At 51.0% G+C, this 142,202-nt stretch overlaps 2 protein-coding genes and 3 long non-coding RNA genes across 7 annotated transcripts; all 5 read right to left on the bottom strand.

The window, feature by feature from the left end:
• Positions 1 to 60,397: 60,397 nt before the first annotated feature.
• LOC137463574 (uncharacterized) lies at positions 60,398 to 139,077 on the bottom strand. The gene is made up of 4 exons (XR_010993947.1): positions 137,714 to 139,077; positions 61,490 to 61,590; positions 60,607 to 60,627; positions 60,398 to 60,518 (listed from the first exon to the last, which is right to left on the bottom strand). It is a non-coding gene; the product is annotated as an uncharacterized lncRNA (long non-coding RNA).
• On the bottom strand, positions 66,657 to 71,466 carry LOC137463565 (translocon-associated protein subunit beta). 2 transcript variants are annotated; one of them, XM_068174834.1, is made up of 6 exons: positions 71,360 to 71,466; positions 69,357 to 69,511; positions 68,383 to 68,481; positions 67,893 to 68,001; positions 67,659 to 67,736; positions 66,657 to 66,980 (listed from the first exon to the last, which is right to left on the bottom strand). In XM_068174834.1, exons 2-6 carry the CDS (start codon positions 69,509 to 69,511, stop codon positions 66,870 to 66,872), a joined length of 552 nt encoding a protein of 183 aa, XP_068030935.1. In that variant the 5' UTR covers positions 71,360 to 71,466; the 3' UTR covers positions 66,657 to 66,869. The 2 variants fall into 2 exon arrangements, with proteins under 2 accessions (XP_068030935.1, XP_068030934.1); XM_068174833.1 differs by lacking the exon at positions 71,360 to 71,466 and adding an exon at positions 70,576 to 70,821.
• LOC137463588 (uncharacterized) lies at positions 89,554 to 91,232 on the bottom strand. The gene is made up of 2 exons (XR_010993951.1): positions 90,821 to 91,232; positions 89,554 to 90,407 (listed from the first exon to the last, which is right to left on the bottom strand). It is a non-coding gene; the product is annotated as an uncharacterized lncRNA (long non-coding RNA).
• Positions 92,126 to 93,445, bottom strand: LOC137463571 (uncharacterized). 2 transcript variants are annotated; one of them, XR_010993942.1, is made up of 3 exons: positions 93,005 to 93,444; positions 92,623 to 92,771; positions 92,126 to 92,390 (listed from the first exon to the last, which is right to left on the bottom strand). It is a non-coding gene; the product is annotated as an uncharacterized lncRNA (long non-coding RNA). The 2 variants fall into 2 exon arrangements; XR_010993943.1 differs by lacking the exon at positions 92,126 to 92,390 and adding an exon at positions 92,414 to 92,434 and having other exon boundaries at positions 93,005 to 93,445.
• A 76-nt stretch (positions 139,078 to 139,153) lies between the features above and the next one.
• On the bottom strand, positions 139,154 to 141,103 carry LOC137463503 (Fc receptor-like protein 4). Its single transcript, XM_068174739.1, has 6 exons — positions 140,957 to 141,103; positions 140,438 to 140,716; positions 140,271 to 140,354; positions 139,435 to 139,456; positions 139,266 to 139,345; positions 139,154 to 139,179 (listed from the first exon to the last, which is right to left on the bottom strand). Coding segments are annotated over exons 1-6 (492 nt in total). The 5' UTR covers positions 140,958 to 141,103.
• Between the last annotated feature and the right edge of the window lie 1,099 nt (positions 141,104 to 142,202).

Here is a 142,202-nt window from a genome sequence, read left to right as displayed (position 1 = left end):
CCCACCTCCCTAAAGCCCTGCCTTTTTCTCCCTGTGCTTCCTGTCTTTCTCCTTATCTTCTGCTTGGAATTTTCACAGGATTTATTCTTATTTTCTCTTGATCAGTGCTAAAATGCATGTTTCTCTTCCAAGTTTCAGTTTTAGTGATCCTGTCAAGCCTTTTCTCAGAAGCCTTTTAATGAAATTGAGAGTCAATTTCAGCAATTTTGGTGATTCCCTGTGTGAGTTACACAAGTCTCCTGTTAATTAGGGCACCACTTAGGAAGGTACAAAGAGAAAAAGGATGTTTCTGTATGTCAGTTCAGTAGTGGAATATTCATGGATAGAGAGAGTGATTAGCTGAATTTTACACGTACTCCTAACCTGAAAGTGCAACAGCTAACTTGGGGAGAAATTAAAGCCAGATCTCTTCTTCTACCAGCCTGCATTCAAATGTAAAGGAAATACAGCAGGGTGAGAATGTTAGTGCTCAGCTCCTAATGTGCCTTGTTAAGGTGTTCTTAGAGTAATGGAGATAAACATCTGGGTTCCCATTCCTAATTGTCAGTTTCATTGACTCTGAAAACAGCAGAGATGTGCACATCACACTTATCAATCCATTTGGGGATGTTTTAGGTTTGTAAGGTAATAGCTTTTTAGATCTCTAGACAATGCTTCCAGGAGTCTAAATGACTGAACGACTTTCTCCTTTTCTCCTCAGTCTTTGCATTCCTGTGCACCAGAGATCTTCAGTGAATGAGTTCCACTCTACTCCAAGCTGAATCTCTCAGCTGTGTTCACAGTGGTTGTCTGTGGGTCTCTTCTGCACAGTGCAATTTTAAAATCTTCATTCCTTTTAATCTCTGTTTTCCCGCTCTCTGTGTTTTCACACTAGTTCAGCAAGTTTTCTTTCTAAGAATACTAATCACCATATCACAAAGGAATAAAAAATGGTTGGGTATTTGTTCCCCAAGTATTTACAAAAGAACAACGAAAAAAACCTATATATATATGCTGGATGCAAATTGCAAATAAAAATAAACTTGAGAGTTCTCCCAAAAACCTTAAGAAAAATACCCCATGTATTCAATAAAAACCAGATAATTCATCTGCAGAATATGAAAAGGGGCGTGTTCTAGAAGAGAAAATTTGTACACCAGTGCTGCACAGAATGAGATGCTTTCAAGCTTTTTGCACTTCAGGGGCAGTATCATTCTCTGAACTGTAATGCTCTGCACATGTTCTGCTCACCATGGCAGCTTTCTGCTCTCCCCTGGTACAGATCATCCTCCCAGCAAAGGAGTCATCTGCCAGGACACCTGGGCTGACGTGGCTTCTACTCTGCCCTGTGGCCACCAGTTCTGCCGGGACTGCATCCTGCGGTGGGCACAGACAAATCCATCATGCTCACTGTGCAGAGGAGCAATAGTGACTGTCAGGTTTTCTGATGATGCCGGTGACTCTCTAGAGATTGTCATCACAGCCCCTGAGCAGCTGCCAGCAGCCACGAGCTCATCAGAGCGAGCTCCCGGCGGCCAGGACGAGATCAGCCCCCATGGCCCTGTGCCAGCCCACCCCTCTTCTCCTCAGGAGACACCAGCCAGAGCTGTCGGCGGTGTCCTGCCCAAGGTCTGGGCAGGACTTTTCCGTCGACGACGGGAACTTCTGGACCCTGTGCGGACTTGGCTGAACCAGAGGATGGAGGCCATCCAAAGGGAGCAGTGGTGGATGGCAAGGAGCACAGAGTGCCATCCTGTATGTTCTCTGTGTGTGTGGGCCAGACCAGGAGGACATGATCCAGAGTCTGCAGGGCTTCCTGGAGGAACACACAGTGCCACTGGTCCAGGGCACCATCGACATCACTGTGAGACACTGCAGTTCAGGGGCCCAGAGTCTGCTGCACTCCCACGCTGCCGCAGATGAGGATGACAGCCCAGCAGCCAGCAGCTGCTCCAGCAGCTCCAGTTCCATCTTCTCCAGCTCCCCCAGCCTCTCCAGACCCAACAGCCACAGTTCCCCCAGCTTCTCCAGCCCAAACAACCCCAACTCCTCCAGCCCTAACAGCCCCAGACCCAGCTCTTGGACTCTACGCAGCAGCCCTCAAGTCCCCACAGAGGAAGAAGAGGAAGCTGCCACAACGGAGGCCACCCCCAGCAGGGGTCAAAGCCATCCCCCAGTTGTGCCGGTGTCCCCAGAGCAGGACCAGCCCCAGGATGAGGCAGGTCCCTCTGATCCATCTGTCCAGAGCACCAGCCTCAGACCCTCTGGTCCCACCCAAGGCAGGCACTGCTTGCCTGGGTGGCCCCGGCGGTCCCTAAAGAGAAAGGCCTCAAACTCTCCCCACCCCTGCAAGAGGTCCCCCTGCCAGCAGAACTAGCAAGGCTCTTCAACTCCTTTACAAAAATAAATAAATTGTTGTTATTTCCCCCACAGAGTCTCTGGGCTCTGCTTCCTCAGCCTTCCCCTTGTGCCCCACCGTGGGTGGCACCCATGTCCTGGGGGGCACCAGACTTGTGCCCAGGGCCATATGGGCAGCTTAATTATCTTCAAGGCCATTCTTACCTAAGAAGAAGTTGCCTGGACTTTCATTTGTCTCAATGTCAATTCCACTCTTGGAGTTTTTCCCAGCTTTGTCCTTCCCAAGGCCGTTTGTGCTAAAATATCTCAATACTCCACCCTGGATCTTATGAACATCTGCGAACAGCTGTTTTGTGATGCTAATTACATATCACTTTCCTCTATTACTTTTTAACACATATTTTCTAAAATATCGATATAGTTACAATTATTGGCACAAATCATATTCATTTATCACATCTCTATCTGGCTTTGTTTGAAGGTGTAGGCTCAAAGCAAACTCCCTTAGCTCCTCCCTGAGCCCTGGCCAAGAGGAGGATGAAACCAGATGTTCCCGCACTAGAAGTTGTGGTAGCTTGTTTATTCAACAGTATAAAATCTGGACCCTCTCACTTGGTGCAAAGTTGGCGGCCTCGCCTGAGGGTGGGCGAACCACATAGGAATTCCCAGTTACTGGGAGTGCTTCTCCAATCCCTTGGTGTGACAGGGCATCCCCAGCTGACGTGTGTGTCAGGACAATGGTCAAGTGTGAGGGCAACTGGTGATGTATCTTTCTGAATCCCTACAGGCAATCTTTTCTGGGAATAATCAGGTGCATTGCTTAGCTTATCCTTTGGTACTTCTGTGCTGCTTTGCCCTACAGTCAATGACACTTCTTGCTTAATCTGGGGTGGGTGTCTTTGGTGCTGACCCTGCCAGCAAGCCATTCCCTTCAGAATTGGACTCGGTGGATCCCTTCCAACACAGAACATTCTGTGATTCTGTGATCACTTCTACAAAGTTTGCTCAGAATGAGTTTCAGCTAAAACACTTGGAATTATTTGCTGAAATTAGAGTTGGTAGATGGAACTCTTGTTGGTAAACAATGGAGGGAGAGAACAGCTTCATGTGGGTTTTTGGGGCGTTGCCCCAATTTTGTGGGTTCCTCCCTCCATTTTGGGATCTCACACCTCCGTTTTGGGGGTCTCCACCCAGCGATTTTGGCTTCCACCCCTTCCACTCAGGGGTCCCCCTTTAATTTTGTGCACCCCATCCCCATGTTCCACACATGCCCAGCGGCCCCAGTGTGCACTGAATGGCCAGCAAGGGACTGGGGAATGCTGGGACCCACAGTGATGTCAGTCATCCCTCCTGGTTACACACAGGACTCCTCGGCCCTTTTTGGGGTGCCCTGGAGTGCCAAGGCCACGGGGAGGAAATGTCTTTGCTGCCACGTTGGGCAGGATCTTGCTTGGCCCATTATGGCCTCATGTCCCCTGTCTCTCATTGTCCTCTGACAGCCCCTGTGTCCCTGCACTCCTCTCAAGAGCAGGACTTTGGTGCCAGCACCCCCAGGCTCCAAATCCACGCGTTGGCTCTGTCCCTATGGTATCCCCACGCGGCCGTTGCGCCGGGGCCGTTGTGGCGACAGCCGGCGAGCGGCGCCATGGCGGAGCTGCCGCTGCCCGCCGGGCTCAGAGCCAGCGCCTTCCCCGCCAAGCTGTGGCGCCTGGCGAACAGCCCCCGCGTCCGCTCCGTGCGCTGGGACAGCCGGGCCCGGGGGCTGCTCATCCACCGCTCCCGCTTCGAGCGGGAGCTGCTCAGCCCGGGCGACGCCTGGGGCCCGGCCCCGCACACCTTCAGGGCCACGCAGTTCCGCAGCTTCGTGCGCCAGCTCTACCGCTACGGCTTCCGCAGGGTGCCGGGCCGGGTTGGCTCAGCTGCGCCGGGCGATGCCGGGGCTTAGCTCCATTACAGCAACCCCTGCTTTCGCCGCGACCGCCCCGACCTCCTGCTCCGCATCAGGCGCCGGAGCGCGGCCAACAGGCAGCGGCCGGCGGCGGGGCGGGAGGGCCGCAGGCGCCCGCCCCGCGGCTCCCAGCAGCTCCCCGGGGCGCGGCCGCTGCCGCACGGGCGGGACGGGCGCAGTCGCTTCCAGCCGCTCTCCAGGGAGCGGCCGCCGCTGCCGCCCGGGCGCCCGCCCAGCGGCTTCCTGCTGCTGCACAGGGAGCGGACGCTGCCGGACGGGCGGGAGCTGCGCAGCCCCCGGCCTGGCCGCTTCCAGCCGCCCCCCGGGCGGCGGCTGCTGCTCGCCCGGCGCCCGCCCTGCGGCTTCCACCTGCTGCACAGGGACCGGCCAGTGCCGGCCCGGCGGGAGGGGCCGAGCCGCTTCCAGGAGCTCTATGGGGAGCGGCCGCCGCCCGCCGAGCGGGAGGTGCTGCGCATCCCGCCCTGCGGCTTCTTCGGTTTCTACAGGGAGCCGCTGCTGCCGCTCGGGCGGGAGGGGCCTCGCAGCCGCTTCCAGCAGCTCTACGGGGGGCAGCTGCCTCCCATCGACCGGGAGGTGCTCAGGATCCAGCCCTGCAGCTTCCAGCAGCTCCACAGGGAGCAGCAACCCCAGCCCACGACCCGCGAGGTAGGAAAAGAGTTGTAGCCTTGCTTTTCCCACTGGTTTAGAGCCCCCATTGGTTTAGAGAGCCCCCATTGGTTTAGAGAGGTGTGAGACGGCTGCTCTGAGCCTGCCTCTGGCAGGAAGGGAGACGAGAAGAGTTGAGTTCTTGTCTGCAGGGTTGGTGCTTCCTGGTGCCTTTAGTTCAAAGGCACATGCACAACCTGCCCGAGCTCTGCCCTCCACGCTTCGCCAGAGGCTTGGGCACTGAGTCCTCTGCTGTGGCAAGAGAGCAGGGAATAAACCTGACCTTGTGGGAGTTGTGCCACCAAGCTGGGTGTCCCAGTCTGGTTCATACCTCAGCCCCCAGCAGCCTTCAGCCATTTCAGTGAGGACTGTGGTCTCTCTGTCACTGGGACTGTCTGTGTTTCAAGCTCTCGTGGGTGCCATTTGCACTGTGGGTGCTGAGACTTTATTAGAATACTTAAATACTTTACACAGTTCCGTTTTGAAAACTTGGAAGGATCCCTGTTCTTTATAGAGCAGGCTTCAAATTGCCAAGCGAGAGTCTGCCTTTCAGGCCATCTTTTAATGTCCCTGATAGAAGGACAATTGGTGCTCAAGGGGCGCTTGCGCAAGGGCCAGTATTGTCTCAGTGTTCCCTTTGCTTCCCAGATCCCGTGTGATCAACTTGTCCAGGAGGGCTGCCCTGTGCGCCAGGAAGAGACAGAGGGAGAGCCTGTGACCATTGGGCAGGTAGAATTCCTCTCTCTCTAGTTATATTTATAGATGTGTATAGTTATATTTATTGATATATGTAGTTGTATTTATAGATTTATGTAGTTATATTTATCTATCTACATAGACAGAGATTTTTCTAGTTAATTTATTTTTAGTTTTAGGTGTATATATTTATATTTTTAGATGTGCAGTTATAGTTGTAGATGTCCATAGTTGCCTTTATACATGTGTATAGTTACATTTACATATATATAGTTCTATTTGTAGATAGGCATATTTATATTGATATATGGGGGTTTAGTTACATAGATTGATATCTGTATAGGTGTAGGCCTCTTTTTAACCTCTTCCCCTGCTCTGCTTCCTCCCTCACCTCTTGCTTTTCCCCCGTGCCCTCTGTGTCCCCTCTCCCTGTGCTGGGTCCGAGCTGGCGGCCGGGCCGGGCGGAGCAGCAGTTCCAGCCCCGGGTGTCCCTGGAGCGGTGGGAGCTGCCGGTGGCCCCAGGCACTGTCCCCTGAGGAGCTGCTGAAGGACAGTGAGACTGAGGGGGCTGAGGGGGCAGTGACGCTGAAGGGACGGTGACCCTGAGGTGCTGCTGGGGCTGAGGGCTGTGGGGCAGCCGAGGGCGATGGTGGCACTGAGGTGACAGGGAAGTGGCACAGGCCGAGGGGTGGCGGGTCTAGGGGGACGGGATGGGTCAGAAGGGACTGAGGGGCTGAGAGGACTGTGAGGGGCTGAAGAAACTGAAGGGGGCTGGGGCTTTGCCGAGAGCATGGCGGTGCTGAGGGGATGGAGGGGGCCGGCAGGGAGCACAGAGGGCTCCGGGACTGCAGCTCTGCCAGGCCTTGGAACCAGTTGCAGAGCCTCCGCTTTTGCCACAGCTGCAGTGGAGACCTTGAGGACAGCCGGAGACTGACGGGAGCCAGCAGGGAGAAGCTGAAGGCCAGCAGCAAGAGCAGGGAACAGGGACCTGCTGCTGCCACGCTGGAGAGAGCCCGGGTGAGGCCCCAGGGCCGGGGAGGCAGGGTGGGGCTGAGGGTGGCGTGGGCTGTGGCCGTGGGCACTGCCCGGCGGGGCAGCAGCGGGCCCTGCCCGTGCCGGGGCTGCTCAGCGCAGCTGCCCCGGCCGGCACAGGGGCTGTCCTTGGGCAAGGCAGCTGTGCCGGCAGGGCCCGGGAGCTGTGCCGGCTGTGCCAGGCTGCCGGGGCTGTGGGACAGTCCCGCCGCGGCTGCGCTCACCACAGCCTGGCCCGCTCAGCTGCTTTTTCTTTCTAACCCTCCTGGGGAGGCTCTGAGATCTTCCCTTCCCTGATGGAAGTGCGGCTGCTGCCAAGGAAAACGTCCCCATACTGACTCAGTGCTCCCTTTGCTTCCCAGCTGTGCCATCTGCCGTCCCTGTCCAGGAGAGCTGCTCTGCACGGGAGGAAGATCCCGAGGGAGAGGCTTTGAAGATGGGGCAGCAGCAAGAGCAGGCAACGGGTGTTATAAGTTAAAGTAAATAATTAGTCTGATCCTTTAGGGATTGATAAAAAGAATTTTATTGATTACAGCAAGCAATGACAAGCAAACAGCGCTGGGTGCAGCCGGGGAGTCAGTGCTCCGCCAAGGCTCACACCGCTTCCCTTTTCCCACGGTCCTTTATTCTCCCCCTTCTTCCACGTTTCTGGCTTTTCCGGGAGTACTCTGCGCGTGCGCCTCCAGTTGCTAGGGGGTCGCCACCTGCTCTCTGGTGGTCGTCTGGATGAAGGCTCTCCTCCTCTTCCTCACTGGGGGTTTATGACCCTGTAACAATCTTTCCATAGATGGTTACACACCTCCCGACCCTCGTTGTACCATCAACTTAAGGAGTCAGCATATCCTCGGGTTTCCTGTTATTCACAAAAAAACTCTTCCTTTGCCTGAATTCCTGTTTAATGATGAACAAAGAGACTTCTCTTATCTATTACAAGGGGTCTGGAACACAAGTCCTGTGAGGAATGACTGAGGGAGCTGGAGTTGTTTTATCCTGGAGAAGACTCAGAGGTGACCTTATCACTCTCTACACTCCCTGAAAGGTGGTTGCAGTCAGGTGGGGGTCGGTCTCTCTCTCCTCACAGCAACTGACAGGACCAGAGGACAGTGTCTTAAGCTGCACCAAGGGAAGTTTAGGTTGGATATTAGGAAAAAAGTTTTTTATGGAAAGGGTGATAAATTCCTGGAATTGTTTGTCCAGGGAGGTGGTGGAGTCACCATCATGGGATGTGTTTAAAAAAAGACTGGATGTGGCACTCAGTGCCATGGTTTAGCTGAGGTGGTGTTAGGGCATGGGTTGGACTTGATGACCTTAAAGGTCTCTTCCAACCCACCAATTCTGTGATTGTGTGACATCACAGAGCAGGTTGTGACATCATATAGTTGGCTGTGACATCCCTGGTTTATTATGCGACATCACCGAGCAGGCTGTGACATCAGAGCATGCCTGTGTGACATCACAGAGCAGAGCAAGCTGTGAGGTCAAAGAGTGTGCTGTGACATTATAGGGTGGCTGTGTTCCATCACTGAAGGTGTTGTGATATCACAGGGTGGGTCTGCGTGACCACAGAGGTGCTGTGTGACATGCTAAGTGAGTTCTGCCATCACAGAGCAGGCTGTGACATCACAGAGCAGGCTGTGACATCACAGAGGAGGTTGTGATGTCCCAAAGTCAGCTGTGACATTTCAGTCTGTCTGTGTGACATCACAGAACGGGCTGTGAGGTCACAGAGAAGACTCTGCCATCATAGAAAAGGGCTCTGTGACATCACAGAGCAGCTGTGTGATGTCACAGAGAAGGCTGAGAAAATACAGAGTGGGTTGTGACATCATAGAGCTGGCTGTGACATCACAGAGCAGGCTGTGACATCACAGCGAGGCTGCATAACATCACAAAGGTGGCTGTGCCATCATAGAGCTGGCTGTGACATCACAGAGCAGGCTGTGACATCACAGGCTGGGCTGTGACATCACAGGGCAGGTTTTGTGACATCACAGAGCAGACTGGGACCTAAAAGAGCAGGCTGTGACATCACAGGGCACCTGTATGAAATCACAGGTGGCCTGTTACATCTCAGAGTGGGCTGTGTGACATCACAGGGGCTGCGTGCCATCACAGGAGCTGTGTGAGGTCACCGGGGCTGTGTGTGACATCACAGGGGTGTGTGACATCACAGGAGCTGTGTGAGGTCACTGGGGAGGTCACTCCACCCCTGCCCCCCCTCCCAGTTTCCCCAGAAAAGTCCAACGCTGCTCGTGCACAGCGGGGTCCCCTGTCCCCCCGGGTCCCCCCACCCCCGGCGCCGCAGCCTCCCCCAGAGGATGTTCCACGAGATCGACCCCAGAGCCTGACACGGGGACGGGGGCTGGGGCTGTGGGGGGTGGGACAGGGGGACAGGGACCCCCCGGCAGCGTCCCTGTGTCCCCCAGGGCCAGAGCCTGGGCCAGGGCTCCTTCACCCTGTTACCAACGAGGGCTTGAGAGCACTGAAAAAATCCCCAGCAAGGGATCAGCAAAAACCAGATTTAATATTATGTGACAGCACCACAAATTTCCTTGGCAAGAGTCACTCTGCTCCTGACTGGACACTGCAGGCACACCAAGGACACATAGCAACAACAAAACCAAACAAAATCCAGGCAATCAAACCAGAAATGAGCCAAGACCTGGGGCTTTCATTCCTATCAAAAAGAACTGTCCTTCTCATCCGGGTGCCCATGGCCAGAATTAGGATTCCACCTCCAACACTGCCTGTTGTGACAGACTGGAGGCGATTGTTGGCTGGAAACATTTCATGTGTGGGGAGGAAGGGGCAGGTCCAGCCTTGCCCTGCCCTGGAACCCCAGCCCTGCCCTGCCCTGGAACCCCAATCCCCCCAGAGCCTCTATCCCAGCCCAGCAGTGTCTGCCAGTCCCTGGCACAGCACAGGCAATGCTCCACAGCCACCTCTGGAGCCCCCAGCCCAGCTCCTGAGTGACCAAATGACCCCAAGTCCCACCTGGGGGAGGGCCCACGAACACCAAGGGGTATTTATGGCTGAGCACAAGGCAAGCACACATCTTGACCCTACCTCCTCTTGGAATTTCTGTCTGAACACTGCTGGAATCCAGGAGCTGGTAGCTCTGTGTGTGCTTCTCTAAATCTTATTTTTCTCTTTCTGTGTCTACTTCTTCTATTTCTGTCATCTTACAAATTTTGATTAACTTAAAACTGAACAGGCTTAGAGTTTGTGAATGAATGGGCCAAGTTAATGCTTTGAGAAGCATTTTTTGTTAATTGAATGTTGTATAAGACCTTCTGCCAATTTTTTTCTGATTTTCTAAAGTTCCCAATATAGGCTGTTTTGTTGTTTTGAGCTCATGAGAATCTCTTGTTGGTATTTCTCCAGTGCATCCTACTCAGAGGACACAAACAATCGTAATTCCTTTTAAATGTCTCCTTGAGAGAGTTGTTTGAGGGATGGGGGTCAGGGCTTGTGTGTGCTGCTTGGCACAGCCCAGGCAGGGCTTTCACAGCCCCATTCCACACTCCATTTCCCAGCTGGAGCTGCTGGTGCCTCTGAGTTCTGCTGCCCCAGCCCCAGGGACGCTCTCCTTGTCTGCCCATTCCCCCACAGTCTCTGGGCAGGGATGGCCTCAGTGGGGGCTGCTGACATCCTCAGCAACTTGGAGGCTGCTGCTGAATTTTACTGCTCCAGAGGCTTCTTCAGCCTTCAGCTCTTCAGTTCAGGAATTAAGTGTCCCAGGGCTCATTAACATTCAGAACAGATTAACAAGCCAAACCTCTGGGAATAATGTAAGTGTTCAAATCATTTGTGGCTAATTAGCCCAATTACAGAAGCCTCTTCAAAGTGAATACACTAGATTTAAAAAGACAGTGAGAAAATATTTTTTTGGTCCTGTTTAGTTTTTTTTTCCCTGTTAATACATTGACATGTGCACTCTCCAATTGACACTGAATCCAAGTACCTCCTCATGCAGTTGGAATAGATATGAAAATCAAGACCCTTCATGGCTGACAATCAATCAGACTCTGTCCCTACCCCCCACCCCACCATCTCCCCCATCCAAGCCCTGGCACTCAGAGCAGCCTTGTGCAAATCTGAGCTCCCTCCAGCCCAGGCTGCACCTGCAGGTTTCAGCTCCTTGGCTCCAACTCCCCCCTGCTTTCCTTGGAGAACGAGCTGCTCCAGACACAGAGGGATGTTCATTTCTTGTCAGCCAACACAGCCAAGGGAAGGCACAGCTCCATCAAATGCAAAAGTAATTCCTCTGCTGGATATTAAATCCACTTTGCACAGCAGACAGTCTCAGAGCAATGGAAAACACCTTCTGTGCCCAGCACAGATCCCAAGGTCCCCCCAAATCCTCCCTGCCCTGATTCTGCCCAGATATTCTCTTCGCACACAAGAGTCTCAGGCTGAAGTCAAGAGCTCCCTCCATGCCCAGAGGGAGGAAAAGAGGGAAAGTGGATGAAGAGCTCTCCTGTGCAGAGCCAAGGTCCAAGTGCCCCTGCAGTGGGAACCACAACTCATCAGGTTTGTGTCCTTTGGGCTCAGGGATGGTGACACTCAGAGGCACAGAAAGGTTTCTTGCCAACAAATACAATTTGAACATTTGAACAGTTTAATAACCATCCCAGCTCTTCCCTCAGCTCTCTGTGATGTCCCAGCAGCATCTGACATGTCCCCCATCCCCAAGGGATTTCTCTACAGGAACAGTTTTAGACAAAGACACAAGAAAAGGTAATTCTACGATAGATATGAACACTAATAAAGATGTTGACTAATATGATTTTTTTTTGAACTTCGGAAAGATTGGACCACTCCCTAAAGCTCAAAGCATGAAACCCATCAGTTGAGAGTCTACCTTGAATGACCAGAAAGCATCTGGAGGAGAAACACTTGGAGCAATAGGAAGTACATAGATCCAGCTAGTCGAGTGAAGAGATTTCCTTAAACAAGGCCATTTAAACAGGAGAGTGGGAAACACCTGAAGGAAGAGGGAGATGATATAATAAACAGAATATTGGTGACTCAAGTAGACAGGAAGATCAGTATTTCTTCTCCTTCTCCCATTAGTACACTTCCAGGAAATTCCTGTTCCTGGAAGGAAAACTTTGCTATTTCTTAAAAACACTCAAGTGACCCAGATAATAAAATGTGCCTGTATATTAATAAAATAAAAGATATTAAAACTTTTGCCCCGTTTCCAGGCAGACACCAGCTGTGTGCCCATGACCAGGCAGTGCCACTTGTGCCCTGAGGTGCCGAGCTGGGACTGGATCTCTCAGAGAGGAGCTGAGGGAGAGCAGAGCACCTTGCAAGCTGCAGGTCCCTGCCAGCCCCGCAGGGCTCCTGTGCCATCAACATCTGCTCTGCTCCAGCCTGAAACAGGGCCCAGCATGGTGCCGGGACCATCAGATAGCTGAGGTGTGTGCTGGAATTCAATGCCCTCCCCATGGCGCAGCAGCCCTGCATTTCCCTGCTCCAGCCTTGGTCTCCAGCACAGCCATGGAGGCTCTTTGGGCTCCTGAGTGTTCCTGCTGTGTCCATGCCCCCAAGGGCACAGAGCAGCCTCCTCTCTCGGGCTCTTGCCTGTTTTCCATGCCTTGCACAGGCGCTGGCCCTGCCCCACAAGGCCTGGGCTGAGTCCTGCCCTGCACGCTCAGCCAGGCTGGGATGGACACTGATGGTTTCTGTGCCAGGCTCTCTGAGCCCAGCCCAGCTCCCTGCAAGCTCTGCCAGCTGCCCTGAGCTCTGTGCAGCACCAAGGGCCTCTCCCCAGCACAGCCCAGCCGGCTCTGGCCCCACAGCTCTGCTCAGCCCAGGCTGCTCTGGCCACTGGCCCCACGGCCTCAGCCCCTGGCCAGGGCACAGCAGCAGCTGCAGCTCAGCCAGGACTCAGCCCCAGCCATGGGGGAAGGGGCTTGGCCAAGGCCAAAGGAGGCTCCCTGGGTGCCCTGCTCCCCTCGGGCTGAGGTGCTGAGAGCTCTGCAGCCCCTGCTGCCATCCCATCTGTCCAGGCCAGCACAAGAGCCCGGCCTTGGGGCCCTCCAGAGCTGCTCCTGCTCCAGGCCCAGGGCCCATCCCAGAGCTGGGGCAGCCACAAAGCTGTGCCCATTGCTGGTCATTGCTGCTCTGATGGGGATGGATCCTCAGCCACTTGGAGGTTGCTGATGAATTTTACTTCTCCAGAGGCCTCTTCTTTCTTGAGCTCTTCCGTTCAGGAATTCCATGAGAAAATCTCATAAACATGAGATTTTCAAAAAATGAGATTTTGTTCAAAACACCCAAGACAAGAAAAGCCCTTGGTAATAATTCAAGTCCTCAATTCTTCTCTGGTTAATTAGACAGATTTCAGTAGTGTATTCAAAGTGAATATGCTATATTGGAAACAGTGCTGAGAGAATTTTTTTTCCTGTTTATAGATTGATATCTGCAATGTCCAATTGATATTAACCCCCAGCACCTCCTAATGCAGTCTGAATAGATGTGAAAATGAGGACCCTTCATGGCTGACAATCAATCACACTTTGTCCCCAACCCCTCGCCACCATTTCCCTCATCCAACCCCTGGCACTCAGAGCAGCTGAGGAATGGAGTCACACCCAGGGGTGTCCCCAGGGCTCAGGACTGGGGCCAGGTCAGTGAAATCTCTTCATTGCTGATCTGGACGAGGCCATCGAGGGCACCCTCAGTCAGTTCCCAGGTGAGCCCAAGCTGGGTGGGAGTGTGGCTGTGCTGGAGGGCAGGAAGCTCTGCAGAGGGATCTGGACAGGCTGGAGCCATGGGCCCAGGACAATTGGATGAGGTTCACCAAGGCCAAGGGCCGGGTCCTGCCCTGGGCTCACAACCACCCAAATCCCTGGCCGTGCCCTGCCCCTGATCCCCACAGCCTGTCCTGTTTCCTTCATCCCTGCATTGCCAGGGACTTTCTGGGACAAGGGAGCTCTGCTCTGGGGATGGAGGGAGGTCCAAGCGCCACCACTGGAGTGGGAACCACAACTCATCAGGTTTGTGTCCTTTGGGGGTCGGAAACTGGTGAGAGTCAGTGGCACAGAAAGTTTCTCTTCATGGCCAACAGACAATGGTTGAACAGGACACAATTTAATAACAATCACACTCTTCCCTGAGCAATGTGCAACGTCCCAGCAGTGTCTGATGAGTCCACCATCCACAAGTGATTTCCATATTAAAATTAATTTTAGACAAATGTAGTTCTGTGATAAATAATAAACAAATTAAGATCTTGTATCAGAATGCTTGTCCTGGAGTGGGGGCAAAAATGCTCAGAACACTTCCTGATTTGCAAAGCTTCAGTGGTGGATGGAGAAGGGAGGTCAGGCTGCTTTTGCTGTTGAGGTAATTCTGAAACCAGCCTGACTCATTTCATCTCCTCCTGGCCTGGCTGATCTCCCCTCTTGCCCCTTCCACCCATTGGCTTCTGTCTCCCACCAGGCCCCCGGTGATGAGCCTGGCTCTGTGTTCTCCATCCCCTCCTCGCTGGCACTGCCAGGCTGGGATGAGGAGCCCCTCAGCCTTCCCTGCTCCCTCAGCCTCTGCTCACAGCCCAAGGGCTCCAGCCCCACCTTGGAGGCCCTTCCCTAACCCTGCTCCAGCTGCCAGACATCTTTCCTGCCCTAGGGAACCCAACCCAGGCCACAGGGACCTGGATAATCCACGTCCTTGATGTCGTGGTCACACAGCCCTGGCCCCTTTTCCCCATGTCAGGCTCTGGGGTGGATCCTGTGGAACATCCTTTGGTGGGGGCTGTGGCTCCAGGTGGACCGGGGGAATACCAGGGGACAGGGACCCTGCTGGGCATGAACAGCACTGGACTTGTTGGGAGAAACTGTGAGGGGGAGCTGGGGCGGAGTGACCAACCCAGTGACCTCACACAGCCCTCCTGGGATGTCACACAGCCCCTCTCTGATGTCACAGACTGCTCTGAGATATCATAGCCCATTCTCTAATGTCACACAGCTGTTCTCTGATGTCACAGCCAACTCTGTGATGTCATAATCTGCTCTGTGATTTCAGACCTCTGTCCCATGATGTCACAGCTGGCTCTGTGATGTCACAGAGGCAATCTATGATGCCATAGCTTCTCAATGACCTCACATAACCCACTCTGTGATGTCATAGCCCACTCTGAGACCTCATGTTACCAGATGATAATTTGGCTTTGGGAGGAGCTATCCCCCGTGCACCCGGCTGAATAAAGAATGCTGCTTCTTAATGCTGCATTGGGGTTAAGGAGTACCTGGTACCCCCTTTTTGGGAAACCCTGGACTTCCCTTTCCTGGGCTCAAGGACCCCCTGGAACTCCCTTCTACCTCTCCACGTCCCTGCCCCCCATTTCTGTGACCCTGAGACCCCCCTGCACCCCCATTCCTGAGAACTGACACACCCTTTTACCCCTTTGCCCGGCACTCAGACCCCCCTGCACCCCCTTACCTGGCACAAACCCAACCTGCTCCCGGCCCCCCACCTCTCCCAGCCCCCAGCCCCACTCTTTTCCCTGACCTGGGACCCCTGAGCCCCCATTCCTGCCTTTCCCAGCCCCCAGCCCCTCCTTTCCTCACACTCAGGAGCCCTGGCACCGCCTTTCCTGGGCACAGGATTCCCTGGACACGCCATCCCAGCTCTCCCAGTCCCTGCACCCCCTTTCCTTGACTCTGAGCCTCTGAAACTCCTTCCCAGCTCTGCCAGCCAGGACATTGGGATAGCCAGAGCAGGGATATTGGGATAGCCAGAGCCAGGATATTGAGATAGCCAGAGCCGGGATATTGGGACAGCCAGAGCTGGGATATGGGGATAGCCAGAGCCAGGATATTGAGATAGCCAGAGCCGGGATATTGAGATAGCCAGAGCTGGGATATTGAGATAGCCAGAACCTGGATATTGGGATAGCCAGAGCAGGGACATTGGGATAGCCAGAGCAGGGATATTGGGACAGCCAGAGCCGGGATATTGGGACTGCCAGAGCCGGGACACTGGGATAGGCAGAGCTGGAACATTGGGATAGGCAGAGCTGGGATATTGGGATAGCCAGAGCTGGGACAATGGGATAGCCAGAGCCGGGACATTGGGACAGCCAGAGCAGGGATATTGGGATAGGCAGAGCTGGGACGTTGGGATAGCCAGAGCTGGGATACTGGGACAGCCAGAGCTGGGATATTGGGATAGCCAGAGCTGGGACATTGGGATAGGCAGAGCTGGGATATTGGTATAGCCAGAGCTGGGACATTGGGACAGCCAGAGCTGGGATATGGGGATAGCCAGAGCTGGGACAATGGGATAGCCAGAGCCGGGACATTGGGACAGCCAGAGCAGGGATATTGGGATAGGCAGAGCTGGGACACTGGGATATCCAGAGCCAGGATATTGGGACAGCCAGAGCTGGCATATTGGGATAGGCAGAGCTGGGATATTGGGATAGCCAGAGCTGGGATATGGGGATAGCCAGAGCTGGGATATGGGGATAGCCAGAGCTGGGACATTGGGATAGACAGAGGTGGGACATTGGGATAGCCAGATCCAGCTCAAAGACAGGAACCGGCCCGTGGCCGACAGTGACCTGGAGACGGGGCTGGTACAACCAGAGCGGGGGGAGTGGGGGGAGCCAGGGGCTGGGCTGGGATCTGTGGGAATGGAGGACTCTGAGGGGCTGGGATGGGATCTCTGGGGCTGGGATGGGATCTCTGGGGCTGGGATGGGAATCCAGGGAGCTTCAAGGGGTTCCCTGTGGCTGGGACACGACTCCATTGGTCTGTTCTCTCCTCGTTCCCAGGTCTGCACAGGGTGCAGGTGGTTTCCAGCTGTGACCTCCTGTCCAACGGAGTGTCCATGGATCCCACCGGTATGGCTATGAGGGCTGGGATTTCATCTGCTTCCAGCTGGGATCCGGGAGCTTTGCAGTGTCCGATGGTGCCGCCTAGATCATCTGTCCCGTAAGTGTCCCCCAGACCCTCCAGGATCCCCAGGTGCCCCTCAGCGCCCATTCGGGACCCCCCAAAGGCGCCCCCGGATCCCCGGAGCGCTCCCGACCCCACGGATGCCCGGCACAGCCACTGCTGGGAATTCATCTCCTCTCATCCCCCGCGGCCCCAGAGCCCCTCAGAACACAGTCTCGCGCCTAAACCGCCTGCCGTACCCCGCGCCCTAAGGAGCCCGGGTAGAGCTCCCCGAGCTCCCCCCAAGTTCTCCCGAACCGTTTACGTTCGCCCCGAGGGCCTCAAGTCGCGGCTCGGACGCAAAAGTGTCCCCCAAAGGCCTTCCCGGACCCCCAAACGCCGCGTCCGAGCCACTGCCGGGACTACAGCTCCCATCATGCTCCGCGGCGCACGTCCCGCACTACTGCAGCCGTGACTTCATCTCCCGTCATGCCCCGCGCCCCATCGCAGCTGCGCCTAGAACTCCCGTGATGCTCCGCGGCCCCGTTCAACCGTATTCTACCCGCGCCTACAACTCCCATCACCCCCCCGCGCCCCGGAGAGCCCCGCTGGAGCCCCCCAAGTGCCCGCCCGGGCCCCGCGGGGCCCCAAATTCCCCTCCCTGACCTCCAAGGGCCCCCCTGGACCCCCAAGTGCTCCCCCGGACCCCGAGCTGTCCCTCAGAACCCCTAAGTGCCCCTCCAAGTGCCACCCGGCTCCCCCAAGTGTCCTCCAGACCCTCAAGTTCTCTCTGAATTCCCTCCCCAGGCACAGAACTGCCCCAAATGTGCCCCAGAAATGTCTCCAAGGATCCCAAAGTGGCTCCTCCTTAACCCTGTAGGAGAAAAAGATGATAAAAAAGATGACAAAATGGCTGGAAATATTGCTAATTGCCATAATCAGGAAGAAATAAATAGCCAATACATCTTAACTCATTAATGAAGGGAATTGTGTTACTTAGATACAAAGAACATTAGTTTTCTTGGCTACTAAAAATGTATAGATTTTTAATGTAAATATTAAAACTAGGTAAGAAAAACCAATGCTATTATTAGAAATAAATGTATTACATCTAGAAATAATTAAATATGTGAAAAATTGATATTATATGGCTCTATGCAGATAGTTACTATATGTATTGTGTTATATTGATTAGTTGTGCTGTATTAACATTTTAATAGTATAGTAAATGTAGTTTTGTAGTTAAAATGAAGCTTTAGTAGTTAAAACAGAAACTCTGTATGTGGGGTTTTTTTAAAGGAATGAGACACTCGCTTCAAGCTAACAGTCCCAGAACACCTAAATCTGCCAGAGAAGAGGAATGAGGAATTTATGGTTTTCTCATCAGAAGAAGCTGATTTCTTCAGGCATTGCTCAGACTCAAAGATGCCGTGGGGATTAAAGGAAGCAGTTGAAAAATACCAGAGTTGCTTGTTTTAAATAGAATGTATGCATAACCATGAAGTATGTATGAATATGCAACAGTGTATGGATTTTAAGGTTATTCCTTTGTTCACAAAACATGCTTATCGGGCTTAAGTGCCCGAGAGCATCCGGACGTCCGTAAGTCTTTGCTTTTTATTGTCCTGTAATTGCCCTAACTCTAAATTTTTATTGCTCTAATTGTATTACTATTTTTATAACCATTTCATTATTATTAAACTTTTTAAATTTTAAAAACTAAGTGATTGGTGTTTTTCACAGTTGTTAACATAAAATAATGTGTTACAGAATAGAAATAAGAGAATAAATCACACGAGCATTCTTGGGTATTTTGGCGTGTCAGTCCCAGGTGGGCGGTGTCAGACATGGTGACGCTGGAGGTGAGGAGCAGGTTGTCCAAACAGGGTCAGCCCAAAAGGGGCTCATTCTTCTCCATTCTGTTAGAAATGAGAAGCCTGACTCAGCCAATACATCAAGCAGCAATTAAATTTATTAATTAATATGGAAACGCATGAGCAGAGACAGCGCTGGGTGCAGTGGTGGGGGTTTTCCCCTCCAACTGCGCACCGGTTGTTGGGCTTGCTGGTGTTTATTGATCATATTCATGCATATTCATCAGCTTTCCCCAGCAGCTTCTATTTCCCATTTTGACGTGAGCTTTCAGCAGTTTCTATTTCTACCTTTTGACGTCACAATTCTGTACTTTAGGATCGTAAATCTGTGATGGTGATGTCTGGTTCCTTTCCAATTTCTATACTCTGTTGTGATCTATTCCAGGTTTCAATATCCCAGGATGTGTGTCCCACATGGTGGGGTCCATCTTCCTGAGGTGGGGTCCAGCTTCTATTTTCCAGGATCATTAATCTATGGTAGTGATGTCCAGCTTCCCCTTTCGAAATCATTAATCAGCAACCTTGATGTCCATCTTCCTTTTCCAGGAGCTTGGGATAGGGTCACTTCCCTTTCTGTTTAAATCCTTTATATATTCCAAAGCTACAGTTTAAAATCCTTAATACTAAGCAACATTCCAAAGTTGTAATTCAAAGGTTCTTATTGCAAAACAGCTTAACACATAATTACAAGTAAAACGTTCTTATCAAAAGCAGCATTCTAAAGTTAGAATTCAAATCCTCTTATTACAAAGCAGTTTAAGACTTGTAATTGTTATTTGCAAATAAAAGATTGGTTCAAAAGCCTTCTTCCATGCTTTCCTGGGTTGTGTATTAGAACTCATCTTTAAAACTGTCCCATGGCCGTGTTCCATACATTTCATAACCACAACTGCACAGGCTGCCTTTATTTACCTGACACAAAACACAACTTTGTATTTCACACTCCTGAACAGAACTCCAAACCGACTCCAGTCACTGCACAAGCCCTGGAGCCTTGAAGACCATGGAAGGAAGACAAAGAGCTCCTGAGGGCTTTCTGTATTTTCATCAGCCCCACGGTGGATTTGGGGATGGGTCCAGGACCCTCAGGCACTGGAAGAAGGATGAAGAAGCTGCTCAAGGAGTCAGAAGGAAAACTCCAAGTCCCTTGGAACATCCCTGGGCCCCAGCGAGGGCAGGGAGTGCCAGAGGTTCCCCAGGGAGTGCAGAGAGCAGATCCTTGAGGCCAGGGTTGCAGGGAGCCCAAGGCTCTGAGCAGGGAACTGCGATGCTGAGCAAGGCCTGGCTTGGCTGCAGGAAGCAGAAAGGCCAAGCCCTGAGCCCAGCCTGGCACAGCAGGGCCTGTCCCTCACGGCTGGCTCGGGGCTGTTTGTGGGGCAGGGGGATGTGAGGGGCAGCAAGGACAAATGTCACAAACCTGTGTGACACTCCAGATCCTCATGGAACCAAGGGGCCGGTGTGACACTGTGGGGCCTCATGGAAACAAGAGGCCATTGTGAGCCTGCAGGGCTGTAACACCCCAGAACACTGAAATGCTGGGGGTCACCAAAGGTTTCTTTACTTGAGTTTGGTGCACAGGAGAAACACCAACCAGATATTCTCACCATGGCCAGATGAAAGAGTTTTCTTGGTAGGAAAGGACCGAGCTCTTTAGTGAATGGCCCACACAGGGATTGAACCCACAACCTCGGTGATACCAGCACCATGCTCTAACCAACGGAGCTAAGAGATCAAAACAACACAAAATTTTACTGACAAAATATAGACAATCAAGGAACTTGAGCAAAGAGTTTCATACAACATCCACTTCAGCATAAAACTCTTACCATAGCATTACTTTGTTAACTTAGCCCACTTTACCTAAAAACCTTTAACCCTTAAGATGTTAAGTTACCCAAAAATGTTCCAGGTAAGCAGGATTAGAAGAAGAAGAAATAGAGAAAAACAGAAAGAAGATCTGTAGAAAGACACACACTGAGGCACCACCTGCTCGGGTTCCAGTGTCACTAACAGAGGAACCCCAGGAGAAGGCAGGATCCAGACCATGGGCTGGCCTCGTGCTCCGGCTTTTAACCCCCTGGGCCTTCATGGGCCCGCCCCTGGGGTGGGACTGCCAGTTGCTTGCCCAATCAGAGTCAGGGTAGGCACTGCTTCTGATATGTGATTGATTGACAGCTGGGCCAATCAGAGCTGAGGTAGCCCTGCCTGCTGTGTGATTGATTGACAGCTTGGCCAATCAGAGCTGGGGTAGCACTGCCCCTGCTGTGTGATTGATTGACAGCTCAGCCAATCAGAGCTGGTTAATGCTGCCCCTTCCATGTGATTGACAGCTGTGCCAGGCCAGGGCTGGGGGCGGGGCTCTGTCCCACCACAAACCAAGGCCTGACCCGCTCCTGGCCCCACACGGGCATTCCGAGCATCCCAAGGCATCTCGGGACATCGATCTCATCCAGCCTCTGACAGCGACCTTGGTGACACTACAGAACCTCATGGAGCCATGGGTCAGTTGTGACACTGTGCTGCCCCATGGAATCAAGGAGACCATTGTGAACACGGGGGCCCCAAGGAACCAAGGGTCCATGGTGACCTTGTGGAGCCCGCAGTGTCACAGCGGAGCCGTTGTGACACAGCAAGGGCGCATGGAGCCCAGGAGCCGTTGTGACACATCAGGGCTTTGTGGAACCACGAAGCCATTGTGACATTGCAAGGCCCCATGGAAGCACAGGGCCATTGTGACTCTGCAGAAGCAAGGGGAACATTGTGACACTCCAGGGCCTCATGGAACCAAGCAGACCATTGTGACACTGTGGGGTCACACGAAACCAAGGGAACATGGACCAGGTCTGTCTGGCTGGGCCTCCTGGGGACCACCTGAGAGGTCCAGCTGACGTTGGCATGTCGAGGGCTGCTTCTCACCTGCCCTGAAGCACTGGGGCCCTGGGCTTTCCTTCCTATGGGAGAGAACTGTCCTTCTCCTCCATGGGCCATGGCCAAAATTGGGATTCCACTTCCAAAACTCTGTACATCCAAGGATTGCTCCCCAGTGAAAGCTCCCAGGACAGAATGGTGTGGCTGCCCTTGGCCTCCTGCAGATGCCTCTCACCCAAAACCCTGGGGCTCGAAGCTTTCCTTCCAATGAAAAAGAACCGCCCTTCTTCTCAAGGTGTTCATGGTCCAAATTGAGATTCCTCCTCCCAAATTCTGTATAATTCTGTATATCCAAGCATTCATTCCATGAAAAAATCTGTGAGGACAAGCAGGTCTTGCTGGCTTGGCCGCCCAGGAGCCATGTCTCTCCTCTTCTGCCTTTGAAACACTTGGGCTCTGTGCTTTTCTTCCTATGGAAAAGAACCATCCTTCTTATCTATGCAGAAATGGCCAAAATTGGGGTTCCAGCTCCCAAATTCCCTATATCCAAGGGTTGCTTTCAGAAAAAAGCTACCAGGACAGAGAGGTCTGGCTGGCTTAGGCCTCTGGTGCCCATCTGCCCTTGAAACACCAGTGTTCCATGCTTTCCTTCCTATGGAAAAGATTTGTCCTCCTCCCCCAGGTGTCCATGTCTGAAATTGGGATTCCACCTCTAAAATTCTGTATATCCAAGGGTTGCTCCCAGACAAAATCTGCCAGCACCGTCAAGTCTGGCTGGCCTTGGCCTCTGGTGGCTGCCCCTGCCACACTAGGGCTCGGTTCTTTCCTTCCCATGGAGAGCACTGTGACACCGTGGGGACCTCATGGAACCAAGGGGATCATTGTGGCACCACTGGAGCCCATGGAACCAAGGGGCCATGGTGACACAGCGGGGCTTCATGGACCCAGAGACCATTATGACTCTGTGGGGCCTGATGGAACCATGGAGGCCATTCTGACCCTTCAGGGCCTCGTGTCACCAAGGGGGCATTGTGACACCTCAGGGCCTCATGGAAGCAAGGGACCATTGGGACACTGTGGGGCCCCATGGAACCGAGGGAACATGGAACAGGTCTGGCTGGCTTGGCCTCCCAGGGGCCACCTGACAGGTCTGGCTGATGCTGGAATTCCAAGGGCTGCCTCTCATCAGCTCCTGGAGCACTGGGGCTCCATGCTTTCCTTGCTATGGAAAAGAACAATCCCTCATTTCAGATGCCCATTGCCAAAATTGGTATCCTCCCAAAAAAATTTCCTCTATGCAAGGGTATCTCCCAGAAAAAAAACTGTCAGCTCTAGCTGACCTCTGGCAGCAACCTGTCATCCAGCTGAGGAAACAGTGGGGCTCTGCTCCTTCCCTCCTGTGGAAAAGAACTTGGCCTTCATGTCCAGGGTCCATGGCAAAAATTAGAAGTAGGCCTCCCAAATTCCGTATATCCAAGGATCGCTCCCAGACAAAAGTAGCCAGGACAGACAGGTCAGGCTGGCCCTGTCCTCTGGTGTTTTTCTTAGATGATGAGCTGAATGTTTTCATTTGAAAACACCTTGGAGAGCACCCAGAGATCTCCCAAGGTGGGGTTTTGAGGCCTCGGGCACATGACCACTACATACGGACAAAGGAGCTCTGTGCTCTGTGCTGTTGTGGTGGTTTTGCATCACGGAAGTGATGTCCTGAGAGAAGCTGCTAGCAGTTTCCTCTGTGTCTGACAAAAAAACAATCAGTAATTAGCTTTGAGAGCTGACAATCTGTTAAACCACTAAGGAAACTGCACACGCCTCTGTGAAGACACAAGTTAAAGATGGAGAAGCCTGGCTGGGTCTGTTTCCCTTCTGGCCAGCAAAGAGGTGACCAGGCCGGCCCAGCCCCCGTCTCAGCCAGGCCAGGCCGGGCGGCTCCTGCCGTGGGGCCGGGCCCCTTCCCAGGGAGCCGCCAGGCCCCATCGGCTGCCGGGCAGGGCAGGGGAGGCCGCGGGGCCGAGGCTGGGCCGGGCCGTGGCTGCGGTTGCTGACATCTGGCCGCTACCGAGCCCTGCCCCGCCGCCAGCCCGGGCCCAGCCAGGATCCGCCGGGCCCCAGGAGCAGCCCCAGGCCGGGCCGGCTCGGCCAAGGTTCTGCCGCACTTGGGGTTCACCCGCAACCAGCGGGCAGGGGGAGGAGAAGCCATGGGCCCCGGCCGTGCTGCTGCTGCTGTGCTCTGGCCTGGCTGCTGAGATCCTGGCCCTGCCCCAGCGCGGCCCAGCCTGACACAGCCCCAGCGCAGCCGCTGCAGGAACCTCCATGGTAAAACAGCTCCGGCCGCAAGTACCGAGCCCGGCCGGGGTCACGGAACCATCTGCAGGCCCCGGCTGAGATATTGACTCTTCCAGTGCTTCCATCCTCCCTCGAGTGAGAGAAAAGGACAAAGTGCAGGCACACACAGGAGCAACATGAAGACACTGAGATCAGTGAAGAGGAAGTTGAGTCCCAGATGGGAGGGATGCCTAGATCTTGGGGCTGAAATCCTCTGGTAACGCTATGGAGAAGGATGCAATTGATACATCAGACTCTCTTTTTCTCTACAACACATTGAAAAAAATTGGCAGATGATTTGTTCAGCAAAGGCCTCCATGCTAATGTAAGGAAATGTTGAAGTAGCTGTGATCCCATGAGAAGCTTGAACAATGAAAGAGAGCAGAGTGATGAGAACCTATGCCCCCAGAGAGAGAAGAAGACGACCTCTGTTTCCAAAGATGAAGATGATTTCAGAAATAGATGAAGAGAACCTTTGCTCTTAAACAGCTCATCTGTAAACTAATACCCCATAAGTTGGCATGGCCCATAAACACAGCTGTGGGAAAAGCTGTGAAAAAATGGGAGGGACTTCACAAATATAGATTTTTCCTAGGCAGCTGCTATTCATGGAAATGAAAAGCCATGAGATAACTATTGTCTTGTGGAGAAGTCTCCATAACATTTACAAGAGGAACTTCTCTCCCTAAGTGAGCTGAAGAAAGACTATTCTAGATGGTGGTAAATTGACTGAAATTTTAGGTTTTGTCTCTTTACAAAATTGTCAGGTTGTATGGAGAGAGGAAGTGTTCTGAAAGTTTTGTTCTGATTCTTATTACTCTTTATTTTAGTGACTATTAATAAACTTTTCTTTATACCCTATTAAAGTTTTGAGCCCACTTTGCCTTTCTCCTAATCTTATCTCAGAGCAGGAAATGACTAAGTATATTCTAGTGAGTGCCCCGGTAATTAGACAATCTCAAATTGGCGAACCAAAACCAATACAGAAACTTCCTGATGAACTGCCTCAGACAAGAAAGAAATCAAGGCAGAGTCATGTTTTTTCAGGATTTGTTTGATCCTCATGAGCCCCGTGGAACATTTGGAGCTGAGCCCTGGAACCTCATGGCCTGAGAGGAGATTGCACAAATCTTTCCAGGCGTCAAAGTCAGAAGAAAACCCCAAAGTGTCTCAAAGCATTAATGGGTCCCACTGAGGTCCATCCCCAACACAGGCTCCTCATGGACTCCTTGGAGGAGAGAATTGGAGGCCAGGATGGCACAAAAACTTCTCAGAAACTCAAATTGCACAAAAACCTCTCAGTGTGGAAAGGAAAACCCAAAGCACCTTAAACTCCTTGAGTATCTCAAAGCATTAATGAGCCCCACTGAGTGTCAGCACAAAGCTCTCAAGGGACTCGTTAAAGCAGATAATTGGGGCCATGATTGCACAAACCTCTCACAGAGTCTGGATCAAAAGGGAAACACCAAGTACCTTAAAAGAACTGAAGTACCTTGCAGCATTATGAGCCCCACTGAGTGTTGTTCCTGACAAAGCCTCTCCAGGGACTAATTACAGCAGATAATTGGAGGCCATGACTGCACAGAGCTCTCAGAGACTCCAAGGCAAAAGCCAAAGCCAAAGTGCTTTGAAAAACCTGCAGTCCCTGGGAGCATGAAGGAGCCCCCAGGGCCATTCCTGAGCAAGGCTCCCCAGGGACTCCTTCCAGCAGATCCTTGAGGCCACTGGGATGTGGGCAAGGGGGGATGCTGAGGGCAGGACAAGGGGCTGACAGTGCCCAGCCTGGCTGGGGCTGTGCCAGGAGGCCCCAGTGCCTCAGGACAAGGTGTCTCCTGACAGCCCTTGGTGGCACAGACCCTGCTGTGCCCCAGGGCACCAGGACTTGGCTTCTCTTTGTCCCCACCTGTCATCAGTGCCTCCAGTTCTCTGCTCTGCCTGGGGCCTGGGGACACTTTCTCAGTCGTGTCCCTCAGTGGGACCCATTAAAAGTCAAAGAAACTTTGGAGTTGGATTCTGACTTGGAGTTCTGGAGAGGTTTCTGGCTCCCTCTCAGGGCCTGATGTTCAGGGCCTGAGCACAAAGCCCCAGAGGGTCATTAAAGTCCTTGTGCTGTGTCTGTGCTGCTGAGCTGGGCCGGGCTCCTGGCACAGAGGGTGATCCTGGCAGCCAAGGAGAGCTTCAAAAGCACATTTCTCTGGATGAGCAGCTCTTCTCCCAGCCCAGCAGGGCTGGGGCACTGCCTGCAGCCAGCCCGGGCACAGAACAGAAGCACAGAGAGCTTCCATCAGTCAGGGCTGGGAAGGTGCTGAGAAGTGCCTGGGGCAGAATCACTGGCAGCCCTTGGCACAGGAACCTCTGTCTGCAGGACAATGCAGCTGCAGCTCCTGGAGTGATCTCCTACAGCTGGAACATCCCAATGCCCACAGACCCTGTGAGTACATTCTCTGATCATCTCTTGTGCAGAGCGGCCGGGGGTGCCCAGGGCTGTCCTGCAGAGCAGGGTTCTGCAGCCCAGGGCGCTGTGCTGGGCCAGGGACTCTGCTGCCTGCCAGGGACAGCTCTTAGCCGGCCCGGGGAGCTGCTCCCAGCACTGGAGAGAAGCTGTGGGGGGAAGGAGCCACCCTGAGCAGGGCAGGTGCTGCTGCTGAGAGGTGCTGGGTGGGGCAGGGCTGCTCCCTGCTCCAGACCAGCCTGGGCACAGCTCCAGAGGACACTTCCCAAAGAAGGTAAACCTGGGATTGCTGTAAAGGTCAGGAGCTTTCCTGAGAGTGTTTTCAATTTCCTGCTTGGGTGGGAAAGCTGGAGTGATGAGAAAATGATTTTTGCTTTTATACATTTTTCATATAGTCGTATCTCTGTAAATTACTATTATATACTTATAAAAATATAACCCTTATATTGTAAATGTAGGTAAACTTAATGGGAAGAAATGATGATGTCTAACATCAGTTTAGAAGGCTGAATGATTTCTTTATTATAACTATGCTATAATACATTAATATACTATATAAAAGAAGATATTAAAACTACGTACTTACTTTCTTTAACTGCTATATCTCACTAGTAATAACCTGTGATCCTGTTCTTGAGAGTCTAGACACAGGTGGATTGGATTGGCCATCAGGCTCAAGCAATCCTCACTAGAATCTAATCAAGCAATCACCCCAGGTAAACAATTCTCTAAACCCATTCTACATAGGAAAAACAAGGAGTAGAAATAGAAATTGTTTTCTCTTTCTCTCTGTGCACCTCTATGAAAAATCCTGAGAGTGGGAGAAATGTGCTACCACACCCTTACCTAACTCTTAATTAACTCTATTTAACTACTATTATAAACTTAATATAATTATAATCCTTAATTAACTCTAGTACATTTCCTAACCTTTCTCTTAGATTTTAGAACAATAAGCTGAATGTCTAAATACATTCCTGAAACACTGTATAGTCTTATTATCAGGAAGAGGACCTCCAAGAAGAACATTTTGGTTTTTGACCAGAATGTGAGCAGTCACAACAAAAAGTGAAGGCAAAGAAGCCCTTGGACCTACTCCAATGGGTTGAGCCAGGGGTGTGTAACTGGGTCAACTGAATCTCCTATTGGATGTTCCTGTTAAATATCCTAATTAATTAACCTTAATAAATTGTTGAAATCAGGGGCCAGGTGTGCCCCATCCCCACTGGGACACCTGGAAACTTCCAATAAAGGTCTGGTTTTTACTTTACTGGTCTAACACTATTACAAGGATTTTTTTTTTCTCTTTTGACTATAAACAACAGGGGGATGAAAGAAGCAGAACAGGAATTGTAATCCCAGAATGACAGAACATTCTGAGTTGAAAGGGACACACAGGATCATCAGAGGAATGTGTGAACATTTACAGAGACTCCAGATCTGTGACTTTGGGTGGTCAGTCTCTCTGCTGGCAGCCTCCCAAAGGGCCTCCAGCCACTCCTCAGCCCTGGACAGCAGCAGCATCACCTTTGCAGGGCCCAGCAGGGCTCTCCTGAGCTGCCCTCGCCCAGCTGCACACAGACCCTGCCCCAGCCAGGGCCCTGCACACAGGCAGGTTTCTGTAGGGCCGGGCCGAGGGCACACAGGGTGGGATGGGCTCTGTGAGCGCTGGCAGGGACAAGGCACCTCTCAGGAGGGAATGTCCAGGCCCAGGGAGATGCGCAGGGAAGCAGAGGGGGCTGAACAGAGCAGTGCTGGGGCAGGAGGGCACTGTTGGAGTGTGGGAGGTGCCAGGCACAGCTGGACACGGGAACACTGTCCTGAGTGCCCGGCTGTCTCTGCCCTGCCCTCTCAGGCACAGCACCACAACATCTTCTCCTGTTTCTGCACTCCCCTGATATTGTCAGTGTTTTCTGGTGCTCTCAGGGAGGCTCTGGCATTTGCAGCAGCTGAGTCAGGCACTGCCCTTGGCATTCCTGCCAGGCAGGGCTGTCCATGGGAATGGGGTGTCCAAGCTTCCCTGGGACCTGTGGGGCTGGGGGCAAAGCAGTCCATGGGAAAGGGGAATGAGCTGAGCCCCTCCCTGAGATCCCATCATGGGCACAGCCGGGGATCTCCTTGCTGTGCCCTTCCCAGCTCTGAGCTGCCCTCCTGGGTGCAGATCTGTGCCAGAGCCTCTGGGAGTTCCCTGAATGTCCCACGGGGAAGTGCAGAGCTGCCACAGCTGAGGAAATGCTGCTGGGTTGGCCAAGGGAGCCGTGAGTGTCCTTGGCACAAGGGGGTGCTGAGAGCTTGCCCAGAGACCTTTGGAGAGGGTGAGACATTCAGGGATCCCTCTGCTCTGGGCAGGGTCTGGTTTATCCCAGGGTGACCCGGGAGTGTGACTGTGCTCTGATTGCAGCCAAAGGTGCAAAGCCAGGGCAGCTGGGAACAAGCCCATCCAGCCCCTCACCTGCCCTCATCCACAGGGAATCCTTTGCCTCTCACATTCCTCAGTGGCAAACTCTGAGCGCAGCAGGAATGCTGGGGATTTCTGACCTCAGAGAGCCAGGAATGATGTGTGGGTGGGAAAACAATGTCTAAAACAAACTCATGCCATCTATTTCCTTAAGAAATAGAGTGAAATTCCTTTAGAAGTGTGAGTGCAGATGCTACCAACCCTTTCTGCATTAGGAGTGATTCCCCTGACAAATCTTAAATATCCAGCCTTGTCCCTCTGCCACATGGCCACAAACCCAGGGACGGGGGCAGGGATGGCTCCTCTAGAGCCCCCAGGCTGCTCCTGGCACACTCAGCAAGCACAACTGGAGCTCAGGCTGGGTAGCTTATCTCAGGCTCAGGCAGGGACCTGGGTGAAGGTTTTCCCAGGGCAGAAACAAAGGTGGGTGACTCCCAGCGGAAAAGGCTACAGGGAATGGCCCAGGTTTGGCTCCAAGCAGCCTCTCCTGACTGTCACTGTCCTTTCTCCATGAACAGGTCCCCATGTGCAGCCACAGCCAATGTCCAACAGCAGCTCCATCAGCCACTTCCTCCTGCTGGCACTGGCAGACACGCGGCAGCTGCAGCTCCTGCACTTCTGCCTCTTCCTGGGCATCTCCCTGGCTGCCCTCCTGGGCAACGGCCTCATCATCAGCGCCGTAGCCTGCGGCCACCACCTGCACACGCCCATGTTCTTCTTCCTGCTCAACCTGGCCCTCAGCGACCTGGGCTCCATCTGCACCACTGTCCCCAAAGCCATGCACAATTCCCTCTGGGACACCACCACCATCTCCTACTCAGGATGTGCTGCTCAGCTCTTTTTTTTTCTGTTCTTCATCTCAGCAGAGTATTTCCTCCTGACCATCATGTGCTATGACCGCTACGTGTCCATCTTCAAACCCCTGCACTACGGGACCCTTCTGGGCAGCAGAGCTTGTGCCCACATGGCAGCAGCTGCCTGGGCCAGTGGCTTTCTCACTGCTCTGCTGCACACGGCCAATACATTTTCCCTGCCCCTGTGCCATGGCAATGCCCTGGGCCAGTTCTTCTGTGAAATCCCCCAGATCCTCAGGCTCGCCTGCTCCAAATCCTACCTCAGGGAACTTGGGCTCATTGCAGTTAGTGCCTGTTTGTTTTTCGGCTGTTTTGTGTTCATGGTTTTCTCCTATGTGCAGATCTTCAGGGCCGTGCTGAGGATCCCCTCTGAGCAGGGACGGCACAAAGCCTTTTCCACCTGCCTCCCTCACCTGGCCGTGGTCTCTCTGTTCCTCAGCACTGCAGCATTTGCCAATCTCAAGCCCCCCTCCATGTCCTCCCCATCCCTGGATCTGGCCCTGTCAGTTCTGTACTCGGTGGTGCCTCCAGCCCTGAACCCCCTCATCTACAGCCTGAGGAACCAGGAGCTCAAGGCTGCAGTGTGGACACTGATCACTAGGCAATTGCAGAAACATTAAACTGCTGGTCAATTTCTCCAAATCACTTGAAATAGAAGTCATCCTTGATACTTCTTGTTGGTTTCATTTTGAAAATACTTCTTCTTTGTTTTCCTTTCTTAATATGTCCACAAGGAAATGACATTATTTGTGCCATTTCTCATTTTATTTCTCTCCACCTTCCCTGTGGCTGTGTCAATGAGGGTCTGCGCTCTTGGTGGCTTTAAAGGAACTCAAGGATCTCCCAGCAGAGTTTTCTGCAGAGATGCCCTTTTGTTGTCTTCTCTGGAGCTGCAGCAGCAATGTCTGTGTGCAGAGCTGGGGCAGATCAGTGCTGGCACAGCAGCTGTGCCCAGCAGCAGCAGCACTTGGTGCTGCCAGTGCTGCTCCCGTGGCCCTGCCCCGCTGCCCTGGTGGCCCTGGTGTTGCTGCAGGGCCTGAGTGCTCTCGGGGCCGGGCACAGTCCTGGGGGTGGCAGTGCCGGGGCTGCAGCAGGGACAGCCCATGGGCACTGCTGGGGCAGCGCTGACGCCTCAGGCCAGGGCCTGGGGGCTCCAGGCTCCTTGCCCAGGCTCTCTCAAGGACACGGCCACGCCAAGGCTCAGCTCAGAAAACCCCCGTGAGCAGCCCCAGGCTGGCCGTGGGCAGGCTGGGGGCAAACAGCATGGCTGGTGCTCTGCAAGGGCCCTGGGGGAGACGGGAAGGAGCAGCAGAGCAGGGGCTGATCCATCCCCAGTGCGCTGGACAGCCCAGGGCAGCGTCCCAGAGCGTCCTCATGGAGCTGCCAACAACATCCCCCCTCTGCAGCCCTGGCCTCTCCCCCAGCTCACACAGGTGCCACATCCTTGCAGGCACAGCCACGGCAGCGCTGGCTCAGGAGCCCCTGTTTGCATTGCACACAGCAGGCGGGAGCACCCCCATGCTGCTGCTGTGGGGACATGAACCTGAGGGAGCACAAATGCCAGCAGCCCCTGGGGCCAGGAAGGGCTGGGGGACGCCAGGGAAACCACTCAGCTTTGTCCTGGCCTCTGCAGTCAGCCAGAAAGTTTGTTCCCATCAGCTGGGAGTTTCCTGTCCCACTGCAGATGCTGTTGCTCAGAGCCAGGGCCGCCTGGCAGCCACCCCCAGACTGCCCTGAGCATTTCCTTGGCTTCACCTTTGCTTTCTTTACTCTTCCTGATATAAATTTCTTCCCATTGCCCACCCCCGTTCCCTCCCCTGCAAACAGCCCATCCCTGTTTGCCCTTTCCTTTCTGGCCCCACTCCCCATTCCAGTTCCTGACTTGGCACCATGGGAACGGCCCTTGGGGAGCAGGATCATCCCACAAGTGCTGCAGGAATTGTCTGCAGGCTCCTGCAGTGCCTCGTGCTGCTCCCTTGCCAGAGGCAGCCCAGGCCAGGGGGGCACATCTGGGCTGCTGTGTCTGGCTGTGGGGCTGCCTGTTCTGGGCAGTGAGGAGGGGCTGCAGAGGCTCTGCAGGACTGACAGGATGGGCTTTGGGGCTGTGAGGAGAAGCTGAGGGACCTGGGCTGCTGGAGCTTCTGAAGAGGAGGCCCAGGGCTCCTCCTGCAACTGCTCCAAGGGTGGTTTCACAGAATCCCAGAATCAGCAAGGCTGGAAAAGACTGTGGAGATCATCAAGTCCAACCTGTGCCCTGACACTGCCTTGTGTCCCCTGAGACTCCTCTTCTCCAGGATAAACAACCCCAGCTCCCTCAGTCGCTCCTCACAGGACTTGTGCTCCAGACCCCTCACCAGCCTTGTTGCCCTTCTCTGGACATGATCCAGCCCCTCCAGGTCCTTCCTAAATTGGGGGGCCCAGAACTGGGCACAGCACTCGAGGTGCTGCCCAACCAGTGCCCAGCACAGGGGAAGAACCACTGCCCTGCTCCTGCTGGCCACACCATTCCTGATCCAGGCCAGGAGCCATTGGCCTTCTTGGCCACCTGGGCACACTGCTGGCTCATGTCCAGCCTGCTGTCCATCAGTCCCTGCAGGTCCCTTTCTGCCTGCCTGCTGTCCAGCCACTCTGTCCCCAGCCTGTAGCGCTGCAGGGGTTGTGTGGCCAAAGTGCAGGACCTGGCACTTGGACTTGTTAAACCTCACCTTGTTGGATCTGGCCCCTGGATCCAGCCTGTCCAGGTCCCTCTGCAGAGCCCTCCTGCCTTCCAGCAGATCAACACCCCCAGACAACTTGGTGTCACCACGGTTCCATGAGGCCCCAGAGTGTCCCAATGGTCTCCATGATTCCATGAGGCCTCCCAGTGTCACAATGTCCCTCTGGTGTCACAAAGTTCCTTGGATCCTTGGGCCCTGCAGTGTCACAATGGCACCGTGGTGCCCCAGGGCCCTGCAGTGTCACAATGGATCCTTGGTTCCATGAGGTCTGGCAGGGCAACAATGCTCTCCTTGGTTCCCGCTGTCTCCCACACCTCCCACTGTCAGGCTATAGAAGGACACCTGGCTGATGAAGGGGAGTGGGAGTGGGTACCTACTCGAGAAGGTAATAATAAAAATCCCTCCCAACCCCCTCTCCCAAGCCAGGTGCCCCTTCAGATTCGGTATGATCCCCTGGATCTGGAGAATCAGCCAGATGGTTTAGAAGAAAATTATCTGCCCAGTGAGCCTCCCAGTTATGATTCATCTGTGATACAGATCGGCACCTCTCACATCAAAAAGGAAAGAAGGGTAATTGTGGTGGGTGAGTCCCTCCTGAGGGGAACAGAGGGCCCCATATGTCGACCAGAGCCACCCCACAGAGAGGTCTGCTGCCTCGCTGGGGTCCGGGTACAGGATATCACTGACACACTGCCTGGGCTGATTCAGCCCTCTGATTATTACCCACTGCTGATACCCCAGGCTGGCAGTGATGAGATTGAAAACAGGAGTGTCAGGGCAATTAAAAGGGACTTTAGGGCATTGGGTCAGGTGGTTAATAGGACAGGGGCACAGACAGTCTTTTCCTCAGTCCCTTTGGAGTCTGAGAAAAATGCTGAAAGCAATAGGAGAGCTCACATTATCAACGAGTGGCTCGAGGGTTGGTGTCATCGACAAAATTTGGGATTCTTTAATCATGGGGCAACTTTTACAGCACCTGGCCTGCTTGGACCAGACGGGCTCCATCTTCCTGAGAAGGGCAGAAGAATTTTAGCTCATGAACTGTCAGAACTTGTTGAGAGGGCTTTGAACTAGGTCTGAAAGGGGAGGGAGATGCAGCTGGGTTGTCTGGAAGCAGGCTCGTGGGTGGTAAGCCTGAGCTAGGGGTGAAATCAGCAGCCCAGCTGAGGTACATGTACACCAATGCACACAGCATGGGTGACAAACAAGAAGAGCTGGAGGCCATGGTGCAGCAGCAGAGCTGTGATGTAATTGCCATCACAGAAACAGGGTGGGACGACTCACATGGCTGGAGCGCTGCACTGGATGGCTGCAAGCTCTTCAGGAGAGACAGGAAAGGGAGAAGAGGTCGAGGGGTGGCCCTTTATATTAGGGAGGGTTTTGACACCATAAGTATTGAAACTTAGGAAGATGGAGCTGAATTTCTATGGGTACGACTTAGGGGGAAGGCCAACAAGACTGACATCCTGCTGGGAGTCTGTTATCATCCACCCAGCCAGGAAGAAGAGGTAGACAACTCATTCTATAAGCAGATAAAGAATATTTCTGGATCATCAGCCCTTGTTCTTGTAGGCGACTTCAACCTGCTGGACATCTGCTGGGAACTCAATACAGCAGAAAAGAGGCAATCCAGGAAATGTTTAGAGTTTGTGGAGGACAATTTTTTGTCGTAGCTGGTGAGTGAGCCCACCAGGAGAGGGACTATGTTAGATCTGTTGTTTGTAAATAGAGATGGGCTGGTGGGAGATGTGGTTGTTGGAGGCCACTTGGGGCACAGTGATCATGAAATTATAGAATTCTCAATATTTGGTGAAGTCAGGAGGAACACTAATAAGACTTTTACATTGGACTTTGGAGGGCAGACTTTGGCCTATTTAGGAGACTTATTCAGAGAATTCCTTGGGAAGTGGCCCTTAAAAAAAACAAAGGAGTTCAGGAAAGGTGGACGAGCTTCAAAACAGAGATCTCTAGGGCACAGGAACAGACTTTCCCTGTGTGCCAAAAGATGAGTCGACGAGGCAAACATCTAGCCTGGATGGGCAAGGAGGTTTTGAAGGAACTTACGAATAAAAGGAGGATGTATCATCTTTGGAAGGAGGGTCAGATCTCTCAGGAAGTATTTAAGGGGCTTGCTAGGGCATGAAGGGATGAAATTAGGGAGGTCAAAGCTCAGTTCAAACTTAAAATGTCAGCTTCAGTTAAGGCTAATAAAAAATGTTTTTACAAATATATCAATGGTAAAAGGAAGGGTAAGACCAACCTTTGTTCTTGATTAGATGTGGAAGGGAATTTAATAACTGCAGATCAGGAGAAGGCAGAGGTGCTTAACGCCTTTGTTGTCTCAGTTTTTAGTGAGAAGACAATTTGCCTCCAGGACAACTGTCCTCCTGGGCTGGTAGATGGTGTCAGGGAGCAGAGTGGGCCACTGTTCTCCAAGAGGAGGCCATCAGAGATCTGCTGAGCTGCTTGGATGTTCATAAATCCATGGGACCAGATAGGATCCACCCCAGGGTGATGAGGGAGCTGGCAGATGAGCTTGCCAAGCCACTCTCCACCATTTACCAGCAGTCCTGGCTCACTGGTGAGGCTCCAGATGACTGGAAGCTGCCCAATGTGACGCCCATTCACAGCAAGGGTGGGAAGGATGATCCTGGTACTCACAGGCCAGTCATCCTGACCTCAGTACCCGGTAAAGTCATGGAACAGTTTACACTGAGTGCCATCACACAGCACTTCCAGGATGGCCAGGGTGTCAGACCCAGCCAGCAGGGGTTTAGGAGAGCTAGGTCGTGTTTGACCAGCCTGGTCTCCTTCTATGACCAGGTGACCCTCCTGGTGGATGCAGGACAGGCTGTGGATGTGTCTATTTGGACTCCAGCAAGGCCTTTGGCACTGTCTCCCACAGCACACTCCTGGAAAAGCTGCAGTCCACGGCTGGGACAGGAGCACTCTGTGCTGGGTTCAGAACCGGCTGGATGGCCGGCCCAGAGAGTGGTGGTGAGCGGTGCTGCATCCAGCTGGGGACAGTCACCAGTGCTGTCCCTCAGGGCTCTGTGCTGGGCCAGCTCTGTTCAATATTTTTATTGACCACATGGGTGAGGGGATTGAGGCTTTCGTTAGTAAATCTGCAGATGACACTGAGCTGGAAGTGTATGTCCATCTGTTGGAAGGCAGGAGGGCTCTGCAGGGACACCTGGAACAGCTGGATAGATGGTAGAGTTCAATAAGTTTAAATTTAATCAGTCCAAGTGCCCAGTCCTGCATTTTGGCCACAATAACCCCCTGCACAACTCTAGGCTGGGGACGGCGTGGCTGGACAGTGCCCAGGCAGAAAGGGACCTGGGAGCACTGGTCGACAGCAGGCTGGACATGAGCCAGCAGTGTGCCCAGGTAGCCAAGAAGGCCAATGGCTCCTGGCCTGGATCAGGAATGGTGTGGCCAGCAGGAGCAGGGAGGTCATTCTTCCCCTGTATGTGGTACTGGTGACTGGTGTAGTTGGCATTCCTCCCCTGCACTGGCACCGTTCCTTGAGTGTTTTGTCCAGTTCTGGCCTCCCCAATTTGGGAAGGACATGGAGGGGCTGGAGCATGTCCAGAGAAGGGCAACAAGGCTGGTGACGGTCTTGGAACACAAGTCCTGTGAGGAATGACTGAGGGAGTTGGAGTTGTTTATCCTGGAGAAGACTCAGAGGTGACCTTATCACTCTCCACACTCCCTGAAAGGTGGTTGCAGTCAGGTGGGGGTCGGTCTCTCTCCTCACAGCAACTGACAGGACCAGAGGACAGTGTCTTAAGCTGCACCAAGGGAAATTTAGGTCGGATATTAGGAACAAAGTTTTTGATGGAAAGGGTGATAAAGTACTGGAATTGTCTGTCCAGGGAGGTGGTAGAGTCACCATCATGGGATGTGTTTAAAAAAAGACTGGATGTGGCACTCAGTGCCATGGTTTAGCTGAGGTGGTGTTAGGGCATGGGTTGGACTTGATGACCTTAAAGGTCTCTTCCAACCCAGAAATTCTGTGATTCTGTGATTGTGTGACATCACAGACCAGGTTGTGACATCATATAGTTGGCTGTGACATCCCTGGTTTATTATGTGACATCACAGAGCAGGCTGTGACATCAGAGCATGCCTGTATGACATCACAGAGCAGAGCAAGCTGTGAGGTCAAAGAGTGTGCTGTGACATTATAGGGTGGCTGTGTTCCATCACTGAAGGTGTTGTGACATCACAGGGTGGGTCTGTGAGCCCATAGAGGTGCTGTGTGACATGTTAAGTGAGTTCTGCCATCACAGAACAGGCTGTGACATCACAGAGGAGGCTGTGACATCATAGAGGAGGTTGTGATGTCACAAAGTCGGCTGTGACATTACAGGCTGGCTGTGTGACATCACAGAACGGGCTGTGAGGCCACAGAGAAGACTCTGCCATCATAGAAACGGGCTCTATGACATCACAGAGCAGCTGTGTGATGTCACAGAGAAGGCTGAGACAATAGAGAGTGGGTTGTGACATCACAGAGCTGACTGTGAAATCACAGAGCAGGCTGTGACATCACAGCGAGGCTGCATAACATCACAAAGGTGGCTGTGCCATCATAGAGCCTCCCCCAGAGGATGTTCCACGAGATCGACCCCAGAGCCTGACACGGGTATGGGGGACCGTGGCCATAGGGGGTGGGACAGGGGGACAGGGACCCCCCGGCAGCGTCCCTGTGTCCCCCAGGGCCAGAGCCTGGGCCAGGGCTCCTTCACCCTGTTACCAGTGAGGGCTTGAGAGTGCTGAAAAAATCCCCAGCAAGGGATCAGCAAAAACCAGATTTAATATTAAGTGACAGCATGGCAAAGTTCCTTGGCAAGAGTCACTCTGCTCCTGACTGGACACTGCAGGCACACCAAGGAAACAAAGCAACAACAAAACCAAACAGAATGCAGGCAATCAAATCAGAAATGAACCGGGAACCAGGGCTTTCCTTCCTATGGAAAAGAACTGTCCTTCTCGTCCAGGTGCCCATGGCCAGAATTGGGATTTCACCTCCAGCATTGCCTGTTGTGGCAGACTGGAGGCGATTGTTGGCTGGAAACATTTCATGTGTGGGGAGGAAGGGGCAGGTCCAGCCTTGCCCTGCCCTGGAACCCCAGCCCTGCCCTGCCCTGGAACCCCAATCCCCCCAGAGCCTCTATCCCAGCCCAGCAGTGTCTGCCAGTCCCTGGCACAGCACAGGCAATGCTCCACAGCCACCTCTGGAGCCCCCAGCCCAGCTCCTGAGTGACCAAATGACCCCAAGTCCCACCTGGGGGAAGGGCCCCGGAACACCAAGGGGTGTTTAAGGCTGAGCACAAGGCAAGCACACATCTTGACCCTACCTCCTCTTGGAATTTCTATCTGAACAGTGCTGGAATCCAGGAGTTGGTAGCTGTCTGTGTGCTTCTCTGTATATTTTTTGTCTTTCTCTCTGTGTCTATTTCTTCTATTTCTGTTCTCGTGCAAATGTTGATTAACTTAAAATTGAATCAGCTAATAGTCTGTGAAGTTGAATGGGCCAAGGTAATGCTTTGGGAAGTGTTTTTGTTGATTGAATGTCATGCTAAACCTTTTACCAAAGTTTCTCTGGTTTTATAAAGTTGCCAGTAAAGGCTGTTTTGTTGTTTGGAGCTCCTGAGCATCTCTTGTTGGTATTTCTCCAGTGCATCCAACTCAGAGGACACAAACAATTGCAATTCCTCTTAAATGTCTCCTTGAGAGAGTTGTTTGGGGGATGGGAGTCAGGGCTTGTGTGTCCTGCTTGGCACAGCCCAGGCAGGGCTTTCACAGCCACATTCCACACTCCATTTCCCAGCTGGAGCCGCTGGTGCCTCTGAGTTCTGCTGCCCCAGCCCCAGGGACGCTCTCCTTGTCTGCCCATTCCCCCACGGTCTCTGGGCAGGGATGGCCTCAGTGGGGGCTGCTGACAGCCGCAGCAACTTGGAGCGCCCTGGAGCCACCTCCGGCCATGGATGGCGGCCAGCGGCGGGGAATGCCCCGGGGTGAGGAGGGAGGACACCAGCAGAGCATCCCCCCGGGGCAACGACGAAGACAGTGCCGGGATCAGGCGGAAGGAGCACGGACCCCCACCGGAGCATCCTCCAAAGGTAAGGTGTTTTCCAAAGTAAAATTGGCAAAAAATCTTATTAAATTCTGTGGCTGATCTTTGCTGTCCCCACGAGTCGCTCGCCACCCACACAAATCACAAAGTTCCTCCTCAAAAGTGGGACTGGGACCACACAGACCCTTCCCCATAGTCTAGGGACCCCCAGAAGACCCCTCCCTATGGACTGGCGACCCCAGAAATGGGGCTAGGACCTCCAGAGGAACCTCCCCATTAACCTGAAACCCCCCAAAATGGTGCTGGTACCCCCAGAGACCCATCCCCATAGGACTGGAACCGCCACAGACCCATCTCCATGAACCTACAACCCCCAGAAATGGGACAGGGACCCCCAGAGACCCCTCCCTATGGGCCTGGGATCCCCAGAATGGGGCTGGGACTCCCCCCATGTGAGCCACGCCCACTCCCCGCCTTGCCCCGCCCCTCCCCCCAGCGTCAATCCAACCAATCAGCGCCTGGAACAATCAGGGCAGGAAAGCCTTCCACATCGACCAATGAGATCGCAGTCTAGTTCTGACCCCACCCCTTCATTGTGACATCACGAGCGGCCATGACGCACAGCCCCTCACCACTATGACATCACTGCACTCCCATTGGCTGTCGGCGGGAGGGCGGGGCTTGCCCGGACTACAAAAGGCGTGTGCTGGCACACAGGGCTCAGTGCGGGCCCGGCGATGGGAGCGACGGTGGTGGTGGCGTCAGAGCCCCGGGAGAGCCCCGGAGCCACCATGGGGCAGTGAGCACTGAGAGCGGCGGGGCATCACCCTGGAACGAGGACGATGGAACCGGGAGGACCAGGGGAACCAGCGGAACATCCCCAGGGCTGAGGAAGGAGAACACCGACACAGCATCCCCCCGGGGCAACGAGCATTTAGGGATTTTAGGGATTGTAGAGAGTAGTTTAGTATGTCACATGGGTGAGAAGTTTAGGTTTTACCATTCTTAGCATATTGTAGATGGGTACAGGAGCTGTCACATCTTCAGCAGAGGAGGACACACCTTCAGCTGGAGCTGTCACAGCTTCACCAGGTGTTGGGGAATGGCTGCAGGAACAGGGTCATGGATCGATGGAACAGTTGTTCCAGCAATCCTCTGTTTGAGACCCCAGTCCTGAGCTCTGTGTCCGGGAGGAGCTCTGGCCTGGGAAACTGGCCTGGGAACAGCATTGTGTCTGGGTCTGGGAAACAGCACTGTGCCTAGCCTAGGAACAGTACACTGTGCATGTACAGATAGCAAAAAAGCAGCATATCCTTGAGATATGAGTTGTACAAGAACAGGATGTAAAACAAGATGTACCTAGCAAAGTAAAATATATCAAGCTAGCAGATGAAACACTTAGCTGCAGCTGAAACCGCACGTAGGAGAACATGTAACAATGAACCTTTATGAATTAACCAATGAGAGCTTGTTGCTAACATTGCTTGTGAAAGACTGTATAAACTGACAGGATCTTTGAATAAATCAGAGCTTGCTTATCAATCATATTGATTGTGTGCTTGTCTTCCCTCACTGCCCACGGCAAATCTTGGCACCCGGAACAGGGACCCTTGCAACCCTCAGGGGTCCCGGTGCCTCTCTGACTAAGGCGGTGAGCCCGGAGTAGCGCCGAATATGCAGTGTTCAGAGGGCTGAAAGTCTACTCGATGCTGGCATAAGGAGTCCTCTCGAGCCTGGGTCAGAGCAAGACTTGCCATCTGGGGAGTCAGGACAAGACTCGCCGTCTGGGGAAGAGCTGCCGGCTTGCAAGGTACAGAGGCTGCACTTAAGGGTCAGATTATGGAAAGCGAAGTAGCTCTTCAATTACTTACAGAAACGTGATTTAGCTGACATAGATTTAGATAAAGATCCACCAGCTTTGTACACCTATGGTCGGGCTCAAGGCTTATTTAAAGCCTCAGGAGATCTCTTTGATGAGAAAGAGTGGCGTGGATTAGAGAACATTCTTTAGTTTAAGGTGATTGATGATGATAAGGCTGCCCGAAAGCTAATGAGGTCGTGGCGCTCAGTCATAAATTGTTTGCAGAAGTATCAAGCAGAAAAGAAAGTTGCTGCTGTCGCTACTGCTACTCTAGAAGGGGTTAAACCAGGAATGCATTCTTTAGAGGTTGATTACAATCTATTCCTCCAGTAAGAAATATTATTGAAATTAAGAGCAGATTGAGTGATAAGCAACCTACTGCTCCCCCTGCTCTTAATCCTGCCTTTAATGCTGCTCAGTCAGCCACAGATCCCCTCCCCGGGAATGAACAATCAGTAATAAACGGTGAAAGACTTCCACAGGCTAAAAGAAAGCAGCTGCAGGATGAAACTGTTCAGAACAACCACAAAAGAGCTTTAGTGACATCTGCTAGTAATCCTTTAAAGCAAGAACATCCTAAAATTTTACCAGGAATACACAGAATGAATTGGTTGAGTATCCAAAAAGAAGCAATAAGTAATAAAGATTATGACGTGTTCTACTATTACTGACATAGATTGCCAAGCTTTTCCTGTTGCTTATACACCGAATGCAGGAGGGGGAGAAACTACCAATTATCATCCTGTGGATTGGAAATTGCTTTCACAATTGAGAGCCACAGTTAATGACTGTGGGCTACACGGGGAACCTGCAAAGCAAATGCTTAATTACATATGGGGCTCAGGTTTACTTCTTCCAAAAGATATTAAAAGTATCATAAGAATAATTATGACACAGTCTCAGTTAATGCGGTGGCAAGCCCACAAGCATAAATTATGTAATCATTTTGCAAAGACTCCACTACAGCAGAATGAGCCCTTATTTGGGATAACTGTCGAACAATTAATAAGTGTTGGGCAATTCACTACAACTGAAATTCAGGCACAAGTAGGGGCTAAAGTATGAAAAGCTACCATACCATTAACTAGAGAAGCAATCTCCAAGGTTAGGACAAACCCAGTATCTCCTTCTTCTATGTCTATTAAGCAAGGCAGAAATGAGCTTTTTACTTCCTTTGTGGATTGGGTGACTGAGGCTATCAATTTAGCTGATGTACAGGACTTTATGAAGAGAACCCTATTATGACAGTGTGTTTTAGAAAATTGTAATACCTCTACTAGAAGTATTCTTAACACAATGAGCATTGATGCAACAGTGGAGGAAATGCTCTGTGTGCTCCCCGTGAACCTCAGCTCTGGGACCACTGTCTGCCCCAGGCTTCAGGGGATGCAGTGGGAGCCCGGCTGGGCTCTGCCCTGGGGCCATCCTGCAGGGACAGCTGCAAACAGGGAGCATTCCCTTGCCACAAACAGCCAAGCCAGGGCTGCAGGGCAGCTGCTCCAGCCCGGAGTGCACTGCTGAGTGCTCTGCTCTGGGGCTGGGGCTCCCCACACAGGGGACTGGACTGGTGTGCCAGAGGAGACAGAGAAGCTGCAGCTTCAGCCTAACTGAGGTGGGTGCGTGGGCTGGGAAGAGTGGGGAGGCTCAAGGGGATTCACAGAGCTCATCCTGCTGCAAGGACAAGAAAAATGGAAGTGGGAACTCAGCAGTGAGGAGAGCTGAGGGCTGGAGAGCAGCTCTGAATGACACTAAAATCCCACTGCACCTCTGAGACATTGCTGCTCCTCAGCCCGTGACAGGATGAGGCCCTAAGCCTGGGGCTCAGCCTTCCTCATGGTGAGAGGCATCAAGGAAGGCAACAGTGTGGTGGAGACTGCCATGGGCTGGGAACTCACTGGGGGAAAAGAGGGAGCAGTTGGAAAGTAAAAGGCAGGTGGGGGACAGAACTGTTCAGAGAAGGGCTGAGCTACAGCTTGAGCAGGCTGCAAAATGTCATTTGGGGTCATCCCAGATTGATTTCATTTCAGAAGCTATTGAACAAGTTTATTTTGGGGTGGTGGCATGTTTTCCCTGGGAGGTGTACACTCTGCACACTTGAGCTGTGTTGCTGTAATGCTCCAGCAGGTCTGTGCTGCAGGTCACCCCATTTCTTCTTTGGCTGATTGCGGCCCGCTGCTGAGCTCCAGCAGAGCCCTGGCAGAGCCCAGAGCAGCCTCAGCACCCGCAGAGCCCGGCTGCAAGGAGAGAAATCAGAAAGCGCCCATCAGCTGAAGGCTCCTGTCCCCTTGTCCCAGCCGCCCGCGCTGCCCAGGCCATGCTGGCCGTGCCCAGAGCTGTGCCCAGAGCTGCCCATCCCTGCTGCCTTTGGGAGCAGAGCAGGAGGGCAGGACATGTGCCCAGCCTGCAGCCAGCCATGGCACATCCAGCCCTCAGCAGCTGCCCAGAGCAGGATGCTCCTATGCTCGCTGCCATCTCCCCAAAGCTCTGATCCCACCATGCCAAGCAGACAGGACCCACCTCACGCCATCCCCCGCTGGAAGAAAAGCTGGTCCCAAACGATGTCCTCAGCCTTCTCCAAGGGCACGGCCCATCCACGCCACAGCTGCTCCCAAGCACTTCCCCATCCAGACTGGACCCCAGCTAGAACGCTTCCTCTAGAAAAACACACAACAAAATTTTGAAAATAGATTACAGACAAAAAGGGGAGCAAGAAAAAAGGTCAAAAATCATATTACTGTCAGGGGCTTAAGGAAGGCCCAACCCCTGCATGCCAGGGGAAAACCCACCCACAGGTGAGGGAAGCCCAGGCTTTCTCCCTTCCCCCCTGCACTGCCCCCCAAAATAATGGTGATCCCAAAGCAAACAGGGGCAGTGGAGCAGCCCAAGCCCTTCCTTGCCTGCAAAGCAAAGCAGCCCCTGCACAGGTTCTGGAGTCCCACCTCTGCTCCCACCAAGGGGGTTTGTTTGTGTCGGGCTGGCTGCCCCAGCCCCAGCCCCAGCCCCAGCCCGGGGCACGGTGGGTGCTGGGGGCTGTTGGCAGGGCCAGGAGCCCACTCCCATTTCATCACCACCCCAGCCCATCCCCCAGCCCTGCCAAAAGCAGCCTGGCAGCCAACTGAAGGATCAGCTGCATCCGCCCCATCAAAGGGGGAACCTTTGGTTCCTGGCCAGGCTGTGCAATGCCCAAATCTGGGAGCATCCCCCTGCGTGTGGACTCACCTGCAAATTCCCTGTGGAGCCTGGCTTTGGAGAAGGTGCCAGAATCGAAGTCCATCATCCTCAGCTGCCGGTGGCCAGGTGGAGGAAGAGGTTGTCATCCTTGATGTCGTCCTCGCTGTCCCCAGCAGCAGCAGCCCCACCTGGTACAGCTCCTCCAGGGGCTCCTTCTCCTTCCCTGGGGGTGAGCCCAGGCTGTCAGGGTTCTGCCCAGGGCCCAGAGCTGTCAGGGAACCAGGACAAGCAAAACCAGCTCAGATGGTGGCCACCAGTGCTGGGCAGAGCAGCTCAGCTCCAGCACAAGGGCTGCGTGTCCCCATCTGATGACCCCTGGGCAGTGACACAGGCAGGACAAAATGTCTGGGTTCCTTTGCTTCTGATTGCCAAGGCATATGTGGAGCTGCAACTTACCAGGGCCTTGCATCAAAGTGTGCCTGTGGCTCTCTCCCTTCTTCTAGGGCCGATCAATATCCTGCAGCCAGGGATCACAGAACAGCTCTTCTAACGAGGGCCTGTCCAAGTGCAGCATGGATAAACACCACCTGATCACATCTTGGCACTCTGGGCAGAGAAACCAGAACCTGCCGGTCAGCTGGAGAAGGCTCCTGTTGGCTTTGCCCCACTATTCCCGTGTCCAGGCCATGCTGGATGTGCTCAGAGCTGGGCCTAAACTTCCCCATCAATTCCCTGTTTTGGAGGAGAGCAGGAGAGCAGGACATGTGCCACCTCCTCAGCAGCTGCCAGAGCGGGATGCTGACGAGCTGCTGCTGTCTCCCAGCACTGGCATTGCCCCCGTGGCCAGAGATGAGGACCCACCTTGAGAGAGCCGTCGTGGCAGCGAGAGCTGATGGTCCCAGCTGATGTTCTGGCTCCTCCTGAAAGGGTGCTCCCCGCAGACCATCTGGTGCAGCAGGATGCCCAGGGACCAGATGGTAGCTGGCTTGCCATAGTAAAATCTAAACTGGGTCCATTCTGGGGGCCTGTATGACCGTGTTCCTGTGGAATACAGATGGAGTTCATCAGGTGGATGCTGCTGCTTCCAGAGCCTGGCCCCAGCATCCCTGGGCGTGTGGGGGCTGCCCCAGTGGCACACGGGGTGACCGCTGCCCTCTCGCCAGCACCTGGGACTCGTGTACAGAGTCGGGGTTCGAAAAGAAGCCACTGGGGTTGGAAGAGGGCAGCAGAAGTCCTGGCAAGGCCCAACCATGAGGAGGAAAAACCCACCCAGTGCTTGGGAAAACCATGCCTTCATCCTCCCTGCCTGCACTGCCCAAAAACATCATGAATCCAAAACAAACCAGGTGAGTGGAGCAGTCCAAGCCCTTTGTCACCTGCACACCAAACCGGCTGGGACACAGGTTACGGCCTCCCTCTCTGCTACCCCCACCCACCTGTGTTTTTGTTGGGCTGACTGCCCCAGCCCCAGCCCCAGTCTTGGGCAGAGTGGTGGGCAAAGGCTGCCAGCAGGGCTGGAAGCTGGCTCCCCACCCAGCCCTGCTCAAATGCAACTCAGCTGAAATCTCAGTGCCATGAAGGGCAGCAAAAGGGAGAATCCCTGCTGCCACAGCCAGCTTGGGCTGTGAGATGTTGGGCCATGAGATGCCAGGACCGAGAGCACACCCCTGCGTGGGCTCACCTGCAAAGCGAGTGTAGGCTGTGTCTTGCAGGTAGGTGCCACAGCCAAAGTCAATCAATTTGGCCTGCCCAGTGGCCAGGTCAACCAGGATGTTCCCTGGTTTGATGTCCCTGTGCAGGACCCCACAGCTGGTGCAGTGCTGCACGGCCTCCAGCACCTGGCGGAACAGATCCCGCGCCACCTCCTCGGACAGGAACCCCCGTGCCCGAATGAAATGGTGCAGGTCCTGAGAGCACTCTGGGCGTTCCAGCACGATCAAGACGTCGTTGGGGAGCTCAAGCCACTCCAGCAGCTGGACGACACCGGGGAAGCCAGTGGAGACCTTGTCCAGCAGCACGATCTCCAGGGGTGCGCTGGTGCCGTCGGGCTGCGGGAGGAGCACGATGCCGTCAGTGGGGCTGATGCCATGCCGGGGGTCAGGAACTCCTCACCCAGCCCGGGATGCTCTTCGCCCTGCGCTGGCCCCACGCCCGCTCTCCCTCGAGGTGTCCTGGTGGCTCCCACCCTGCCGGGCCTCGGCTCATCCCCGCCCAGCACGGCCCGGCTTCTGCCGCTGGCCCCGCTCACTCACCAGCTCGCCCCAGTGCTGGACGCGGTTCCTTGGCACCCTTTTGATGGCCACCTGCAAGCCAAGAGCAGCAGCGGGCTGAGCTCACCACCCACCCTGCCCAGCCCCAGCTCCATCGCCATCCTCCTCCCCCTTCTCATCCTTCCCTTCCTCCTCCTCCTCCTCCTGCCCCGCCGCCGGCCCCGCCGCTCACCGGGGCGCCGTCCGAGAGCCGCGTGGCCGCGAAGACGCTGCCGAAGCCGCCGCTGCCCAGCAGCAAACCCAGCCGGTACCGCTCCTGCAGGCCCTGCTGCGCCTTCCCTGCGGGCGGGACGCGGCTGTCAGCGCTCGGCCCGGGGCCAGGAGCGGCCCCCGAGCGCCCCCCGACCGCCCCGGGCCGGCCCTCCCCAGGCGTTCTCTCCCGGCAACGGGACAGCGGCGGCTCGGGGCCGGCGGCCGCGCTGCCGAGCGGCGGAGCTCGGGCCGGGGAAGCCGCTGCGGAGGCGGCGGCAGCGGCCGCGCCGCGTGTGTCCTCCGCGGGGCCCGGGAGGAGCCGGGGCTGGGGCCAGGCGGAGCCAGAGGGAGGCGATGCCGCCCCAGCCCCAGGCACCGATGCCCGCCCAGAAGCGCCACCGCCAGCACGGCCAGAGCCGGGCGGAGGCGAGACCCCGGCGGGACGGCCGGGGGCGGGGATGGGGCAGCCCCGCCCGGAGCCGGGGACGGGCCGGGGGCATGGCCCGGCCGGGAATGGGGAGAGGGAGAGACTGGGAGAGGAGGGGACAGCGGAAAAGGGAGAGCGGGAGACGGTGCGGGACAGCGGGACAGGGAGAGGAGAATCAAGAGGGAGTCTCTGCTTTGGCTGCTGCCGCTGCTGCTGCTGCCGCCGCTGCTGCTGCCGCTGCAACTGAAGCTCCGGGGCTGTTTGTCCCCGTGTCCGTTTTTCCGTTGCCCTCTCGCCCCTGCGCCCAGCCCCCGCTCCCCGGGGGCAGCCCCTGAGCCTGTCCAAACACGGGAACTTTGCCGTGTTCAGCCCAGACCCAGAGTCTGGACTCCTGCACGGGGGCAGAGGTATCTCCTCGGTCGCTGCTGTGCATTATCCCTGCTGAGGATCAAACCCTATCGGAGCACATTCCCTGGCTGAAGGATTCCCTGGTCCTGGCCCTGCACTTATGGCTCCAGCGTTGCTTTCCAGCAAAAACTGGAAGGCAAACTGTGTAGCTCATGGTGCTTTAGAGTGTCTAGAACTCGCTAAGTCACTGATCTTAGAGGTGAGATGCATTTGGAATTAATGGGATGGAGAAGTAGTGCAAGATGGAAAAAGGGAGCAGAGAAATAAATAGAGGAAAACATCTTGGACTGTTTCTTTCAATTTTCATTTCACTTCTGGAAAGCTGTTTCAGTTTTCCAGGAATCTTCTCCACAGTCCTGTTTGCTCTTCTCAAGAACCTTTCCTGGAGAACCAGGTTGAGCTCCTGTCACAAGATGTGCCACCACCTGCAGCTTCTCTTGGCTTTCCACAGCGGGTGTGCAGCAGGAGTCTTGCAGCAGAGCAGGACAAAGGTTTGGAGAACTTGACAGCTTGTCTTTTCTTTTCCTGGTGAGCTGGGGAGTTGTGCCATTGGTGAGGTTTTCATTGTGACTGTTCCAGCCTTGGGAAACAGGAGGTGGAACCAGGACTTGTTAGGGAATACAAGCCTGACTGAATGCAGAGAAGGAATCTCCAGAGCCCGCAGCCAGAAATGGAGAGTTGTGTGATAATCATTCCCACATCTCCATGGACACCTGGAAAGTGATCTAGAACATGAAAATGGGACAGAGGGAGTTTGTTTCTGTGTTCAGTTTGGGTGATTCTACATCTCCAGAGCTGGTATAAATCAAGAACACAGTCAGTTCATGATAAGCACCAGAACAGGCTGGGCCTCTGAGAGTAGGTGACGGAAAGAATTTGAAAAGGAGAAATGCAGGGAATGACTTGGTGGACTTTGTCTGGAAGAAGGGTAATTTGTTCTAATTATTTCTAGTCCATTGCTTCTGCTTTTGTCCTTCTCACAAGGCCATTTACATCCCAGATTCCTCATGAAATGAGATCCCTGAGCTTCTGGAACTGCCTGAAAGATGCCCTGTTCTTGCAGGGACACTCAGGCTGAAGCAGGAAGCAATTTTGAAGCAATTGTATTAAACAAAAACCAGTTCTTAAGCAGAGAATGATGTCACTCCCCCCGACCAACCACCATGGGCAAATCTCTGGCTCAGCCTGGAGCAGTGACCTTGAGGGGTGTCCCCACTGCAGGGAGGAATCTCCACAGCCCCCAAGAAGGGAAATGTCAGGAGACGTTGCCATTAAAATTTGGGATGGAGCTTTTCTAGTCTGAAGTGCTGCCCTGTCAGTCAGATGTGCCCAGGCTGGGCCAGCTCAGCAGCTCTGCAGGAGCTCTCAGTGGTGTCACTTGGTTGTTCCTTTCTCTGGGGATTTTTCCAGCCCTGCCACAGCTTCAGCTCCCTCTGAGGATGTGGAACTTTGGGATGGAGGAGTCAGGCTGGTTTCAGCATTATTCATCCCAACAGCAGCGTGACGCCCCTCCTTCATTTCCCACTGGGCTTTCCAAACAGGGCCTTGCGGGAGTGGTTTGAGCCCATTGCAGGCAGAGCCTCCTGCTCCAGCAGGAACTGCCTTTCCTGTGCCAGGATCAGGGCAGGTCCCGCTGCAGGAAAAGCCCCAGGCCAGCCCCAGCACAGGGAAGGCCTCGGGCACAAGGGCAGAGTGCCGTGCTGGGAGCTGTGCCAGGGAGAGCCTGAGGCACCAAAGGCGCCTTGGCAGCAGCAGCTGTTGCAGGGCATGGCCAGAAGCCTCCCTTGGCAAGCCGGCCTGGTGGCCAGCACTGCAGAGCTGCTGCCTCAGGGCTCATTTCTGGCTGGGCTCGGCCCCAGCCCACAGAGTGTGACCTCAGCCCTGACTCTGCCACGGCCCTTGTGCCTGAGCCCTGCAAAGCCCAAAGGTCACCTGTGCCTCCCTGGCTGTGCCAGCCCCTGGGGCAGGGGGAGGAAAGGCAGAGGAGGGGCTGGGTTTGGCTGTGGGATGTGGGGTCCAGCAGAGACCATGAGGAGTCGAGGCAGTGGATGGAGTGCACTGAGCAGCCCCTTCTGCCCATGCAGTCCTGGAATGGTTTGGATGGGAAGAGCTCTGCAGTGCTCATCTCATCCAAACCCCGCCATGAGCAGGGACATCTTTCACCAGATCAGGTTGTTCAGAGCCCTGTCCCAGCTGGACTTGAATGTTTCCAGGGACAGGGCACTGACCACTTCCCTGGGAACCTGTCCTGGTGTATCACCACCCTCATCATCAAACATTTCCTCCTTATCTGTTCTTATCTGAACCTCCCTTCCTTTAGTTTAAAACCACCCCCCTTTGTCCCGTTGTTCCAGGCCCTACTAAAACCTTTGTCCACCCTTGTATTTCCAATGAGCCGGGTTTCCATGGAAATTGCCAGGACAGGTGACCCAGGTGTCACCCCCAGTGAGGGCTGCCATGGAAACAGTGCCCAGCACTGCCCCTTTCTGTCTGGCTGACCTGGCCTTTGGCCCTGGCCCTGGCGTTTGCTGCTGGTTCCGCGGCGCCTGACCGGCCAGCGCGGCACAGGGCAGGTGGCCATGGCACAAGCCCCCAGCAAGGGATCCCCTCTGGCTCTGGGCAGTGACACCAGCCCTGAGCAAGGGGCCAGGGCAGGTTTCCATGGCGACCAACCATCACAACGGCTCCAGGAGCAGAGTGACTCTTGCCAAGGAACTTTGTGGTGCTGTCGCTTAATATTAAATCTGGTTTTTGCTGATCCCTTGCTGGGGATTTTTTCAGCGCTCTCAAGCCCTCGTTGGTAACAGGGTGAAGGAGCCCTGGCCCGGGCTCTGGCCCTGGGGGACACGGGGACGCTGCCGGGGGGTCCCTGTCCCCCTGTCCCACCCCCCACAGCCCCAGCCCCCGTCCCTGTGTCAGGCTCTGGGGTCGATCTCGTGGAACATCCTCTGGGGGAGGCTGCGGCGCCGGGGGTGGGGGGACCCGGGGGGACAGGGGACCCCGCTGTGCACGAGCAGCGTTGGACTTCTCTGGGGAAACTGGGAGGGGGGGCTGGGGTAGAGTGACCTCCCCAGTGACCTCACACAGCTCCTGTGATGTCACACAGCCCTGTGATGTCACACAGCCCCTGTAGTGTCACAAAGCCCACTCTGAGATGTATCAGGCCACCTGTGATTTCATACAGGTGTCCTGTGATTTCACAGCCTGCTCTTTGAGGTCTCAGTCTGCTCTGTGATGTCACAAAATCTGCCCTGTGATGTCACAGCCCAGCCTGTGATGTCACAGACACCCTGTGATGTCACAGCCAGCTCTATGATGTCACAGCCACCTTTGTGATGTTATGCAGCCTCGCTGTGATGTCACAGCCGGCTCTGTGATTTCATAGTCAGCTCTGTGATGTCACAACCCACTCTCTATTGTCTCAGCCTTCTCTGTGACATCACACAGCTGCTCTGTGATGTCACAGAGCCCTTTTCTATGATGGCAGAGTCTTCTCTGTGGCCTCACAGCCCGTTCTGTGATGTCGCACAGCCAGCCTGTAATGTCACAGCCAACTTTGTGACATCACAACCTCCTTTGTGATGTCACAGCCTACTCTGTGATGTCACATAATTAAACCAGTGATGTCGCAGCCAAATATATGATGTCACAACCTGGTCTGTGATGTTACACAATCACAGAATCACAGAATTTCTGGGTTGGAAGAGACCTTTAAGGTCATCAAGTCCAGCCCATGCCCTAACACCACCTCAGCTAAACCATGGCACTGAGTGCCACATCCAGTCTTTTTTTAAACACATCCCATGATGGTGACTCCACCACCTCCCTGGACAGACAATTCCAGTACTTTATCACCCTTTCCATCAAAAACTTTGTTCCTAATATCCAACCTAAATTTCCCTTGGTGCAGCTTAAGACACTGTCCTCTGGTCCTGTCAGTTGCTGCGAGGAGAGAGAGACCGACCCCCACCTGACTGCAACCACCTTTCAGGGAGTGTAGAGAGTGATAAGGTCACCTCTGAGTCTTCTCCATGATAAACAAACCCAGCTCCCTCAGTCATTCCTCAAAGGACTTGTGTTCCAGGCCCCTCACCAGCCTTGTTGCCCTTCTCTGGACATGCTCCAGCCCCTCCATGTCCTTCCTAAATTGGGGAGCCCAGAACTGGACACAGCACTCGAGGAACGGTGCCAGTACAGGGGAATAATGCCAAGTACACCAGTGCCAAGTACAGGGGAAGAATGACCTCCCTGCTCCTGCTGGCCACACCATTCCTGATCCAGGCCAGGAGCCATTGGCCTTCTTGGCTACCTGGGCACACTGCTGGCTCATGTACACCCTGCTGTCGACCAGTGCCCCCAGGTCCCTTTCTGCCTGGGCACTGTCCAGCCACACCGTCCCCAGCCCATAGCATTGCAGGGGGTTAGTGTGGCCAAATTGCAGGACTGGGCACTTGGACTGATTAAACTTCATCTTACTGGAAACCATTCCAGGTGTCCCTGCAGAGCCCTCCTACTTTCCAACAGATGGACACACGCTTCCAGCTTAGTGTCATCTGCAGATTTACTAACGAAAGCCTCAATCCCCTCAGCCATGTGGTCAATAAAAATATTGAACAGAGCTGGCCCAGCACAGAGCCCTGAGGGACAGCACTGGTGACTGTCCCCAGCTGGATGCAGCACCGCTCACCACCACTCTCTGGGCCGGCCATCCAGCCAGTTCTGAACCCAGCACAGAGTGCTCCTGTCCCAGCCGTGGGCTGCAGCTTTTCCAGGAGTGTGCTGTGGGAGACAGTGCCAAAGGCCTTGCTGGAGTCCAAATAGACACATCCACAGCCTGTCCTGCATCCACCAGGAGGGTCACCTGGTCGTAAATGGAGACCAGGTTGGTCAAACACGACCTAGCCCTGCTAAACCCCTGCTGGCTGGGTCTGACACCCTGGCCATCTGTCACGATCCGCGTGTGCGGGGTGTCGTGATGGTTCTTTTCACCAATCCCAAAAGTGCAAAAATGCAAAAAACAAGGGACTATCAGTTAATCACAAGAAATGCACCTTTATTAAGGGCCAAACCAGTAAAAGCGATAGTGGGGATCTGAAAGTAGATAAAAGGATAGAGAGAGAGAAGAGGGGGATGGGAATAGCTACCAACACAGGCGAGATCCTCACAGTTATAGTCCACAGAGGAAAGAGGAGGGAACAATGAGAGTCCATTGTGATTGCTGCAGGGGAAAAGGTGAGTCCGCTGAAACCACGAAAGCAGGACGAACACAATGAAAAATAAATCCATTGGAATTACTGAAGAAGAACAGGTCATGTCATTAGAGGTTTCCCCTCTCCCTGTGGTAGGGGTCTAAGTCTCAGTCCTTGGGAGGAGGGTTTTCCATCTCCGTCCGTCTGTCACAGTGGTAACGGGGCAGATGAGAGGTCTTCAGTGAGAGACCACTAGGGTCACCCCAAAAGTTCATTTGGCTTAAAGGAGGAGAGTGGGCAAAGATGCAGTAGGCCGTTCCTTGCTGGGTTCATGCCAGGTCCTTGCCGATTCCTTGCCAAGTCCTTGCCAACTCCTTGCCAACTCCTTGCCAGGCCTTGTTCGGAACAGCTAACGTAACGGTGCAGCAACTGCACCTGCACTGCCGCTCTCTCCAAGCCAGAACTGCAGTGGGGGAAGAGGTTTCTCCCCGTGGCAACTGGTAGGCAAATGTGGGGACTTCAGACGGCCTCTTACACCTTCCCCGAGCTGTCTGCAGAGGAATCCACATCAGCCCAGACTGGGCTGGTCAGTGGCTGGTTAGTTCCATTGACTGGACGCTGCTCTGGACACTTCCCTTGGAGCGACTCCAGGGAGGGAACGCTGGGGCTGTCACCACCGGGGTGTCACAGGCAGGAGAACACTGGGGCGGTCACTCTGGGGTGTCACAGACAGGGGAGCGCTGGGGCTGTCAGTGTTGGGGTCTCACAGACAGTGGAACGCTGGGGCTGTCACCACTGGGGTGTCACAGACAGGGGAGCGCTGGGGCTGTCAGTGTTGGGGTGTCACAGACAGTGGAACGCTGGGGCGGTCACTCTGGGGTGTCACAGACAGGGGAACGCTGGGGCTGTCACCGCTGGGGTGTCACAGACAGGGGAACGCTGGGGCTGCCCCGCTCCTGCCCTGTCCCCAGCAGCTCTGCCAGCGCCTCGAGGAGACACAAAGGCTGATGCAAGTGTGAGAATTGCAGAAGGGGCTGAGCTGGGAGGGACCCATTGGGATCATCAAGTCCAGCCCCCTGCCCTGCACAGACCCCCCAACAATCGCAGCCCGTGCAGCCCTGGGAGCAGGGTCCAAAGGCTCCTGGAGCTCCGACAGCCTCGGGGCTGTGCCCATTTCCTGGGGAGCCTGGGCAGTGCCTGAGCCCCCTCTGGGGGAAGAAGCTTTTGCTGATCTCCAGCCCAGCCCTGCCCTGGCCCAGCTCCAGCCCTTCCCTTGGGTCCTGTCCCTGCTCACCTGGGCAGAGATCAGAGCTTGCCCAGAGAAGTTGTGGCTGCCCCTGGATCCCTGACAGTGTCCAAGGCCAGGTTAGACAGGGCTTGGAGCAGCCAGGGATAGGGGAAGGGGGCATGGAACGAGATGAACTTGAAGGTCTCTTCCAAGCCAAGCCCTTCTGTGATTCTGTGATTTTGGGGGAGATGCTGAAGCTCTGTCTTGGCTTTATCTCACCCAGTGTCTGGACCCAGCAGCAGCCATGGGTGGGATCATCTCCTCCCCCCTCTCCCTGTGGCTGGAACTCACCCAACAGCAGCAACTGAATAATGTCCCTCACGGGGCAGTGAGTGCCAGAAAGGAGCGTTGCTCCTTGGCGAAACACAATGTCCTTGGACTTCAGCAGAGCATTCAAATGGGCCCCCTCGAGCACCTCAGCCCCACTGAAATCTCCTCTTAGTGGACTCAGCCCCAGAGATCTCCCAGAGCAGCTGCAGAGGAGTCGCTGTCAGGAGGAGGGACGTGTATCAAGGGCTGATGTAGATCGAAACAAGCTCTGGCACCATTCCACCTTTTTGTTTGTCACTGGGAAATAAATAAAGGCGTCCCCATGCCACAATCTCCATCTTCCCAGGGTTCCTGTGTTTGGTTTTATCCCCTGGTATGGAGACACGGGAGCTCTCCCAGCTGCACAGGGTGTCAGGAATCCCTTCCTGAGCTTGACACCCCTGGAGAGGGTGAACAAGGAGGTTCCTTGCTGCAGGAGACTGTGTGGGTTTTGGAAACAGGCCAGACCTGGAGAAGGCTCCTGCTACAGCCCCTCATCCCTCAGCAATCCCACGTTTTTATTTGTGTGACAGTCTTGTCAGGGCAGGGAGAGGAAGAGAGGAGCCTCCTTCAGGTAGGGAGAGGAGGCAGAGACACCAAAAGCAGGAGTCCCAAAGCGATCTGGGCAGGTCTGGATCCAAAGGCTGCAGTAGGTGTGCCATTCCTAAATCCAGTTTGGGAGTGTCACGGCCATGTTGCTGTGTAAGCTCTGAGGTATCTGCTGGTGGAAGATGCTCAAGTTCATCCTGTTTGCATCCCCAGTTCCTGCTGAGCCGGTGTTAAACAGCACCAGCGGATGCTCCTGGCACTGACCCTGGCATGGCTCAGGGTTCAGGTTTCCTCCATCAATCTCACTTCAGAGCTTCACCCTGGTGGGAAGGTTTTAGTGGGTCAGGTAAAGCACAGTCCAGAGAATGGAAGATGGTTTTATGTTGGTAATTCTGGGAATGGGTTTCTCTGGCAGGATGCTGGACACCAGGGATTTCTGCCCTCCTTTCTCAGAAGAGTTTGGGTTTCTCATGTTAGTGCTGTTCCACAGCTTCCACCATCCCTACTCCTTTCATTGACACTTCCCCAGCTTCCCAGTGTCCTTTCTGAGGGCCAAGAAAGGAACCTTGATGGTGGCACCACTTGGCTGCCTCGGACTTCAGCTGCTCCTGGAGTTCCAGCATGTCCGGCACAGCCGCTCTCCGTGGGGCTGGGACTTGGTTCAGGCCCCCACAGGCCCTGCCAGTGGCCACTCCCCACTGGGCTCACGCTCTGGCCACATTGGGCTGCTGAAGGGTCAGCGGGTCTGGCTGAGCACTCCCAGCTCTGCAGTTCCTGACTCACCCCAGGGATGGGGTCCCGCAGTCGCGGTCGGTGCCGTGTTGCCAACAGGGCCCTGTTTTGGGGTGGCCATCGGTCCCTGCTGTTCCTCCACCCTCAGCAGCCCCACAGCAGAAGGGTCCTCTGGGAGCCCCGACAAGGGATTCAGCTGTGGAATTCCCTCTGTCTCCACAGCAGCTCTCCCAAAAGTCCTTTGGGCTCCCTGGAATACTGCCTCCTGAGGTGATCCACGCCAGGGAGTCCCGGGGCCTCTGGGCCAGTCCCAGTGGGGTGTTTTTGCCATTCCCAGTCGTGGTCACTTCAGCTTCTGATGTGCCTAGGCCTGAGTGGCAGGCCTCAGCCAGAGCTGGCTTACAGGATGAGCCCTGGGCATTGTGTGACTAACACCATCAGTTTTAGTTAGCTAAAAATGGATGATGTCCTAGGGTGATGTTATGGTGCTTGTATCCCCAATTGTGTGTTCTGTTTATGCCTGATATTATGTTCTGCGCCTTCAGGACTGACTCTGAAAGTCAAGGATTGTTTTGTCTTGTTATCAGCCGATTCACCTTCCCCCATGGTCTGTATCTAGGAGAGACTTGGCTTGCTTGCTGGCTTGCTTGCTTTTTGCTTTGCTTTTACTTATCAGTTAGTTTAGCTAGGCAGTCCAATTTTTACCCTGGACTGTTTTTTTTTCCTCCTTCCCTTTCCCTTTCCTGAATATCATCTGAACCTGCTCCAGACTGGGACCTGGGAAACAGCAAGAGACACCGAGAGCCTGCGCTTTGTGACCTGCAGCAGCCATCCCCTGTGCCAGAGACCGAGAACTGGGCGACCACTCCCAGGAGAGACTTTCTGAATTTGTCACCTCTTCAGAACAGTGAAAGAGTTTTGTCATCTGGTGTTGGTTTTGCATTGGGGAGTATTTTTCTTGTTAAATAAACAGGTTTTTTTTCCACTTCTCTCTGAGGGAGTTCTTCTTGAACCAGGTGGGGGAAGGCCCATGGGGGGGGTTGCTTTCTGGGGGCTCCTTCCGGAGGTCTTCTCCTAAATTTGCCCTAATCTAGGACAAATATTTTGGCGCCCAACTCGTGGCTCGAAAGAGTGGAAAAAACCCTGTTCTAATCATATTTTGGTTGGAATTACTCTTGGCTTGTATAGAGCAGTTACTGGCTATGTTGTTTGAATTCATAATATCTCTTGGGGTGCAGGCCTGCATGTGTTTCTGGTCCCTAGGGTTTTTTGAGGTCTTAATACCTCTATGGTCCCTAGGTTTATTTTCTTATCCCGAAATAGCTCCGGTATTGTCCCTAATACGTAGTTTTTTCAGTAGAGGGGCACTGACCAGAATATCCATTGGACTGGGCTTGGTTGTAATGTCTTGCAGGAGGTTTATAAAGGTGCTGGAGTCTGTTCCAGGAATGTTTGGTTCATGGTTATGGTTGTGCACCCATTTTGTTAGAGGAGAAGCAGGAGATGAGGCTTTCCAGCCTTTGCTTTCCTTCTTCTCCTCTGAATCTGTTACATCCCTGTTGGAGAATGTTCAGTTTCCCCTGAATGTTAAAGAGACCATCTTTCTGGCATTTAATTTGGTAAGCTTTCTCTATACACTCTGCAGCTTCTCTAGAATGAGGGCTGAGATTTCTAGAAGGGCTGATGAGACCCCTGACCCAGGAGTAGACCCAGGTGTGAGAAATCCTGAGTGGTGTGGGAAATTGACCAAATCTTAAAGGAGTTTTCTCACCCTATAGTCTGGGACTTTCCATGTGAACAAATTCAGAACCCATCTGAGGTGGCAAAGTACCTGAAAGAGAAGTGCCATGATACTCCTAAGGAGAAAAAGATCATTGCAGTGAGCTGGGACCTGGCATATGCTTATCGCACTCTGCTAGGTCCTGTAGGGCAGCAGACAGAGGAAGGGGGGCAGGGAGATAAATCAGCAGCGATCCCAGTCACTCAGGCTGCAGCCAACAGCCCAGGCTCGAGGCCAGCAGCTAAACCAGACTGTAAGCCTCAATCAGTGGCTGTTGCTACCAGCACGAGAAGTGGAAAGTGCACAGACAAGACTGATCGACCAGTGGATGACGATGATGATTATGATGCAGGAGAAGGACCCTCAACGACTCCTGACATAAAATCAGGAGTCAAAGAAACTGGTACAAGATCAGAGGCCAATACTGAGTCCTTTTCCCTAAAGGACCTCCGTGGCCTAAGAAAGGATTACACTCGACAACCTGATGAGTCTATAATTAGTTGGTTGGTCCATCTTTGGGATGCTGCAGGTGAAGCTACAATTCTGGACGGCACTGAAGCGAGGCATTTGGGATCCCTGTCACATGATCCTGTCATCGACCAAGGAATGATGAGGGGGGCTAAACCTCACAGCCTCTGGGCACGGCTCCTGGAAAGTGTAGCACAAAGATACCTGTGTGCAGATGATCTTCATATGCAGCAGACCCAGTGGAAGACTATAGAACAGGGATCCAACGCCTGAGAGAAATGGCAGTGGCAGAGATTATCTTCTCAGATGACATAACAACTAGGAATCCAGACATGGTACCATGTACATCTGTGATGGAGCAAAATCTTGTACAGCTTGGGCCACATGAATACACTTCTGCATTAACACTAATGAAGCGGGTAATAATGAACCAAAAGGTAAGGCCACATGGAATCAAGGAGCCATGGTGACACTGTAGAACTTTTTCAATCCAAGGAGATTATGGTGTCTGAAGAAAGAGGATTGAACTCAGAGGTAAGGCCACAAGGAGCCAAGGAGCCATTGTGACATGAAGAAAGCAAGGATTCCATTCTGGCCTAACAGAACCACATGGAACCAAGGGGCCACTGTGACACCGTGGAGCTTTTTCAGACCAAGGAGACCATTGTGACATGATGGAAGATGACTGAACCAACAGGTAAGGCCACATGCTTATTCAAAGCAAGGAAACCATTGTGACATGATGGAAGATGATTGAACCCATGGGTAAGGCCACATGGAGCCGAGGAGCCATTGTGACACAGTGGAGATTTTTCAAACCAAGGAGATAATTTTGAGATGATGGAAGATGTCTATACCAAAGGATAAGGCCAACTTAAGACAAGGAACCATCATGACATGAAGAAAGCAAGGATTCCATTGTGGCGTAACAGAACCTCATGGAACCAAGGGGCCACTTTGATGCAGGGGAGGTTTTTCAAACTCAGAAGACCATGGTGACATCATGGAAGATGATTGAACTCACAGATAAGGCCACATGGAGCCAAGGATCCATTGTGACACAGTGGAGCTTTTTCACACCAAGGAGTTATTGTGACATGATGGAAGATGATGAAACCAACAGATCAGGCTGCATGGAGCCAATAAGCCAATGTGGCACAGTGGAGTTTTTTCAAACCAAGCAGATAATTTTGAGATGATGGAAGATGTCTATACCAAAGGATAAGGCCACCTTAAGCCAAGGAACCATTGTGACACGAAGAAAGCAAGGATTCCATTGTGGCGTAACAGAACATCATGGAACCAAGGGGCCACTTTGCCACAATGGCATTTTTTCAAACCAAGGAGACCATTGTGACATGATGGAAGATGACTGAACCAACAGGTAAGGCCACATGGAACCAAGGAGCCATTCTGACACGAAGAAAGCAAGGATTCCATTTTGACAATGTAAGAGGCTGTCTGAAGCCCCCACATTTGCCTACTGATTGCCACGAGGAGAAACCTCTTCCCCCACTGCAGTTCCAGCTTGGAGAGAGCAGCAGTGCCGGTGCAGCTGCTGCACTGTTACATTAGCTGTTCCGAACAAGGCCTGGCAAGGACTTGGCAAGGAATCGGCAAGGACCCAGCAAGGAATAGCCTACTGCATCTTTGCCTACTCTCCTCCTTTAAGCCAAATGAACTTTTGGGGTGACTCCTGTGGTCCTTCATTGAAGACCCCTCACCTGCCTTGTTACCACTGTGACAAATGGACAAATCCTGGGAACCCTCCTCCCAAGGACTGAGACTGAAACCCCTACTACGGGGGGAGGGGGGGGGGGAAGGTGGTCTGACCACTAATGACATGACCTGCTTCCCTTCAGTAATTTCAATGGACTTTTTCTTCATTGTGTTCACCTTGCTTTGGTGGTTTCAGTGGACTCACCCTTTCCCCCACAGAAATCACAATGGACTCTCATTGTTCTGCATGTTCCCCCCTCTTTCCTCTGTGGACTATAACTGGACCCCTGAATTGACCAGAACTTTGAAGACTTCCCCGACACGACAAGATGGATCCCCATCGTCCGGACCACTGAGGATCTCGCCTGTGTTGGTAGCTATTCCCATACCCCTCTTCTCTCTCTCTCTCTATTCTTTTATCTCTTTTCTGATCCCCACTATAGCATTTACTGTTTTGGCCCCTAATAAAGGTGCATTTGTTGTGATTCACTGATAGTCCCTTGTTCTTTGCCTTATTGCACTTTTGGGATTGGTGAAAAGAACCATCACGACACCCCGCAACAAGCGGATCATGACAGGGGGACACAGTGAGGGATGGGGGGACGAGAGCCAGGAATGGGGGGAGCTGGGGAGGGACTCAAGGCAGGGATGGCACAACACGGAAAAGGTGTCGGGAAAGGATGGGGGTACCCATGTAGGGTGGGGGAACCCAGTGATGGACCCGAGAAAGGATGAGGTGAGCCAGGGAGGGATCCAGGAAAGGTTGGGAGCTCCAGGGCAGCTGTCAGGGAGGGCTGGGGGTCCCCAGACAGGGCAGGAGGACCCGTGGAGGCTGTGGAGGCTCCCCGTGCCATTCCCCGCACTCACTGTGCACCGTGATGTGGAGCTGGGCGCTGCTCTTCTGCATGGCCCCACACCCAACCTTGGTGCTCACCTCGCAGCTGTAATTCCCTGAGTGGAAGACCACCATAGCAAGCACCAGCAGCTGTGAGGACCCCTGCGGGCCCTCCACCACCTGCCTGTCCAGGTAGAACACATGCAGGAGTGGGGCTCGGGGCCGCAGGGTGCTGGGGGTGTTGAGGCAGCTGAGAGTCAGGGGGTACCCCACAGTGGGCTCGGGGGGACCCTCCAGCACCAGCACTGGGAAGAGCTCAAGGCAGGAGATGGGGGCGGTGGGGCCGGTGACCCTGAGTCTCTGGGGAGGGGCTGTGGGGTGCTTACTGTGCACTGTCACTGTCACCAGCCGTGACTCTTTCCACCTCCTTGCCACCAAGCCCCTGCAGTGGTAGTAGCCACTGTGGTGTAGCTGCAGAGGGGACAGGGACATCTCAGTCCCAAAGAGGGACTGTCTCACTTCCTTGTCCCCATGATAGAATCTCACCTCTGTGACCAACAGGTGCCACCAATGCTGGCAGTGCAGTGTCACCGTGTCCCCCTCCAGCAACCTCCCCAACATCACCTGCAGCACCAACCTGTCTGGGGAACAAGCGGGTCCCATTACACTGCAGGGGCCTGGTGGTTCCCGATGGAACCAGGACCCCCCCTATTTGAACACACACAGCACACCAGGGGTCCCCTGTTCCACAAACAGATTCCCCCAACTCTGGGATGCTCTGGGATGTCCCCCTGTGCAGGGGACAGGCTCTGGTCACACCAGGGGGGTGACCCATGGAGCGGAGCCCACCCAGAGCGCCGGGGTCACCGTGGGTGCCAGGTTGGTGACACCCAAAACTCCCTCACCATTTAAGATTCTCAAGGTGAGGCTGAGCGCACTTCGGGGTCTATTACTCGTGTAGGTGCCATTCTTAGTGATAGTGACATGGTCGCGTCCCTCCTTGTACCAGGTGGCAGCACGGGTGGTCCCGGAGCCCTGGCACGTCTGTGTCATCTGGTCCCACAGCACCGCCGGCCTCCAGGGGGGCTCCACAAGGATCTGGAGGGTCTGGGCACCTGTGGGTGACAGGAGACACCAGCCTGCCAGGGCCAGCAAGGGGCTGGAAACAGTGGGGCAGGGACATGGCATCCACCAAGGACTCACCAGCGAGGCCGAGGGTCTGGGCTGGAAAGGAGAAGGGACAGGGCTGAGTGGGGGTGGCACCGTGGGGACAGAGGCATGGGGGATAGAGCGTGGGGGCTGTCCCCAAACTGTCTCCGTGGGAGTATTGGTGTGGCTCAGATGTCTCAAGGACAGAGAAACCATGGCCAACCCATGCTCAGGCACAGGGACCCTCTGCTGGCACAGGTCACCCTCACCAGCGTCATGGCCTCTGTGCCATATCCACATGGTGCTTTTCCCCTTGCTCCTGTCCCTGCAACCCTGTGACCCTGTCCCTACAGCTGCCCCAGCTCCAGTATGCGTCTCCCCACATTCCTGTCTCTACAGTCCCATATCCCCTTCCTGTGGGGTGTACCCACAGCCACCCCATGGCCCCGGTCACCTCATGCACTGGCTCTGCTGGCCTTGGGGGCCTCAGGAGACCTTGCAGCCCCCCTTTGCACCCTCCCTGTGGAAGTGACAGCCTGGTCAGAGAGCGAGAAAACTAGGTAAGTTTTTCCAGGATCGGCTTGTGAGACTTTAGGGGCTTGCAGAGAAACAATGATAGCTTGTTATTATAAACAACCTGCAGGTGGTGATTTCCTACTCTGTTTTCCTGTTTTTCTCAAAGATTGTTTGAAAGAAAGGTGTTTTTGTTAATTAGCCAAATCAGGTGAAATATATTGATTAATTGACCAATCTGGTCTGTCTGTCTGTATCAGAACAGTCTATAAAAGAGAGAATTTCATAGTAAACAGAGATGCTGTGCAAACCAGCCTTCTGGTGAGTCTGTGTCATTTCTTACTCAACAGCGACACCTCCCCACCGCTCTCTGCCTCACCAGGACCCATCCCCGGGCTGGCAGGCCCGTGCCCGGGGCACTCACCCCACAGGAGCAGCGCCACCTTCCCGGCCATCCCGGTGTCCCCAGCCATGTGGACTGGCTGTCACTGGCTGCTGTGGCCACCGCTCCCCTGGCTGGCGGCTCTTCAGATGAAGGGGAAGGAAGTGAGGTCATGTCTTGTCCCCATGTGTAGGTGGCCCTTGATAGGGGCAGGGTCGGGGAAGGGTGGAGACACAGCGGGTGACAGGCTGGGGACATTATGGGATAGTCTGGGCACATGGTGGGAAAAGCTGTTGTCAGGAGTGGGGGGCTCAGGGGATGTGGATGTCCAGGAGATGGATGTCCAAGGATGGATGTCCAGGAGAATGAGGGTCCAGGGGAATTGGGGTCTCCATGCCTGTAAGGATTCAGGGATGGGGGTCCTTTGGGAACACGGTCCCCAGGAATTTTGGATCATGGCATGTGGGTGCCAGTGTTGGGGGTGGAGGGGGAAAAAGGGGACATTTGGGAATAGGGGTTCTGGGGGAAGAAGCAGCCCATGGGATGGGATCAAGGCAAGGGTGGTACTGGGCAATGGCAGTCCTGGGATTGGGGTCCCCAGGGAGGAGAGACCAAGGCAATGGGGGTCCCATGTTTTGGTTCCCAGGGGAATGGGGGTGCCAGGGATGGGCAGTGCCTGGGTGGGCACGGGGGTCACAGCTCCTTCCCGGAGTGCCTGAGATTTTGGGGCGACCCAGAGCCCAGAACAGCCCCCACCCTGGGGCACTCCAAGGCTGTCCTGGGAGGCTCTGGGTCTCTGCCCCACACACCCCTGGGCTTTTTCCTGTCCCCCCAATTTCCTGGCTGACCCATCCCAGGGAACACCTGAGGCCCAATTGGCTGAGACAAAATTATACATCCATAGAATAAAGGCAAAAATCTTTTCCCACACCACTATTTTCCCAATAAAAAACAAACTCAGAAAAAATCAAACTGACAAGGTACAAAATGCTCTGGTTTATAGGATCATTTGAAATACTGCTCGCCCAACAAGTCGCGTACAAGAAAAACACAAACAAATCCAAAAGAAATTAGACTTTTTGGTTCCCTTTAGGAGCTCCTTGGTGCATCCCACAGCAGTGTTTGCTTGTGGATAACACAGCATGTGGAATCTCCCTGAGTGTCCCAACAGCTCCATGGGATTGTTCTCTGCCTGGTGGGCAGCAACCCAGCCCATAAGGAAGCCTTTTGTTGGGCCATATTTAGGAACTCTTCCCATTTTTCTCACCCTGAAACTCGATTGACTTCCCATGGATTCTGCTCCCAAAGGGAAGAAGCTCTTTCCATCCTTGGGACAGTGCACAGGAATCTGTGGAAATGCCCGTGTGTGCCTCAGGGTCTGATTCTGTGGTAAATCCACTCCAGCCTGCCCTGAATTCCCCTGCCTGAGCACTGCCTGCTCCTGCTGTGACACCCCTGTTCCCCAGGCCCTTGTGTGCAGCCCCTGCTCAATATTTCCACACTTTTCCCTCTCTTCTGGTGTGCACATCCAGAACACGAACATTCTTTCCAGGAGGTTCCAAGGGGCTGCAGAAGGAGGGTCCATGTCAGGTTGTTGAGTAGATTGTTGTGGGATTTGCAGGATTTTTGGGGCTCTCTCAGCCCCTTGCCAAGAGGGACAAAATGATTAATTGCTTCATTTGGGTTTTGTGCTTCTTGCAGGGCTGAGCAAACCACAGGCAGGCCTTTTCCCCCCACCGAATTCTCACCTCTGCAGCAGCTCTAAAGCTGCCAGAATCAAAGCCAAGGGGGCAGGGGGGGCCGTCCGATGTCCTGGCTGCCACCTGGGGCTGGCCAGAGCAGGGCTGGCCAATGGCCACCCCTGTGCAGTGGGGCTGGACCAAGGCCGGGCCCCAGTCTTGGATGGCCACTGGCTTCAAGGAGGAGGAGTTTGGGAGCTCCTTTCTGCCTGGGGCTTCATTCCCAAACTGCTTTTGCCAGCACAGATCCTGCAGGGGATGAGCAAGAATGGAGAAGCCTGAACACTCACGGAGCTGCCATGGCCCAGAACAGGACCCCCTTGGCCAACATGTGTCCCCCCGGGACAGGATTCCCCCCAAGACAGTACCCCCTGGATGTGCCCCCCCAGGACAGAACCTCCCCCCCCCCCCCCCCCGCCATGTGACAGTCAGCACAAAAGGCCTCTTCATTCTTCTGCAGGAGAAAGTGTTGGGGGGGCACTGCCAGATACTCCCATCCCCCACAGCCTCCCCAGCCCTCCCTGCAGACTCCTCACCCCTGCTTCCCCCACCCTGGGGTTCCCCCAACACATTCCCTGCTCAGGAGCTCCCAAGGATCATCAAGGCATGAAAAGGGGGGTTTTGAATTTGAGGGGTAAAATGATGGAAATGATGAGAGGAAAAAGTCATTGGAGGTTGTGGGGACACAGACCCAGAGCACCTCAGAATCTGCCTGGGGTGACCCCCAGACCACTGGCACCTTGTGGGGGCTGTGCTGGGCTCTGGGTCACCCCAAAATCTGCGGCACCCAGGGAAGGGGCTTTGATCCACAGGCCCTCCCAGCCACTGCCCATCCCAGGGACCTCCATTCCCCTGGAAATTCAATCATGGGACACCCATTCCTTATGTCTGCCCATGCCAGAGGCCCCCTTCCCAGTACTCACATTTCCCAGGTTCTGCATGGCCCAGGACATCCATTCCCAAGTAACCCTCTCCCGTTCATTCCATCCCCTGAAATCCCCATTCCCTCAGAACCTTTATTCTCCCAAGATCCCCCCAGGCCCATGGGATTCCCAATTCCCCCAGCATCCTAATCCCTAGGACCCCCATCTCCTGACCCCAAATCCCTGGAGCTCACATTCCCCTGGGACTTTCATCCCTGAGTCCCCCTCGCCCTGGGGACCCACATTCCCATTGCACTCCCATCCCTGGTGACTCCCCCTCCTCAGGACCCCCATTCCCCAGGGACCCCATACCTGGTATTCCCCATTCCCCTGGACACACATCCCTGGCTCCTCAAACCCCCGGAGGCCTCCACTCCTTGGAACCCCACGTCTCCCCATGTGCCACCCAACCTTGTCCCCCAATCTGTCCTTACCCTGCCCACAGCCTGTCCCCAGCTTGTGGCCACCCTGCCTCCACCAAAAGGGCCACCACCACGTGTGAATGAGACCTGATCTTGCTTCTTCCCCTTTTTCTGAAGAGCTGCCACCCAGGGCACAAGTGGCCCCAATAGCCTGCAACAGCCAGCCTGGATGGCCGGGGACACCGGGATAGCCGGGAAGGTGGTGCTGCTCCTGTGGGGTGAGTACCCTGGGCACGGGCCTGACACCCCGGGGATAAGGAGGGGAGGGGGTACAGGGGAACTGCAGGGTTCCCTTAAATCCCAAATGCCAGCAGAGCCCGGTGCATTCGATGACTGGGGTTGTGGGGTGGTCATGTGGACATGAGAGAGGGGACAGGAAGGTAGGGACAATAATGGTGGAAGAAGGATTTGGGGAGGCATCAGGGGGCTGGTGGCAGTGACCTGTGCCAGCACGGGGTGGCCCATTTCAGGGGTGTCTACAGTGTCCCTGTGCACTGCCTCACTACAGGGTGGCCACAATGTCCCTGTCCCCAAGGGGTCAGTGCCACACAAGAACAGTTTGGGGACAGACCCCACAACCCATGCCCTCGTGCCTCTGTCCCCAGGGTGCCACCCTCACCCAACCCTGCCCCTTCTCCCTTCCAGCCCAGACCCTCAGCCTCACTGGTGAGTCCTCAGGGGATGCCATGTCCCCACCCTGCTGTCCCCAGCACCACGGTGGCCCTGGCAGGCTGGTGTCCCCTGTCACCCACAGGCACCTGGACCCCCCAACTCTTCCTGGAGCCCCCCTGGAGGCTGGCAGTGCTGTGGGACCGGGTGACACTGACCTATCAGGGCCTGGGGACTGCCAGTGCCACCACCTGGTACAAGGACGGGCAGCAATGGGGGCAGGAGGGATGGAACCACTTGACTGTCACCAAGATTGACACCTACACGTGACAGACCTGGCAGTGGTCAGCCCCACCCATGAGAGTCTCAGATGGTGAGGGCCATTTGTGTCCCCAGCCTAGCACCCACGGGCACCCCAAGGGTCCTGGGTGGGCTCCACTCCATGGGTTACCCCCTGGTGTGACCAAAGCCTGTCCCCTGCACATGGGGACATCGCAGAGCATCCCAGTGCAAGGGGACCCCTGTGTTGGAATTGGGGACCACTGGTGCACTGGGTGTGACCCAATGGGTGGTCTGCAGTGACACTGGGTGTGACAGCCCCCCCCCCCCCCGTCTCCCAGACTGGCTGGTGCTACAGGTGCTGGTATGGGCACTGCTGTAGGGGGACACGGTGACACTGCACTGCTGGGGCTGGCAGAACAATTCCAAAAGGGTTCCCCAAAAACATAAGGAGAAGTCCCCCAACTCTCCAAGACCTCGTAGTGACTCAAGACACATCAAGGCTTGGTGAGGCTGCTGGGGCTCAGCTCCCCACTCTTGGCTCTATGCCCCAGCAAAAGCCCCCTCCTGCAGACTGGGAATGCTGGATCCCGCTGCTGCTGGAACAAACTGAGCCCGTGCCCCGGGCTCCAGTGTCCCCTCTTAGCAAGGCCCTTAGCCCTCTTCAGCCACCAGCAGCCTATTTGTGTCCCAAGCGGTTCAGTATCACCCAAAGGGTCAGAGGGTCAGAGAATGGCACGGGAAAAGAGCTGATGGCAGAGAACATGTCCTGATCTACTGTCAGCAGAAAGCTGAAGCCTGTCTAGGGGAGGGGGTTGTGGGTGGGTATAGTGAAGCAAAACGTCCCCAGTGCAGGGAGTCTCCCCACCTGTGCACCTGATTCTTGAGGAATTTAACCCTGATCCTCTTCCCTGCACTCCACCCTCATGGCTTTACAAGCCCACCATGGACCTGGGCAGTCTGGTGGGCCAGAGAACAGCATCAACAGGGCAAAGCAGCAGCTGTGACATCCTCTATCAAATCAGGTCTCTGGTGTCACCAGAGCAATCTCTATCCCACAGGGACCTGCAACACCTGGAGGGGACACTGCAGAAAACTGCAGCAGGCAGATGGGAGCTGGAGGCAGCAGAGGGGCAGAGCCCCACAGACAGGCCCCTCTGGGCACTAACACGCTGCACTCCTCAGACTGCTGCGGCTGCAGAGAAGAGAGCTGCACAAGGAAGTTTGGGACTTCTGGTTGTTCTTTTTTCTGTTTGCTTGTTTCTCCATTAGAACACAGAGGACACCTCACAGCTGCTGCTGCAGCCACCGAATCCTTTGCCCAGAGGGCTGAAGCACGGCGTAGGCAGCACCTCGCAGGGGACTGCGCCATCCCGACCCAGCCACTCTTCTTGGGGGTTCGGGGTTGTCCTTTCCCGAGCTCTGGGCTGCTGCTGGCATTGGACTCTGCTCAGTTCTTTTTGCTCTTGGGGGTGTCGTACTTCCTCTTGCTCGAGTACCAGAGCAGCAGGGGGATCCCGATGGAGGGCAGGGTCATCACGCCAAATGCCGCCCAGTCCAGCTAGGGAGAGATTGTTAAGAGAAAAGTCAAAACAATCCAGGCCAGAGGAGTCTTAGAGCAATGAGGTCTGAGGAGGAGAGTGAGGGGAGACCTCACACTGTCTGCAGCTTCCTCACACGGGGAAGCAGAGGGGCAGGCGCTGACCTCTGCCCTCGGTGACCATGACAGGACCCGAGGGAGCACCCACAGCTGTATCAGGACAGCCGATATTAAGGCTGGATATCAAGAAAAGGCTCTTTCTCTCAGAGGATGGTCTCCTAGGCACTGGAAGAGGCTCCCCAGGATAGTGGTCACAGCACCGAGCTTGACAAGAGCTCAAGGAGTTTGAGCTGGCTGACAGGTGCATGGTTGGGATTCCTGGTGTTGTCCTCTGCAGGGCCAGGAGTTGGACTCCACAATCCTTGTGGGTCCCTTCCAGCCTAGGTTCTAAGATTCCACCCTCAGATTTTCTGGCTCAAATGCCACAGTGCAGCTCCTTCACACAGGGAGCTGGGATGGAAACTCAGCTGCTTCTGTGATCGTCCTCTGGAGAACTGACAGGAATTAACTCCAGCTCCCACTGGAGCTCTCCAGGTGACTGCAGGGCAAGCCACACACACCACATGCAAGCAGGAAGCCACCACACTGAGCTGCAGCTGCCGTGGTGCACTTCTCCCTTGTCAATTGAAAGGTACTTACAAAGTGAGGGGAGAACCTCCTGTCGAAGTCACGCTGAGCCAGGATTCCTCCCTGTCCGGGAGCACTAGTGAAGCCGACCTGGAAAAGGCAGGGAAAAGACAGGCTTTGCCACCTTTCCTCCTCGCTCCAGAACTGGGCAGGGTGAGAGCACACGGACACGCATCATCCCCGACCACGCAGCTCTGGGAGTGCGGTCAGGTGTGTCTGCAGGGATCCCATCAATCAGCCACTTACCACCACCTGGGCACCCTCCTGAGCCAGGTACGTGATGGTGGCAGAGGTGAAGTTGAAGTACCCAGCCTTGAGAGGCCGTAGAACCACGGTGTGGGACACGTTGCTCGCTCTGGGAGCTGGACGTTAAGGAACACTGCTGTATTTCATCCCAGGAAGAAAAGTGAGGAGATGGGAAAGAGCAACCAGGAGCCAGGTGCAAAAGTCAGTGCTGCTGACAGATTTGAGTGCTCGTGCTCACAGACAGCCAGACCCACCCGAGGCTGACGCAGCTGCTCTTCCACAGGCAAAGGAACTACCCTGGGACCTGGTCCTGTCTGCAAGGAACTTTATTTTTACACTGCACCATCCAGAAGAGCAGGGGTTTGGATTTGGCACCCTGTCCAGGCTCTGGAAGGAATTTCAGGGACAGCAGATGAAGATAGGACAAAGCTGCAGGATGCTCAGGGGCAAGAAAGAGAGTTGGGAGAAATTTCAAAACATTAAAAGATACGGAGCAATCCTGTCCCACTTGACACTGAGCATGCCAGAGACGATGCCAAAATCTTCTGGGGGGAAGGAATCATCCGACAGCTCCACATCTAGGGCAGCACTAAACACAACAAAGAGAGGGATGAGACAGAAATCTTAAGCTTTGTCATTTACTCACAGGCTCTGCAGCAAAGTGCACTGACAGTTCCATCTCGACCAAACGGAAGAACTGATTTTTGAGAGAGGAAATGTCACCAGTAGAAGATGGGGAGGAGAGCTGAGGTATCTTACAGGGAGACTGCAGAGGGAGGAAGGCAAAGCTGAGAGAAACAACCACAACGACAGGAAAACCACCTTTTTTTCCACAATACAATTTGGTCGTTTGCTGAACTTCAGATACCATCCCATGGATATACATGCTGGCCTAAAATATAACCAAATCCCACATCTAAAATTACAGGAGCTCATTAATGTTGTATTAATCTAACATTACAGCACCATATATTCTTCTCTTAGCAGTACTGCACTCAGTATGCATTATTCTGCTTTAAAAAAAAATACCTAAAAAAACAAAATGCCAAAGCACTTTAATAGTGTCCTGTATTTTGTTCAATCAGCTTTTCATTCTGGAATGAAGCTTTTTACCAGCATGGTGGAAGTCTGTTTTATCTTTGTCAGGTCCTTAGTTAAGTCCTGATAGCAAAAGGAATTTTCACAAAGCCAAGAGCTTTGTGAGCTGCATGCGTGGGGAGCAGAGTGTCACAGGACACCACAGGAACTATACCATGCTGGACTGACAGCTTGAGCAGTCACGAGGTGAAAGCAGGGACAATGGAAGAGGAAGGAATAGGCAAATTTCAGGCTTTTCAGGCACTGCTGGAAAGCTCAGAGTTAGAGGGATATCACATGTCACAGAGCTGAGAAATTGCCTTGTACCCTGCAGCCACACAGAGAACATCTGCTCGTGGTCAGTACTGAAGCCTGGACAGGGCTTACCTGGAGCCAACATTGTAGATGTTGTACTGCAAAGTCAAGTCCTTGCCCTCCACTGCGTATCTGTTTAACAGGGATTTGGAGGCCAGGAGCCTGGCGCCGTCCTCGCAGTGAGCCACAGACACCAGGGCAAACACGGCAAGAAGTGGGAGCTTCATCTAGAAACACAAGGAAATGGAATGTCACTGATCGTTTGAAATCTCTGAACACTTGCCTGTGAGGATGTAAGAATTGGCACAGCAGTGTCCCAAATCTGCAGCCATGGAAGAAAAGTTCATGGTTTTCTCCCCTTTCAAAGTCCTGGCCAGTATCACTGCCCTTTACAGAATCACGGAACATCCTGAGTTGAAAGGGACCCATAAGGATAATCGAGTCCATCCTCTGGCCCTGCACATCTCAGTAACAGGCAAAGCTTTCAGATCACTAAGCCTCTTCTAGTAACTTCCAGAGCAAAAGCTTTGGTAATTAACAGTTTCATCAGTTTTAGCAACTAATGGTTAATTGCCTTTGCAAAGCCTGGCAACTTTCCAGCACTGTCTTTCACAACAGAATTAGTTCTTCTCAGAAAGCACAGCTCCTCACTTCCAACATTTATTCTTCCCTATTTCCAGCCACTGAGGAACCACCAACTCCCTCCAGTGGCTTACCCAAACACAGTGCCTTTGAAGCCACCCTGTTGAGAGGACAAGGAGACAACAGGAACACTACAGATGTGACCAGCCCCACTTGATGGGGCTTTTAAATGCAAAAACTGCTTCAATATCCGGGTCTCTACCCTCCACAGTCACAGGGTGGCTGGAGTTGGACAGGACTGTAAAGACCATCCAATTGCACCCCTGTCATGGGCAAGGACACCTTCCACTAGACCAAGTCGCTCCAAGCCCCGTCCAACCTGGCCTTTGACGCTTCCAGGGATGGGGCAGCCACAGTTTCTCTGGACAACCTGTGCCAGTGACTCATCACCCTCACAGGAGCCAGTTTCTTCCCAAAATCCCATCTAACTCTGCCCCCTGGCAGTGCCAAGCCTTGTTTTGTTACTCCAGGCCCTTGTCCAAAATCCCTTTCCATCTCTCTTGGAGCCTCTTTAGGCCCTGGAAGGGGCTCTGAGGTCTCCCTGGAGCTTTTACTTCTGCTGGTTCAACACCCCCAGCTCTCCCAGCCCATCTCCAGAGCAGAGGGGCTGCAGCCCCTGGATCATCTCCGTGGCCTCCCCTGGACTCACTCCAGCAGCTCCTTGTCCTCCCTGTGCTGGGGACCCCAGAGCTGGAGGCAGCTCTGCAGGGAAGGCTCTCAGCAGAGCAGAGGGGCAGAATTTCCCCTTCACACGCTGCCCACGCTGTTGGGGATGAGCCCAGGACAGTGTTGGCTTGCTGGACCCCCAGTACACGTTGCCAAAGCACGCTGAGCTTCTTGTCAACCCATCCCCCAGATCCTTCTCAGGGCTGCTCTCCATCCATTCTTCCCCAGCCTGTTTGTGTTTCGGGATGCTGCAATGCAGGTGCAGCACCTGCCCTTGGCCCCGCTGAACCTCCCGGGCTTGGCACCGACCCGCCTGCCCAGCCCGTCCCAGCGGGGGTGCCAGAAGCCCCTTCCTTGCCCCCAGTCCTGCCCTGCTGCAGCCACACAGCAGCGCATGCAGCCCAGGCTGCTCCTGCCCACCCACCCAGGGGCCCGGAGGGGCTCAGGGACACCTCTCAACAGGGAACCGCCCGGTTTCTGCCACCGCTGCCCGCGGAAGACCCCGACTCTGAGGCTCCAGCGCCAGAAACCGGCCGCTCCTTCCTGGCCCCTCAGAGCCCACGACCGAGCCTCTCCTACAGACCCGTGCCGAGGCCCGAGGACACGGCCTCGAGCTGCCCGCGGAAGACCCCGACTCTGAGGCTCCAGCGCCAGAAACCGGCCGCGCCTTCCTGGCCCCTCAGAGCCCACGACCGAGCCTCTCCTACAGACCCGTGCCGAGGCCCGAGGACACGGCCTCGAGCCGCCCCGGGCCGCCCGCCCCTCACCGCCTCTCCCGCCGCCAACGCCGCAAAGACGAGTCAGCGCCAGCGCGGCGGAAATGGCGCGCACGAAGCGCGCCTCAGGGAGTCCCTATGCCCCCTGGGAACTGGAGTCTAGGCCCGCGCACACGCAGAGACTCCGCGCCTGCGCACGACGCGCGTCCTGCGCTGCCCCATCGCCCGCTGGCGGCGGGAGCGGCGCCGCGCTGGGCCGGGCTCCCGTCAGGAAAGCTCCGGAGAAGAGCAGCAGGTATGTCTGGGCGCGACAAGCAGCCGGCCCAGGTCCGTGGTGGATGTGTAATGCAGTGAGGAAGGAGTTGTTAGGAAAATGAATCCACAAACACCAGAGGTTTATGTCCAAAAAGGAGACAGAGGAGTCCTTTTTACTTTATTCGAATAAAGGGAGAGGCCATGGGGCATTCCCCTGGGGTCTCTCAAATTTTTAGGAGGACGCAGCCTCCTTTTTATCCTAATTTCCTGTCCGCATTTCCCTTCTCTCTTTCTCCATTGGCTGAGGTACTTGAGAGGTACAGACTTCCCGATACACCTGATACCAGAGATTTCCCTTTAATGTATAACCCCCCCTTTTAATTTTTAATTCTTATGGAATTTAGGGGTTTTTCGTTCCCATTGTTTCTTTCATCTTTCAATGTCTAGCAAACCTAAAGTTTATTTGTAAAAGCAAATATCTTTTTCCATTCATCAATCAGTGGAATCATTCTCATTGTTTCTTTTATCTTCTAGTTTTATTTACCAGCAGACCCACAACTTGTTTGTAAAGACAAATCCACTATTCCTCTCAATCCCTCCTCTTTTATTTTTAATAATTGTCTTTACAAACTTTAATTATCATTGACTTAATTTTCTGTTCCTTGGTCTTTTTTGTTTTGCAATTATTTGCAAAGAGATCAATTTCTGCCCTTTTGCAGCCATCTCTGGATCAGTAGGCATGGCTATTATTACCTGCATCCCTTTGATCACATGTTGAATAAGTTGCACTAAGTAAGGGATCATGCATGGTAAAAAGATTAGAGTTGTTACAGCACATAAGAGAAAAAAAAGCATTTGTTTAACTCATAGCCCACCAGGTAACCATGAAAACATGTCCCATTCCCATCCTTTCCATGTTTGGACTGGTACATGAGCTAACTTTCTTATTCCTTTTGTTATTTGTTTTACCACCTTTCCATTGTCATCTATTTGCAAGCAGCATTTTGAGTCATTTAATTTGCCACATACTCCCCCTTCTTCTGCTAATAAATAGTCTAATACCATCCGATGTTGTAATATTGCATTTCTCATCTGAGTAGATTGTCAACAAGGAGGTCAATCAATGCACATGTCTGGTTCATTATTACTTCAAAGACAGCTTGTAACCTAATTATCCAATTTAAATTATAAATGGGTTCTCTGGCACCTGATATTAATTCATTAGGATTCCATGTCGCTGGTCCATAGTGTTGTATAATTTGTTCACGTGGCCATTCATCTTCACCCCACTTTTGGATGCTCCCTCCAACCAGGGACAGATCAGTTGACCACTTTTCTCTAATTAGATCATCATATACCTTGATTCCTAATTGATTTCCCTGACCTTGTGGTAGCAGAAAGAATGATAGTCTAATATGCCCCATGTAACATATCCCTGACCAGTAAGGGGGTAACCTGGGGTAAGCATATAGGCCACAAATCCAGTAATGCCCTTTAAAGCCCAAGTCCTGTCAGCAATGGGACCTTTCCAATTTTCATCATCAATGGGTAGGTCAAAATACAGCTTGCTTCCTGGGCCTAGTGGTCCCCCATCAATAGTTGCCCTGTCATAAGAATCACAGTATTTGCATTTCCAAGCTCCTATGTGAGGTTACCACCTGCAGTTACATCCCAGATCTGTTTTCTTAGATCTGGACCAGAACCTATTAAAAAGGGTTCAAGTTCTGTTCCAATGTTGCCACTTCCACTGATACGGACAACACGTGTCCTGCTTGTGGAATTATCTTGGGGGCAGCTTAAAAATAAGGGGTCAAAAAACTTATCCTTCCCTACTGCTTTACAGCCTTCAAAATCCTTTTGGTATTTATGGAAGGGTCACCTTACCAAGCTATCATTAGTGAGCTTAACATGTGTCTGAATCCATCTGCCTTGATATCTGGAGTAAAGATAAGGGGAGCAGTTGGGGGTCCAACAATCTGAAGCCAAAGATAAAGTCCAGTCACACTTTTTCCCACATATATGTTTCCTGTTCTATTTAGACAATAAATGCCTCTTTCAGAAAAATGAAGCTGCCATGGATTTCCTTCTTCATCCCAAAATCCTATTCCATTATGGACCTCTCTCAGGGTACTTACCCACGATCTAGGCTTGACTGGGCTGGCCACCCAATGCCAGCTTTCAGATCCCCCTGGCCCTCTGCAGACCTAACAATTGCTAAGGTTAAAGGTTTTTGCTACTTCTTCCAAGGTTAAAAAATTATTTTCTCACTTTTGGCCCCAACCTAACTGACAATCTAAGGGTAAGATTGTTAGGAGAAACATTCTAACGGTGTAATGTAATCTCCTAACCTAAATTTCACTTTCACGTTGTCTTCCACACCACCTGTGGTGAGAGAAGGCACAGAAACAGCTTAACATAAAGAAAACAATGGCAGCGAGGATTGGCCCCCAGTGAATGGAGGTCCAAGAGCAGAGATGCCCACACAAACTATTTCAGCAGGCAGTGTGGGTAGGCACACAGGGCTTCCCCCAATGTCAACGCACTGGCTACTGCTCCAGTCCACCCCTGCGGAGTGTCAGACGCAGCTTCCCATCCTTCTCCTCCCGCAGAGATGTCCAAATCTCTGGGGCCTCAGAGACCTTGATCCAAGTGTGATGGGTCACCCCGTGTTCAGCTGTCTTGATGGCTGTTTCTGTGGTCAGTAACACTTGGAAAGGTCCACACCAGTTCGCCACCAGGGGTGCTTCTTTCCACTCCTTAACTAGGACCCAGTCTCCTGGATTGATGTTGTGAACAGCAAAGTCCAAAGGCAGGGTCTGTGCCAGCTGAGCTTCCTGTCGAAAAGATTTCACAAGAGACGGTATCCTGGCCACATATTGTTTTAAATACACATCACTTATCTCTACCCCGCCACACTAGGCTGAGAATTACAAGGGTAAGGAATTCCAAACATCAATTCAAAAGGAGGTAACTGAATATCTCCCCTGAGTCTGACTCTTATTCTTGCCAAAGCCAGTGGCAAGAGCCGTATCCATGGCATCTTAGTTTCCATCACCAGCTTCAGGAGGTGTTTCTTTATTTCTCCATTCATCCTCTCAACCCAGCCCGAACTCTGGGGGTGCCAGGGGGTATGGAGATTCCATTGTATCCCTAAGGCAGTCATAACTCCTTGAAGAATTTTTCCTGTTAAATGAGTTCCCCTGAGTCCATTGCTTCCACAATCCCATATCTTGGAATTATTTGTTCCAAAAATACTTTAATAACTGATCCTGTAGTTGCTGAAACAGCTGGAAATGCTTCTGGCCACCCTGTTAACTGACACAATATTACCAGAAGATACTTAAATCTTGCCACTCAGGGCATTTCAGTAAAATCCACCTGGCATCTCTGGAAGGGATGTACAACCCAAGGCCTCCCTCCCCTGGCAAGTTTCTTTGTAACTCTGTTATTGGTATGAGCACAAATCAAACAACCCTCAATAGCTTGTTTAGCCAGAATAGAAAGACCCACAGGAGCATACCTTTTGAGGAAGGCTTCTGCCAGTCCTCGGGAGCCCTAATGACTCCCTTCATGGAGTTGTTTTAACAATTGTAAGGCCAGAGCTTTTGGTATCCACTGCTTACCATCCCTTGTTAACCAATTATCTCCTCTTTCCTCTGCTCCACTCTTTTTAATTATCTCAAATTCCTCTGGTGGAAAAGACAGTTTCTCTGGCAGCGGTGCAGTTACTGGGAGCAAAGAGAGGATCTTGGAAATTTTTGGCAACAATGCAGCTTTCCGAGCTTCTTTATCAGCCAGTCGGTTTCCTATTACCTCCTCCAAGCACCCTGCCTGGTGCCCTTTGATGTGTATTATTGCTAACCTTTTTGGTAAATTCACCATCTCCAGTAGGCGAGAGATTAGGCTCTCATGAGCTAACGTCTTTCCCCTGCAGGTTAATAAACCTCTTTCTTCCCATAATTTTCCAAATGCATGTATCACCGTATGCATACTTAGAATCAGTAAAAACATTCCCTGTCTTGTCCCCGTATAATGTATAATTCACAGGCTCTCACAAGGGCATACAATTCCTCTGTCTGAGCTGACCAGGTGGGTGGTAACCTCCCCTCTTCCTTTAATTGTCTTCCATTCATGATAGAGTATCCTGTAAATATTTTCCCTTCTATCACCGTTGCAGACCCACCAATAAACACATTTTCTCCCTCAGGCCAGGTAGTATCTCACAAATCTTCCCTAGTCTGGAGATCATCTGGAGATCAATCACCTGAATACAGTCATAGGTTTCTTCCTGGCCCCTCTCTTCAGGGTTGTTCAAACATGAGGCTGGGTTGAACCCTTCCCCACTCTTAAATTCTAAATCCTTCCCTTCCATTAAACAAGATTCATACTGTAATAACCGAGAGCTGGTCATCCGCTTAGAGGCTCTTTCCATTAAAAAAGCTTTAATCTGATGTGAAATTTTCCCAATCAGATACCCTCCCCTTGTCAGCTTTCAGGCCTCAGCCACCATCAGGGCTATGGCTGCATAGTTCTGCAGACAATGAGGCCAGCCTCTGGCCAACGGGTCTAACAATTCTGAAAAATAAGCAACAGGCCACCTTGTTCCTCCATGCTCTTGCACCAAAATTCCTTTAGCATGACCGTTTAACATCCACATATAGTTCAGATTCCTTTTCTGAGTCTGGAAGAGCTAAGACTAGGGCCTTAACCAATTTGTCTTTTAAATTTTTAAATCTTTGCTCTCCTTCTGGTGTCCATATCATGACATTAGGACTGTCTTGGGTTAAAAAGTCATATAAAGGTCTGACCACAACAGAAAAATCCTCAATCCATGCTCGGTAGTATCCCACCAACCCTAAAAACTGCTGTAACTCCTTTTTTGCCTGGGGTAATTATAATATATGTTATGGAATAATTTGTGCTTATGCAAAATATACATGAAATAAGTTGTGCTTGTACAAAAAGATTCTTAAAGTTTTAAAAGACCACAAGCCGCAGCCAGGGAAAGATTGCGAAACCAAAGATGGCAGCAGAAAGAAAGACTTAATTTACAAACAAAAAGGCGTGGCTCGGTGCAGAGATGGGCCCTTTCCTGGGACAATCCAGGAGACACCTAAGCGATGAATACTCGAGAAGTATCTGCAATCAAGATAGTCAGAGTCGTCAGGAGCATGGATCCCAATACCAGATTCCCATAACTCGACAATCAGCATTCATCGCTTCCCAGAAACAGCTTTGTCCAGCCCAGCACAGAGAACAGGAGACCCCATGAATATGTGAAGCAACAAAAAGAAGAGGAGAACCTCTGCCCCAGGCAGAAAAAACTGTATAAAACTAACTGGACAGAGACAACATTCATGAACAGAGGGGATCCGAAGCAGTAGAGTTCAGATCAGTGTTCACCCAGTGCCGATCCCAGGCTTGGCGCTGCCTCTTTGATTGTGGCTATTGGAGACCAAATCTCAGTCAGGAAATAAAAACCTATTTTTTAAATTATTAATTCGGCTTTATCATTTTATTACCTATGACAATCTTGTTGACCCCGACGTGATCTGATTTATGGGTCCAGGGAATCCCTTCTCCATTCAGGTGGGGCCCCGCTGATTTCAGTGTCCTGACAGGGTTGGGAAACCCTGTGGAACCAATCGGATCATGAACTAAAAGCCAGAACCACAATCAAAGAGGGGATAAAAGCGGGCCCAGAGCTCTCAGGCAACTCAGACACACCCAGGGGAAGTGTCTCTGGAGCCACAGCGCAGTTTTTTTTTCACTCACAAAATTCTACGTGCACGAAAAGCCCACATGGGAAAAAGGACCATGAGTACCATGTGGTTGAGTGAGATGTGATTGAGCGCAGGTGTGAGATATGATATTATCACAGAGTGAGTGTGGACCCTAAGATTGCATTTCCACTCTCCCACGAGGGAAGTGGTCAGTCAAGGGGGAAGCAGATGCAACGTGATAAAACTTATTTTCACATGTAAAGCCTGAAACTCGGGGAGTTTGGGGGTCGGTCACGGGGAGGATCAAAAAGGGAAGGTACGTTCTCTGGTGTTTGGGAACTGGTAAACCTTTTTGATCCAGGACTTGGTAAGTCCCGGAAGGGAAGAAAAAGGAGAGGTGATGGAGAGCTCATTACCAGTCGAAAAACCCACAGATCGGTTCGCTGTGAGGCTAGGAGTCATCGGATATTTAAACATACCGATTAATACCAGGGACGTAAGAGCCTTTAAGAAAGAAATGGGAAGGCTGCTGGACAATCTGTTAGGGGTAGCAGATAGACTGGATGAATTCCTAGGAACTAGCACATACTCGTATGACGATATTAATGCTATACTGAGGTCATTGTTGAACAAAGAGGAACAAGAAATGATAAGGCAAGCTGCAATATGAGACTGGGAACATAGAAACCCCCAGGGAGGGCGAGGTGAAGAGAGATGGCCCAACCAAAGACTGACGTGGGATGCCCAGACAGAGGAAGGAAGACAGAAAATGATAGAATTAAGGAATATAGTAATACGAGGTGTGCGGAAGGCGGTACCAAAGGGACAGAACATTAGCAAGGTATTAGGGGAATGCCAGAGGAAGGATGAAACACCCACTGAACGGTTAGAAAGGCTGAGAAGAAGTCTCCAGATGTATTCAGGGATGGATCCCGATTCCCCAGTCGGGGGGATCCTGTTAAAAACACAATTTGTAGTGAAGTCATGGGAAAATATAGGGAGGAAACTTGAGAAAATTGAAAATTGGCAGGAGAAAGGATCGCAGGACTTACTTTAGAGAGGCACAGAGGGTTCATATGAGGAGGGATGAAGAAAAGCAGAAAGCACAAGCAAAAGGTGTTGGTGGTAGCAGTGGTTAGGGAAGCCCAAAAACGCGAACAGGCCCAAGACCCTGTAAAATCAACACAGAACCATCAACGTCATAAGGGACAGAACCCCTCTCAAAGGAAGTACTCAGTCAGAAAAATATCCCGGAGTGCTTTTATTGCAAAAAGAAAGGGCATTTTAAGAGATAGTGCAAAAAGAGGATGAAAGATGAAAAAATATTTCAGGAAGATTAGAGGTGTCATGGGCTCTTTAATTTAGGGTCCAGAACATCCAGAGATCCCTTGATAAAGCTAAAAATAGGACCCCAAAAACAAGAACTGGTAATCTTAGTAGATTCAGGAGCTGAACAGAGTACTGTTCAGCAGTTGCCACCGGGGTGCACAAAAAGCAAGGATACTATGATGGTAATTGGAGCAAAGGGGGAACCCTTCAAAGTACCTGTTATTAAAAATGTAGAAATAGAATAATAAACTAGGTTTTGCTAGGGAATATACTACTGGTTGAAGAAGCAGATTATAATTTGCTAGGAAGAGACTTAATGGTAGCTCTGGAAGTAAGTCTGATCATGCAGGAATCCCAGCTTAGGGTAAGTCTATATAGACTGACCACAGAGGATGAGGATAAAATAGATCCTAAGGTCTGGTATACCAAAGGGGAAGCTGGAAGGATAGAAATGGAAGCGATCCATATTGAAATTGAGAGACCAGAAGGTCCTATTAGGATCAAGCAATATCCCATTCCTATGGAAGGAAGGTGAGGATTGAAACCTGTGACAGAAGAATTAATAAGAAAGGGGACTTTGGAACCTTGCATGTCCAGGCATAACACCCCTATCCTGGCAGAATGAAAGACTGATGGTAATTATAGGTTAGTACAAGACCTGAGAGCTGTGAATAGGACTAAAATGCTATTTCCTACAACTTCAAGTCCTTACACCTTGTTGAATAATATCTCTCCTGAAGATACCTGGTATCTTCAGGATACCTGATACCCTTAGCTAAAGATGGCCGGGACTATTTTGCTTTCCAATGGGAGGACACAGAGACAAACAGAAAGCAGCAATTCAGATGGACATCTTTGCCTCAGGGGTTTGTAGATTCGCCAAATCTGTTTGGTCAGGATCTCAAACAAGTATTAAGTCAATTCGTGCCAAGAGAAGGGACTAAATTATTGCAATATGTGGATGACCTATTGGTAGCTGGTCCAAGAGAGGGAAGATCTAAGAGCAAGTACCATAGCATTACTAAATTTCTTAGGGGAAAAGGGATTAGAGCTCTCAAAGCTACAGAATTTGAAGGATTGTGTTGTATGAACCTGTCTGATCATTCTGAATCCATCCACAAAAGTATACAAAAGCTGAAAGATTTGACAGCTCAAATTAAAGAAGACAGTGCGTCATGGTTAGATGATTTGTTCAAAGAATGGAGCTTTGCACCTTAGCTAAGGGATCTTTGTAAAATAGGTCTATATGTGTTGGGTGTTTTAGTGGTGATACTCATAGTAGTACCTTTCATACTTGGGTGTGTGTGACAAATGATGTACAAAACTATCAAAGAAGCTTTTATCATACAAGAGAGAGAGGTAGAATATGGATTAGCAGAGAGTTCTCAAAATCTTACAGAGATAGTGGATGAAGGCATAGACATGGAAGGAAACTTTTGAATTAAGACCTTGGAAGAGGTGAGACTGTGAACAAAGAATTGTTATTGCTAACAGATATGACCTATGCCTTTTCAACTGACGGGACTTTTACAGCATTAAAATTGCTGTGTTGTTATATAGCAATGCTTAGTGTGAGCAAAAAAAGATGCTTAAAGCAAGTAATAAGCAGATATACTATAGTATAAGCTATGAAATGCAAGGTAGTTAATAAACAACATGGTTTCAATGGTTTCTTTTTAGTTGAACCAAGAGGGGGAATTTTGGGCATCCTTAAAATAAAAGGGCTTTGGGAAAGCTGCAAAAGGCAGGTCTCAGAAACAGCAGGAATGCAATTAGAGCTAAGTGGTAGCCATAAGATTTGTCAGCAGAAAGGTTATAAGAGATGTAGAAAGTAAGGACAAATAGAACAATGATCTATGTATTAATGCTTGGCTAGAATAAATTCCTAAGCTACAGGAAAGTATATCTAACAAGATATCAGGACGTTCTAGGCTTAATAATGGAGCTCTGTGCATTCCATCTTAAGGCTTACAAGCAAGTATTGTACTTGAAATAAGTGAGCATTGTTTTAACCAAAGGTACATGTGCTTATAGTGGTTGGATAGAACTACTGTCAACATGCTTTTCCTTTTTGTGATTGGTCAAAAATCTTTTAAAGTTATAACACTGAGTTCTTTGTCTGCTGCTGAGGACATGAGCTGCTGGCATCTTCCCATTGTCATAACCATGTAAAGAGACTGATGCTAGAAAATAAACAGCTTGAGACATGTTCCACAGCCATTCCATCCTGTTCGTGTTTTTGTACATAGACCCATGGCCAGCAATAGGGCTGATGTGGATTCCACTGTAGACAGCTTGGAGAAGGTCTCCCTGGCCACCTCTGCAGTGCCACAGGCAAGTATCACATACAGTTACAGAGTTCTGCCCAGAGCTGACAGGGAAAGTTCATTAAAAAGAAAGAAAAACACCCAGAAAAAGACAACTCCACCCCCAGCAGAGCTGCTCCCTCCTTCTGTAGTTTCACCTGCACACACACAGGACTTGAGACTGCAAGAAATGAGCATTCCTCGGGCACATCTGCAGCAGAAGCAGCTTGAGAACAGCCTTGCAGCAGAACTCTTCTCATCCCAGTGAAAAAGGCCTCTTGGCAGGCAGCTTGAGGACCCTTGGAAAGGGCAAGGGCCAGAACCTCACCCCACAGGGAAGAAAAGGGCTCTGAATTGCTTGCTCCTGGCAAGTAAACTCTTCTCCCAGGCTGCTTCACACACAGGATTCTTCCAGGGAACTATGCAAAGCTGAGAGTCGGCTCTGGCTTCTCCGTGTTCCATGTCCTAAAGTGACTTGAGAGAAGACATTTAGGGTCAGCTCCCGTGCCCCAATCCCTCCTGGCCCAGGGCACAGCACCGGGAAGGTCTTTGCACCAAGAAATTGCCCAATCTGGGAGCTGGCAGTGCCAGCAAACACCACATTTCAGGCCCCACGTTTTGGGAAGGACTGAATCTGGACCCCTTTGTGTAGTATCTCATATGGGGGAAGGAGGGGCAGGAATGCCTTGGGAGGATACAACAGTTTAGGTTAGAGTGACAATTAGGGTTTTTTTCCCATGGTTCTTTGTTCTTGATGTAAATAACTGTTGTGACAGCAGTTATAGTCCCTTCCCCAGTTCCAGAATGTTCATTGTTTCATACTTTCCCATTGGTCCTTGTTATATGCTACTCCCCCTTTGTCTAGCCATTGGTTACTGTTCCTTTAGCCCGCCTTTGTACTTCCCCATATCCGTCCGCCCATTGGTCCTCAAGTTGCCTACCCCTGGTCAGTTAAACACCGAGCCCTGCTCCTTGCTGTCCCTGGGACCCTTCAGCCTTCCTGTTAATTAACAGTGGTTGGAACCCTACACAGAGAGCCTCTTTGTTTTCTCCAGTCAACTTGCTACACACCATCTGCCTACATGAGCGTCTGGTGCTCGTTTGGGCTATCCGCTTTCATCAAAGGAGACGCGGCATCTGCCACGTGGCCACACCTTTCTCCCTCCATCCCTCTCTCCCTCAACGAGTTGCCCTCACCCTCCCAAAATCCCGGCCATTTCATCTCAGCTCTTCACACCTAAGCACCTGTACCTCATCCTTCCCAATTTTCCTGCAACCTCCCAGAATGATGTAAATAAAATGGCCAGGAGACCTTGTGCTCCTTTCTTGATAAGGCCTTTATTAAAAGATAGCCTAAGGGGGCGGGGGTACGGGGATTACGGCAGAAGCGGAGTCTTCACCCACAGGGGATACGTCCAGAGACTCACTTATAGCTCGTTGGTCTAAGGGGGTGAGTCCGTTCAGACCTCTCTCAAGTCATGGCGACCAGCTCCAGGGGTGCCGAAGGCCAGCTCCGATTCCCTGACATCTCCCTGTCCTGGAGATGTTGATTGTTGAGCAGTCCTTGCTTTTGTTCGCGGTCTGGGTCTAGCTCTAGTCCTCTGCTGGAGTCCGGCCATTAACATGCAGCACATGCTAAGCCTTCTGGGAACCAGGAAGTCACCTCAGGGAGCAGCGGCTGAACTACCCGACGCCATGAAGGGGATACAGAGGGCCCAATTCGTCAGGTCCAAAGGGATTCCAACAAAAAAGGGGGGCTAACCCCAGGGCATATACATACAGTGAAGCTAGAGGGATATAGCCGGAGTGGGGACTGGGCACAAGGGCAAACACACCAGGAGAAACATGAACAGGGGTGAAATTAGTAAACACATTCAAGCGAACTGTGGAACAAGCAGACGAATGATTTTAAACTGTAGAATAAACAGAACAATGGTCAAACGGTTAAACATACAACCCAACGGTCAAACCCCGAATTTATTCCTAACCAGAAGACACTTCCAGGCCATAAAACTGTTACAAGCAGTACAAGCCTCCCCTAAAGTGCCTCCTGCTGTCCTTCCCTCTAGTGCCCCACTCCAAGAGCCCAAACCACCCCATCCCCCTCTTCCAATCCCCACCCCCCCTAAACTTCATACCACCCCCACAGTGCCATCCTCACCTTATGCCACCCCACCCCAGCATACCCCAGAACACCCTACCAATCCCCAAACACCATTCCCCACCACACCACACCCCGCACCACCCCACCTTTTTCCTTTCCGGGTCTTTCGTGTACATTTAGTCTTAAGGGGCCCATTACTGTGGTTTTAGGGAGACTTTTCCCTTTTTTTTATTGTCTCTTTTTGTCCACCAGTTGAAACCTGCGTCTGCTGCTCACGCCAGAAGAAACAGAGCAAGGCTACCAGACTTGACAGGGAGCACCTCCCTCACTTTGAACCTTTTGAGGTTTTGGCAGTGAGGTATTTTATTTGAGTCATGGCACCAAACTGTGAAAAATGCCAATCACTTCTTTTAAAATTTTAAAAGTTTAATAGTAATAAAATAGTTATAAAAATAGTAGTAAAAATTAGAGCAATAAGAATTTGGACAATCAGAGTTAGGACAATAAAAAGCAAAGAATTACAGACATCCAGGTGTCTGGCACTCTGCCATAGGAACACACCTCGCTAACAAAGGATTAACCCTTAAAAGCAATAGCCTGTTGCATATTCATATATCTCATACATGATGCAAACATCCTTTTCAAACAAAGGATGTCTTCTGCTTAATTTCTGCCCTCCCACCCATCTTGTAAATCAATTCCTTTGGCTCCTAGAAGTCTGGAAGAAGTCTGAATAGTCTTGATAAGGAGGCAGTAATTCTTCTCTTGAGATCTTGGTGTCTGTTGCTGTTATCTCTAACCAAATAGGGTAATGTGAAGAATTTCTTGATTATCTTTTCCATTCCTTGAACCAGTTACAAAAAGTATCTTACATCACATAGTTTCTATTTTAATATTATGTTATAGCCTAAAAACTACATTTACCACACTACTTAAAAAAATTAATACAGCATAACTTTCCAACATAACACATATAGTATTCATTTTAATATTTGCGAAGAGCCAATCATATAATACACATTTTTCACAATCTCCCTTCTTATTCTTTATAAATCATTTGGCTTGAGCAATATGTCTTGTCCACTTGTATTTTTTTGGACTATGCTGGTAATCGAATAAAACAGGAGATTGAACAATGAGGAAATATTAAAACAGTTATAACACATAAAAGGAAAAATCCTAATTTCTTCCACCATCCTATCTCCAATACATTACCCCACCAGCTACTTTCTTCACATTGTTTTCCAATTTTTGGACTGGTACCTGGGTTATTTTTCTGATATCTTTTGGTTTTTCCAGGATGACATCCCTGTTGTCATCTATTTTCAACAATCTGACATATTAAACTTTCCACAAACATCCTCTTCTTTAGCCAATAAGTAGTCTAAAGCCAAGCTATTCTGGTACACTACGGTTTTTGTTTGGCTTTGCTGACTTGATATTAATTCCAATGCCTGAGCAGCTTTGTTTGTTACTGTCAAGGTTTGATGCTGGCGCAGTGCCAGCGCCCCATGAAAATACACCTTCCCAAAATAAATACTGTGAGATGTGATCAGGAACACAGCAGAGCAGGCCCAAGCTTAATAACAAAGGAAAAAAACTTTATTAAACTACTACTACTACTATAAAAGACACACACACTAAATCCAGGATGAAGACGCTCCAAAACACTCCTCCTCCCCCCACCCAATTTCCAACAAACCACAGTGAGACACCACCCAGGATTCCTGATCAAGTTGCCACCCTTCAGATAATCAATACTCAGTCTATCAAGGGAGACAGGAGTCTCTCCTGTGCCTCAGACCCCCCACCAAGAAACACAGTTGCCACCCATCTGCGTTTCCATATCACGCATGGCAGACTGCCCGGAGAAAATCTGCCAGTGTGACACTTTCTTTTCCATGTCACAGTGCTCTCACCACCGTGCATGGACAGACTGCTCATAGGGCTCCTTTAAGGATGCTTTGCCAAGGACCAAAAGAAAAAACAGTTCAGCATCTCCTCTTGGGACTACAGTCCCCCCCCTCATTTTCCCCCTGGGGCCGAGGGTCTAAGAACAGAGATCATCTTCTTCCTGAAGACAGAGGGCATCACCACACCCTCCTCAGCCTTTCTCTGTTCTCTCCATTCCTGTGTTGGTAGTTGCTGAAGCAGGTCTCTTGGTTCACCATCTCATCCCCCTAAAAATACAGTCTCTATTGCAGGAGAATTTGGTTCAGTCTATGGCTAACAAGAAAAGTCCAGCCAAAAGCTACTCCATCATCTCCTCCCCACCTAAAAATTCATTCTTCTAACATCTCAGGTCCTGGATTGTCTCTCTTCTACTTCAAATCGAGGAGGAGTAATATTTTACAAAGCCTTCATTTCCCAGGATAGGGTTAAAAGTTCAGACTCCCCAGACAGTTGAAATCTCTGCCCAGAACTTTTAACTCCCAAGGCTGGGCACCTCCCCCCCGCCTTCTCCTTCTCCTCTGCTGGCAAGTTTCCAGGTACTGTCAGGCTCTGTCTCTTCCCTCTGTTTGAGGGGGAACAAAGACATCTCTGTTTCTCTCCACCCTTCCGTCCACAGGAGCTGGCTCGGTTCCAGTCCTTCTCCCCCCTGTCCTACCTCCCTCAGGCCGCATGGCTTCCCCTCCTCCACCCAGACTGTGGCTGGGCAGGGCAGGTCTGCACTCTCCAACGACTGGAACCAAAGAGACAGTTCCCCTGGGAGTTCTTGCTTTTAACCCTCTGTGTTCTCAGAGGCATGTCCATGCCTTCAATGGTCAGTCCAAATGCCAATATCCAAACCCGACCACTGATTGGTTTGACTACCAACTTCCTGAGAAAATTCCCTTCCATTTCAAACCATGACAATTATCATCTCTATAACTGCTTGGAGTCTTATAATACAATTCAGCATATAATTTGGTGCCAATATAGAATTAGACTGCTGTGCTGGTTTTAGCTTTTTGCTTACTAATTGCTTTTTTACCTAATCTTGGACTATATCTCTAAGATAAATGTAAAACAAATCCATCTTTCTCCTTTTGGACATCCAATTCTCTGTCTATTACCACTTTTTACTAAGTTTCTTGTAATCCATTATTTTTTTTCCATTTTGACTGCAGGTACTTAATTTGGATGGGTTATAACAGTGACTGTTGACATGGGTGTGTGTAATAAAAAAGGAACTTTGGTTTCTTTCCATGTAAAGCTTTCGGTAGCATTTGTGACATGATCTTGCCAGTATCTCAAAAGGGAAAAGACAACAAATGAGTGACAAAAAAAGGAATAACTGAGATCTGGTATGGCTTATACCCCCACCTTCCTTGCCTATGGGGTTGCAACCCATGGCAGGTGTATATGATCTTCACAGTGGCGAGTACAGTGGTCAACCCAGGCTTGCCCTCTTTTTCCTTTGTCACTTTTTTTTACTAATTTCTAGGCAGATAATTTTTGTCACTTCTTAACTGTGGTTTCCTACTGTTCCTCAGGTATCTCTCATTTAACAGGCACTAATAATTTCCATCCACAAAACAGTTTTTACTTCAGTTGTTTTGAGTTCTATCTGGATAAGGAATATATTTAGTACTCAATACTTCCTGCAACAAGAGCATAGATATTGTGAACTACAATACTAAGTTTTCCCACAATTAAAACATTTACTTATAACCCAGCTAGCATGTCTAGTATTGGGATGTATCAAACAGAGTATACAGTACGGCACTGATGGAAATTGTAATTCACATGGAGTCCCGTGGATCAGAGCATTTTCCAAAGGGGCCGTTGGGGCAAACAGGGAGATTTGGTCTGGCAGGATCTGTAAAACAATATCCAATATCTACTTGTTCTCACACAGAATACTTGACTGCAGGGACATATTCCCATTGTTCCTGCCCAGGTTTCAGGATTCAAACAGTGTTGTCTTTCCCAGGAGCTGCTGCTTCAGCTGCCTTGGGAGGGCCTTTTGGCCTCTGGACCCACACTCTGGCTCCTTTATCAGGACAGCTGGACCCAAATCCTTTATCTCCACAAACAGTGGTGATTGGAGGTGGAACTCCTTTTTTCACAATCATTCTTAAAATTGCAGTATCAATAATTGTGCAACCCTGTCACTGAATAATCCCATCTTGTTCACTATTGTTTAACAGAATTAATGTAATTTCTCCTACCATGACATGAACACTTTGTGAGGCCAAGCTCCAAGCAAGCAGTTACCAAACCAAAGTGTCCTGGAGGAATCTGAATTCCTGTTTCAGTATTGATAGCTCTCATTTGCTTTGGACTTATCCTAACTAATTCTAATGCATAAAGGTCCAGCCCTGCAGCCTCTGGGGTGGCCCAGCCAGGGGCCATCACACTCAGAATAATTTCCCAGGAAGTCCAAGTCTCACTGTCCATGGTTGTATTTGCAAATTGGGTGCAGCCGTGCACAGCCAGGGGGTTTCCATTTTCTCAGGGGGCCATTGTTAAGGGCATGGAGCACATCTGGGAGATGGGTTCTCCATGGGGACAGATTCCCATCTCCTCATTTTTTCAACTGCTCTTTCAACAATCCCTTCACCCATTCAACGAATCCTGCAGCTTTTGGATTTTCTGGGACATGCAAAACCCAGAAGTCTTAATCACTGTATTTTTCACAGTAACAGACAAAACACTCGGCATCACAGTATCAGCAAACGCTGTAAAAATAGCCAATTTCATCCCTTCCTCCTTTTTTCATTGTATACAATCTCACAAAGTTTACCACTGACATTTGGGTCCTGGCCAGTCCTGTTCTGTAGGGTATTTAGTGTTACATCCCTGGGCAGCCAAAGCTACCAAATTAGTATTGTCAGCACTATTTCACATTATTATTATTTAATATGTAGATCTAGATATTGATATATAAATTATTTATATTATATTATATTATATTATATTATATATATTATATATATATTATATAGATTGATCTATATAGACATATATATATATATATATATATATATATATGGTCTTATATTATAAATTTGTATATAGTTATTTATTATATTAATATTATTTCACTAGCACAAATACATCTGAGCTCAAGATTAAAACCTTCTTCGCTCCGTGTGGGAGCATTCCAAGAATAATTGTTCCTTCTGTAGGTGCTGTTTCCAATGTGTTGTTAACAAAATTCATCTTTGTCTGCCCAAACCCAGAAGTTCTTTTCCTTTTCCATATGCAATTTTTGGATGCATTTTAAGACATCCAGGGATTCAGCTTCTTTTAGTTGACTGCCCCACTGCTTACACAGTGCTCTGACTTCAGCCCTCTCCAGAGCCAGCGAACTTCAGGGAAGGGCTTCCCATGTGGGAACTTCTGATGGGACTGCTTCCTCACATTTACATTTAAAAAGTGACATTTTGTTGTGATCTGGCCAGACTGTGCCAGTTTTGTTTCCCCAGTGGGCAGGGTCAGCACCAAAGACACAGACACCAACTGAAGGACTCAGTGTCATTGACTGTAGCTCAAAGCAGCAAAGAATCACAAAAGGAGCAGCTCGGCAATGCACCCAGCCATCAGCACCAAAGATTGCAGCAGTGATTAAGAAAGATCCAGCAGCAGTTACCCTCAGGCTTTACCATGCCCCAGATCCACACAGCAGCTGGGGAAGCTGTCACAGCCAAGGGCTGCAGAGCCACTCCTGGACACTGGGAATTCCTGCAGGTGCCTCCAGCCACAGGTGGGGCTCCAGCCTCGCTGGGAGAGGGCCCAGCTCTGACAGTGCTGAATGAACAAACTGACAGCGCTGCTGGTGCGGGAACATCTGGTTTCATCCTCCTCCTGGGTTCCTCCCAAAGCCTGGCCAGGGCCCAAGAGGAACCAAGGGAGGTGACTTTGACCATTCAGCCCCAGACAAGGCCAGATGTCAGATTTCATGGCCTTGTCCGGCTTCTAAATACAGAAAGGTTTCACTAATGAGTGGATACATCTATCATAATGCTAATGATCATGCATATTTTGGTAATGAGTGGATACATGGATAGCCTTTGGTTGGAAGGTTCATCCAGAGGCCACCTTTGGCTCAGGGCCTGCTCTTCAGGCCTCACTCAGGGCTGTTGTCCAGGCCTTGGCACTTCAGGGACGTGGTTTAGTGCTGGGCTCAACACTGCTGGGTGACCGGCTGGACTGGATGAGCTCAGAGGTCTTTTCCAACAGAAAGGATTCTGTGATTACAGTATTATATCTGCTGCATTCAGCTAGGTCTATTTTAGTAGGATTACTTTGCTCAAAAAATACCATCTGGGTCAGCTCCTGTGGCCGAAGGCTTCAGCTCCTTCAGCTCCTCGTGCTCAGCTGCTCATCCTGGATGAGACGACTTGGAGAGAACAACACAGTCCATCCAATTCCTTCTGGGACACAGAGAGGGGAGGCTGTGGAAACAGGAGCAGTGTTTGGTGTCACCCCCTCTCTGCCCTTCACACCTTTCAGCATTTTGAGTCAGCCAAGAGCTTTCTCCAAGAGTGCAATGGAGCAGCTGTTCCTGCTGCCGGGTCTGGCTCTCTCCAGTCTCTGACCTTGCCTGCTTTTGTCCCTCTTGCTGTGCCCTCTGCTCCCCCAGGGCTCGGTGGCTGCTGCCCAGGACTGTGGGACTGGCACAGATCCAGGGGTCGAGACCCTCCTTTCTCTGCCCTTGGAGCTGCCTGGGCACAGCAGCCTTCTCCATCTGGAAGCTCCCCATGGACAGGGAGTCCCCAGCTCTGTTCCTTGCACAAGCTCCAGGAGCCCAGGGCTGCCATCTCAAGTCCCTGCTGGCCCTGGGGGCTCCCAGGTGCCTCAGGCTGCTGTGACACCGCTGCACACGGGAGGCAAGAGTGGCAGGGGCTGTGCTGAAAGTCAGCTCCATGTGCTGCTGCTGCTGGGGTGTCATTTGTCCAGCCCTGGCCCAGAGTCAGGGATCAGATCCAGACCCTGCTGCTGCTCCCTCGGGATCAGCCCCAGTTTGGGTGTTGCTGTCAGGGCCAGCAGGAGCGGTGGCTGCAGCAGTGGGTGCTGACAGTGCCCCAAGCCCCGGGGCCGGAGGGGTCCCTGGGCTGGGGCTGGGAGGGAGCTGCCCCTTGTTCTGCCTCTGCCCCAAGCAAAGCTGGGCTGGGCACAAATGGAGCAGCACAGCCAGCAGGGAGCCTGCGAGTCTCTTCCAGCCCTGTCTGCTCAGAGTTTGAGCTTTGGGACCTCAGGTAGACAAAGGCAGCTGCTCCTGGTCCCTCTGTGTGCCCCCATGTTCAGCAGTGCTGCTCCATCAGTCTGTGCCCAACAACGGGGAAAAGCCTCAGCCCTGCAGGGCCAGGAGCTGCCAGGCTCGGCCAGCAGGAAGGGAGCTGCTCCACACGAGAACCAAGAGCAAAGGACTTTTTTTTTATAGGACATGTTTTCTATTAAAAAAAAAATAAAATAAAAACTAACTAGATAAATTGTAAAATATAAAAATAAAACCCATGTGTTAGTGAAAAACCTCTGTAACTTTGTATTAAGAGGTAAATGATCTTTTTAAAAAGGGAACTCAGTTATTTACATTGTAAATGTGCAGATGGCATGGATCCATCTTACTGACCTTAGCAGCCTTTTTTAAAGTTTTTGGAGTTTGTTTCCAACATTGTTATTTTAAATTGTGGTCGAAGCAATAGGAAATTGATGGGTGCCCTTCTGGCTCCAGGCAGGACTGGGAATCTAAACTCTGTCATACCCCAAATCCTTTAGAAGATGACCTTCCTTCTCACTCTGGGAATGAGCTGCACATTCCCTTTGAAATTGTCAGGGGTTTCTTAGAGATGGAAGAAACACTTACAGCTTTTTGCTCTGGTTTGGAAGTGCAGAAGGGCAATTCTCCATCCATCAGCTCCAGACTGTACTGCCTCAGGAACACAGCTCAATTGACAAGTTTGGCCCACTTGTGGCACTTCTAGAGGAGGAAGAAAGTGCAACTGCACAATTCCAGCCAAAAAGAAATGAAGAATGGGACAGTGGAGATCCAGGCATTCCTGTGGAGATTCAGGCGTTCAGCTGGGACTGTGGAGAGTTTGGGTCCTTGCCAATTGGATGTGTCCCCAGCTGCAATCTCCTGGCCTGCAGGAGAGTCTCACTCATCTGCCAAAGCAGAAAGCAGAGGCGCTGTGCTCAGAACAGGCTCGTCTGATGCAAATCTGTCAGAGCAATGTGAGGGCAGAGCCAGCCCAGCTGTGCCCAGGGGAGAGCCCAGAGCAGCCTCAGCACCCGCAGAGCCCGGCTGCAAGGAGAGAAACCAGAAAGCGCCCGTCAGCTGAAGGCTCCTGTCCCCTTGTCCCAGCCGCCCGTGGTGCCCAGGCCATGCTAGCTGTGCCCAGAGCTGTGCCCAGAGCTGCCCATCCCTGCTGCCTTTGGGAGCAGAGCAGGAGGGCAGGACATGTGCCCAGCCTGCAGCCAGCCACGGCACATCCAGCCCTCAGCAGCTGCCCAGAGCAGGAGGCTCTTTGTGCTTGTTGTCATCTCCCCAAAGCTCTCATCCCACCATGCCAAGCAGACGGGGACCCACTTCACACCATCCCCCACTGGAAGAAAAGCTGGTCCCAAACGATGTCCTCAGCCTTCTCCAAGGGCACGGCCCATCCACACCGCAGCTGGTCCCAAGCACTTCCTGATCCAGACTGGACATTACATAGAACACTTCCTCTAGAAAAACAAACAACAAATTATTGAAAAGAGATTAGAGACAAAGGGAAACAAGAAAAAAACTTTTATCTCTGTCAGCAGCTTGAGGAAGGCCCAACCCCTGCATGCCAGGGAAAAACCCACCCATGGGTGAGGGAAGCCCACACTTCCTCTCTTCCCCCCTTGCACTGCCCCCCAAAATAACGGTGATCCCAAAGCAAACAGGGGCAATGGAGCAGCCCAAGCCCTTCCTTGCCTGCAAAGCAAAGCAGCCCCTGCACAGGTTCTGGAGTCCCACCTCTGCTTCCTCCATGGGGGTTTGTTTGTGTCAGGCTGGCTGCCCCAGCCCCAGCCCTGGCCATGCTGGGTAGTGGGGGCTGTTGGCAGTGCCAGGAACCAACTTCCATTTTGTATCCACCCCATCCCATCTCCCCAGCCCTGCCAAAAAGCAGCTGGGCAGCTGACTGAAGTTGTATCTGCCCCAGCAGAGGGGGAACCTTTTGATCCCAGCCAGTCTGGGCAGTGTCCAAATCTGGGAGCATTTCCCTGGGTGTGGACTCATCTGCAAATTCCCTGTGGAGCCTGGCTTTGGAGAAGGTGCCAGAATCAAACTCCATCATCTCCAGCTGCCAGCGGCCAGGAAGAGGTTGTCATCCTTGATGTCGTCTTCACTGTCTCCAGTAGCAGCAGCCCCACCTGGTACAGCTTCTTCAGGGGCTCCTTCTCCTTCCCTGGGGGTGAGCCCAGGCTGTCAGGGTTCTGCCCAGGGCCCCAGCTGTCAGGGAACCAGGACAAGCAAAACCAGCTTGGATGGCGGCCACCAGTGCTGGGCAGACCAGCTCAGCTCCAGCACAAGGGCTGCGTGTTCCCATCCAACGACCCCAGTATATTGATACAGGCAGGAAAAAAAGTCTGGGTTTCTTTGCTTCTGATTGCCAGGGCATGTGTGCAGCTGAAACTTACCAGGGCCCTGGATCAAAGTTGCATGTGGCTCTCTCCCTTTTTCTATGGCAGGTGAATATTCTGTATCCAAGGATCACAGAACACGTCTTCTAATGAAGGTCTGTCCAAGGAGTGCATGGATAAACACCACCTGATAAGATCTTGACACTCTGGGCAGAGAAACCAGAAACCACCTGTCAGCAAGAGAAGGCTACTTTTCCCCACTATTCCCATGCCCAGGCCATGCTGGATGTGCTCAGAGCTGGGCCTAAACTTCCCCACCAATTCCCGTTTTGGAGGAGAGCAGGAGAGCCTCCTCAGCAGCTGCCAGAGCGGGATGCTCACGAGCTGCTGCTGTCTCCCAGCACTGGTATTGCTCCCATCGCCAGAGATGAGGATCCACCTTGAGAGAGACATTGTGGCAGCGAGAGCTGGCCCTAGCTGATGTTCCAGCTCCTGCTGAAAGGGTGCTCCCCGCAGACCATCTGGTGCATCAGGATGTCCAGGGTCCAGATCGTTGCTGCCTCTCCATGGTACCAGCCCACGTGGGTCCACTCTGGGGGGCTGTATGACTCTGTTCCTATGGAATACAGATGGGGTTCATCAGGGGGATGCTGCTGCTCCCAGAGCCTGGCCCCAGTATCCCTGGGCGTGTGGGGGCTGCACCAGTGGCACACAGGGAGACTGCTGCCCTCTCGCCAGCACCTGGGACTTGTGTACAGACTCAGGGCTGGAAAAGAAGCCACTGGTCTTGGAAGAGGCCAGCGGAAGCCCTGGCAAGGCCTGACCATGACATGCAAAGGAAAAACCCACTCAGTGCTGAGGAAAAAAACATGTCTTTAGCTTCCCTGCCTGCATTACCCCAAAAATATTATGAAGACAAGGCAAACAAGGCGAGTGGAGCAGCCCAAGCCCTTCCTCTCACCTGCACACCAAACCGGCTGGTGCACTGGTTCTGCCCCCTTCCTCTGCTACCCTCACCCACAGGTGTTTTTGTCGGGGTGGCTGCTGCTGCTTCAGTCCCAGCCCCAGCCCTGGGCAGAGTGGTGGCCAAAGGCTGCCAGCAGGGCTGGAAGATGTCTCCCCACCCACCCCTACTCAAAAGAAACTCAGATGAATACTCAGTACCCTGACTGGCAGCAAAAGGGAGAATCCCTGCTGCCACACCCAGTTTGGGCTGTGAGGTGTTGGGCCAGGAGATGGTGGGACTGGGAGCACACCCCTGCATGGGCTCACCTGCAAAGAGAGTGTAGGCTGTGTCTTGCAGGTAGGTGCCAAAGCCAAAGTCAATCAATTTTGCCTGGCCAGTGGCCAGTTCAACCAGGATGTTCTGTGGTTTGATGTCCCTATGCAGGACCCCATAGCTGGTGCAGTGCTACATGGCCTCCAGCACCTGGCGGAACAGATCCCGCTCCACCTCCTCAGACAGGAACCCCCTGCCCAAATGAAATGCAGGAGGTCCTGAGACCGCTCCAGGCGCTCCAGCACCATCACAATGATGCTGGGGAGCTCAAGCCAATCCAGCAGCTGGATGACACCAGGGAAACCAGTGGACACCTTGTCCAGCAGCACAGTCTCCAGTAGTGTGCTGGTGCCGTTGGGCTGCAGGAGGACCACAATGCCATCAGTGAAAATGATGTTGTGCCAGGGCTGGGGAACCCCTCACCCAGCCCAGGATGCTCTGCGCCCTCCGCTGGCCCTATGCCCGATCCCCCTTGAGGTGAACTAGGGGCTTCCACCCTGCCCGGGCCTCGGTTCATCCCTGCCTGGCACGCCCCGGCTGCTCCCACTCACTCACCAGCTCGCCCCAGTGCCAGACGCGGTGCCATGGCACCCTTTTGGTGGCCACCTGCAAGCCAAAGGCAGCAGCAGGCTGAGCCTGCCACCCGCCCTGCTGAGCCCCATTCTCCTCCTCCTCCTCTGCCCTCCTCCTCCTCCTCCTCCTGCGCCCACCGCTGGCCCCACTGCTCACTGGGGCACCGTCCGAGAGCCATGTGGCCACGAAGACGCTGCCGAAGCCGCCGCATCCCAGCAGAGAACCCACTCACTAGCGGTCCTGTAGGGCCTCCTGCGCTTTCCCTGCTGGCGGGACACGGCTGTCAGTGCACTGCCTGGGGCCAGCAATGGCCCTCGAGTGCCCCTCAACTGCCTCGGGCCTTCAGTCTTTGGAACGGGACATGGGAGGCTTGGGGCTGATGGCCACACTGACAAGGGCAGAGCTTGGGCCAGGGAAGCCGCAGCGGAGGCAGCAGGAGTGGCCGTGCCGCGTGTGTCCTCCGTGGGCCCTGGGAGGCACCAGGGTCGAGACTGGATCCTGCGTTGGGGCCAGGGCTGGGCTCAGGCCAAGTGGAGCCAAAGGGCAGCGATGCCACCCCAGGAACTGATGCCTGTAATGAACAAAGTTCCCAGTGTTCCTGGGGGCGTGGGCAGGGCCTTCCTAGTTCCCATGGTAACACTGGACCGGCTGCTGGCTCTAGCCGAGTACCAATATTGAAATGTTAATTAGCTAATTGCTCTGTTTGTTTTCTCTAAACTACCTGGAGATAACCTGCCTCCTGCCAACATTCTGGGACTACAATGCAAATAAAAACCCTTTGGACCATGGGAGCATTTTTTAGGGGATAAAGGCACACATAAATATAGAACTAAACACAATAGAGGGGGCTAGACAAATGCCCTAGCTGAGGAAGAGGGGAAACACATCCCCTGGTCAACTTTTGCCTATCACCATCACCTACAAAAGACTAGACTAGAGTAGGCTGTGGGAAACAAAGACGAAGAGACGGAATTTCTTGGTGGTGCCACAAGGAAAGGAGAAGGGACAGCTGCTGCTCTGGACTCTGCACACCTCCTTCCCTTTCGGCTACCTGGGAAAGCTACAACAGCGGGGGCGAGCTCCGTGTCGGGCCCCCTGCCCAGCTGAACTTTTTAATAAAGAGCTGAACATTGATAAAGGCATTAGCCCTGTTCATTTCAATGCCTGCCCAGCAGCGCCACCGCCAACACGGCCAGACCTAGGCGGAGGTGAGACCATGGCGGGACAGCCAGGGGCCGGGAAGGGGCAGCCCAGCCTGGGACCGGGGCTGGGCCAGTGGCATGGCCCAGCCCATCAGGGGGAGAAGGAGGCAGGGAGAGGAGTGGGACACCAGGAAAAGGATACCAAGAGAAGGGTGTCCAACAATGGGAGAGAAAGACAAAGAGAGATAGAGAAAGAGTGTTGTAGAGTCTCTGCTTTTGCTGCCGCCGCTGCTGCTGCTGCTGCCGCCACTGCTGCTGCTGTCACTGCTGCTGCCACAGACGCTGCTGCCGCTGCAACTGAAGCACCAGGGCTGTTTGTCTGCATGTCCGTTCCCCGCTTGCCCCACAAGCCCCACGGCCAAGCCCCACATGCCCCGGGACATCTCCTTAGTCTGTCCAAACACGGGAACTGTGTTGAGCCCAGATCCAGAGTCCTGACTCCTCCACACTGGCAGAGGAATCCCCTCGGTCGCTGCTGTGCATTGTCCTTGCTGAGGACCAAACACTATTGGGGCACATTCCCTTGGTGTAGGATTCGTACTTGACCCAAGCACTGCACTTATGTCTCCAGCATTGCTTTCCAGTAAAAACAGGGGAAGGAAAACTGTGTGTAGCTCATGGTATTTTAGAGTGTCTGTAACTTGCTTAGTCACCCATCATAGAGGTGAGATCCATTTGGAATTCATGGCATGGAGAAGTAGTGCAACATGGAAAAGGGGAGCATAGAAATAAATAGAGGAAAACATTTGGATTTTTTTCTTTCATTTTCATTTCACTTCTGGAAAGCTGTTTCACTTTTCCAGAAATCTTCTCCTGTCTGCTCTTCTCAAGAACCTCTCATGGAGAGGAAGGTTGAGCTTCTGTCACAAGATCTGCTACCTACTGCAGCTTCTCTTGGCTTTCCACACTGCACTGTGTGTGCAGCACGACTTTTGCAGCAAAGCAGGACAAATGTTCGGAGAACTTTACATGTCCTTCCTTTTCCTGGGGGGCTGGGGAGTTGTGCCACTGGTGAAGTTTTCATTGTGACTGTTTATCCTGGTTTAGGGCAAATTTTGGGAGGAAACCACCAAAAGGAGTCAGACTAGAAAGCAAGTTCAAGCGGCCCCTCTCCCTACTAGTTCAGGAAAGGACTTCCCTCGAGAAAAGTGAAAAAAAAAACCAGTTTATTTATCAAGTAAAGTATTCACAGGCATAAAAAATGAATCATAATAAATAAAACCTCTCACAGTTCTGTAGAGGTGGCAAATTCAGAAAGTCCTTTTTGTGGGTTGTAGTTGGCTCATTCGGTCTCTTATCAGTCCCTCTTGCACTGGAATGCAGTCCCAGACCTCGGTGGCTCACAGGTGTGAGTTGCCGGTGTTTTTCTGGGTTTTCAGTCCAGAACAGGTTTAAACATTTCCAAGAAAAAGGAAAGCCACAGTCCGAGGAACTTCTCCGCCTAAGCTAGCTAAAAAACAAATTGCTAGACCTGGGCTGTGAAGGCACTGGGAAATTTCCAAATCTGGGCACTGGCGGTCCCAGCAAACACCAGATCTGGATGGTACTGGAGCCAGAACCCAGAAATTTCCAAATTTTGGCTTTCTGTGCCAGCACATCACTGGACTTGGGCTGTGCCAGCACTAGGAAGTTTTCAGATCTGGGCGCTGGCGGTGCCAGCAAACACCAGATCTGGGCCATGTCGTTGCCAGCAACAGAAATCTGCCAGATTTGGGCTCTGCCAGCACCGGGAAATTTCCAAATCTGGGTACTGGCAAGACTAACACAAGATGTGGGTGGGGCCAGACCCATTACCAAGAAGTTGCCGGGTTTTGGATTTTTCTGCCAGCAAATTGCTGTACTTGGGCTGTGCCAGAATAGGAACATTTTCAGATCTGGGCACTGGCAGTGCCAGCAAATACCACATTTCAGGATCCAAGTGCCAGGAAGGACTGGATTGGTACCCCTTCCTCTTTTCCTTCCTTCCTTCCTGGGATCCTGCTGCCAGCAAACACCAGATTGGGCGGTGCTGGCAACGGGAAATTGCCAGGTTTTAGCTTTCTTTGCCACACTGTCAGTGTCAGCAAACACGAGATCAGGTTGGTGTAGGCATCAGGTATATGCCTGGTTTTGCCAGCAAATTGCTGGACTTAGGCTGCACCAGAACAGGGAAATTTCCGGGCATGTGCTGCATGAATCTTTCAGATCATAATGAGTCCATACACAAAAGCATCCAAATTCTCAGAGAGGGAGTCAAGAAACTGCAAGTAGAAGATGATGAAGACTGGCTCAAAGGACTCTTCAAAGAATGGAACTTATCTGGTTGGGCTTTATCTTCGGTCAAATGGGTTTACTGAGTTTTGTAGCTGTTGTTGTGTTTGTGTTGTTACCCTGTTTTGTAAGTTGTCTGTTAAGAGCTTTTCAGAAATCATTACAGAATTTTTTTCTGAAGAGAGGGGAAGATGTGGAAACACGTTTGGCTGGAATGAGTGGTGGTTTGGCATCAATAGCATACACAAGAGGCATCAACCAGAGACTATGGGAAACAGGATACTTAGTCAGGTCATGACAAGAAGACTGGGGTGATGGGAGTCAATATGTTAATAGAACTATCCTATATTTGGTCAGGACCTTCCCTTCCCTTCCCTTCCCTTCCCTTCCCTTCCCTTCCCTTCCTCCGTCAACTTTGATGTTAATTTGTAAACTGTGAAGTAGTTACAGTAAATGACTCTTCCCTACATATCATTTTGAAGCATAGAAATGGATCAATAACAAATTTGTGTGAAGAAAGAGTGTTTAAAAGTGATTTTAAAGTAAGAATTCGAGTCAGATATTGAAAATTCAAAAATACAACATTGAAATGATGGAATGGATGGTTTGAAGGGATTTTCTTTGTCTTTCTCTGATACAAATGATGATCTCAATTTTTACACCTTCTAAAAATACATCTTGAAAGTTACTACTTTAGATAACAAAAATATTTCCAAAATAAGGAAATGGATTGATGCAGATGAAAATACAATATTCTAAATATTCATCATATAGTACAAAGAATTGCCCTTACACAGTAAGATTTATGGACATTTCTAGTCTCACACAAACACAGAAGAATTTTTCAACTGACTAGAAAATATTTTTTTTAAAAAAGAGAAGGATCAGAAAATTCTATGCATCCTCACTTACTAGATGGCAGTTACTAAAGACTGGATCTGTTTGGTGGGTGAGTATACTTCCCATTCACACACACAGTTACACCTCTTCCCCCTGCAAACAGATGTGTGATTTTGGCTCTGAAAGAAGGGACTATCTTTTTTCTGTTCAACAGGCTTTGGTTTTCAAAGTCAAGGGGTATTCTTCCTGGATCTATTACCTGGATTTATTACCTAAAAGATAATATGAGTCATTCAATATGTGGTAAAAACTGTCCTAACTACATCTTCATGTGAACCCTTTAGTCCAGCTTAGGTTGCTTGCATGCAATTTTTTTCCCCAAGAATTATGGCAACGAAGGAATAATTACATCAATGACAGATCATGTTTTGCAGGAAGACATCTATGGCATGTTTAGCACACACCTATGACATGCCTTTTTTATGAAGGGATTTTTCCAAGAAATTTCTCTACACTTAATTGTTCCAATTCTTTAACTCTGGATTCGTTCAAGTATTCAAAAACTCTCATTAAAACCAACACCTTGCTTTCCAAATATCAGCTACCACAGCTCTATTTGGGTTGTCTGGATAATAGCAATCAGTAGAGGGCAATTGTAGGTATCACCTTGAAAATAGATCTCCTTTTATCACAGTCTATATTTTTACAACTATCATTCTTCTAGAAACAGAGTTCAATTGAAGATCCTAAGAATTGTTTCTAGACTGCTAATAAGATATAAAAGCTACTCTGGAAATTTACCCAAGCTCATTTGCTTTCCAAGAGGAATGTGAGAAGTGGAATGTAGGCAACAAGGTGGTGAGAAACCCATTCCAAACCTACCAACTGAATACCTTACGGTGACTTGATTTGATCAGCTGAGAAAATTCTGAAGTGTTCTTAGTAAAAACATGGCTTGATCCAACAGATTTCAACTGAAGAAAGAACTTGATTGGTTGCTCCTTTCTTGAATTTCTGGAGGTTGAGATTGGAAACAGAATCACTACAAATATAGTCAAGTCAATAGCTATTGATTCCTCAGACCCATCAAAATATCCAAGAGAGGCTTTGTTTGTAAGAGGTATGTAATAAAGAGGCACTGAATTAAATGACAGACACATACTTTTGAATGCACAAGTCCTAATTTTACCCTCTGGAAAAGCAGGACATCAATCAGAACAGAAATTCTAGGAGCAAGAAATGAAATAGCAAGGTGGTTTTAATTCAAAGGTAATCATGCAACCATGTCATGTCTATTTTTTCAAGATCCTATTGCAGTGCTTCTGCCAAGTAGAAATACTATCAGAAAAGCTGAAAGTGCACTTTCATTGCACTAAGTCAAACTGCAGCAATTTTCACAGGAAGCACTTCAATAAGCGGCAGTGTATCAAAGCTCCTATCTAGCCTTCTGGATTAGTACTTGCAAGGTTCTTAAATGGAGGAACCATAGTATCATTTCAAGTCATTTGGTGGGAAAAAATATGTTGAGCATCTATGCTGCCTTGTCCATCATTTCTAGCTTGCAAAAGAAGAAAATAGCCATTCTTAGAAATCTGCAACTACAGCACATGCAACATCTCTGCAAAGCGCGCACTAGAAATTCAGGTAGAAATGACAATTTCTTCAAAGGCTGATAACTGAAGAGAAGACAGCAGAGGCTGGGCTGCTGCATGTCCCTACAATTCTTTGTCCTCATCTGGCAGAAATCGATTGAGCGGGAAGCTCATTTTAAACTTCATTTCAATAGTGACTGAGACACCTATTGAAATGACCTTCTGCAGATCTTTCCATTCCTTCTAAATCATTCTTTTTGAATATGGAGAACTTCTGCTACAGACTGCAGAGGCACTAAGTAGTGACTCAAGGAACTTGCCTAGCAATTGCTTCAAGGTAAGGAAGTGGTTTTCCCACTATCCTTCTTCCCTTCTCCTTTGCAAAATCGAAAAGGTTTTCATCAGAAACAGGCAAGTCGTCTATCACAACATCCACTAGATCTTATGAATGATCGAGAAGAAAGATTGTTCTCCATAATGTCCTTCTTTTACCCTTTCAAAGCTTGACTTTCAAGGGGGAAATGGGGTTGCTTTCATCTTGGCTATTTAGACTCAATGGAAATCTCCTTTGCAAAAGGAAATGCTTAGGAATTGATAGGGAGGCTTGCTTCTTCAGCCAGGTGTTTGCAAAGTGATTGTCAAAATATAGCAGTGAAATTTGGAGCGTAGGAAAAGTCTATGAAACAAACTAAACTAATGAAAAGAAACGGACCTGATTTGTACAATCATCTACAGACCCATATATATACGCATCAATAAAAATGAGTATTTTATTCCTGTAACCAAACCATCTTAAGTTGCTTCAAACCATAGAAATAATGACAAATCTTCTTTTCAATTAGAACTCATAGAAGAAAGCGCTGCTGCTTACTTAGAAGAAAAAATCATATTAGCAACAATATTCAGGCCAAAAGATTTTCAGAAGCAATATGGTTTCAAATAGACTTGGATACTTTCTACGCCTTAAACCGTCAAGAGCTACCTTTACATTGTGGAAGAGAAGTGAAAAAGTGGCAACCGAAGAAACTGTTTCTTTGGTAGTTTGTTTGTGAGCTGGAGCTTTTTAGGTTTTGGTTTTTTGGGGTTTGTGGTTTTGGGTTTTTTTCCTTGATTTGCTATTGTTTCTAACACAAGATCTCTTTCTTACTTCTAAAGTTAATTAACCCTATCAGGAGATAGGTTTTGATGTGGGAAGTACATAAAATGTACAGCAGTTTTTATAGAAGTCCATGCCTAGAATGCAACATGAAACAACTCTTCAGCTGTAGCCAACTAATTGTACACCTTTGTTTCTAGATACTTGGGACTAACTATTTCTTTCCAGCAGAATTCTTTCTGTTGCTTTGTCAGTGTGGAATTTTTTGTCCTAAATATTTTGACTTTTCTGACAAAGACTGGAAACCAAAATCTGTAACAATCAATATCAGAGCAACAAATTAATTCACCAGGAAAAACAACAACTAGATGGTATATGAGGAGATGCCTTTTTTTTTTTTTTTTTTTTTCCTTCCAAGTCTAGATTCTAATAGTGGGGTAAGTGCCCTTCAAGCAAGATGGCAGAAATAAACATAGGAGCATGTTGCTCTTAAAAGTCTGATGAGAAGCTCTGTTTGATAAATTAGGAGTGTGTTCTGGGATTCTGGAAAGAATAGAAAATTGTCTTTGCTCGATGGTGGGAAAAATAGTGGAGAAGTATAATGGAATACTCTTGGATTTAGTGCATTTTTCTTCTAGAAACAACACCAGAAATGCTTTCTAATATTAAATGACAGAGCAGCCAATTGAACCATTTCTGAAAATTTGTTCCAGTGTTCCAAAAAAAAAAGCCTATGCAAATATTAGCAAAAAAAGCCAAAATTATCCAAGAAGTATTAAATTATAGATGGTAAAGGCTAATAAAAATGTAAAAATTGCTGATAGGAAGCTAATAGGTGGCTAAACATGTTTTCACAGGGTACATGTCTCTAAAGAAATACTCTAACCAAAAGCCATGAATTCTTTATATCATCATTTTATCCTCTTTCATATTTTAAATGAGAATGAAAAACATCATTAAGGACTCTAGATGTACATCTCAGATTCATCTTACATATCAAGCAAATTTTTTTTCACTGCTTTGCTTGATGTTCTGCTGACTGCATTGCGCATTTATTGGCTTGCTTTTTTGCTTCTTTCTGCTTTCAATACTGAGCAGTTGATGCCATCAACAATGAGTATGATTTCTCTCACCTAAGCAAATGCATTTCATTGTTAGGATCCATTTCTATTAAATGGACAGAAAAGGAATTTATTTACTCCACCTAACATGGATTATTTTGGTAAAGGTCACCTGGAGAAAACTTTTTTCCACTGGCATTCAACTCAAGGATTGGAATAATTGAGAAGACTGGGAGGCACTGGAGCATGGAGTGCCCTTCAGCCTCTGGGGCTATATACTACAGAATCAAATTATCAACTCTCTCAACTTCCTTGACTGTACTGAGCACAATTCTGACTAGAATCTCTTTCACACATAGATACCCCCTTGAAAGACACATGGGAAGATGAATCTCACCTCCTGTTCTGTGCAGGTATGTGTCTTTCTATTGACATTTAGGACAGCTAGATGAATTTCAGATGTCTAAAATTAGGTGAGACAAAGCCCACTCTCAAGGCCTAGAAACCCCTCCCTAGAAGCTGCAAAACACACAATGCTGCACTTCTGTTACATTTGCCAAAACAATGACTATAGCATTAAATGTGTGCAAACTACCTGCACAGAGATCTTCTACAAGATATTCACAAGATATTCTTCACATAGGAAGATTTGAAGGCACATCTTTTATCTCTTCAGGGAATAAAAGCCCCAAAATAGATAAGTTTTCTGAATATAGCAATCTTGCTGTCACAATTATTTAACTGCACATGACTTCATTCAAAAGCATCACATTCAGAGAAACATTGGTAAAGCCAGATAGGAAAGAAAATAAGAAATTGCTTACTCCGAGTCTGCGAAGGAACCCAGAGAAAGATCGAAAACAGTAAGAAAATAAAAAGGAGCAGAGACAAGGAGAGATATCCTGCAAGTTTCCTGCGAGGCTTATGCATTATTTAATCAGTGACAAACTCACAGGACCCTGCACAATAGGGGCAAGACAGGGATAAGTGTGCTGCAAGGGCACAGTTTGTTCCTTGTGAAATGGAGTGGAAAAGCTTTTCACTAAGATCTAGATGACTAGAGAAGCAGAAGCGCGGCTCCAGAGCTATCCAGAGGGAAGTGCCGGTTCCCGGCGTCTTTTAGCAGAAGCGGCGCTCCGGAGCGCTCCGCTGCCACTCTACTGAGCTGTGCGCGAACTAGCCGCTTCTTCGCCTCCGAGAGGCAGAGATCGCGGTTGCTTGGAAGAGGCGAAGAACGAAGCCTCAAAGAAGCGGGCTTGTGTGCGAAGCCTTCCGACTGCCGGAGGACAGTGGCTGCCGCTCTCCTGCCTGTTGAATTCACTCTCGGCAAGCGAATGGAAAGCGTTCCAGGACAACTTGCCTGGGTTTTTACTTAGTCCTGATGCGTCCCACCTTGGCAATTCTTGCTCGTCCCCAGAGGCTCCGAGATGCAGAGAACACAGTGGCAGCTGCTGAAAAGAAGGGCAGCGGTGAGTTTATCAAGAAACAAGAGCATAGGCACCGGTATGGAAAGGCCTGGGAGGTTGATTACATCACACAAACCCGCCAAGATAAGTGCTATGTACTCACCATGGTGGATGCAACAACCAGATGGCTGGAGTTGAACCCAGTGCCTCACACCACTGCCCAGCACACCATCCTGGGCCTGGAAAAACAAGTCCTGTGGTGACATGGAACCCCAGAACTAACTGAGTCAGATCATGGAACTCATTTCAGGAATAGCTTAGTTACCACCTGGGCATAAGAGCACAGCATTGAGTGGGTGTATCACATCCCCTACCATGCACCAGCTGCTGGGAAGGTTGAACAGTGTCATGGACTGTTGAAAATTACTCTAGGAGCTCATGTGGGGGGACCTTCAAGCACTGGGATCAGCATTTAGCAAAGGCTATGTGGCCAGTCAACACCAGAGTCCCTTCACACTGTAGATGGAGATAAAGTCCCTGTGGTACAGCTTGAGAGGCCTGTAAAGGGAAAACAGTTTGGATTAACCATGCCTCAGGAAATGGGAAACCCACTTGTTGGATTGTTTTTGCTCAAGGACCAGGTTGCACCTGGTTGGTGACACAAAAGGCGGAGAAACACGATGTATGCGTCAAGGGGGTCTTATCTTCGCGTGAGCTGCCCGTGACACTGCACCCTGTAGCTGTATCTGGATGTGTGTGTATATATATATACCTATATATATTTGTAAATATATATAGAATTTGAATAATGCATGTATGTATATAGTTGAAAAGTCTAAAGTTCGATGTTGGTATGGGAAAAAAATTCAGGGTGGGTAATGTTATGGGATGGGCATTCTCAGGGAATTTTTTCCCACTGTCATCATGAAGGTGCTGGGAGGGGAAGGGAGAGGGGGTGACTCCTAGATGGACAGCCATTCATCAAGTCACATGGAAAGAGTGGCTGATAGCCCTGGTATTCCACAGAACTACTTGGAGGGGAGGGGAATAAAGGGTTTTAGCAGCTTTGCCCTAGGGGCTCTCTCCCGCTCTGGAACTGGGATTTGTCTGAGGTGCCACCAGTCATCTTGCCCTGGGCTTTCTGTGCCATAGCTCAGCACTGCAGGCAAGTTCTGCCTGCCCCTGCTGCTTGTGTCCACTGCTGGCCAGAGGATCCCAGCCACCTCCATTGACTCAAACCTGGGCAACTTCCAGTGCTGAGACCAGACACTGCCTGCATGGGTTTGCAGGGCAAGCACCCCTTTCTTTCCCTCCTGTGCTGGCAGCAGCCCAGATCACCCTGGGAAGTTCAGAGTCGCACTGGACTTCCCTGCCCTCTGCAAGTGAGTCCCTGCAGCTTCTGCCCCACTGGAAGCTGCCAGTGCCCATTGCCAACTGTGGTCATAACTGCACCCAAGGGGAACAAATAGCACTGAGCAGGTTGAAAGATTCTGTTCTTGTGTTATTGTTTGTTCTGCTCTGTTCTATTTATTTTCTAGTAAAGAACAGTTATTCCTTGTTGGAGTTGTTGCTGAGAATTTTAGACTTTCTGTCCCCATTGAGGATTTTGAATGATTAGTTATTGGATTAAAAGTGAAAATAATTTAGGTGTCATTTCTTAATTGGATAGTTTAGCCTTAAAAGATCTTGTATAGAAAGACAGCCATTTTGTAACTTGTTAGTAGAATGCTGTAGAACTTGTGACTTGTAATATAGATAAGAAATAATAAACACCTAAGCCTGAACACAAAATATCATCTTGAGAGCTTCAATCCCAACCTTTACAGAGGTAGAAAAAAGATGCTGAGAAACAGCAATTCCTTTTTCCACATTTTTGCCTGAAAGTCCCATAATTTCAAAGGTATTACTTAGAGGGAGGGGTCTTCTTTTGATTCCAGGAGGATTCCTGTCCTCCTTGGAAGACATTTGTCTTTTAAACCAAGACACCCTGAGACACTGAGTTTTAAAGCTTTCATTTCTCTGGAAAAGAGCCACCCTCCATGGACAGGAATCAGGGGCCAAAAGTGGGATTCCCTCCCCTAAAATTATGAATGTCTGCAGATTGCTCCTAGACAAAAGCTGCTAGGACTGACAGCTCAGGCTTGCCCTAGACTTCCCGGGGCCATCTCTCAGCCATCCGCTAGACACTGGAATGGAAGTATTCCTTCCTGTGGCAAAGCACCCTCGTTAGAGGCCAGGTGCCCGGGGCAGAAATTTGGATTCCACCTCCTAAAATTGCAAATACCGAGGAATGCTCCCAGATGAAAACTGCCAGGACCAACAGATCTGGTTGGCCTTGGACTTCCGGGACAAGAAAGTGTTGGGGTGGCACAGCTGGACGCCCCCATTCCCCAGAGCACCCTCACCCCACCCCCAGCTCCAGCCCTTCCTAGTACCCCCCGGTGCCCAAAGCCCTGTACCCAGCGCTCCCCAAGCAGCATCTGATCCCCAGAGCTGCTCTGGAGCCTCTGCCAGTCTCAGCCCTGGGACAGATGGGTGGCACAGCTGGAGCAGGCAGCACCAGGAGGGTGGACCTGGAACAGAGGGACCAAGATAGACCTGGGTGCCAGGGAGGAGGTGACGGCACAGTGGCAGACCAGGGACCCTGGGAAGGAACTCGGACAGAGGGAGCAGAATCCTCAGCTCGGAACCCCACTGCAGGTCACAGCTGCCATTGCACTGTGAGCACCAGGCTGTCACATTGTGATGGAACTGACAGACGGTTGGAATGTGTCTGAACCAACTGTGACAGCATGTGCAAAGCCACTCTCGCAATGTGGTGGGACCAACCGTTGCGATGGCAAGGCCAACAACAGCTCCCAGGGCTCAAAGGGCATCCTGGAATGGGACGGGAAGGAATGGGGCTGCTGAGAGATAAAGGAAAATTCAGGGGATGACAGAGTTGGAATTACTGCAGCTAAAGGGAGCGACAGGCTGGGAGAGGAACAGCCCTGCAGAGAGGAAGGAGGAACATGAAAGCTCTGGAGATTCCCCTGCAGCCCATGGGGGTCCCCAGGGAGCAGAGACACCCCTGCAGCCCTGCAGGAGTCCCTGGCCAAGCAGGGGATGCCCAAAGGGGGCTGTGAGCCCATGGGAAGCCCATGCTGGAGCAGTTCCCAAGACGGGAAGGTGTTTTTAAGCTGTGTTTCACTTCTCATTTTTCAGATTTTCATGGAAAATAAATGGAATTAATTTCCCCAAGTCAAGTCCCTTTTGCCCCAGATGGTGCTCAGGGACTGATCCCTCCCTTTCCTTCTCCCAGCTCAGGAGCCTTTTGTTCTCTTCCCTGTGCAGGTGAGGAGGGGAGGGATGGAGCAGCTTTGGGGACACCTGGAATCCAGACAGGGTCACTTACTACATCCCCACCACAGCCGCGGGGCAGAGCCATTGCTTGATATTTCCACACTATTTCCTCTTGTCTGGCAGCCAAAGCCAGAACCCAAACATTCTTTCCATAAGGTTCCAGAGGTCTACAGGTTTGAGACAGGATGGAGGAGGATGGCCCAGGTCAGGCTGCCGAGCAGAGTGCTGTTGTCTTTGCAGTAGTTCTGGGGCTCACTCAGTCCCTTGCCAATAAAGACAAAATGATCAATTGCTGCATTTCCGGACTGGTTCCCTCACAGCTGCCCCTGCACGGGGGGGTTTCCAGCCAGCCCTCCTCTGAAAACCATCAAAGTCCCTCACAGAGCCACTGCTTGGGCTCCCTGTGGGTTTTGTGCTTCTTGCAGGGCTGAGCAAACCACAGGCAGGCCATTGCCCCCCACAGAATTCTCACCTCTGCAGCAGCTCTAAAGCTGCCAGAATCAAAGCCAAGGGGGCAGGGGGGACCCTCAGGTCCTGGCTGCCACCTGGGGCTGGCCAGAGCAGGGCCACCCCTGTGAAGTGGGGCTGGGCCATGGATGGGGCCCAGCCTTGGATGGCCACTGGCTTCAAGGAGCAGGAGTTTGGGAGCTCCTTCACACACAGGACTCCATTCCCAAGCTGCTCTTGCTGGCTCAGATCCTGCAGGGGACTGATTTGCAGGAAAAAAAAAAAAAAAAAAACAAAACAAAAAAAAAACCTAACTCCACAACCTGTAAAAGTTGTAAAGCCGGTATGCTCATTACAGTGCTGGACGCATGTGGGTATCATCCCCCCTTCGAAGGAACAGGGCACCCTTGAGAATTCCCGATCCTTTTATTCCCCATTACTAGTACATATGCAGAGTTTCACAATAGGTTTATGCATATTCATTTTATTGGTTTTGCATTACAACTTGCAATTAGTCCTTGTAAAGGGAACAGTCCCTGTACAGAAAACTCTCTGGCCAGTTTGTCCAACTCTTGCAGACTCAGCTTTGGTTGGTTTTTTTCTTCATTTCAAGGTTCAAGAGGCCTTTCTTATCGCTTCAGCTTGGAAATTCACATTCTTTCTCGATGGCTGAGGCAGTTTTTATGAGCTCAGCAGAGCTATCAGACTAAACAGCATATTCTACCTATGCTAGCAAGCTACTAATAATTCAAAGTGGCACATTTCACCTAAATCCAAATGGATTTCTACCCTGTTAAATTTCCACTCTGTTTCAGGAGGAGCAAGAATGGAGAAGTCTGGACACCCCCCGGAGCTTTCATCCTCCAGGACAGCATCCCCTTGGCAGCATGTGTCCCCCCTGGGACAGGATTCCCCCAGGACAGTCCCCCCTGGATGTGCCCCCCCAGGACAGAACCCGTTCCCCCATGTGACACTCAGCACAAAAGTCCTCTTCCTTCTGCTGCAGAGAGAGAAAGTGGAAGTGTTGGGGGGCACAACTGGACACCCCCATCCCTCACAGCCTCCCCAGCCCTCCCTGCAGACCCTCCACCCCTGCTTCTCCCACCCTGGGGTTCCCCCAACCTGTTCCCTGCTCAGGAGCTCCCCAGGATCATGAAGGCACAAATTGGGGGGATTGTGAAATGGAGGAATAAAATTATGGAAATGGAAATGAAGAGAGGGAAAAGTCACTGTGGGTTGGGGGGATACAGACCCAGAGAGCCTTGGATTCTGTCTGGGGTGACCCCCAGGCCACTGACACCTCAGGGGGGCTGTGCTAGGCCCAGGGTCACCCCAAAATCTGAGGCAACCAGGGAAGAAGCCACAAGCCATGTTGTCACCCAGCCAGCCACTGCCCATCCCTGGACCCCATTCCCCTGGGAACCCAACCATTGGACCCCAATTCTTTATGTCCCACATCCCTGGGACCCCCATCCCACTATTCACATTCCCCAGGATCTCCATGGCCCAAGACCCCCATTCCCAAGGAACCCTCTCCCATTCATTCCATTGTTTGAAATCCCCCTTCCCCCAGGACTTTGGTTCTCCCAGGGCCCTCCATGCCCACAGGACCCCCATGCACCCTGCACCCCATTCTTGACACACACATTCCATGACCCCAAATCCCTGGAGCCCACGTTCCCCCGGGACTCCCATCCCTCAGTCCCCCAGCCCTGGGGACCCCTATTCCCATTGCACCCACATCCCTCATGACTCCCCCTCAGGACCCCCATTCCCCATGGTCCCCATCCCTGGGACCTCCCCCCATTCCCCTGGACACCCATCCCTGGCTCCCCAAACCCACCGAGCCCCCACTCCTAGGAACCCCATGTCTCACCATGTCCCAGCCAGCCTTGTCTCCATCCTGTCCCCACCCTGCCCACAGACTGTCTCCAGCTTGTGGCCACCCTGCCCCTATCAAGGGCCACCTACACATGATATGACCTCACTTCCTTCCCCTTCATCCGAAGTGCTGCCAGCCAGGGGAGCAGTGGCCACAGCAGCCAGTGACAGCCAGTCCACATGGCTGGGGACACCGGGATGGCCGGGAAGGTGGCGCTGCTCCTGTGGGGTGAGTGCCCTGGGCATGGCCCTGACATCCCAGGGATGGGCCCTGGTGAGGCAGAGACAGATGAGGAGGGGGCACAGAGGAGCTGCGGGGTCCCCTGAGGTCTCCAAGGCCAGCAGAGCCACAGCATGGAGGTGACTGGAGTTGTGGGGTGGCCATGGGGACAGGATGGGGGGTCCAGGACTGTAGAGACAGGAATGAGAGGAAACGTATCCTGGGGCTGGGGCAGCTGTGGGGACAGAGGCAGGTACACAGACACACAGGGACAGGGACAAGGGGACAAGAACCATGTGGATGGGCCATGGGGACAGAGGCCATGGGGCTGGTGGGGGTGATCTGTGCCAGCATGGGGTCCCCATCAAGACATTTGTGCCACAACAGCGTCCCCACGGAGATATTTTGGGAACAGCCTCCACACCCTGCCCCCATGTGCCTCTGTCCCCACGGTGCCACCCCCACCCAGCCCTCTCCCTTCACCAGCCCAGACCCTCAGTGTCACTGGTGAGACCTCGTGGGATGCCATGTCCCCACCCCGATGTCCCCAGCCCCTCGCTGGCCCTGGCAGGCTGGTGTCCCCTGTCACCCACAGGCACCCAGAGCACCCAGCTCCTCGTGGAGCCCCCCTGGAGGCCAGCGGTGCTGTGGGACCGGGTGACACTGACCTGCCAGGGCTCAGGGAGTGTGGGTGCCACCACCTGGTACAAGGACATGCAGCACTGGAGCTCAGAGGAAAGCAACCGTGTCACTGTCACCACGAGAGGCATCTACACGTGTGACAGAGCCGGCAGTGGGGTCAGCCCCCCTGTGAGTGTCTCAGAGGGTGAGGGGGTGTTGGGTGTCCCCCACCTGGCACCTGCAGGGACCCTGAGGGCTCTGGATGGGCTCCGCTCCATGGGTCATCCCCTGGTGTGACCAGAGCCTGTCCCTTGCACATGGGGACATCCCAGAGCATCCCAGAGCATCCCAGAGTGGGGCGACCTCTGTGTTGGAATTGGGGATCCCTGGTGCACTGGGTGTGACCCAATATGGGGGTCTCAGTGACATCAGCACCCTCCAGACCTGTGATGTCATGGCACCCCTCTGCAACCCAGGCTGGTTGCTGCTGCAGGTGCCAGTGTGGGCACTGCTGGAGGGGGACATGGTGACACTCTGCTGCCAGGGCTGGTGGAACAGCACGGTCACTTTGGTGTCCTTCTACCGCGAGGACAAGGAACTGGGGGTGTTCCCCAATGGGACAGAGCTGTCCCTCTCCCCTGCTCAGCTGCACCACTGAGGTTGCTACTGCTGCAGTTTCAAAGACAGAAAAGTAACAAGACACACTGTGTTCCTGCAGCAACAGCTCTCTTTTTTTGAGATCTTACCTCCTTAATACCTAAGAAGCCCATGAGGTTAGTCCTCACTGGCTGAGCCAGTTACCTCCTGGTCAACCAGCCAATAGAAGCCTGAGTCCCCAATGGCCTGGGCCTGGTCTTACGGGTCAAATTATATAACTAAGATAATTATGTAATTGATCACATATTTCTGCTGTAAATTTGTAATTATATATACTTTGAGGCCTACAGGCCAGCTGTAGGCCACCACAGTTCCCCCTTTTTGTTTTCAAATACAAAAGCAGTGTATGTCACCCTCTGCAGGGCCCTTGCAGACAAGATGACAGACACGGCTTTGTGTAAAAACCTCAACCTAGGCCTTCAATAAGGCCTTCAGCTCAATTCAACAGGCCTAGGCCCCTTTTTAGTTGGTGATGTATCCTATACGTTCTTGAATTTGTAACATTCACTCTAGGAAGTTGTCAGGTGGGACCACTAGCAATACAAGTTATCAATGTGGCATGCTGCAGGCTTATAGCTAAACAGTTACAAACTTACAAATTAACTCTAAAATTAGTATACAACTCAACAGTTACAAATTTACAACTGAACTCTAAAAATAAGAAACAGTTCAGTCTAAAAACAGGAAACATTTCAATTCTCAGAACTGTGAGAAAAACAGCCAACAAGAAAAACAATCTGTCTCAGAATCTCCAAAGCAAGTCCTCACATTCAAATGTATACCAAACCTTGATGTCCCTGAATAGATAAAATGAACAGATAAAATTTTTAAATAGATTTGTCATTTCAAGAAATTCCAGTCCCCTGTGTGGCACATGTGCAAGTTGTTCAAGTCACTGTTCCTCCACATCTGCTGGAGGATCATCATGAGAACATTGTCTCTGGTCCTGAGCACAACATAGAGCAGGACATACACACCTGGCAGGTATCTACTGTGTTCCGGTGTCTGTAGAAACACACGCATATCCACATCCCCATGTAATGAGGTCCCATGGACCTTCCCACTTGTTTGTCATAATGTTCTTTATCATTACCTTAGGTTTGGGTGAATGGACAACACCAGATGATTGTAGTGACAGGAAATGATTTAAAATTACTGGGTTTTGAGATTGCTCCGGTACTGTTAAATGATTTAATGTGTAAACAGCCTTGGCCACTTTGCCATGTGGGGTTTCTCCACACATTTGCCCTTTCTGTTTTTCTTACATATGTTTTAAAGTACCATGTGCCCTTTCTACAATGGCCTGTCCAGTTGCTTATCAGGGAATACCATTTTGGTGGGCCACACCCCAGAGGTGTAAAAATTGTTTAGTTTTTTTCTGATGTGTATGCAGATCCATTATCTGGTTTTATGTTACGAGGGATACCCAAAGCAGCAAAGGCTAATCAACAATGTGCAAAGGCATCCTAACCTTTCTCTCCTGAATATACTGATGCCCATATGGCAGAAGAAAAAGTATCAATTGATACATGCACATATTTTAATTTTCCAAATTCTTGAATGTGTGTGACATCAATTTGCCATATTTGTAGCGCTTTTAATCCTCAGGGATTAACCCCCATCTGTAATGGAGCAGTGTGACCCTGGCAATCAGCACATGTGTTTACTATGTTACAAGTCTCTGTGCCAGAAAGCAGAAATTGTCTCTGTAGGGCTCGAATGCCTTGGTGGAAGAAGGTATGTGATGCCTTTGCTTGAGCAGGTGTATCTGTCTGTGGTCCTGTCCAGGCAGGGCCAGCTAGGTGGTCTGATCGTGCATTGCCCTCTGTAAAAAAAACTGGGAGATTTGTATGACTTCTAATATGGTGGCTATAATAAGGGCAAGGTCTTGCTTGAATAGTGTTCCACAAGGTTTTTAGCAAGCCAAATAACTGTGCGTTGTTAACTTCCTTTAATAGAACTCCGGTCCATTTTTTGTGTTATATCTGCAACATATGCAGAGTCAGTAATTATATTCAAAGGAGTGTGGGGAAAACACTGAAAAGCCATGGTTACATGTAGTTCTACTAACTGAGGTGACCCATTCTCTTGTCCTTCCAATATTTGCTAATCATCTCCTTCCTTCCATGCTACAATGGCCTTTCCTATTTTCCCAGATCCATCAGTGAATACAGCAATTCCCTTTAAAGGTGTTCAACTGTTCAGGGGTTTTAGGGGTAACTCAGTGGTCTTACTCATTTGTAGCAATATATGACTCAGTAAATGGTAACCAATTTGCCCCTTGAATTTTTGTAAAGCATTTTGTAAAGATGTGCTCTTGGCATTGCACCATTCAAATTCCTCTTGCTTTACAGGTAAAAGGCTTTTGAATGGATCTTTTGCACTCAGTTGCAAGCATCTTTGGTGGCATTTCATAATCAATTGGGCAATTAATTCATAGATGGTAGGGGCTGTCTTTTTTGGTTGATGGGGCAAGAATATCTGCTCTAAAACATGCAAAGGATCAGACCACTGAGTATCCCATAACAAGATGTCCAGTAGTAGCCAACCCCTATACATTATTAAACCAAGTATCCCCAAAGAACACCTGGTATAGCATAGTAGATTTGAAAGATGCTTTTTGGGCCTGTCCTTTAGAAGTAGGAAGTAGGGATTACTTTGCATTTGAATGAGAATATCCAGAAACCAAACGGAGACAGCAACTTAGGTGGACTGTGCTCCCTCAAGGATTTACAGAATCCCCAAATTTGTTTGGACAGACCTTGGAGAAACTTATACAAGCTTTTCAACTTCCAGATGGAATTAAGTTATTACAGTATGTAGATGACTTATTAATAGCGAGAGAATCAGAGCAGACTGTCCAAGAAGGAACCATTAAGTTATTAAACGTTCTTGGAGAAAAAGGCTTCAAAGTATCAAGATTAAAACTGCAATTTGTAGAACCAGAGATTAAGTATTTGGGGCATTGGATTAGCAAACTCGATCCAGATCAAGTATCGAGTATTATTTCATTACCGCACCAACTACAAAGAAACAAATTAGGCAGCTATTAGTTATGTTGGGGTATTGTAGACAGTGGATAGAAGGACACAGTGAAAAAGCTAAGTTTTTATAGGAAAAATTGACACTAAATTCTTTAAAGTGGACCCTAGATGAAAGATGGCTTGAACAACTGAAAGATGCTGTCCTGGCTTGTAAAATAAGCATGTATTCTATTTTTGCCATCTGTTGGGAGTTAGGCAGTTTTTCTTATCTCTTTCAAGAACAATGACACTGCCAGGAAGATAATCTCCTGTTAATGGGCTATTGAATTACTCACTGTGGCTGGTAAGACTAGTTACATCATCCCATTGTGAGATGCTCCACCCAGAGGGAGGAGCCAAGCATCCCTGCCACCATAAAACAAGCATTTCTGAGACAACAGACAGCCTTCTTCGCCGGATTTCCCAGAGGAATCAGGAACCAGGCCCAGCTGCTCCTTCGCTGCATCTTCAGAAAGGACCTACACCCTTCTGCAGATTGCCGCTCCAGGAGGAGCAGCCACCATCTGGCTGGACTACTATCAACACCCTGACTTCTCAGGGTGTCAGGTTTTTCTCACTCTGCCAGTGTTTTTTTTTTTTTTGCTTGTGCTTAATTGCATTGTTATTTAGTTTTTTTTCCTTCCTAGTAAAAAACTGTTATTCCCATTCTCATATCTTTGCCTGAGAGCCCTTTTAATTATGAAATTGTGATAATTCGGAAGGAGGGGGTTTACCTTTTCCATTTCACAGGAGGCTTTTGTCTTCCTTCACAGACTCCTGTCTTTTCAAACCAAGACAGATGCCTTAATGACAGCCCCAGTTTTGAGTTTGCCTGATGTCAGTTTGCCTGATGTAATTTCAATAATTTGTGGATGTGTCAAACCAAACTGCTTATGGGGTATTGTCCCAGGATTGGGCAGGAAGCAAAAAACCAATAGGATACTTTTCTAAATTATTGGACCCCATAAGTAGGAGATGGTCGACATGTTTACAAGCTTTAGTTGCAGTAGCTTTATTAGTAGAGAAGGCTAGAAAAGTCACCTATGGTGGGTCACTAACTGTGTACACTCCTCATGATGTGCAAAGAATATTGCAGCAAAAGGCAGAAAAATGGCTCACCAATAGCAGAATATTGAAATATGAGGCAATTTTGATAAATTCACAAGATTTAGAGCTTAGAATGACCAGAGCCTAAAATCACAGTTTTTGTCTGGGGACCCAATGAGGAAAATAAAGCATAACTGTGTAGAAGATATTGAGCTACAGACTAAGATTAGACCTGACTTTGAAGAAGAAAAATTAAAAGATGGCAGAGACTGTTTATAGATGCATCCTCAAGAGTGGTAGAGGGAAAAAGAAAGTCTGGATATGCAATTGTAGATGGGAAAAGGATGGAAATAGTTGAATCTGGACCACTTAGCACAGCATGGTCAGCCCAAGCATTTGAATGGTACGCCCTCTATAGAGCATTGGAAATACTATAAAGAAAAAAAGGAACTATATATACTGATTCAAAGTATGCCTATGGGAAGATTTGGGAAGAAAGGAGACTTGTAAATACCTGAGGAAGAGGTATTGGTATTACCAATATTGGGGACAGGACGTGCCTTGGCTTGTTTGATCCCTGCTGCTGAACCAAATAGTGGCCACTATGGTGTTTCACCTCAGAGACACTTTTGGCTAGCTGGATGCTGCAGCTGGGTGCATGGAGACAAGTCCAGACATGCTGGAGCTCTGGTGGCAGCAGGATGGAGTTTCCTATCGTAGAGGGTCCACTCCCTCAGGTTTCCTTCTGCCAGAGAAGCCTTTAAGGCAATGGTGAAGGAAAGGAGTCAGTTCTGATGGAGGGTTTGATCCAGAGCTTTTATTCTGGCCCGCAGGCTTCTGAATCCAGCAACTGCTCCAACAGAACTCCTGAACACCATGGTTGCTCTCCCTTTTACCTGGGGGAGGGGAGGAGGGAAGGAGTAGGGAGCCCACCAACCATATACGGGAGAGGCAGTCTCAAGGGACAAAGGACACCTGGATGGCCCAATGCCCCTTGGGGGTGTAGGGCATCTTTTGAATCTGTCCAATCACTTGATGCCCTTCTGGAATTCCAGGAGTGACAGACAGTGCTGGCAGGGGTCAGGGTGGGGAAAGGAGGGGTGATTGACACACCTGGGAGGAAATCTTCAGGGGAGAAACCCGCAGTTTGGGGGTAAACCATGAAATCACACTGCAACAGAGAAGACTTGTTCATCGTGAATTGTTTGTTAAGAGTATTAGAAGCTTTGAGGGGTCCATCAGTGATAGCTGTTGGCCATATAAGAGGACATCAGAGAAGAACAGATTATTGGGCTTGTGGGAATAATTTGGCTGATGCAGAAGCACAAAGAGCAGCAGCATGTTTTAAATAATGTCTTTAAATAATTTGAGTGAAAGTGAGGATGATATAAAGTATCAAAAATGCTATATCTCAAAGGAAATACAAGAGGTGGAGAAACTAGGAGCTAAGCTAAACGGGATAAGTGGCTTTTACCAGATGGTAGAGAAATGCTATCTAAAAGTTATGCTAGAAGAATAATTCATCAGTTGCATCAACAAACTCATTGGGGAACATGAGCGCTAAGTGAACACTTTTTAAAATTTTTTGGGATATTTGATATAGCAAAACAGGAAATACAAGGATGCATTATTAGCCAGAAAATTAACAAGAAGACACCTAGACAAACCCCGCAGGGAGGGAGAAAAACTGCACATAGGCCTTTTGAAAAGATACAAGTGGATTTAACTGAACTACCGAAAGTGGGAAGATATAAGTATTCGTTAGTAATAGTAGACCAATAAACTCATTGGGTAGAGGCCTACCCTGCTGCATGAGCAACAGCACATTTTGTTACAAAAATTATTTGGGATGTTTAGAGTGATTGATTCGGACCAGGGTTCCCACTTTACCTCGAAAGTGTTAAAAGAAGTAATGAAAGCTTTAGGGATCTCTTGGGAATATCATACCTCTTGGCACCCTCAGATTTTGGGGAGAGTAGAAAGAACGAATCAGACCCTAAAGCATCAGCTAGCAAAACTAATGGCTGAAACAAAACTATCTTGGATTGAGTGCTTACCATTGGCATTGTTAAAAATTCGAACAATGCCAAACTCAGAGCATCTCATCCCATATGAGATGTTATATGGGATGCCATATTCTCAAGAGATGCTGGTGGGAAATCCTATAGTAGATGATATGTTGATCCAAGGTATGTAATGCCTTTGGGAAAAAATGTTCAAGAACTTTGTAAGAAGGGAATAATGAACCAAACTCCTCCCCTGGGATTTGCAATTCATGAAATACAACCAGGTGATCAAGTATTGACCTGTAGTTGGAAAGAAAGTAGCTTGACTCCCTGTTGGGGTGGACCTTTCCTTGTGCTCTTGACCACAGATAAGGCAATCTGGACAGCAGAGAAAGGGTGGACATGCATCTCCAGAGTAAAAGGACCTATAGCAACAAAGGAAGGAGACTGGAAAATTACCTCCCAGCCAGGAGAAATGAAGGTGAAAATAACACGAAAATCAGATGCTGGGAGATAAAATAACCTGTATTGAAAAGGACTGTAATTGCTACCCCTTTGTAAGCACTGAATGCAACTATTGTAAGGAGAGGGGGTATTATCATTGTCTCAGGGGTTATCCTCCAAGTGGGTTGTGTCCAGATTGTAAACACATTGAACAGATTTTAACCAAATATATTTTTAAAAAGGGAATAGAGGAAGGAACATTCAAACTAGCTTCTTATGAGTGGTGGATGTTGTGGAAATACAGGTTATGAGGGGGACTATCAAGTGAGGCAAATATTAAAAAGATTGAGTGTAGCAAACATAATTGAGTCCCTTGCAGATCTGAGCCAGTCAAAGCAAAGAATTGGGAAGCATTTAAGAAACATCACAAAATCCAGGAAAGCTCATACGGAATCCCTGAAGAATATCCTTGCTGCCGAGAAGATAGTACCCCTCGTTGCCAGGAGCACCCCAGTAGGCAAAGGAGGCAGAGGGATAATAAAACTGTGGTACGGTATGGTACTGTTGAGTCTTCCACAGCACGGGATAACTGATCCCTGCTTAAAGTGCTACCAAAATGTGAAGTATGGCCAGATCATGACCCAAGCATTTGCAGCGCACACACACATATTAATGCAGGATGTTATGACCCATGAAAACTTGAAACCTGTACAATAGGAGAGAAGAGTTACTGGTTGGCAACAAATTTAGGAATGGGAAAATGGGCCCCTTGAAACTATCAATTTTGTCCCCAGGGAGAAACATTCCTCTGTTTTACCAAAGGCGGAATGTAGGGATACTCAGATAAGTATGGGAAGTACAAGATAAATTCAAGGAAGAATTAGTGAAAAACATCACAAAGAATTTAGAGGAAATTCAAACCAAAAAACGAACAAGAGTAGGAAGTGACCTGTATGAAAAAATTAAGAAAATACTCAGTGATAGGGACCTCTCCACGTTAGGAAAAAAAATGTTTATTGATTTGATGCAAAAAGTAGTTAAGGAATTGAATGTGACTAACTGTTGGGTTTGTCAGGGATCCCAAATGACTGAGCAATGGCCATGGAGAGGAGAAGGGGTAAGACCTGATCAGTTGATATTATAGGACAGGACACATAAATCTAATGAAATTCAACCTGAGTCATGAAGTAGTAGGCCAAAATTTTATTTCTAGAGAAGGAAACAATTTTACTACATATGTAGGACATACCCCCTGATGACATATACCACCAACTCCACTTTTACAACCTGGTGGCTGAAACCACCAACAGGTTATTGGTCTATGAATTGTACCAATGGAACTGTTTGCTGGAAAAGTGTAACACATGCTAATCCTTTTGAGGAGATAAAAGATCTTAAGGGATATTGGGAAAATCCAGGGCAGACGGCTGAAAATTGGAAAGCTCCAAATGGATTATTTTGGATAAGTGGTAAAAGGGCATATAATGAACTATCAAAGAGATGGAGAGGTACCTGTACAACTGGAATTATACTGACACGCGGAGCCAGACTCTAAAACTCAGAGTGAGTTTTAAAGTAGGTATGTTTATTCGGCCGGACGCATGTGGGACATTTCCCCAAATACATGCGTGCCCCTTGCTTACACACGTGTTCTTTTATCCCCTGGAGTGTTACACATGCATTAAGTTTCCCCATGGGTCATTTCCTGGCTCCCCTCCCTCTCCGCTCTCTATGCTAATCAGCTTGTCGGTCCTCTGCGCCTGCGCAGCTGTCTCTGGTGGTCGTCCCAGGCTTCGGGGGTCGTAAAAGGGATGAAGTAAGAATGGTCTTCTTCAGGCTGACTTTTCGACCCCACTGCTTTGCACATGCCCATTGATTCCTTGGCCACGGTCCAAGCCAGGGGTCAGGATCCATCTGTTTCCAGAACATAAGGAGCCCCATTTTTCAGTTGTCTTTACACCCTGTATCCTGTTTTTCATATACACTCTTCCTCCTTATCAGGTCTCTCCTTGCTGCTCTGCACGTAGTCTCTTCCTTTCCCATAGGCCAGGATACGGTATATTCTCACGTAACCTAAGGATGTGGCCCTAAGCAATATCCATTATTTTATATGCCTATTACTATTCAATACCTTCTAATTTCTATGATTAATATCTTCTAGTTCTAACCCTATGTTTCAATACAACCTGCATTCTTTTTGCTACCGAAGAGCAAAGGTGAATATTTAGGACGACCTCTGTATGAAACTCTGCACAGAAGAAAATGAACTGAAATAGGAGGAAAACAGACCTGGAATAATGAAGAATGGACTTCCCAATGGATCATAGATTACCATGATCCTGCTTCCTGGGCTCAGGACAGCAGCTAGGATTATAAAACCTCTATTTATATGCTTAACCAAATTATTAGATTGCAGGCCATTGTAGAAATTACTTCTAATCAAACATCAGAGGCATTGAAGCTTGTAGCTAGACAACTAACCCAGACCAGAGCAGCAGTATATCAGAACAGGCTAGCCTTAGATTATTTTTTAGCTGAAGAAGGGGGATTTTGTGGAAAATTTAATACATCTGAGTGCTGTTTAGAGATTGATGATAATGGAGAGGCTATTACAAATTTGGCAGATGAAATTAGACGAGTTGCATATGTTCCAGTGCAGAAATGGAATTCCATATTAACTGACAATTGGTGGAATAATTTGCTTGAAGGAGCCTGGTGGAAGAAGTTGGGGTTCATATTGCTTTGTTCTGCATTAGGTTTATTGTTTATACCATGTATGATTCCATGCTTTATTAGGCTAATACATTCAGTGATCCAGGGAATGAAGATTTCAGCAACGCCCATAAACCCTAAAATAACAACCTTGGGAGAAAAAACTCACTCTCTTATGATAGTCAAGGCCAAAGCAGAACCAAATAGAACTGCGACCCAAAAAGTATTAGCTTGATTTGAAGCAAAGACACGAATCAATTACATAAAGAAAATGGGGAGGGATTGTGAAAAATGTTTTTGTGATTCGTGTCAATTGGCAATGGAATCAGCAAATGCTTTTATCTGCTGTGTCAAAACTGGATGCATTCCCTGGGATAATTACAAGGAACAGTTTTGAAACTTTCTGACCGAATAGCCAAATAAAGCATCAAAAGAGAAGAAGTATAGTAAAGAGATGAGGTAGCCAGACAACTGATGCTTAGAATAAAATAGAGGAAGTTGTGGTAAAGATAAGGGATACTGCGACAAAGTGACTAAATGCTTATGTACAATAAAAAGCTTGATCCACTTGACAAAATCATGTAACAGATACTGGTGTAAGGCCTCCCTCCAGATGACCACAAGAAGGACAGGAAGCTACCTGGAAACAACCACCTGGAAAGATTATGAAATTCCTGATCCCAGCTTACTGATATTTTCTGATTTGGACTAACCAAGAACATTGGAAAATGCTTTATAGGGTTAAAACCAGTATATATACTTTCCAAAACTTGTAAGTGGGGTGTGCCGTTAGTGGAGCAGTGACTCTCCAGCCACCTAGTGCTGCTTGCTTGCTTGCTTTAAAATAAAAGATATAGAAATAAAATTCAGTATGCTATCAAAATTTTATATCACCCATGCCCTGAGCACGTGAGGAGGGCAGGGATGGAGCAGCTTTGGGAACACCTGGAATCCAGACAGGGTCACTCCCCACAGCCCCACCACGGCCGCGGGGCAGAACCACTGCTCAATATTTGCACCCTTTTCTCTAGTCTCACAACTGAGCCAGAATCTAAAAATACTTTCCAGGATGTTCCAAAGAGCTACAGGTTTGAGACATGAGGGAAGAAGAGGGTCCAGGTCAGGTTGATAAGCAATTTGTTGTTGTCTTTGCAAGATTTTTGGGCCTCCCTCAGTCCTTTGCGTAGAAGGACAAAGTGATCACTTGCTGCATTTTTTGACAGGTTCCCCCACAGCTGCCCCTGAAATGGGGTTTTCCAGCCAGCCCTGCTCTGAAAACCATCAAAGGCCCTCGCAGAGCCACTGCTTGGACTCCCTTTGGGTTTTGTGCTTCTTGCAGGGCTGAGCAAACCACAGGCAGGCATTTACCGCCCTCACCACCCCCCTCCCCTCCCCCCCCCCCCCCCCCCCCAGAATTCTCACCTTTGCAGCATGTGAAAATTTTCACTCTTCTGTGAAAATTTAAAAAGTTTAATAAAGGACAGTAGGAGACAAGGACCATAAATCAATGGTTCTTACAGCTGGGTTCATCTTGGCACTCAGCTAAGACCACACTGTTATCTTCGGGAATACCCCTTAAATCAGCCTTACATCAGCCCATTGCATACTCATAGACTCTTATGCATAGTAAATTTTTCCCCAAACTACTTTACATGTTCCAAGAACTATTTAGCATATCTCCTCCTTGCATCTCCCTTTTTAGAGCATGCATATTCCTGGCTTGTGGTTTTAGTCCTTTTTTAACATCATCTTCAATTTTGGCCCAAGCCCACGCTCTCTTCAGACAGTGACTGCTGATAGTTGGCATATCTGTAGTAGGTGTCCTCATCCTATGTTCATTGGATGTTATCCCAACCAAGCAGGCATTTTAACACGAGCATACTAATATCAGCTATTTCATTACTATGTCTTAGCTTAATTAACAACAGAAATAGAAACTACATCTTTTGAACAAAGTTACTTTACCATCACACATATAGAATCCATTTTAATATTTGCAAAAAGCCAATAATATAATATGTATCTATAACAATCCCTCCTCTTATTCTTTATAAATCATTTGGCTTGAGCAATATTTCTTGTCCACTTACATTCTTTGGACTATGTTGGTAATTAGCCAAATAAAAAGGGATTAAAAAAGGAAGAAATATTAAACCAGTTGTAACACATAAAAGGAAGATGTTTAATTTCTTCCACCATTCTATCACAAATACATTATCCCACCCGCTAGTTTTTAACATTGTTTCCCAATTTTCAACAGGTACCTGGTTTATTTTTCTGATATCTTTTGCTTTATCCAGGATGACATCATTGTTGTCATCTATTTTCAACAATCTAATATATTAAACTTTCCCCAAACACCCCCTTCTTTAGCCAATAAAGAGTCTAAAGCCAACATATTCTCATACACTACAGCATTTGTTTGGCTTTGCTGACTTGATATTAATTCCAATGCCTGAGTAGTTTTGTTTGTTATTATCTCTAGAACTGCTTGGAGTCTTATAATATGATTCAGCATATAATGTGGGGCCAATACAGAGTTAGACTGCTGTGCTGGTTTTACCTTTTTGTTTACTAATTACCTTTTTACCAAATCTTGGACTATATCCCTAAGATCAAACGTGAAAAAATCCATCTCTCTGCTTCTCCACATTCAATTCCCAGTCTATTACCACTTTTTCCTAAGTTTCTTGCAATCCAATATTTTTCTCTGATTTGCATACAGGTACTAAATTTGGATGGGTTAGAACAGTGACTGTTGACATGGGTGTTGTCCCAGATTGAGAAGCAATATGTATTCTATTACCATCTGTGCACCAGTTGTCTTTTGTTAAGTGAGCAGTTTTCCTTATCTCTTCCACAACCAATCTTCTCTCAGGGGAGACATCTGCTGATAATGGGCCATTGAATGTCACTGCATGACTGATAAGAACTGTAACATCCCATTGGGAGATGCTCCTCCCAGAAGGAGGAGGCAAGCATTCCTAACTGCATATAATCTTGAGTTTCTGGACCACAGCACGGCTTTTTCTGCACCGGAGGAACAGCTGCTTCTTCCACTGCAGGAAGACTACACCCTGTTTTTACAGGATCACTGCTCCAACAGAACCACACTTGCCACTCAAGGAGGACTGCAGCCATAACTCCCAATTAGACTGCTGCCAACACCCTGACTAACAAGGTGTCAGGTTGTATTCTGACTCTGTCAGTGTTGTTTTGGTTCACTGCACTTTTTATCTTTTTTTTTTCTCTTCCCTAATAAAGAACTGTTATTCCTGCTCCCATATTTTTGCCTGAGAGCCCCCCTTAGTTTCAAATTTATAACAGTTCAGAAGGAAGGGGTTTACATTTTTCCATTTCAGGGGAGGCTCCTGCCTTCCTTAGTAGACACCTGTCTTTCCAAACCAAGACAAATGTGTGTAATAAAAAAGGAACTTTGGTTTCTTTCCATGTAAAGCTTTCGGTAGCATTTGTGACATGATCTTGCCAGTATCACAAAAGGGAAAAGACAACAAATGAGTGACAAAAAAAGGAATAACTGAGATCTGGTATGGCTTATACCCCCACCTCCCCTGCCTATGGGGTTGCAACCCATGGCAGGTGTATATGATCTTCTCAGTGGCGAGTAAAATGGTCAACCCAGGCTTGCCCTCTTTTTCCCTTGTCACTTCTTTTTTACTAATTTCCAGGCAAATAGTTTTTGACACTCCTTAACTTTGATTTCCCACTGTTCCTCAGGTATCTCTCATTCAACAGGCACTAATAACTCCCATCCACAAAGCAAAGTTACTATTTCACTTGTTTTGAGTTCTATCTGGATAGAGGATAGATTTGGTGCTTGGCACTTCCTGCAATGAGAACGTCGATTTTGTGAACTACAATACCAATTTTCCCTACAATTTAAACATTTACATATAACCCAGTTAGCATGTCCAGTATTGGCATGAATCAATCAAGAGTATACAGAATAGCACTGATGGAAATTGTAATTCCTCCTCTTCTTTGTATAAGTCACAGGATAAGGCCAGAATATGAGAATTCTCTGATTGAAAAAGTCCCGATCCTCCTGTTTGAAGTGGAAGTATTCCTCCCCAAGGAGGTAACAGAGGCGTCTGAGGACTTATCCAGGCATTACTTGTAACCACTGACATAAGATTGGCCTTATTTCCCAATTAGGTGTGATTCTTTGTACATTCCTTGGATCATTTGGGTTTTCCCAAACCATTACCACCCAGTTCTGGTTTGAAAGTCAATTTGGTATCACCCGGTTTAGATGTGATAGTCCATTCCGTAGGTTCCTTCCTTTGATTCTGCTGGCGTGAATCCACCCTCTTTCCCTGGTTCTGATTGCTGCCTCAGTAGTACCTGAAAAAGAACTTCTTAATAGCACAGGGACAGTGACAAATGGAAGAAAAAACCACATCAGCATTTGCCATCAGCATTCCCCAAAACTTTCTGGGTTTAGCAAAAAGCTTTTTTCCACAGCTGCCTCTTCTTCTTGTATCCAGCTGTGCTAACAGCTGCAGAGGCAAATTCTTCTTTCTGTGAGCCACAATTAGTTGAACAAGAAAGGCCAGGCTGATTTTAATACTAAATTCATCACACGTATTGTTTTTTACTCTCTGGGCAATATTGAACTGTTTTAGCATCACGGACCCATTCCCCTAACAGTTTCCCAGAACAAAAGCCCCCCCTCATAACCGCGAGAAAGAAAGAGAATAAAGAAACAGGAAGAAAAAAAAAGAATCTTGCTTTGAGAATAAACAACTTTGCATTAGGAAAATTAGCGAGATATTAAGGCTATCTCTGCCTTGATCTTATCACCCATTGCTCTCGCCGGTCCCTCTCTCTCTTTACTCACAGCAGCACTTTCAACACTGTCCGGGGACCTTGGGGATGTGCCTCCCTTTCTCTCTCTCTCTCTCTCTCTCTCTCTCTCTCTCTCTCCCCCTCGACCCACTTGCCTGGGCCGAGGCTACCATCCTGGACTTGGGACCTTGGCAGGCTGGGAGCCACCCCCAGCAGCTCCACCACTGAGCCTCAGCGGCAAACCCACACAATCCATGCCCAGCACCGCCGCTGGGCCAGCGAGCGCGTCCAGCAACCCCTCACCCTCCAGCACCCTGGCATAACCAAGCTAGTTCCCAACACCCAGTGGCCCCCCACACAAACTGTGCCCTGTGCCACCTCCACCAGCTGGGTGAACACTGGGAGTTGCCGCGTCCGGTTACCCCCATAAATCAGCTCCTGCCACAACCCCTCAAGACCTTGCCGCTTGCTCGAGAGTGGTCAAACATCCCCTGAACTTGACAACCCTCAACCTGGCGTCCCCAGATGCTCCTGACATTATTTTTCTTTAGTAAGCATCTGGACAAACTATCAACATATTTTCTTCCTGAACCCCAGTTCGGCACTGAACAACCTCCAAACAACCATGCATTTAGGCACCTCCCTACTCTTCATACAGAAATTATATTTAAACTACTGTCCTCCTCCAGTACCAAGTTATCATTATTCCACATTCCAACATCTTAGAGTCTGTTAACCACCCTTCTTCTTTTTCAACCTCTTTTTCTTCTTTTTTAATTTTTTTCCCCCTTTTTTCCTCTTTTTTCCTCTGGTTTAACACACTTTGGACTGCACAAGGTGTACACACAACTAGTTTGTCTCTAAAAGTAAGTCTACAGCTCTCTCCTCTTCTGGTACAACCCCCATTTCCAGTTGCATCTGCATGTCCCTCCCCAGCAAGCTGATGCCTGCCCCAGGAATCAACAAGACATGTCCTATTCCTATTTTTGTCTCCCCCTTAATTATTCCATCTTCAATGACAGATTTTAAACCTTTCTCCTTCTGCCACTGCCACTTTCACTGTGTCACTACCCATATCACATCTCCCTGGAATCTCTACCACACAAGTTCTCTCTTCCCAGGAATCAACCACAAAATCCAGTATTTCCTCCTGGGGGGCTGTTTGTCAAGTTATCAAAGGCTCCAGACGGCATTCTTCCCCCAGAAAACAGAGCCCATGATCTTCCCACTCCTTCACAGGACACTTCCCCTGAAGCACCTCCAAGTCCCCCTCTAAGCGTGCATGCCCTCCCCCGCTGCAGCAGAAACAGGCATCCCTAGTCCCTTCCCAGGACCCTGACCACACTGGGGCTCTGCCTCGCTCCTGAACCCCTCTCGTAGATACAGTGGGAGCTGGAATCACAGACAGAAGATCAAGGGTCAACAGTGGGACTGGAACCAATAAAGGGACAGAGTTAGGAGTGGAAGTCAGCAGGAAAGCTGGAATCAATGAAGAGACAGAGGTTGGAGCAGGACCAGGCAGCTCCAGAGTCACAGCAGGGAGGGGAGTGATCACAGTCAGTACGGGTGGGGAGGGCTGAAAATCCTGACACAAGCAGAGTGATATGGGTAGGGAAACTGGAGCTCCTGGCATGAGCAGAGAAACTGGAGACAGGGAGACACAACATTTCCAGGGAGTCCCAGTCCCTTTCTCTGGATCCCCATCTCATTTCCTCACGAGAAATCCATTCCCCTGACAGCTTGAACATCTCCCACTCTTCACAGCACAGAAAAATACAATCCACCATCTTCCAGAAAAGTTAAACTTTAAATCAACAATCCATATCACATATACTTTCATTCACTCCCACTCACTCACTTTTATTTCTTTAATATCTCACTCATTCTCACTCACAATAAGTCAACAACAAGGTACCTTTTACTTTCAAGTCACATGTTAATATCCAACTGATGGCTGTTGTAAGATCTCAGAATGTTATTGGCCAACCCCAGATTTTCTTGGGTAACCCTCAATCCAGCAGTGTCGTCCAAGCCCGGATGCCCTTGGGCACATTCATCCCTCAATCCATCAAAATTTTATGGGCCCCCCTCCACTTTTTATCCTGCCTTCCTAGTGGATTGTGCCAGGAAAACCCTCGGCTCCCTCTTTCCAAGGGGTCCCACCCCTTCCCTGAGACCCAGTCTCAGTTACCCGCGTGCTCCTTTTTGGTGCCCCCGCCTCTGCCCCAGAGGGACACAGCTTGGGGCAGTCTGGGGAAAGCGGAGGGGGTGGTGGGCTGGGTGCAGGCTCTGAAACAAGCGGGATGGATGTGTCCAGCACAGGACTGTCGGCCGCTGTTGGCGGCAGATCACATAGCAGAGTTGCTGCTGATGAGCCGGCTTCAGGCGACAAAGCCTGAGGCGCAGCAAGCGGAGCAGGGGGCACAGTCTCCCCCACAGCGTGGCACATCGCCAGCCCAAACAAAGCGGGTGGCTGCATGGGGGGGTGACTGGCGGGGGCACCACAGTCACATGAAGAAGCACCACGGCAGTGTCTTGCGGCGCTGGTGGAATTGGCCACTCTGTCGGGCCTGGGGTTGGCGGCAGCAGCGGTCAGCTTGGTGACAGTGGCAGCGGAGGTGGCCGGCTTGGTGCCAACCGAAACATAGAAAATCTGACTGCTCCATCTGGAGTGGTGAGTGGAGAGAGAGGCAAGGCTGCTGCTGCTACTGGAATGGCGGGTAGAATGCTGAACCCTGCTGTCGGCAGGAGCGGTGCTGGCCCCCCCCAGCTGCATTCCAGAGAGCGGGAGCTGCGGACCCGCGAGTGGTGGCGGCTCCCGCCAGGCCGGGGTTGCCCCGTGCTGTCCCTGCAATGTCGGGTGTGCCGAAACTGATAGTTGTGACAAAGGCAAGCTGGCTGCCACATGAAATGTGGAAGTAGTCACCGGCACCGCGCTCAAGGCAAGTGAATTTGCCCAGACAATCACGGCATGGGCTGCAGTGCGGTCAGCGTCCAATTGACCGGCGAAGGATATTTCAGCTGAACGTATCCCCAGTGGATGGGGATACTTGGGCTTAACATAAGTTCCCAGCAACATATAAAGCCTGCAGAGCACCCTGCCGTCTCTCACAGCCCTGCGCTGCTCCAGGGTGGGGCTGGGCACCCAGGGATAAGGGTCCCTGGGGAACTGGGGTGCCATGGGAATGAGGCTCCTGAGGAAGGGGAGACCCAGGGAATGGGGATCCTGGGGAATGTGGGCCCCCATGTGTTGCACTATGACATGAAATAACTCATGCACTCACTCTAAGATGCAAAAGAACAAAAAGGAAGCCAGCTTTATTTCTGACCTCACAATATATAGAATTCCAAAAGTGACAGTGGACTGGAGGATGAAATTTCCACCTCTCCAACCACACTGGTCAAACCAACAGTCCATCAATTCTCTCCTCCCACAAAGAAGAATGCAAAACAATCATTATATACATGAACAGTGTGTGAGAAACTCCAGTAGAAATCTGTAAACATCAGAAAGTATAGAAAACTTTTAAAAGAACTTTAAAACTTTTAAAAGAACAGGGCAACATCTCACCCATTTTCTGTTAAAAAAAAAAAAAAAGAAAAAGAAAAAAAAAACCTTAACAATGTTAAAAGGGAAAAATTTGAACAATGTTCAGTGTCCAGTCATGGAGGAATCATCAGAGTGATCACTCGTGTTGTCTGCACCTGAGTCATCACTCAATGATTCATCCACTTGATGACTTTCAGTTTGGTCACGGTTTCCATTTTGCCTGTCGGCCGGATTCTGTCTCTGCGGTCACAGGTCAGGATGAACACAATTTTAAGGTACCCAGCCTACCCCAGTATCTGTGGATACGCATGCATATCCACGCCCCAAAGCGATAAGGTCATAGGGACCTTCCCACTTTTTGGTGACTAAATTCCGCACCTGAACCTTCGCTCGAGGCTGATGTGTCTCATCCAAAGCCTGCAACAAAAGGTGATGATTCAAAATGATAGGGTTATTTGAATTTTTCAGCACAGTAAGATGATTGATGGTATACAAAGCTTTTGCCAACCAACTGTGCAGGGTTTCACCCTGCATTCCTCATTTTTGTTTTTGAAGAACCCACTTCAGAGTACCATGAATGTGTTCTACAATAGCTTGACCAGTCGGAGAATGAGGGATACCAAACTTGTGTGACACACCCCACAACTGCAGGAACTGCTGCACCTTCTGCGATGCGTAAGCAGGACCATTGTCGGTTTTCACAGCAGAAGGTATTCCCAGAATGGCAAAGGCCTGCCTCCAGTGGGCAATGACATCACGGGCCTTCTCTCCAGCGTGAGCAGAAGCCCTCATCGCAGAGAAGAACGTGTCCACAGTGACATGCACATACTTGAGCCGACCAAACTCGGCAATCTGGGTGACATCAGTCTGCCAAAGCTCCAAGGCCTCCAGGCCTCTGGTTTTTACCCCTGCCGGCAAAGGCGCAGCGGGCGCGTGACAGTCTCACACAACTCGACAATGTCAGGACACCTCAGTTGGTGTCAAATGAAACTGCTTCTGCAAGGTATGAGCGTTCTGATGGAAAAACCCATGCGATGCCTGGGCCTGTGCGCGTTTGTCAGGCTGAGGTGCTGCCCATGCTGGGTTAGCCAACCTGTCAACCCTCGTTACCTTCTGCTACAAACCCTGGCAAATTGGTGTGACTCCTTACATGCAGAACGCAGTATGGATGAACCCGGGCCTGAATGGCACACCACAATGTCTTCAGTAAATGAAACAAGGCAGGATTACTGACCTCCTCCAACACTGAATGACCCAATCGCTGTGCAATGTCCGCGACATAGGCGGAATCCCTGACCAAACTGAAAGGTTCCTGGGAAAACTTCTCAAATGCCATGACAGCAGCCCTCAATTCAAACAATTGGGCTGACCCATCCTCATGACCTTCCAGAACCTGCCACTCCGATCCATCCCTCCAAGTAACCATGGCCTTCCCTGTTTTCCCCAAACTGTCAGTGAAGACAGTGGGTCCTTGCACTGGATCCTGACAATTTTTGGGCCGCAAAGAGATTTGTGTGAATGTCACCACCTGCAGTAGCTTGTGGCTGGACAGATGATAAGTGATCTGCCATTAAAAGTTTTCCAGAGCACTTTGCAGGGACACACTGTGTGCAAAGCTCCAGTCAAAATCCTCCTGCTGTACTGGGAATATGATCTTTGCGGGATCCGCACCCATCAATTGCAAACACCATTGCCAACATTTGATTATCAAGCAAGCAATTAGCTCAAACAATGCGGTTGCTGTCTTCTGCGGCTGATGGGGCAGAAAAACCCATTCTAGGATGGGCAAAGAATTGGACTATTTGTCACTCCATTGGCCAATGATGCCTGTGGGAGGCGAATCTGGCATAGTAATGAACAGAGTAACATCAACAGAAGGATCAATGTCATAAACCTGGCAAGCAGAAACAGCTTGCTGAACCTCCTCCAGCACCTGACGTACCTCAGGGGTCAATGTGTGAGGCGACTTTAAATCAGAGTCTCCTTTTAACAAATCAAACAGAGGAGACAGTTGTGTGTTGGTCAGTCGCAAGTACAGACGAAACCAAGTGATGACACCTACCATTTTCTGGGCATCATTCAGTGTCTTCACTGAATGCACAAATTGCACCTCCTGGTGTCGGACTGTCCGTTCCAGAATTTTGACCCCCAAATACTTCCAAGGAGGTTGTTGTTGAACCTTTTCTGGAGCCACCTGCAACCCAGGAGAATGTAAAGCATCGAGCAACCGAGACTGTCTCCTCAGTAGCTCATCCTGGGTGGACTCAGCCACCAAAATGTCATCCATATAGTGTTAGAGATGGGTATCAGGAAACTGCTTGCAAAATCCAGACAAGGCACGGGCCACACACCATTGGCATACGGCAGGAGAATTTCGCATGCCCTGGGGCAAAAATTTCCATTGATATCGCTGTGTGGGCTCAGCATTGTTGATTGCTGGCACCGAGAAGGCGAATTTTGGTCTGTCATCAGGATGCAAAGGTATTGTAAAAAACAATCCTTCAAATCCACTATGAGGATCGGCCAATCTGTAGGAAGCATGGTAGGCAACGGCATGCCCACCTGCAATGTTTTCATGCTTTCCATCATGGCATTGACCTTTTGGAGGTCTTGTAACAACCTCAATTTCCCAGTTTTTTTCTTGATGCAGAAGACAGGAGTGTTCCAGGGACTAGTAGAAGGCTCCAGTTGACCCTGATCCAACTGCTCCTGCACCAGGTTTCAAAGAGTGACTGATTTGTCTTGAGGGAGGGGCCACTGGTTTTCCCAGACAGGTTTGTCCACCAGCCACCGTAAAGGAGGTGTAGGACACTCTGCGCCCTTCATCACAATGGCCTCCATCAAAAATCCGTCCCGATGTGCACCCCCCACGTGGACAGAACATCCCTCCCCCAGAGGTTAACACTAGTTGAAGTAGCATGAGGCCGAGTCATGGCCGTCAGTCCCTCTGGGTTTGCAATCAGCACGGGCTGCTGGCTCACGTAGCAATGTGCTGCTCCTCCCAATCCAGCAATAGGCATCTCCACCGGATCCAAGGGCTACTCCAGGGGCCAGGCAGCAAGGGAGAGAACTGTGATGTCCGTGCCACTGTCAAGAAGCCCAAGGAGACAGATCTCTGGCAGCATCGCGCCAGGGATGGACAGGGTACACAGCATCTTGGGACATTTTTCAGTCAGAACAGCAGACCAGTGAACTTGAGGTGGCCCAGTGTACCCAAAGCTGCCGTCACCTTGCGACCGATCAACTGTCCTGCGAACAGAAGACTTAAAAGGCACAAGCTGAGCAATTTGTGTCCCTTTCTGGATAGATATCTTATGACCTGAGGTGCCTACCTTTGCACAGGCCTCTGCCATCTGAGGGACAGAAGGATCACCAGGAAGAGCTTCTATGATTCTCCTACAATCAGCATTGAAGTTATTACTCACAAGGTGTTTAAACAAAAGCTTCCTTGCCTCAGGATCTCCCACCTACTTCTCCACAGAGGCAGACAGCCTGTCTGCAAATCGTAGGAAAGATTCATCAGTTCCCTGGACAACAGTCACAAATTACTCCTTTGGAGCAGCCACTTCTACGGTCTGAATCAACGCTGCCATGCCTGTTGTCTGGCGCTGATCCAGCACCAGGAGAGCAAAGCCAGCCTGCCCATGAGGATCAGCGTAATTGCCAGTGCCTAAGCAGCACATTAGTACCAATCACACATCTGGGATCCTGTTGGCCCAACATAGTAGCATTTTGCTTCACTGCTTTGGCTGCCAGCTGAGTCCATTTAGACTCAAAAAGGTCATATTCTAGAGGCTGAAAAAGAACACGAGCCAATCTTCTAAGATCATAAGGTGTCAGTAAATCAGCAGCAAACACTCAAAGCATCTGCATGACTTCAACAGACCCTAGACCATATTTTCCAACCTTATCACGGAGTTCCATCAAAGCTTTCAATGGTAAAGGCTGATGGGCCTTATGAGCAACACCCCTGAGCACAGGGAAAGCCTGGAGACTCCCTGGTAAAGTGGCAGCACCTGCTAAGTCCTGTACCATGGACTCCACAGGGAAAGAAGCAGATGCCTGACTGGGAGTTGGCTCAACACAACCCGCTATCACGTTTCCTGCAGCATCAGCAGGGCCAGAGCAGCCATCTCCACACCCCGGGAGGCTACACACAGAGGCACAATCAAGCACATTCTCGACCTTAGCTTTGACTTCTCGCCAAAACTGCTCGTGTTCCCTTGGACGTACAGTCACCTGACATGGCGCAAGCGTCCACAAGGCCAAGGAAGAAGACCCACGGCCCCGGGGAAGCACGGGTCTCCCGCCGGCTGCGTCACCTTTTGAAGCAAAGGTAAACACCGCAGTTCCCACACTCGCTGCAGCCCCGGTACCCGGAGGAGGGACGGGCAGCGGAGATGGGCCAGCCCCCGCCGGGGCCCCCCCTGGGGCCACCCTCCCCCGGCACGGGGGGAGAGCGGTACCCCGGCCCGTGACACAGAACTCCACGGTAGACACCGTCGCACGCGGGGGGAGCGGGTCGCGCCGCCCGCCCACCAGGGCAGGGTCCGACAGAAAGTCGACCAATGTCCCGCGTATGCCCGGCAGGCTGTGCAGATGCAGAATCAATCAGTGACGATGACCCCAGGTGGGAGAGCGGGGGGAAGCGGCTGGCTCTGCTCCCGCCGTCCCCAAGGGATACGTTGTGGAAACCCCGAAATTTGGACAAAGTGTTGTCATCGAATCAGGCTCCAGCAGAGGTGGAGGCAGAGCCAAGGGCTCCCCGTAGCCCTGGAGCGCCAGAAAGGCACGGAGAGAAGGCGTTTTCGCCCCGCTCCACCGCCCCTGCCCCAGCACGGAAAGGGACAGGGTCGGCACCGCCGACTCTGCGGGACCCGCAGAGGTCTGCGGGGCTCCGCAATCCACCCCGGAGGAGCAAGAGTCACGATCCGAGCCGGAACCCTCACCCAGCGTAGCGTCCTGGGGAGAAGGGGAAGGCTCCGATCTGTGCAAAGACTCAAAATCCACCTCAGCCTCTGAAAAGACTTCAGTGTCACCCAGTTCAGAGGCTGGGTGGCTGGGAGTCTCAAAGTCCTGCCAAAGCTTATCAATCCATCTCCATTTCAACAACATTGCCACCACACCTGCATTATAACCAGCTGAGAGAGAGAGCCCATGAAGCGTTCTCCCAGGAGAGACCAGGCCTCCCTTAGAACACCTCTGCAGGGACTGAAAAGAACCCATGATCTTTGCCCCAGTAAAACAGTTGTTTAAAGTCATCCCAAAGAACAGAAGCCCTCTTTCACTCCAGAAGAGCTTTCCAGACATCCAAGACTAGGAAGTCCTCCATAGCAATCACAGGGGTTGCCCTGACCACAAGCGGTGCCGGCAGACAGGAAGGCAGGAAGGCAGAGAGGCAGAGAGGGGTTCAAGAATTAAAAAAACCTCACCCACGGCTGTCCTACACACGGCGGCCACCAGATGTCGCACTATGACATGAAATAACGCACTCGCACTCAAGATGCAAAAGAACAAAAAGGAAGCCAATTTTATTTCTGACCTCGCAATATATAGAATTCCAAAAGTGACAGTGGACTGGAGGATGAAATTGCCACCTCTCCAACCACACTGGTCAAACCAACAGTCCATCAATTCTCTCCTCCCACAAAGAAGAATGCAAAACAATCATTATATACATGAACAGTGTGTGAGAAACTCCAGTAGAAATCTGTAAACATCAGAAAGCATAGAAAACTTTTAAAAGAACTTTAAAACTTTTAAAAGAACAGGGCAACACCAACAGGTGGGGGGAACCAGGGATGGGCATCCCAGGAGAATGTGCGCCCCAGGGATTTGGGATCATGGGATGCAAGTCCCAGGGATAGAGGGTCTTAGGGGACTGGGGAGGCCATGGGATGGGATCAAGAGGAGGGGAGTGCTGGGCAATGGAGATCATGGGAAATGGGCATCCTGGGATGGGGGTCCCCAGGAGACACAACCTAGGCAATGAGGTCCCATGGTTGGGGTTCCAGGGGAGTGGGGGTACCCAGGATGGGCAGTGGCTGGGTGGACAGGTGGGTTGCAGCTCCTTCACTATCTGCCTCAGATTTCAGGGTGATGCAGACCAAAGCAGAGACCTCCATAGTATTACTCATCTGGGGGGAACACCAGGGGGTTCCCATAGTGCTCCTCTCTTTATTTCTAGTTTTTCTTATTTTCCTCACTTTTGTACACTTCCACTCCCAGTTCATGGCTCAGCGATCCCCAAGAGCAATTGAGCAGGGAACGGGTTGAGGGGACACTGGGGAGGGGGTAAGGGTTGTGGGGGGTGCAGGGAGGGGTGAGGAAGCTTAGGGGGATGGGGGTGTTGAGCTGTGCCCCCTCAACACTTCCACTTTTCTTTTCCCGGACAAGAAGGAAGAGGCCATTTGTGCTGAGAATCAGATGGGAAAGGGGGGTGGTCTCTATCCTGGGGGGGCACATCCAAAGGGGTCCTGTCCTGGGAGGTCCCTGTTCTGGGGGGGACCTGGGGGAAATGAGTCCAGGGGGTGACCCCTGGCATGGGGGTTCCTGTCCCGGGGAGTGGTGGTTCCAGAAATGACCCAGCACATTCCTGGTCTGGTGCCTGTCCCAGGGGTGGCACATCCTTGGGACTCCTGTCAGTCCAACTGTGGGGTCCAGCCCCACTACACAGGGATAGCCACTGGCCAGCCCTGCTCTGGCCAGCCCGAGGTGGCAGCCAGTGTGGGAATCCTTAAAATCAGAGGGTTTTGGGAAAGTGGCAAAAGGCAGGCCTCAGAAACAGCAGAACTGCGATTAGAGCTAAGCGGTAGCCATAGATTTGTCAGCAGAAAAATTATATGAGAAGTAGAAAGGACAAATAGAACAATGGTTTATATATTAACGCTTGGCTAGAATAAGTCCCTAAGCTACAGAAAAGTATATCTAGCAAGATATTAAGAAGTTCTAAGTTTAATTACGGAGCTCTTTGCATCGTGTTTGAAGGCTTACAAGCAGGTATTGTATTTGAAATAAGCAAGCATTGTTTTAACCAAAGGTACGAGTGCTTATAGTGGTTGGATAGAGCGACTGTCAGTATGCTTTTGCTTTGTATGATTGCTTAAAAAACTTTTAAAGTGAGTTGTAACATTGAGTTCTTCATCTGCTGCCGAGGACATGAGCTGCTGGCATCTTCCCACTGTCATAATTTTGTAATGAGAGTGATGCTGGAAAATAAACAGCATGAGATGCATTCCTCAGCAGTCCTGTCCCGTCTGTGATTTGTATATAGACCTCTGGCTGGCAATAGCTAGGACCTGAATGTTCCCCCCCGCCCCCTTGGCTTTGATTCTGGCAGCTTTAGAGCTGCTGCAGAGGTGAGAATTCTTTGGGGGGGAAAGGCCTGGCTGTGGTTTGCTCAGCCCTGCAAGAAACACAAAACCCAAAAGAAGCCCAAGCAGTGGCTCTGCAAGAGCCTTTGATGGTTTTCAGAGCAGGGCTGGCTGGAAACCCCCCCCTGCAGGGGCAGCTGTGGGGGAACAAATCCAGAAATGCAGCAATTGATCATTTTGTCTTTGTAGCAAGGGATTGAGAGAGCTCCAAAAATCCTGCGAAGACAATAACGTTTTCCACAACAACCTGACCAGGTCCCTCCTCCTTCCTGTCTCAAACCTGCAGCCCTTTGGAATAGCCCGGGAAGAATATTTGGGTTTTGGCTCTGCTGCCCGACAAGAGGGAAATGTGTGGCAATATCGAGGTTCTGTTCTGTTCCACGGCTGTGCCGGGGCTGTGGGGAGTGACCCTTTCTGGATTGCAGTTGTCCCCAGAGCTGCTCCATCCCTGCCCTCCTCACCTGCACGGGGCACGGGGAATAGACAGCGCTCTGCCCCGTCCCTTCCAGGGTACCCCTCCACTCCCCGCAGCTGTGGGGGCGTTACCCTGGCAGCGCTTGGTCCCGACACATCGCGACAGTGCCTTCGGACACGCTGCCACAGTCGGTTCGGACAGCCCGTGACCGTCCCGGCACTCGCAGTGCGATGGCAGCCGGGCCCCTTCCCGGTGCTCCGGGACCACCATGGCGGTCCCTCCTTTCTGCAGAGCCCACCGCAGGCTCTCTGCTCCCCCGTCGTCCCGGGGTCTGCCCTCTGTCATTTCACCCCCTCCACACTCGGGGCTCCCCAGTGCGGTCCCGGTCCCTCCATGCCGGCATCTCCCACCCGCTGCCCCCCAGCCCCTGCGGCCGCGCCCCCGACAGCCCCAGGGCCGGCACCGTCAGAGGCTGCCGAGCTGTGCAGGATGAGACGTTCCTCGGGCAGCGCTGGCTGAGTGGGGCCCGGCTCCCTCCCGCCGTCCTTGCCCGCAGCACTCGGGCTCCAGCAGCCCAAGCCTGCTCCTTCAGGATGTGCCGACTGCTCCCGGAGCGCTGCCCTTTGTCGGGAACGAGCCTGGGAGCACCTGAATCATCCCCAAGGCCTGGGCCAGGACCTCCTGTGAGGCTGTGCCCGAGCCCTGAGGCCTTTGGGAGACCGATGGGTGTCACTGCTCTGTCCCAAAATCTTGGGGGAACAGGAATGGCAAGAGGTACCCAACCATGGCAGAACAGGGGTATTGGCCCAGCCAGCTCCAATTTTACCCCATTTTGCCCTCCCAAGGCTCTGGTCCTGGCCCAGGCTGTTCCTGTGCTCCAGCTGCAGCTGCAGATCCCTCAGGGCTGTGCCTCTGCTCTCCTTCTCCTCCTGCTGTGGCTGCTGCGTCGGGACCAGCAGTGGCCCAGGAAGAGCAGGAATTCCAAACGTGCTCTGGAGCCCCCTGAGGAGCCCTGGCAGAGTCAGCACCGAGCATCAGCTTTCCTCAACTTCCCGGGGCAATTCAACATTCCCAGTGCTGCTGTGCCAGGGCTGAAGGAGGAGAAAGGAGTGAAAGGCTGAGGGTTTGCAGGAATTGTGGTGTAAAGGCACCAGAGGTGCTGTTGTGGACCTGAGACATGCCTGGGGTAAGGTGCTGCCTTTCTTTCCATCCAGGATCATGGAGAGCAGTCGCGGGTGTTGCCCAGGACGTGTTCCTGGCCCCAGGACACTGGTACGCTGCCAGTGGGCACTGGGATCAAACCTACTGCCTTTGTGGCTTCTGCCCGCTGCCGGTGGTGTTGCCGGGACCGATTGGTGCCGGTGAGTTTGCAGAAGGAGCGATTTCCCCTCCTCCCTCCCGACCGAGGCCGCCATCGGCCCTGCGGGGATCGAGCTCCCCCGGGGCGCCCCCTGCTGGCCGGGAGCGCTCCCTGCAGCGCCCCCTGCTGGCCGGGAGCGCTCCCTGCAGCGCCCCCTGCTGGCCGGGAGCGCTCCCTGCAGCGCCCCCTGCTGGCCGGGAGCGCTCCCTGCAGCGCCCCCTGCTGGCCGGGAGCGCTCCCTGCAGCGCCCCCTGCTGGCCGCGGTCATCACTGCACCAAAGAGGAACAGAGAGCCCTGAGCGGGAGGGGAAGTTCTGAGTTTGTGATGTTTGTTCTGTTCTGGTTGATAAATTTCCTAGTAGGGAGCTGTTATTCCTTTCCCTACATTTTTCCCTGGAAGCCCATAAGTTTTGAAATTTAAAAAAGTTTTAGATATGGGTCTTCTTTCTATTCCAGCAAGGTTCCTGCTGTCCTTGACAGATATTTCCCTTGTAAACCAAGACAGTTGCCAATTCCTGGGTTTCAGGATGGATGGGACAGACACCCCAAGAGAAGACAGGGTCAGATACAGGGCCACGTTATGCTCTGCCTTTTAAGCCAGTTGGGCTACCAAGGGCCCTCTCCCCAGGTGGCACTTCTGGTCCCTCGGCCACTCAGGAACTGGCTTTGACAGAGCGTCACACTGTCCCCAGTGTGCCGTGGCTGACAGACTGATTGACAGACAAGACCCTGTCTCACCAAAAGCAAGGCCTTACACATCCCTGACACATAGAGGTGTTCCAAAATGTCTCGAGACAACAAACTTTTCCTGTCTCTGACACCCCACCCCATGCCATGGCCTGATCCCGACTGCCCTGGAAAAGGGGGAGGCTCTGGAATCCCCACATGGCCTTTGTGACATCATCGTGTGGGGAACATGGCAGAGGAGGGGATTGGGACAGGGGAGAAGAGAATCCAAAGCCCCCTGAAGGCCACTTTGGCCATCAGAGCAATGAAGTTTCAGGGCTTTGCCAGGTTCCTCTGGAGGAAACGTGCTGGGAGGCAGCATCTGGGGTTTGTTCCTTGTTGGGACTTTCCCTGGAAATTTTTACTTTTGTGACCCTTTGGCCTCTGAACCTTGTTGTTGTTGCTGTTGGTTTTATTCTCTCTCGTTGCTGTTTCAGGAAATCGTTCTTCTCTCAGCCCTTTGGGATCTTTGTGCCTCCATGGAGAGAAGGAGGAGCAGTTTTTAGTGGCAGCATACACATGTGTGGGTGCCCATCGGTGGGGACCCCCAGTGTCCCCCAGTTACCCCCAGCGTCTCAACATAATCTCTTTATGTCACTGGACTCCCATGGTCGCCCATGGGGTCTCAGCAGCTCTGTGTAGGTCACCTGGGGTACTTAGGGAATGGTGATGCAAGAGGCCCCTGCAAGCAACACAGGTCGTGGGGACCAAGGTGGGGGATGACACCAGTGGATGACGTGTCATTGCCCCCCCCACCGCTGTACTCACGCTGTGCCTGTTTGGTGCTCACAACGTGGGTGTACAGCACCTCCCACTCCTCTGGAGGGGCCAGGGGGTCCAGGGAGGGCCTGTGGGGGGTAAAGGAGATGTATGGGAGGGAATGGAGAGCTTTGGGTTGAGGATAAAAGGGGAGTCATAGCTGGACACACCCACTCACCTTTCCTGGTTCTTCCTGGTGTCTGCAGAGGAAAGAGGACAGAGGTGACTGTGGGGTTCCCGGGGCCATGACCCCTCTCAGGACTCCTGAACCTCCACAGGACCCTCAATTCCCCTCAGGACCCCCAAGAATCCCTGAAGCCCCCCAGAATTCATGAACCTCCCCAGTGTCCCTGACCAACTCAGCCACAAGAACTCAAAGCTCGAGAGGTACAGAGACCCTCCAAATGCCCCCAGGGGCCCCTGAAATAACCCCCAACATCCCTGCAGGACCCTCCTGTAGAGTAATTTCTGAGAGAAATGGGTCATGATCTAGATGTTCATGATTTATATGTTTAGAGTGAAGGTTGAGCTTCCCCAGTCTAGGCCTCAGGTGTGGGCCTCGGAGGCCTGAAAGCCTGTGGCGCAGTTAAGAATAAGTTTGTGGCGCAGTTAGAAATTATGTTAAGGTATAACTGAATGTACTGAGCTATCTAGGTGTGAATTAGTATAGGTCTGTAGTGTGAAACTTTAGCCACCTTAAGACAGGAACAAACAATGTTTGCTTGCCAATGAGAGTGTGCTCACGATTCTAAACTATCTGGAAGTGTATAAAAACTACTGTCTGTAAACAATAACGGGAGAACGTCAGATTAACTACATTGGTTTGGATCTGCGTTTGTTCCTGTCCAGCCACCTTTTAATTATTAGTCCCTGCTTCACCCTCCAGCACCTCCCCAAAGCCTACAGGACCCCAGACAAGGTCACAGTTCTGGGGCTGTGGGCCCCGCCTTATTGCTCTTCAATTCTGCGGGCCTCTACCATCCCTGGGACCCCCGTCCCCCCATTGTCACCCACCCACACGGTGCCACTGGTGCCAGGCCACAATGACACCCACGAGCAGGACCAGGAAGAAAAGGGCCCAACCAAGCCCTGCGACCACTGCAAGAAACAGAGGGAGACACATCAGGATCACCCATCACCCCTGGAATCATGCACTCCCTGGCGACCCTGTGTGACCTCACCTGTGTCCCTGTGTCCCTGTGATGTCACAGCCAGGACTAGCTCTGGGCTGAGTGCCTGGTGCCCATCCAGCTGGTTGGTGGCCACGCACTGGTAGGTGCCTGAATGTCCCACATTGACGGCCCCAAGCTGAAGGAGGGGACTCTCCTTCCCATTGTGCAGCCAGGTGAAGGTGACAGGGGCTGAGCCAAGCTGCACCGAGCAGCACAGGGTCACAGGGTCACCTGCACACAATTGGTGTGACAGGGGACTGAGGGTGATGGTGGCATTGGCCATGGACACTGAGGGGAAAGAGACAGGGCTGAGGCTGGAGGGAGGGGCTGGCAGCTGGTGTGGAGGGATAGGGATGGAGGGATGGGTGGGATGGGGGATGTTGGGGATGGGGTCACTTCACGGAGGGTTGAGGGGACACAGGGCAGAGGGGAGGTGGACCCAAGGAAGGTATCTGGGGGACATTGAGGTACCTAGGCAGGAGACCCGGGGAGGCTGTGGGGGCTCCCTGTGCCCATCCCCCCACTCACTGCACACCGTGATGCAGAGCTGGGCGCTGCTCTTCCACACGGCCCCCCACTCGGAGTGCACCTCACAGCTGTAATTCCCTGAGTGGGAGACCCCCACGGCAGGCACCAGAAGCTGTGGGGAACCCTGTGGGCCCCCCACCACCTGCCAGGCCCAGCGAGGGGCTGGGGACAGCAGGGTGGGGACATGGCATCCCCCAAGGACTCACCAGCAAGGCCGAGGGTCTGGGCTGGAAGGGAGAAGGGACAGGTCTGGGTGGGAGTGGCCCTACAGGGACAGCACCATCTGGGAACACGGGGTGTGGGGGCTGTCCCCAAACTGTCCCCATGGGAACACTGGTAGAGCATGCAAGTCTTGAGGACAGGGACACCTTGGTCACACTTGGCTGAGGCAAGACATGGGGACACTGTGGACATCTCATACTTGCACAGGTCACCTCCACCAGCCCTACAGCACCTATCCCCACAGCCACATCCCCATGGCCCTGTGCCCATGATCCCACTCCAGTGGCACCTGTCCCCATGGCCCATCCCCATGGTACATGGCCCTCGTCCCTGTCCCTGCATCCATATTCTCCTGTCCCTCTCCCCACAGGTGCCCCAGTCCCAAGGCTCCTTCTGCCACATCCCTGTCCCAACATCAGTATCCCTCTGTTCCTGTCCCCTCTTCCTGTCCCCACAGCCACCCCACAACACTGGTCACACTGGGCTCCATGCCTTTCTGCCATTGGGGACCTCAGGGGACCCCGCAGCCCCCCTGTGCTCCCTCCCCACTGCTCTCTGCCTCACCAGGGCTTATCTCCAGGGTTTCAGGCCCAAGCTCAGGGCACGCACCCCACAGGAGCAGCGCCACCTTCCCGGCCATCCCGGTGTCCCCAGCCATGTGGACTGGCTGTCACTGGCTGCTGTGGCCACCGCTCCCCTGGCTGGCGTCTCTTCGGATGAAGGGGAAGGAAGCGAGGTCACGTCTCGTCCCCATGTGTAGGTGGCCCTTGTTGGGGGCAGGGTGGGGACCTGGTGGGACATGGGGGTGATGTTGGGACATGGCGTGGACAAGATGTTGCCAGAATTTGGAGGCTGAGTTGGTGTAGGGAGCCAAGGATGTGTGTCCAGGGGAATGGGGTGCCCAGGGATGGGGCCCAGGGGAATGGGGGTCCCAAAGTTTGGGTGGATTCAGACTTGGGGATGAGGGTCCCAGAACAACGTGACCTTCAAGGATCTATGACCATGGGATGGGGGCAAAGGGATG

Source organism: Anomalospiza imberbis, chromosome 29 (genome assembly GCF_031753505.1).
Source record: "Anomalospiza imberbis isolate Cuckoo-Finch-1a 21T00152 chromosome 29, ASM3175350v1, whole genome shotgun sequence".
Classification (NCBI taxonomy): domain Eukaryota; kingdom Metazoa; phylum Chordata; class Aves; order Passeriformes; family Viduidae; genus Anomalospiza; species Anomalospiza imberbis.
Note: the sequence above shows the minus strand (reverse complement) of the source record. Positions and strands in the feature narration are given on the sequence as shown.

Bases quoted from the DNA above. Each gene is read 5' to 3' on its own strand.
- LOC137463565 (XM_068174833.1), bottom strand. From the start codon at position 70,806: ATGGAGAGCAGCCCTGAGAAGGATCTGGGGGATGGGTTGACAAGAAGC. The intron at 69,512-70,575 runs GTGAGTCCAGGG...TTGTGTTTCTAG, and splicing joins GAGGACAAGGAGCTGCTGGA to ATGAAGCTCCCACTTCTTGC. The intron at 68,002-68,382 runs GTATCTTTTAAT...TCCAGCTCCCAG, and splicing joins AAGTGGGACAGGATTGCTCC to AGCGAGCAACGTGTCCCACA.
- LOC137463503 (XM_068174739.1), bottom strand. The intron at 139,457-140,270 runs GTGGGTGACAAT...TTTCCTCTGCAG, and splicing joins GCACCAGTGGCACCGTGTGG to ACACCAGGAAGAACCAGGAA. The intron at 139,346-139,434 runs GTGAGTGGGTGT...TACCCCCCACAG, and splicing joins ACCAGGAAGAACCAGGAAAG to GCCCTCCCTGGACCCCCTGG.